Source organism: Martes martes (assembly GCF_963455335.1).
Source record: "Martes martes genome assembly, chromosome: 4".
Lineage (NCBI taxonomy): Eukaryota > Metazoa > Chordata > Mammalia > Carnivora > Mustelidae > Martes > Martes martes.
The window spans coordinates 160542037-160644811 of NC_137891.1; the positions used below are offsets into that span (position 1 = coordinate 160542037).

General features: G+C 40.8%; 4 protein-coding genes and 1 pseudogene across 13 annotated transcripts; 1 reads left to right on the forward strand and 4 right to left on the reverse strand.

The window, feature by feature from the left end:
• Window positions 1-15760: 15760 nt before the first annotated feature.
• Window positions 15761-27606, reverse strand: ZNF684 (zinc finger protein 684). 3 transcript variants are annotated; one of them, XM_080802223.1, is made up of 6 exons: window positions 27427-27606; window positions 27103-27186; window positions 25792-25830; window positions 21722-21848; window positions 21307-21402; window positions 15761-17317 (listed from the first exon to the last, which is right to left on the reverse strand). In XM_080802223.1, exons 3-6 carry the CDS (start codon window positions 25804-25806, stop codon window positions 16413-16415), a joined length of 1143 nt encoding a protein of 380 aa, XP_080658349.1. In that variant the 5' UTR covers window positions 25807-25830; window positions 27103-27186; window positions 27427-27606; the 3' UTR covers window positions 15761-16412. The 3 variants fall into 3 exon arrangements, with proteins under 3 accessions (XP_080658349.1, XP_080658350.1, XP_080658351.1); XM_080802224.1 differs by lacking the exon at window positions 27103-27186 and having other exon boundaries at window positions 27427-27579; XM_080802225.1 differs by lacking the exons at window positions 27103-27186; window positions 27427-27606 and having other exon boundaries at window positions 25792-25881.
• Window positions 27607-33634: 6028 nt separating this feature from the next.
• EXO5 (exonuclease 5) lies at window positions 33635-39811 on the reverse strand. 2 transcript variants are annotated; one of them, XM_080802306.1, is made up of 3 exons: window positions 39746-39811; window positions 38989-39155; window positions 33635-35145 (listed from the first exon to the last, which is right to left on the reverse strand). In XM_080802306.1, the coding sequence occupies exon 3, from the start codon at window positions 35123-35125 to the stop codon at window positions 34016-34018; it is 1110 nt and encodes a 369-aa protein (XP_080658432.1). In that variant the 5' UTR covers window positions 35126-35145; window positions 38989-39155; window positions 39746-39811; the 3' UTR covers window positions 33635-34015. The 2 variants fall into 2 exon arrangements, with proteins under 2 accessions (XP_080658432.1, XP_080658433.1); XM_080802307.1 differs by lacking the exon at window positions 39746-39811 and having other exon boundaries at window positions 38989-39250.
• Window positions 39806-45815, forward strand: LOC308341715 (adenylyl cyclase-associated protein 1-like; annotated as a pseudogene). Its single transcript has 3 exons — window positions 39806-39912; window positions 43759-45047; window positions 45265-45815. The product of its transcript is annotated as an adenylyl cyclase-associated protein 1-like (transcript).
• A 2529-nt stretch (window positions 45816-48344) lies between these two features.
• ZFP69 (ZFP69 zinc finger protein) lies at window positions 48345-65779 on the reverse strand. 6 transcript variants are annotated; one of them, XM_080801864.1, is made up of 6 exons: window positions 65357-65779; window positions 63653-64130; window positions 61987-62072; window positions 56241-56367; window positions 55604-55717; window positions 48345-51017 (listed from the first exon to the last, which is right to left on the reverse strand). In XM_080801864.1, the coding sequence occupies exons 2-6, from the start codon at window positions 63777-63779 to the stop codon at window positions 49885-49887; spliced, it is 1587 nt and encodes a 528-aa protein (XP_080657990.1). In that variant the 5' UTR covers window positions 63780-64130; window positions 65357-65779; the 3' UTR covers window positions 48345-49884. The 6 variants fall into 6 exon arrangements, with proteins under 6 accessions (XP_080657990.1, XP_080657994.1, XP_080657992.1 ...); XM_080801868.1 differs by having other exon boundaries at window positions 55619-55714; window positions 65102-65407; XM_080801866.1 differs by having other exon boundaries at window positions 55604-55714; window positions 65102-65407.
• Window positions 65780-73256: 7477 nt separating this feature from the next.
• Window positions 73257-82625, reverse strand: ZFP69B (ZFP69 zinc finger protein B). Its single transcript, XM_080802821.1, has 4 exons — window positions 82000-82625; window positions 79607-79733; window positions 79249-79344; window positions 73257-75381 (listed from the first exon to the last, which is right to left on the reverse strand). Exons 1-4 carry the CDS (start codon window positions 82174-82176, stop codon window positions 74213-74215), a joined length of 1569 nt encoding a protein of 522 aa, XP_080658947.1. The 5' UTR covers window positions 82177-82625; the 3' UTR covers window positions 73257-74212.
• Between the last annotated feature and the right edge of the window lie 20150 nt (window positions 82626-102775).

Below are 102775 nucleotides of genomic sequence, written 5' to 3' on the forward strand. Positions count from 1 at the left end.
CTCAGGGTCCTGGGATCGAGCCCCGCATCGGGCTCTCTGCTCAGCATGGAGCCTGCTTCCTCCTCTCTCTGCCTGCCTCTCTGCCTACTTGTGATCTCCGCCTGTCAAATAAATAAATAAAATCTTTAAAAAAAATGCTCTTGAAAGATAAATAATTCTAAGTTCACATATTTAATCCAAAAACATAGGCTTGCAAGAGAAAACCTGATTTGGTGAATTTAGGTTCAAGCTTAATGCTATACCTAAGCCTCACAACCACCAAAGAAAGGGTGTAAAGACTTTTTTACATTATCAAGCAATACTTGAAGTGAAATATAAAATTTCTGCTTAAATCATTAAAGCATTGGTTTAATTCTGCTTAAATCATTAAAGCATTGGTTCAAGTTTTAAAAGAGAAAACAGAACTTACATAATATCAAATTATAAAATAGCTGCTAAGCAGCTCATGGAAAGAGAAAAGCTTTTCAAATAGCTTGATACAACACCTATGCTAGTTACCCAGCAACTTCCAAACAAGCCTGAGATATCTCTAAATCAACTTCCAAAACAAAAATGTAATAATTTTCTTCTAGAAGTCTATGCAAAGAATCATAACACCTAATTTTTCTAAACAAAGTACCCCAGTCATAAACTACTTGAGCTAGGTTCATTCCTACTTATATAGCTGTGCCAGTGAAATAGTATGGCTTTTATTCACATGACTATTTACCTGAAAAAAAGCCTTTCTTCCCATACTAAGGGCTTAGAGTATAAAACACAGTTGTTTTCTTTCTTCAATGTCCAGTTAATCAGGATTCAACAAACACAATACTGCAATAAAATATTACACATAGTAAATAGGCAAAAAAAGAAATAACATATTATCCAATGTCCTCAGCTGAGCAGAGGCAGTACAGGATTTCATTACCATCCTTGACTTGTTATTTAAAAGGAGGCTCCAGAAGGCTTAGCCACAACTATTCATAGGTGCCATGAAATGGTTCACAAGAACTGAACTTTATTCTATTTAAGCCATATGATTTCACTTATAATTGGCAAGGCTTCGTATGGTGATTTTAGGTTTGAAGAGACAATGATGATGTTTACCAAACATAATCCTGGTTTAAAGATTTTTACATATTTTTTATTGCAATAAAATATAAACACCATAAAATTTACTATTTTAACATTTTAAGTGTACAATTCATTGGCATTAAGTACAATCACAATGCTGAGTAACCATCACCATAACAGATATAATTTTGTGTAAGTGCATAGCATAGGGACGCCTGGGTGGCTCAGTCGGTTAAGCCGCTGCCTTTGGCTCAGGTCATGATCCCAGGGTCCTGGGATCAAGTTCCACATTGGTCTCCTTGCTTGGCAGGGAGCCTGCTTCTCTCTCCGCCTCTACCTGCCACTATGCCTGCTTGTGCACGCGTACTCTCTCTCTCTCTCTCTCTGACAAATAAATAAATAAATAAAATATTTTTTAAAAAGTGCATAGCATATATTTCAAACCTATAGTTATACAAATTTCTTAAGCAATGCAGACATTTGTATAACTCATATGACAATCAAATTGGGGCAGTACATATATTTAATTATAGTCAGCTTGATGCCTTGATTTCTAAATTTTTTACAACTTTCTCAGTTTTATGCTATATAGTAAAATTGTCAATTTATAACCCAAAGTTTTCTATAATCTTCTCAATAAAATTAGTAGTATCACAGAATATGAATTTCAGAACATGATTTTCCACATTTATCCAATTCATAGAGTTTTCCTCATGATGAATTCTTTGCTGCTTTATTAAAAGGCTAATTAATTGTAAGTTTTCCCACATTCACATAGCTTCCATGTTTTTATGACTCCTTTGATGGAGAATGAGATGTGTCTTCCGGTTAAAAGATTTCCCACATGCACTGCATTTGTTTTGTTGCTCTGCTGTGTGAGTTAAGTAATGTTTAAGGAGATGTGACTTCTTGATGAAGGCTTTTCTACATTTAGTACACCCATGGGGTTTCTCACCTGTATGAATCCTCTGATGCATGACTAGCACTGAGGAGTCCGCAAAGGCTTTGCCACATTCTCTACACCTGTACGGTTTTTCTCCTGTGTGAATTCTAGAACGTTTATAAAGGGATGAGCTGTACTTGAAGGTTTTCCCACATTTCTTACATTCAAATGAGTTCTCAAGTGTATGCGATTTCACGTGTTGGGTAAAGGAGGAGTGCCAAGTGAACGACTTCCCGCACTGAGGGCATTCGTAAGGTTTCTCTCCCGTGTGGAGTCTCTGATGGACCATCAGTTGTGCTTTATGCATAAACGCTTTCCCACAGTCATTGCACACATAGGGTCTCTCTCCACTATGAATTTTTTGATGAGCTATAAGGTGTCCCTTACTGCTGAAGGCTTTCCCACAGTCATTGCATTCAAAGGTTTTATTCTTCCTTATATGTTTCTTTTCATGTCTAATGAGACGAGACTTTGTTTGGAAGGCTTTCCCACATTCAGTGCATCCAAAGGTTTTTTTTCTTGCAGGTTTTTTTCCATGCCTAATGAGACAAAACTTGTTTTTGAAGGCTTTTCCACATTCCTTGTATTCATAAGAGTCTTCTCTGATATAATTTTTATTGTAACTGGGCAAGTGTGAATTAGGTTGCAGACTCTTTCCATTTGACTCACATCTATGTTGTATTTGTCTTGAAGAAATACATTTTGTATTCAGATTACAATTCTGGACTCTCTTCTTGGTCAGTGTTTTCTCAAAGGTGAACATATCTTGGTCCAAAAAATTGTCTTTGCTTCCTAGTGCATCATCAAGCAAGCAGATAACTTCTTAAAAAGTGTAAAATGCAACATTCCCAGTTACTCTTTTCAACCTCATATTATAAAAAGAAAAAATTTAAATTATATCATGTCAGGGGCGCCTGGGTGGCTCAGTGGGTTAAAGCCTCTGCCTTCGGCTCAGGTCATGATCTCAGGGTCCTGGGATCGAGCCCCACATCGGGCTCTCTGCTCAGCAGGGAGCCTGCTTCCTCCTCTCTCTCTGCCTGCCTGTCTGCCTACTTGTGATCTCTCTCTGTCAAATAAATAAATAAAATCTTTAAAAAAAAATATATATATATATATAATGTCAGCAAAGATGCCTATTCTGACCACTTCTCTTCAACATAATCCTGAAGTCCTAGCTAGATCAATTAGGTAAGCAAAAGAAATAAAGACATTTAAACTAGAAAGGTAAATGTAAAAATATCTCTGTTCACAGCTGATATGATCTCATATGTACAAAACCCTCAAGATTCCACAAAAAAGTATTAGAACTAATACACAAATTTGGCAAAGTTGTAGCATGCAAAGTCAACATACGAATAGCAGCTGTGTTTCCATACACTAAAACAAATAATCCAAAAAGGAAATTAAGAAAATCATCCTATTTATAATAGTATCAGAAAGAATCAATTAGGTAACCAAGGAGGTGAAAGACTTGTATACTAACAACTACAAAATACTAATAAAAGAAATTAAAGACAAGTAAATGGAAAGACACCTTGTGTTCATGGACTAGAAGATTTAATATTGTTAAAATGTCCATACTACCGAAAGTGGTCTACAGATTCAATGCAATTCCAATGGCAAATTTTGCAGAAACAGAAAAAAACAATTCTAAAATTCATATGGAACCAAAAAGGACTCAAATTGCTAAAACTTCTTGAGAAAGAAGAACAAAACAGGAGGCCTGACACTTCCTGACTTGAAACCATGTTACCAAATTACAGTGATCAAAACTGTATAGTACTGGCATAAAGATAGACATATAAACCAAGGGAACAGAAGAGAGAACCCAGAAATAAACCCATGCTTATATGGTCTTCAACAAGTGAGTCAAGACTACACCATGGGAAAAGGATGGTCTCTTTAACAGCTGATATCTGGAAAACCAGATACCCATATGTAAAAGACTGAAAATGGACCCTAATCTCACACCATATACAAAAATATATTAGAGACTTAAATGTAAGACCTGAAACTATAAAACTCCTAGAAGAAAACATAGGGGAAAAGTTTCATATGATTGGTTTGGCAAAGATTTCTTGCATGACTCCTAGAGCACTGGCAGCAAAAGCAAATACATACAAGTGGGACCACATCAAATTCAAAAGCTTCTGTGCAGCAAAGGAAACAATCAGCAGAGTGAAAAGACAACCAACCTACAGCATGGGAGAAAATATTCTAAAAACATTTATCAGATAAGAGGTTACTATCCCAAATCTATAAGGAACCCCTACCACTTAATAGCAAAACAATGGGCAAAGGACTATCTCTAAAGGAGACATAAATGGTGAACAGGTATATGAAAAGATGCTCAATATCATTAATCACGGAAATGCAAATCAAAACCACAGTAAGATCACACCTCACATCTGTTAGGATGTCGACTAGAAAACAATAACAACAACTAACCAGTACTGGCAAAGATGTGGAGCTACTAGACCCCTGGTGCACTGTTGGTGGGAATGTAAAATGGTGGAGCCACTGCGGAAAGCAGTATGGAATTTCCTCAAAAGTATCAAAAATAGAACCACTATACGATTCAGCAATCCCACTTCTGGGCATTTATCAGAAAAACTGAAAACAGGATTTCCTAGAGATGTTTACACTCTTGTGTTCACTGAAGCGTTATTCACAATAGCCAAGAATTAGAAATAATCTAAGGTTAATCAACAAATAAAGGGATGAAGAAAATACAGTATACACACACGCATACTTTTAAAAAAAGAAGAAAATCCTGTCATGAGCTATATGGATGAACCCTGAAGACATTAGACTAAGTGAATAAGCCAGCCACAAAAGGATAAATATTGCAAAATTCCACTCATAGGAGGTATTTAAAAATAGTCAAACACATGTGGGGCACCTGGGTGGCTCAGTTGGTTAAGCATCTGTCTTGATTTAGGCTCGGGTCATGATCTCAGGGTCCTGGGATGGAGTCCTGTATCAGGCTCCATGCTCAAGAGGGGAGTCTGCTTGGGAATTCTCTCTCCCTCTCTTCCTGTCCCTCCCTGCACTCGTGCACTCTCAGATAAACAAATCTTTAAAAAAAAAAATGACCAAACATAAATTGCTTTTGCATCCATGATCAGTTATTTCTACCAATTGATATGACTTTGTCCTGAAAATTAACTGCTTTTTATAACCATTCTGGTTTCCACGCTTAGTGACTTCTATTAACTCTGGGGACCCGAAACAGAAGACTTTCACTTTTTGGTAATCTTTGCCTTTATATATTTTGTGGTCAAGGTCAATTCTGATTGTCACCATGATGCCACACCTTGTCCAGTGTAATATCATCACCACTTAGCTCAAATCCCTACAACATTAAGTCCACGGATACAATAACACTAGGGAAAATGGGGAGAAGATGGTTCTTCATTATTTCTGAGATTTGATTCCCTTCCTTAATTAAGAGGGGATATTAGTGCAACACTCTAGACTCTTAGCTCATTCCTTATTTCTCAAATCCACATGATCTGACTACCTTATAATAACCAGATGTATGGAAAAGATGTGTGCTCACATTGATGATAAAAGGAGAATGAAGTCTTTAGGAATTAAGAGCACAAAGCAGGGGCCTCCATGGAACAGGCAGTGCAGGGAGCCAGGGCAGAGAGGAGAAGGACCTCCCTCTAAACAAAAGCTGAGCAAAGAGAAAGAGCAGCTATGTGAGCACATGGAGTCAAGCTGTCATCTGGGGATCTGACGATGTTATGTCAAGGGGACCCAGTCACTGCCCAAGCTGTGTGGCTTTTAAGAAGGCCTTCCTCAAAGAGCTGCTTCCAAGCTACCTGTCCCTCACTGACCAACTGACTCTCAACTCCAAAGACTCCCATCGGCCTGGTTTTCTTTCACTCACCTGGACAGCGCCAGCGTGGGTTCTTTCCCTCCCCCAGCCATGGCTCTGGTCCTTGCTCTGCCTTGAAGATGCCTTTTGTTTTGGTACCGGGGCCCCCTGTTCATGGGAAACAACACAGAACTGGAGACAGAGTGCTAGAGACAAATGACTGCCTCACAATTCAGGCTGCCTCCTTGAGTCTCAGGGCCTGGAAAGGATGACAGACAGGCTTTAGAGCAGAAAAGACCCTTCTCCTCCACCTGGGAGCCAGAAGCATAAACACTCTATCTGTTTATGCGTCATCTCAAAGGGGATGAAGAATCTGTGACCGCTAACGTTCAGGGCCAAACTTAGGAATGCTTCAGAACGTCCACAGCTTCCACAAATCCTAGAGGAAGGGCACTAGGAGTATATTCATAGTTCCCCTGAGGAGTCACCACCCCCTGTCCTTACCCACTGAGATGAGGTTTCTAAAGTTCTCCAATATCACATCCCAATACAAGGTTCTCTGATCACAGTCAAGCAGCTGCCACTCCTCTGGGGTGAAGTCCACAGTCACATCCTGGAATGTCACGGATCCCTGTAATAGCACATTCATCTTCAGCCTGTAATGAGTACCGCCAGGGGAAGGGGAGGGGATTCGGAGCAATTCCTCTGATTATGTTCATCGTTCTGAGTCTGCAGTTCAGTTATACAGGGTAACTAAAAACTACTATGTACTTGATTCAGAATTAAAATTTGGGAAAACAAATATCATATTCAAATGGTCCCACTATATACATAAATATACATCCATATATATGGAAAGGGAGAGAGGAAGAGAAGGAAAGAGAGAAAATATTAAGTTCACGGAGCATTGCTTTGGTCTCATGTATTCAGTTTATACAAAAGGAAACTAAACAATGGTCATATGAAAACTGCTACTGCATTTACAACAAATCTCCTACATAAATACACAGCCCAATTTTTTTTTCGTAGTCCATTCCAGGCAAACCTTTATCCACGGAATTGTTACAGCTTATTGTCTAGGACAAGGCCAAGAATTCGCTGATTGGGTATCCTTTTTCTATGACCGCCAAGATTCAACAAACATTTACATCTCAGCATGAAAAATCGTGTGCAGACCCGATGGCCTTCACATCAGCTTTTTAAGTTTGTGTTCAATTTAAATGTCTATCTATATTTTTTCTGTTTCTTATATAGTAATACTTTCCCATGTCAGTATATGGATTCTTATTAAGTCACTGCAAATCCACCAAAAAACAAAGTGAAATCTGAACGAATAAATGGTTGGACAGATGGATGGATGTCTTGTCTGGAAACTGGTAATTTTCTGATACTCATGCGAAAGGACACAGACCTATGAAAACGAGACTTCGAGGATTTCTCTGCCTTTCCAGCCTAGAAATAAGTACTCATATGCCAGCTACAGAAAAGGCTACTTGGAAGTCAGGGAAGTCCACATTCTGGAAGAACCAATGTGTCTACTTTAAATTCTAATATGATCATCAGAAACTTGGACAAGATGTTCTCTTTTGGGTAGATGTACACATTTCTTCCCTATTGATCTATAATAACTTACAGTTCATTTCCTAGCTAGTGATTTATTTTCACGCAGAAATTTATCCTAAAGAACTAAAATGGAATGGATGTAAAGATTAAAGCCTAGGCTGGGGAGCCAGGCAGCCTGGCTTCATATTCAGCTACTCCACCTACTAGCAGTGTGACCCTGACACAGTTACCCTAAACACTTTATAGCTCACTTTTCTTATCTGCAAAATGCTGGTAATAATAGTCGCAGGATTTTGTCAAGATTAACTAAGTTAATACTTGTAAAGCATTCAGAACAATATATGGTGCATGGTAAGCACTCAGTAAAACTGCAATGATTTTTAAAAATAAGGAAGGAGAGATAAAAAGTGATGTTTTCACATCATTGCTTATAATATGGAAACACTGAAAACAGCCTGAATATCCATTAATATAGTGTTGATTTTTTTTAAATGCTATAGGAAGAAACTGTTATGGAAAAAGGTTCCATTTATATTTGTAGGTGAAAAAAGTACATAAAATATGTAATACAATCCTTCCCTGCGCTTTTAAAAAATATGCACACAAGGACACCTGGGTGGCTCAGTCGGTTAAGTGTCTGCCTTTGGCTCAGGTCATGACCTCAGGGTCCTGGGATCAAGTCCCACATCAGGCTCCCTGCTCAGTGGAGAGCCTACTTCTCCCTATGCCTGCTGCTCCCCTGCTTGTGCTCTCTCTCTCTCTCTCTGAAAAATAAATAAATAAAATCTTTTTAAAAAAGTATTTGGTGAGATATATCATATTTAAAAAATATGCACACAGAGACATGCAATCTTGGCAGTTATATATCAAAATGTAAATAATTATTATTTAAGGTTATAGAGAGAAAGCAGGGTCCTATGTAACTTTTATTTTATACTAGTACTTTCTAAATTTTTTATAATGCATTACTTTTTCAAAGACATATGTACATATATACACACACACATAAGAAAAAACAGCTATACATATACAATTTACAAAGATACAAATTTTAAGCCAAGGTCTGTCTCTATACCATCTAGGTTCCATCTCTTCTAATCTCACCTACTTCAATCTTCCAATCACTCTCTTATAGCTCACCCTGATCAGACCTTCCACTTTCTTGCTGCTCTTCCAAAATACCCAGACTGATTACTCAGGATCTCTGTATATTTCGTATGCTTGGACTGTTCTTCCCTAGAAAAAACCCAGATACTGCAGAGCTCACTCTGCCTTCCCCATGTCATTTAGCAGTGAGGCTTTTCTTGACCACTTCACATAAAATAGCTTCCCTCACTGTCACCATCACTCCGGACACCCTTACTCCTTTTCCTCAGAGCACAGATTATGTACATGTTCATTTGGGCTTCGTTTATTTCCTCCCATGAAAAGTAGACTCTGTTCACCGTGGTACACCAAGCACCAGAACAGTGTTTGGTCCACAAGATACTTAGCAAATGTTTGCTAAGTCCACCCAGATGGACTGGATGACAGAGAAGCAACACTCCAACTGGAACCTTCACATTGGGGCCCACGTCTGTAAACTCACCATCACCTGTGGTCCTAGGTGGGCTTTGTGTGGATGGATTGATGGATAAACCTCTTTTAGTGTTGGTCTTCTTGCTAGGCATTTTCTGAACACCCTTATTAAGCAACTTGGGCCCAAAGGAACTGTGAGGCCAGAAAAAGAAAAACAGTCTGGGAATTAAAGACTGGATTTGGGGCCTGACTTAGCCATTAACAAGCTGTGAGGCTGCAGGCACTCAATGGCCATCTCTGGGCTAATTTCAATCCTTCTTAAAATGAAGCAGAACTAGAAGATTCCTAAAAGACCTTCTAGCACTACCAGTCTGTGATCACTCTGTAAACTATTTGTGCATTTAGGTAAGGGGATAGAGGGAATCAGTAGCCCCAAAAGGCAACTGTCACAACAAACAGTATGGAGCCAGTCTAATCTTGAAAGATCCAATGGACCAACAGGAAATGAAGGGAACACATCTGCACTCCTGTGTGTTTGTGAGAGCCCAGGAGGGAGGAAGAGGGAGGGAGACAGGGACAAAGGGAGGGGCGGCAGATGGGGAGAGAAGGAGAGAACGTGTTTAGCAAAGAAAGTTTCTTTGGGTAGTAGCTCCTGTTTCTTCCTTTCCTTGATCATACCCTCCTCCTTCTCCAAGTGAGTTTCCTTTTCCTGTGAGGCCTGACCACATACACCCAACTCCCCATTTTTATGTAATTCTCACCTCTCTCCTCAAACACTTGGGACACCTCTACCGACAAAGTCCTTGAAGGCACTCACCTGCAATGCCATGAGTCAAGGCCTACTCTCACTAGACAGGAGGGACAAATGTTGATTCCCGTCTCTCCTGAAATGGGATAAAAGGTCACAGTTCAAGAGAGTCTCCTCCGCTTTCCTTCTTCTAGAAAAGATGGACTGGATGACAGACAAGCAACACTCCAACTGAAACCTTCACATTGGGGCCCACGTCTGTAAACTCACCACCACCTGTGGCCCTAGGTTGGCTTTGTGTGGGTGGATTTTACCCAGGGCTGCTGGAAACTGACACAGGCAGGAATATGCGAGAGGGACCCACCGGTTCAATTACACAGTCTTCCTGCAGAGACACCAAGAGTTCTCTCAAAAAACAGTGATTTCGCTCTCACTCCTCAGAAACAATACAAACTAACTTCTTTGCTGTAAGCAGAGTGCTATGTTGCGAGAAGAAATGAAATCTCAGGTAAAACTGCTACAAGTTGGAACACCATCGCTTCCGCTTACTGGCTGTGTGATTGATCCAGGTAACTACCCACCTCTCTGTAAAACGACGACGACACTTACATCGCAAAGTAACCATGATAAATAAATGCCACACTCTTTGAAAAGTGCTTAACAGTGTCTGGCACTGGGTATACTGGTTCTCGTCCCCGCCACCTTGAAGGGGTTTACAGTCGTTTGCGAGTCAAAAAGCTCCTGGAATGAGATGAGGTTCGGTTCAACGCCCAGGCGTGGGCTCCCTACGCAGTGCACAGCACCTACAACACAGCGACGCACTGACCCGCCTCACCCCAGCCAGACTGGGGCTCCACCTCAGGCAAGCGGGAGTCCAACCCTTCCTCGGCTTTCTCTGAACCAAATGGTCCCGTGCAGAAGGATTACCTACAGTTTTACTTCCTTTGCATGAACCAACAAGCCAGTCTTTGCTCTTCGACTGTCCCTCCAGCCCTTCGTGGTCAACGGCAGCTCGGCACCCAAGCAAGCCAGAGAACTCAGGACACTTCCGGAAGGCTCCCTGCGCGTGCGCAGAAGTAGCGACCCGCCCAGTTTCCCAGGGTCCTCTGGGGAAATCCACTGAGACTACGTTTCTCACAAGGCTCGTGGAGTTTTTGTCCCGAAAGCAGTAGGGGTTTTCTCTTTACCTCGTGGAGATTTCTGGTTTGGTGGCACTTAAGCTTCATGGAAGAGCGCGGGTTATACTGAAGGGAAATGTGTACGTAATTTTTAGTTATTAGTATAGACATGACCTATAGAAAACATATGCCTTATCGATACGGCAAATAGAAAACAGTAATTTATTAAAAGCAAAATATACTATGGCCAAATAATTTCTTCTTTCATTTTCTTTTTACCAGATATTTTGAGTAACACAGGAATAACATAAATACGTTTTATTTTAAATAATTTTAAAATATAGACTGTTTGATGTATTAGAGCCCCGTTAAAAAGTTTGGGGTGTGTGTGTGTGTGTGTGTGTGTGTGTGTGTGTGGTTTCAGGCAGCCTAATTATTAGTATATTTTCAAAGTTTTGTGTGGGTTTTTTTTTTTAAGATTTATTTATTTATTTGAGAGAGAGAGCGCGCGCAAGCATGGGGAGAGGCAGAGGGAGAGAGAATCAATCCCGAAGCGGACTCCCTTTTGAGCGTAGAGCCAGAGGCAGGGCTCAGTCGGAGGACCCTGAGAGCATGACTTGAGCGGAGATCAAGAATTGGTTGCTTAAACCACTGAGCCCCGCCCCCAGGCGCCCCCTCAAAATGTGTTGTGGTGTGTGTGTGTGTGTGTGTGTGTGTGTACACATACATACATACATACATATAGTCTTGCTATAAAGGGACATTGGCAAGAAGCGAATTTCAAGTTTCACTCAGGGAAAAGACTTTGTAAGTGGAAAAGAGATTTATTTTAAAAAAGAACATTATTGAGGGACACCTGGGTGGCTCAGTCAGTTAAGCGTCCGACTCCAAGCCTCTCTCAGTTTATCTTGGTAGGGAATGGAAAGTGGTAAATGAGGCCAGCAGCTTTACCCCTGTGTCCCCCTTGGTTGATCTCATAGGAGAGTGCCTCCAGCTCCTGCACAGTTGCCCCTCCTGCTGTGCATGGTGGCCCGCAGCTTTCCCTGCCTCCCACAGCAGTTACTGAGCTCCCAGTGAGACACCTCCCAATGAAGAGCTTCCCCCAGTACCCCAAGGGTGTATTTCCAACAACTTCTGCAAGTGCGATGGCACAGCAACTTCTCTGCCATTCTGTGAGCCATGGCTGAGGTCTTACCACCAAGGTCCGGATCTCAGCACCAGCTGGGGGAGTTCTCTTCCTTTGGACACTCTCTATCTGAGCCCTAGAGATAGTGATTCTAGTTTCTGTGATTCACTTAAAAAATAATTTAAGAGCGAGTGGATACTGGAAACAAATATAAAAAAAAGAAGACTGGCCTTGAATTGCTGATTGTTGAAGTAGGAAGTAGGTACATGGATGGGAATTCATTATACTATTCCCTCTATTTATGTGTATGTTTGAAAATTTCCATTACCTAAAGTAAAAAGTAAATAAAAAAGAAAAAACAAAGCCCTAAAATTAATTCCAAACTGAAGAAAATGAACCTAACTGCATATTAAATCAATAACAAACATGCAAAGAAATGGAGCAATTTAAATAACTTTGAACACGGTACAGAAAGCATACAGTGCTGATGCTGAAACTCTTCTCCCAGCTCCTGTTCCTCATTAGAGAAACTCCAAAGTGTATTTGAGACAACAAGAAGGAAGGGATGCCTGGGTGGCTCAGTCGGTTGAGCATCTGTCTTCAGCTCAGGTCATGATCGCAGGGTCCTGGGATTGAGTCCCACATCGCGCTCCCGCTCAATGGGGAGCCTGCTTCTCCTTCAGCCTCCCGCTATCCACCCCCTCCCGCGTGTGCTGTCTCTCTCTCTGACAAATAAATATATAAATTTTTTTTTTAAAAGACAATGAGGGGGCGCCTGGGTGGCTCAGTGGGTTAAAGCCTCTGCCTTCGGCTCAGGTCATGATCCCAGGGTCCTGGGATTAAGCCCCACATCGGGCTCTCTGCTCAGCAGGGAGCCTGCTTCCTCCTCTCTCTCTCTGCCTGCCTCTCTGCCTACTTGTAATCTCTGCCTGTCAAATAAATAAATAAAATCTTTTAAAAAAAATAAAAAAAATAAAAAGACAATTAGAAGTGGGTAGAGGGCTATGGCGAGTGAAGGGCAACTAAGTGGGTCACAGTGGCAAAAAGTGTCCAATGGTATGCTCTTGCTCACTGGAAATTAGTTATTTTTAGTTTGCAAGGGAAATTATTAAAATAATGGGGCACCTGAGTGGCTTAGTTGGGTAAGCGTTCAACTCGATTTCCGCTCAACTCATGATCTCAGGATTGTGAGGTCAGCCCTGCATCAGGCTCTGCACTGGGCATGGAGCCTGCTTAAGATTCTTCCTCTCCCTCTGCCCTTCCCCTTCCAAATAAAAGAATTAAAATAAAAATAAAAGATAAAAGTGCTTCTGGAAAAATCGTAATGGAAATTATTCTTCACAGGTGAATTTAACCCATTTGCAGTTAATGTTATTATTGATAGGCTATTACTTATTTATGTCTCTTTTGTTTACTTTCTCTTTACCTTTCTTTATGCACCATTCATGTTTCCTGATCACTGTTGGATTTATTAAGTTTTCATTATTCTTCTCTTCAGATACATTCTATTTCTATGCTTTCTAGTTACCCTTAAAGTTTTTTACATCTTAGAAGGCCTAAACATTCTCCCTTTTTCTAGAACATGAGGAATTCTAAACTCAAACTTCCCTTTTCCACTTTTTGTTTTCTTGTTTTCATTACATTTTTTTATTTTATTGTTAAAAATTAACATATATGATATAATCAGAAAAATGAACAGTTTCATTGGGGGGTGCCAATTTACCATCCATGTAAAAATAAAGGAGAGAGAAGGCATTTTTGAACAATCTTTTTATAGAGTGAAAAAAAATAAAATATCAAGGTCTGACAAACTCTCAGAGGTGGGAAAAATCAAGGGATTTCTCGCCTAAATGCTCTGTTTCAGCCACAGAGCACGAATAGACTAGGGAGTTCTGGAAATCCAAGATGTTTGGATGGATCCAAGCATAGTTTTGTTTTTCTTCTTGCCAAAATCTTGTACAGCCCAAGACAATGAGGTCAGCAACAAAAGCTCTCTAGGAAAGAGTTTATATTTGCCCAGTACTGGAAATAATTTCATCTTGTACTCATATTCCTACTTCCACTTAAAGGAGGGAGCAAAATAATTCATGAAACCCGGATTACATGCACCCTGATATATTACAATCAAAACTCCTTTGTTTTATTCCCTTATTTCCAGGGCAGACCATTGCACACTTCTTGCCACCTTGACCTACACCTTACTCTACACCTTGACCTACACCTCAGCTCTTTTAAGGGGCCTCACATAATGCTGGCAACAGAACCCCCTACACCCTCTCTTCCTGTAGCTTTAAGTAGTTTGGGGTTTCTCAGATGAGAAAGGCACAGGCTTGGGAAAGGAAGATGAGGTGAATGGCAGAACTAAGTAAGACAAAATAAGGATTTCATGTAGGAAATGAGAAAACAGTTGAGCTGAGAAAAAGGCAAGTCCTGTGATTAAATACCTAAAGAATTTCCTGCATGGCTATCAAGCTGATTTTTGAGGACAATTCTGAAAGAATGAGGTTCCAGAAATTTTTGGAACTGCAAGAGTGAAACCACCATGTAGCCTCCTGAAATACTTGGGGAGTGTTGAAGAAGATATTCAGGGACACTTGTTAAAGATGGCAAGGAGGACTTTATTCGGGACCATCGCAATAGGTATGTGGACCACTGTAATGGGATTTTAGTTGGGTAGGGAGATTGGGCTCAACTGTGAATACAGCATGGGCAAGTGGGAATTTATAGCAAAGGAGTGGGGAGGGGAGGAATGGTGGTCAATTGATGGAAAATTACTAAGAGAAAACACCAGAGGTAAGGAGGGTTCTGGCTAAATTGACCTAAAAGGAGTCCTTTCTTTTTTAAAAGTATTTATTTATTTGAGAGTGAACATGCATGTGTGAGGGAGGGAGAAGGAGGGAGTGCGTGTGTGTGTGTGTGTGTGTGAGCAAGAGCAGGGAGAGGGACAGAGGGAAACGGAGAAGCGGACTCCCTGCTGAGCACAGAGCCCAACGTGGGGCTCTATCCCAGGTCCCTGAGATCGTGGCTTGAGCGGAAGGCAGCCCCTTGACCTAACAGGAGTCTTGCTGAAGAAAGGCCAGGGTGATCAGACCTCACCTGATGGACTGTAGAGGGTGAAGAACCAGATCAGGTATCGAGGATAGGAAATTCTGTTTAAACTGACTTAGTGAGATTCTTGCTAAACCTAGATTTTATAAGAAAACAGAAGAGAAGGCCTAGGAGAAGGTTTGGGACCCTGACTAAAGTTTAGTGAAGCAAAAGAATTTTGTCAGTAGACAATATTTAATTCAGTTCCTTAAATTTTAGTATGCTTGTTCAAAAAAGTACTATCATTCACTTACAGTAAAGACACAATACGTTCTTCAAAAAATGGCTAATGGAAGAAAAACAATGCAGAGTTGTAAATCAGCTTAAACTTGAAAAGGCTTGATTTCCGAATTTAGGTCCGGGTTGTTTTGTCACCGCTCAAGAAGGCATAAAGGTTTTTGACATTATAAGGAACACTGGACAGCAATAAAAACTCTAGCCTAAATAAAAACTCTAGCAATAAAAACTCACCCTTTTAAGGGAATATGTGTAACTTACAGAATGTCACATTCCAGAGTGAAGTCCCTAAGCAGAGAAACTTGCTCTTTTCAACTTGACTAATGCTCCCTATGCTGTCACAGGCACAATTCCAGGCACCCCTAAGAGCTAAACCTGTATCAATTTCTTACAAGAAAACAAATATAGACCCAAAAACTTACTCCCCCAAAGCTGCAAAGTATCAGGACACCCTATTTATTAAAATCCAATAGAGATGGTGCCCCTGTAGACACAGTCACATCTTATGTAGATACGCCAATGAAAAAGAACAGGAATATTTGAAGTGCAAATGTTTTATTTACAAACTTATTTAAATACTTATTCTCCCCAACTGAATACTTATTGAAATACAGAATACAACTGCTTTTCTCTCTCAAATGGTGTCTTAAATTGGTTGTTTTGCTGTTTACATACATAGGAAAACATCTCTGTAACAAGTTTTGTAACTAAAGAGGAGACAGATCAGTAACACTGCCTTGCCCATTAAAAGTGCCAGCAAATGGATAAAAGTATTACTGAAATGCATATTTCATATTAAACCACATTTTTTTCACTTGCATGTTGTTAGGATTGGAAGAAAAAATGATAGGTACCTCACTCTTGATATAATTTAATGTAATAAACATTTTATACTCACACTTGCGTAATTCTATAATGTTATAAAAATAAAAATCAGAGATAATAAGTATAATTTTCACTGATTCCTTGACTAATTTATGCTTACTTTCTAAGCGCCATTATTCATAAATCAATGTTTTCTGTGACCTTTTTCTGTAAAAATTTTATTATCACTTCCAAAACATGATGGCACTGATTCTTTTTGTGGGAATCTACTCTCCCAAATCCATTCAAATTGGTGGATTTCTCCCCATGAATTCTGTTTTAATAAGATTTATCTAATATTTAAGGCTTTGTCATATTCAACATGAATATTATGTATGAATTTTCTGATGTACAATAAGATTTGACTTCTGGGAAAAGGCTTTCCCACATCTGTTACATTCATAGGGCTTCTCTCCTGTATGAGTTATCTGATGTCTAAGCAGATGTGACTTCTTGATGAAGGCTTTGCCACATTCGATGCACCCATATGGTTTCTCTCCTGTATGAATTCTTTGATGTGTAACAAGCACAGATGTGTTACCAAAGGCTTTGCCACATACAATACATTGGTAGGGTTTCTCTCCTGTATGAAATCGAGAATGTTTATAAAGGGATGAGCTATACCTGAAGGTTTTCCCACATTCTTTACATTCAAATGAGTTCTCAAGTGTATGGGATTTCACATGCTGGGTAAAGGAGGAGTTCCAAGTGAATGACTTCCCACACTGATGGCATTCGTAAGGTTTCTCTCCCGTGTGGAGTCTCTGATGGACCACCAGTTGTGCTTTATGCATAAACGCTTTCCCACAATCATTGCACACAAAGGGTCTCTCTCCGTTATGGATTTTCTGATGAGTTGCAAGGTGCGCCTTCCTGCTATAGGCTTTCCCACAGTCACTGCATTCAAAGGGTTTTTTTCTTGTATGATTTTTTTCATGTCTAATGAAATGAAATTTCTTTTTGAAGGCTTTCCCACATTCAGTGCATTCGTATGAGTTTTTTCCAGTATAACATCTATCGTAACTAAGTAAGTCTAAAGTAGGTTGCAAACTCTTCCCATATAATTTACATTTATATGATTTTTTTCTTGTAGGATTAAGACTTGTGCTCATGTTATAACCATGGAGTCTGTCCATAGTCAGAATTTTATTGAATGTGAACAAAACTGAATTCAAAAAATTGTCTTTGCTTTCCTGGTGCTTCTCTGATTCATCAACAAGTAGGCAATCAGCTTCTAAAAAGGAGTACAATAAAACATGTCTAGTTAATTTTTTCCATACCAGTTATAGAAAGAAACATTATTTCAAATCCAGTATCTAATTCCGAAACAAATCCTGTATTTGCTTTGCTCCTGAGCTTTAAGAATAAAACTGCTGAAGAGGAAATGGGAGCAGATGAATGACATTAATGAGAATAGATGGCTTAACTTGGGACCTATGAAAAGACCGTGAAATAGGCACAAGTTACATTGAACAGGGTACAGACATCGAGGCATGGTTACCTCACATGAAGAGAGCCCACTGAGGAGATATGACCAATGGATGAAGTGACCCAAGGAACAAGAGACTAGGGAGCTAAGGGAAGATATCAGAGGAAAAACTAGATCTGGAGATGGCAGGTCTAGAGTCCCCACTACTCCAATCCTAGGTTACCCTGGTGGAAGGGCTCCCCATTTCCCTCATTCACATCTCTTTTTCCTCTTAATCACCAGGCACAATGGCAGTTGCCTTCAGGAACATTCTTATGTGTCCAGTCCTCTAACTTCATCCATATCACAGGTGAGACGGGCCTGCAGCTACAACAGCTGGGATATATTCTCCCATGTTCTTGTAAGCCCAGCCACAGATTCTGCCCGTTTGCTATTGCTTTTATTCCAGCTGCATTTCTTTTTTTTATAGGGTGAAGCCCTATATATGACCATTTGTTATATTTGTATTTGACAAGTACTGTTTTTACATTTTCTTTCAATCTACCTAAAAATTTAATCCCCAGAAAGCTGGTGAAGTCACTTTTTTTTATCCTGAAGTCACATTTTTTTTCATTCCTATCCTCAAAACCCTAAAATCTCCAATCCATTTCTCCATTAAAAAGGGGGCACCTGCTGGCTCAGAGGAGCATGAGGCTCTTGATCTCAAGGTCGTGAGTTCAAGCCCCACACTGGGTGCAGAGATTGCTTAAATTAAAAAAAAGAAAGAAAACTCAGGAGAAGAGGTTATATTTCCACTCCTAAGTTTCCCTCCTTGTGGAATGTTAGTACCACACCCCAAATTCTTCCTTTATGCCTCATTCTTCTCTGTGGAGCTGCCCTGAGTACTGGGCTATAGCCGTTAGTACACATCTCTTTATAGGGATTGAAGTTTCTGTCTTTTTTCCTTCCTACTTCAACTAATGGAGAGCAGTATCCTGTGTTACCTCAACTAGCAGTAACCAACTGAAAAATCCAAGGCACTCAGGCTAGTGAGCAAAACTATACATTATAACGAATTCACTCATGGTATCTAAGCACGCATTCTCATGCTGAACAAATATCTTCCGTTCTAAGAATTCTAGACTCTAAATAACTACTAAATAAATAACTAAGAATTCTAGACTCTGAATAACTCTAAATTTTGCTCATGTCCCTTCCCCACCTTAACATCCCCTACCTCAACCCCCCTCATCCTATCTAGTCCTTAGATATTCTTTAGGGAAGAACCATTGTTCCATGATCTCAAAAAAAGACTCCTCTAATCTTTGTATACTTTTAACTTTAAGCACCATTTTCTGTGTATTTCCAAGATAGTCACCACTGCTCCCCAAAACCATTCATTCTGACAATTAACTAGAACAGCAATGTTACTGTGCACTGAACAAATATTCCACACTCCTAAAACTTTAAAATGTTTTATATGGTTGTTTTGCCTCTTACACACCTGAAAAAATGGCAAAGGGTTGTGTTTTTGTTTTTGTTTTTTGCTTTCTTCGAATCTTTCTCAGGAAACATAAAAAAGCCTCCCTGAGGGCCGCCTGGGTGGCTCAGTCGGTTAAGCCTCTGCCTTCAGATCGGGTCATGATCTCAGGGTCCCGCATCGGGCTCTCTGCTCAGCAGGGAGCCTGCTTCCTCCTCTCTCTCTGCTTGCCTCTCTGCCTACTTGTGATCTCTCTCTGTCAAATAAATAAATAAAATCTTTTAAAAAAAAGTTTTAAAAAAAGCCTCCCTGAAAGAATAAGAAACACCCCCCACAATGCCTGACTTTACAACGTGAATTAATGAAATGTTCATTAAATATCCATTGTGTGCTCAGCAATGGTGTAAAAACAAAAAATGGTACAGGACTTTCTCTTCAGGGCATTATCATAAGAAAATATGCCTTATAAGCCACAGGGTTAAAAAAAAAAACAAAAAACTAAGAGAATATATGTCAAGTTTTCACGGTAGAGTCATAGGAGAGCTAGGATGCAGGTTCCAGGAAGGTAGAGATCAGCTAGGCTGGCGTTACCATGAAAGAGAAGAACTGAATTCAGACTTACTGGCATGCTGGGCTTAGTTAGGCAGAGCACATCAGCTTCCAAAGAACTGAGGCACAGAAGAAAATCATGCACAAAGTTCACTAAAGAGCCCAACTGCCACAGCATAGGGAAAAAATGGACCATTCTGGGCAAATAAAATAGGATCCCATTAAAGAGGGCCTTAAAAGCCTCTTAAATATCACAGTACAAGTTACAAAGAAATAATCTGTGTTTATCTGTCAGGAGAGTGACAAGGAAAATGTAATGATTTGGATACATTTTGCAGGAACATCTAAGATAAACCAGAAAATAGGGTGAAATTGGCAATATAGAATTATGAACAGCCTAGACACAGTATTGGGAGTTCAAATTCACTTGGTTCATTATGTCATTCACTATGTCGTTCGAATTTGGGGTCCTAGGGGATCTAAAAATACACTTAATTTGTGTCTCAATCATTTAAAGTCTTTTATGGGCTCTGTGGAAAAAGAAAATTTTATTTTAAATCAGCCTTGGAGGAATTAATAGTTGAAATCACAGGTAATAAGTCATAATAGTATTTAAGGAGACACTCTTGAGAGAAGAAAGCTAAGTTGCTTACCACAGTGATGTGGAGACGGCCAAGCAGCAGGCCGGCCATTATCCTTTATTACAATGTAAACAGAAAGGTGAAGGCTGAAGAATACGATATAGCGGTTACTATGAGAAAACAGAGATGGAGGCCAGGTGGGGAAAACGGGGAGCTGGAGAACGGGGAGTTGGGAAAGCGGGGATGGGGAGTTGGGAGACACACAGATGCCACAGATAGGACAAAGAAAATCACATTAGTTCTTCAGAGGGATGCGGTTTCTGAAGGAGTTGCCATGAGAGAATTTCTGAAGTTGGACAAGAAGGCAAGCAGCAATGGTGGAGAAGCAGTAAGTGAGGGTAAGGACAAATTAGTGAGGAACCAACTCAAAGGAAGCTGGGGAATTTCCAAATGATATCAGTATTACCAAGTGAAGCAGAGAGCGGCACTACAAGGTTAATACTGCCAGTTAGCAGTGAGACTACAGATGAGCAAGGTGGGATGCACAGGTGGGTATATGCTACAAGAAAAGGAAGAGGTTTTTTTTTTGAAAAGGGGAAATAATTAGAAAGAGCATAATGTTACTAAAAGTTTTGAAATAAAAACAACCAACATATACTGAACACATACTATATGCCAACTATTTGAAAGGTTTTACGTGGATTAACTCATATGATCTTTAAAAGAAACTTGAAGTGAGGATTAATATTATATCTGTTTTATAAATAAAATTATGCTACAAAATAATTAGGTTGGACAGTGATTGGTGGAGTAAGACTTTAAATCCACACAATCTGACTACCTAGATAGAACTAAATATATGGAAAAGATGTGAAAAGAATAAAAGAATGAAGATTTTAGGAATTAAGAGCACAAAGCAGGGGCCTCCGTGGAACAGGCAGTGCAGGGAGCCAGGGCAGAGAGGAGAAGGACCTCCCTCTAGACAAAAGCTGAGCAAAGAGAAAGAGCAGCTATGTGAGCACAGGGAGGCAAACTGTCATCTGGGGATCTGACGATGTTATGTCAAGGGGACTCAGTCACTGCCCAAGCTGTGTGGCTTTTAAGAAGGCCTTCCTCAAAGAGCTGCTTCCAAGCTACCTGTCCCTCACTGACCAACTGACTCTCAACTCCAAAGACTCCCATCGGCCTGGTTTTCTTTCACTCACCTGGACAGCGCCAGCGTGGGTTCTTTCCCTCCCCCAGCCATGGCTCTGGTCCTTGCTCTGCCTTGAAGATGCCTTTTGTTTTGGTACCGGGGCCCCCTGTTCATGGGAAACAACACAGAACTGGAGACAGAGTGCTAGAGACAAATGACTGCCTCACAATTCAGGCTGCCTCCTTGAGTCTCAGGGCCTGGAAAGGATGACAGACAGGCTTTAGAGCAGAAAAGACCCTTCTCCTCCACCTGGGAGCCAGAAGCATAAACACTCTATCTGTTTATGCGTCATCTCAAAGGGGATGAAGAATCTGTGACCGCTAACGTTCAGGGCCAAACTTAGGAATGCTTCAGAACGTCCACAGCTTCCACAAGTCCTAGAGGAAGGGCACTAGGAGTATATTCGTAGTTTCCCCTGTCCTTACCCGCTGAGATGAGGTTTCTAAAGTTCTCCAACATCACATCCCAATACAACGTTCTCTGATCACAGTCAAGCAGCTGCCACTCCTCTGGGGTGAAGTCCACAGCCACATCCTGGAATGTCACTGATCCCTGTAACAGCACATTCATCTTCAAACTAAAGTGTGCATCATTTGGGGACTTGCAAGAGAATCATGGCAGCCTCTTATGATCGTATCATATTCATTGTTGAGTTTTCAGAAAGTTTAACTACGGTATGCTTGACTCAGAATTATATTTTGTGATAGAAACAAAAATCACATTAAAAATATTCACTAGTGTCAGGACAGTTCAGTTGGGTAAAGAATAGTCTTTTTAACAAATGGTGGTGTGACAGCTAAACATCCACATGCCAAAAAATGAGCTGGACTCCGTTCACACACAGAAACACCTCATATAAGGAAAAATGAACTAAAAATGGATCAGAGACCTAAAGGCAAGAGCTAAAACTATAAAATTCTTAGAATACATAGAAGTAAATCTTTCTGAACTTGGATTAGGCAGTGGTTTCTTAGATATGACAGGAAATGTAAGTGACCAAAGGAAAAAAATAGATAAAATGGAAATAATCAAAATTTAAATTCTGTGCTTCAAAGGACACCATCAAGAAAATGAAAGACGGGATGCCTGGGTGGTTCAGTCATTAAGCGTCTGCCTTCAGTTCAGGTCACGATCCTGGGGTCCTGGGATCGAGTCCCACTTCGGGCTCCCTGCTTGGCAAGAAGCCTGCTTCTCACCCTCTCCCACTCCCCCTGCTTGCGTTCCCTCTCTCGCTGCGTCTCTCTCTGTCAAGTAAATAAATAAAATCTTTTTTTTTTTAAAAAGAAAGAAAATGAAAGACAACCCACAGAATGGGATAAAATATGTGCAAATCATATACCTTGATAAGAAACTTGTATCTAGAATATAAAAAGAATTCTTACAACACAACAATAAAAAGACAACCCAACTTAAAAATGGACAAAGGATTTGGAGAGGCTTTCTCCAAAGACACACATGGTCCATAAGCCATGAAAAAATGATCAACAGCATTAGTAAATACAAATAAAAACTAAATGAGATATCACTTCACACCCACTAGGATGGTTAAAATCAAAGACAGACAATGACAAGAAGTGACAAGGATGTGGGAAAACTGAAACTCTCATATATTGCTACTGGGGTTGTAAAATGATGCAACAACTATGGAAAATAGTTTTACAGTTCCTTGAAATGTACCATATGACCCAGCAATTCCTCCTAAGTATATACCCAAGAAAACCGAAAATATATGCCCACATAAAAACCTACACACAAATCTTCACAAGAAGTATTCATCCAAGAGCAAAAACAAGTATCCATTAGCTGATGAACAGATGGATAAACAAAATGAGGTCTATCCATATAATGCAGTATTTTTTGGCATACATGTAACATTGATGACCCTTGAAAAAGGTGAAAGAAGCCAGTCAAAGAAAATCACACACTGTATTGTCTTAGCTACATTAAATGTTCAGAAGAGGCAAAGCCATAGAAACAGAAAACATATTAGGGCTGGGAGATGTGAGGAATGGGGAATGACTGCTAATATGGGGTTTCTTTTGAGGTAATGAAAATATTCTAAAGTTAGATAACAGAGATGGTCTCAGTGAATAGACTGAAGACCACTGAGTTGTATATATTTTAAATGGGTCAATCTGTAATACCTGAATTATGTCTCGATAAAATTATTTAAAATATTGTTAATATGTTCTTCATTCACTCACTCGTAAAATGTTTAATAAGGACCTACCAGACACTGTACTAGTGATACAAAAAAGACTAAAGGTATTACTGGTCTCAGAGATCTTACAATATATTAGACACATCAAAGTAAAAATATAGGTTAGAAGGTTAACAAGTCAGACTCACATGACCATAATTAAATAGAAAATAAGGACTCTTTTTTACATGATAAAATATATCCTCTCAACCATAAGGCCAAAATCATGGTTAACTAACTTAAGCTGAAATTAAAAAAGCATGTAGCTACATACATATCACAAAGAGATAGTTAAGACCATATAGAACAGGGGTCAGCAAACTACAACCCATACATTGGCCTGCTGTTTTGTAAATACAATGTTACTGGAACATTTACACCCATTCATTTACTTCAGCTGCAAAGTCAGAGTTGAGTAGTTGCACAGAGTCTGTATGGCTTCCAAGACTAAAATATTTACTATATAGCCCTTTAAAAAGTTAGGAGACTAGCTAGGGTTTGTCCTATGAATGCATAGATAGTTCGGTATTAAAAAGTGTATTAGAAATTCTCTAAATTGCGGACTAAAGATGACAAAATATATTATTTTATCAACAGGTATTTTTAAAAACACATAAGGGAGAAAGTTTCCAACTTGTGAAAACAATTTTAACAAGTGAAAAGTCTTTAACTTGATTAAAAACAACAAAAAAAAACACCCCACTATCTACTAAAATACAAGAGGAAACAATGAAACATTGGAACCATTCCATTAAAATTGGAACAAAAAAGATATTGGCTAGTAATTACATTGAAAATTATAGTTCCTAGCAATCCTGTCCATTGCAATAAGACAAGAAAAAAAATTAAAGACATACATACTGACCAGTAAGGCATAAAACTCCATTTGAAGAGTATATGACTGTCTACCTAGAAAATCTAAAAACCAATTAAAAAGTTCTTGCACTTAATAACAGTCCTGTAAGTTGACATAAAGTCAAATAGATAAATGCATATTTCCCAAACACCAAAATAGCCAATTAGAAAATATAATGAAAAAAGATCCATCCCATTCTCAAGAGCAACCTAAACCATATGTAAGAATAAACATTACAAGAAATGTACAAGAGAGACGCCTGGGTGGCTCAGTTGGTTAAGCAGCTGCCTTCGGCTCAGGTCATGATCCCAGCGTCTTGGGATCGAGTCCCACATCGGGCTCCTTGCTCGTCAGGGAGCCTGCTTCTCTCTCTGTCTCTGCCTGCCACTCTGTCTGCCTGTGCTCGCTCTCGCTGTCTCTGACAAATAAATAAATAAATAAATCTTTAAAAAAAAAAAAGAAATGTACAAGAATTATAATAATAAGCCTATAAAAATGTAAAGAAGGGGGCGCCTGGGTGGCTCAGTGGGTTAAGCCTCTGCCTTCAGCTCAGGTCATGATCTCAGGGTCCTGGGATCCAGCCCTGCATCGGGCTCTCTGCTCAGTAGGGAGCCTGCTTCCCCCTCTCTCTCTGCCTGCTGCTCTGCCTACTTGTGATCTCTCTCTGTCAAATAAATAAATAAAATTTTTTAAAAAATGTAAAGAAGAATAATGTATTCTGTGTTCAATAAGAAAAATTGAACACAGAATACATTATTGAAGTTAGGAAATCTTTACATATCAGTGTAAAAGTATACTGCAATCACAATTAAAACACCTTATATACTCCTTTATAGAGTCTGACAAGTCGATTCTAAAATTCACATGGAAGAGAAAATGCTCAAGAGTACCAGGAGACTCTGGAAAAGGGTACAAGGTTTACTTATGGTTACAGAAGAATATTAGAAAGGCTATGTACCTGAACTTACAAATGGAGTTCATATAGTGCTGCTTACTGGCACTATGTTCTCTACTTACTATGGGAAACACTCTAAGAAAGTCATAGGAAATGTGATGTTATATTTATCACAGGGTTGTTGCTGTGAATGTTATTTATAACATTATCTTTATGAAAATCCATTACAGTATTTTTTCCAGAGAATTGAATCAGGAATATCTTTACTTATCTGAGGAATTATTTTGCTTCATCCTCGCAGATAATACCAATACTTTAAATGGCTGGCTAGCCATTTTCTATGATTGCTATAAGGACTGGGTACACATATGCAGCTCAAATTTATTCCAACTATGTGCAGACCCTGTGACCTGGATATCAACTTACCAATTTTCTAAATTCTTTGTGGACTTGATCTATTCAATCCACATTTTCCCTGTCTATTCATTTCCTTTTTATTTGGATTTTTGAGAGATTTAAATGACTGAATAAATGGATACCTTACCTGGAAGTTGATCATTTTCTGCAGCTCTTACACAGAGATCTATGAATGTAAAAATGGGAAAAAAGAATAGAAAGGTATAAAACACCAAGAAGCAATGTAGAAAAGAAAAGAAGCACTATCAGATCAGAAGGACTCACATTCCAGCTTCAGTATATGTCACCCAGTGGGAGAATGATTCTAGAAGATATCAGAAAAATCCATATTTTATAAGCACCAAACTCCACTGGTGGTTCTGTTATGAATATATGAAGGTTAGACAAGTATGCTGTACATTCTGTCCTGCTGATCTAACAGCAAGCTGCTAATCTTTGAATCAGTGACATTTTTTTCTCCCAAAATTTATCCTAAGAAAATTTAAATGAATTAAAAGACTAACTAAAAGCCTGGTCTCTAAAACTCTCTCGAATCTCTGCTCTGAAGCTGGGATAAGAGAACTCAAACTGGTTTGGGTTTTCTTGAGAAGGTTGGATCCAGGATTTTTTTTTTTTTTTTAAGCTGGAGCACCCTTCAGTTTAGTCTAAATCAGCCTTTCTCTCTTTCTCTCTCTCTCTTTCTCTCTCTCTCTCTCTCTCTCTCGCTCTCGCTCTCGCTCTCTCTGGAAATTCACCATCTCCTATGAGCCCAGTATCAGTTTTTAAATATTCCAACCAGCAAAGCTGGGGCCATAGAAAGGCTAAAATATGCAAGGGGACTCACAGCTTTATTTACAGCCTTCCCTGGAAGATCTGCAGTTTCAACAGAGAGACCCTTAAAAAAAAAAAAAAAAGACTACAAATAGAAATTTACTCAGCAGTCGCTACTCAAATATTTCAAAAGGAGAATAAATTCAACTCTGTTTTTTTCACAGGATGCTATCTTGCAAAAAAAAAATAAAATTTGGAGCACAGCATAAGGAATACAGTCAATGATACTGTAATTGTCATATAAGGGGTACAAATGGTAACCACACTTGTGGTGAAATCGGCATAATGCATAAACTTGCCAAATCACTAAGCTGTACATCTGAAACTAATGTAACATTGTGTGTCAACTATACTCAGAAGAAGAGGAGGAAGAGGAGGAGGAGAAAGAGAAGGAAGAAAATTTGGTGAAAACTCATCTGGGTTTGAATCTCAGCTCTCCCACTTTCTAAGCTGTCAGTGTAAAGCAAGTAACATAACATAACCTCTTTCTCAACTTCAGTTAATTCACATGCAAAATGGAGAGAATACTTACTTCAGATTATTGTTGTGAAAATACACTAAAAAGAGAACATAGCAGTTTCTCTAGGAATGCTTTCTTCCTAGATTCCTTTGCATGGTTTAATATTACCTTTTGCAGGCTCTGGTAGGGCCAATGGTGTTCTTGTAACCAGGAAAGGTACAGCTGATGCACATACTCCTACACAGTGATCTCCTACAAGAGCAGCAATGCAAACGGAGCCTGCCTCAGCCCCACCCGGAATCTGGGAACCCACTGAGCAAGAGTCAGACCCTTCTCTTGCTCTCTCTGAACTACTCCAGAATCGGACAGGACTCACACACCCCCAAAACCAAATCACCGCACGCTGGGGTTGTGAAGTTTTATCTTCGGTTGGGTAAGCCAATAAACTGGTCCCGCCCGTCCCTTATGGCCCCAGGCTCCACAGAGTCCTACCTGCCAGCCTTTCACCGCCACGCTCCCAGCTTTGCTTGTAAGAGATCAGGTTACAGAGCTCTCCTAGAGACTCCGGGCGAATGCCGCGCTCTCACTTCATTCGGCGCAGGTTGGAAGATTACGGAATACCGGCTGGCGACCCACTGCGCGTGTGCGGAAGTAACTGACGCCCAGGTTCCCAGGTCCCTCCGCGATGCAGGCTGTTCACAGGGGACTACATTTCCCATAAGGCCTGTGGAGCTCGTTTCCGGAAGGCATCGGAAGCCTCTGCCTCTTTGGGGGGAGATTCCTGGGTTGGTATCTCTGTGGCTTCCGTGAGAGCTGCGCCCGTTTGCAAAAAAGAGGTGTATATATCATTTTCGTTAAAAAATATAAAAGACATCAGAATTTTTAAAAACTGGAAAATCTAAATCAGCGGTGTAAGATAATAATCTACCCTTAGTTCAGTTTCTTCTAGCAATGCGCCAGCTTAGGTCCCAGCAAAGGAGATGAAGAGGACCCAAGAAAGAAGACTAAGAGATAATGAGTGAGACAGACTTAAATGCAGAAGAGTTTGGATGTGCAAAATCAAGAGAAGAAAATGTTTCAAGACGTGGAGAATGATCCACTGTATAAATGCTAATGAGAAGTAGGATGATAACTAAGAATTGATCATTGGATTTAGCATTGTGGAAGCTGTGAAAATATGCCATTTTGCTGTAGTGGTAGAAGTTTGATTAAATTTAATAGGAATTTGATAAGAGTGGGATGAAAGAATGGGAAGAGAGGAAGTGTAGAAAGCAAATACAGACTGTACTTTTAAGAAGTTTAGTTTTTTTAAAGATGAGTAGAAAAAGAAGATAGGGAAAATGTATTGGAGGTTTGAGGAGAGAAAAGGAATGCTGTATTACATTGATTCTAATACACTTTTTGTATTTTAGCATCCTTGATTCCTTTTCCTTTCTCTTTGTCTCATTGTATGTTCTATGAAAGCACAATTTTTTTTGTGATATTGTGATCTATAATAAGAAATATATATTTAATCCTCAGCCCCATTTCTGGCAGAGTTCCTAAAACTCTTGGAATGTCCTAAATGATAATGGTGTCCTTTGTTATATTAATGAAGTGCTTTTGGACTGTACCTAAGGAAGGGAGCTGGCTACCAGGAGAACCAACCATATGGTTAGAGGGTTGGAACTTTCAGTCCCAACTCCCTTACTTCTGAGGAGGGGAGAGAGGCTGGTGGTTGAATCAATTGCCAGTGACCATTAATTTAATCAATCATGCCTATGTAATGAAGTCTCCATAAGAACTCAAAGGATGGGATTCAGAGACTTTCTGGGTTGGTGAACACATGGAGGTACAGGGAGAGTGATGACCCAGAAAGGGCATGGAAGCTCTTTACCCCTTTCCCATACTTTGCCTTATGCATCTCTTCCATCTAGATGTTCCTGAGTTATATATCCTTTTCTAATAAACTAGTAACCTAGAAAATAAAGTTGTTTCTCCAAGTTCTATAAGCTGCCTAGCAAATTGGTCAAACGCAAGGAGGGGTTGTTGGAACCTCCAATCTATAACCAATAGGTCAAAAGCACAGGTGACAACCTGGACTTGTGATTGGCATCTGAAGTTGGGGGAGAGGACCAAGCACGTCTATAGTTTTATCTCCATAAATATGTCATGGAATGTGTGTTGTTTGTTTCCCATAACTATGAATCTGTTTCTGTTCTGATTGCTCCTTTGTTTTGTTTTTCAGATTCCACATTTAAGTGAAATCATATGGTATTTGTCTTTCTCTGACTGATTTAACTTAGCATAGTACTGTCTAGGTCCATTCATGTTGTCACAAATGGCAAGATTTCATTCTTTTTAATGACAAATACTCCATATTCTTGTGTGTGTGTGTGTGTGTGTGTGTGTGTGTACACATATGCACACACATTTTCTTTATCCATTTACCTGTTGGGCACTTAGGTTGCTTCCATATCTTGGCTATTGTAAACAATGCTGCAGTGAATCTTGGGGTGCATATGTCTCTTCAAATTGGTGTTCGTGTTTTGGTTTTTGGTTTTTGTTTCAGATAAGTACCTAGATGTAGTATTGCTGGATCACATAGTAGTTCTATTCTAAATTTTTGACGAATCTCCATACTGTTTTCCATTGTGGCTGCACCACTTTATGTTCCCACAAATGGTGTATAAAGGTTCCATTTTCTCTGCATTCTTGCCAACACTTGTTATTTATTTTTTTAATAATATCTAATCCACAGGTGTGAGGTGATCTCGTTGTGGTTTTGATTTGCATTTCTCTGATGATTAGTGATGTTGAGCATGTATTCATGTACTTGTTGGCCTCATGGAAATGTTCCTTCCTCTTTAATTTTTTTGAATAATCTGAAAAGAAGAACTACTAACTTCTCTTTAAATGTTTGGTAGATTTCACCTATGAAGCTATCTGGTCCTAGAATTTTGGGGGTTTTTTGGTGGGGGGTAAAAATAGTGATTCAATTTCATCACTTGTATTCATCTATTCAGATTTTCTATTTCTCCATGAATCAGTTTTGGAAAGTTGTATGTTCCTAGGAATTTATCCATTTCTTCTAGGTTTTCAAATTTGTTGGCAATAATTGTTCTTGATAAGTCCCTTATGATCCTTTGTATTTCTGTACTGTCAGTTACAACTTCTTTTTCATTTCTGGTTTTATTTTGGCTCTCTCTCTTTTTTTTCTTGATGAGTCTGCATAGAGGTTTATCAATTATGTTTATCTTTTCAAAGAACCACCTTTTCATTTCAGTGATCTTTGCTATTTTTTAATCTCTATTTCATTTATTTCTGCCCTTAGGTCCTTTATTCTTTTAAATTTGAGTTTTGCTTATTCTTCTTTTTCTAGTTCCTTTAGGTGTAAAGTTATTTGTTTCAGATTTTTGTTGTTGTTGTTTCTTGAGGTATGCCTGTATCAACATGAATTCCCCTTTTAGAACAACAATTACCACGTGTGTAAGGTTTTTCTCCAGTGTGGATTCTGATGTACATGAAGATTTGCATTTTGGCTGAAGCTCTTACCATGCACAACATACTTATTGGGTTCCTCTCTTGCCTTCACTCTGATGGATGTGAAGTTTTGAGTTATCGCTAAAACCTTTACCTCTCTTCACACATTTAGAGGGCCTTTCTCCTATGTAATCTCTCTGAAGAACTTGAAAACCTATATTCTACCTGAGGCTCTTGTCACAGGTTTCTAACCATATGGATTCTCTGATGAATATGAAAATTTGAGTTAGCACTGAATCTTTTCTGCATCCCTCACCTTTAATTTTTTTTTCTTTTCAGGAGAACATGAAGAATTATGTTACAACTGAAGCATTTACCATATGTATCATATTTCTAGTTTCTTCCCTGTGTGAATTCTCTCATTATAGCAAAGATCTATGCCCTGTTTGAATCCCCAACATGTTAATCAGACTTTAAGGTTTCTGTGTGACCTTTTTAATGAGCTCAATACTCACTGAAGTATTTACCACACTTGCTACACTAATACATATTCCCTGTGTGGAAAGAGGGGAAAATCAGAGAACAGCAAAATTGGGGGTGGGAATGAAAAATAAAATCACTGGACAAAATACTTCAATGGCTACTTGAACAGCAGAAGCGAAGAGTGGGAAAATGCTAGGATCTCAGTTAACTAGATTACCAGGTCAAAGAAGTCTTAGAATGTAAAGATAGAAAACAAAAAGAGTGAAATATGAGAGAGAAGATAACAGAGGTAGGAGGCAAGTCAAGGAAATTTTACACATAACAGGCACTCCAGAAGAGAATGCTGGAATACTAAGCAAAGAAATCTTTCTAAGTTGAGCAGTCAAAGAAAAGCACAAAAATTATCTCAGTATTGAAAGAAAATGACAGAGAATAAAATAATGAGAAAAATTAGGGGAATCAGGAAGTGTATATAATAGAAATACAGTTTCCAAAAAGAGAAAATAGAGAAGCAATAACCGAGAGAAGCAATAAATAAAGCAATAGTTGAAAAAATATTGGTGGAAGTACTTTCTTCCTTTCATTTTAATGTATTTTATAATGAGCATGTATTATTTATTCAGAAAAATCCACCATAGAGGAAATTAAGGAATATGCTGGCTTTTCAGAATTATTTTAGAAGATTAAAATCCTCATCAAAAATGGGCAACGAATATAAGCAGTCAATTCTTAGAGGAAATACAAATTACCAATAAGTAACAGATGCTCAGCTTCCCAACTTATTGAATAGTGCAATTTAAAACAATTGTAAAGTTAGGACACCTGGACGGCTCCAACAGCTGATCATCTGCCTTCAGCTCAGGTCATGATCCCAGGGTCCTGGGATCAATCCCTATATCTGGCTCCCTACTCAATGGAGAGCCTTCTTCTCTACCTCTCTCTCTGCCCCTCCCCCACTCACTCTCACTCTAAAATAAATATTTTTTAAATTTTATTCTTACTATTAAGTAGGAAGATACCTGTTGATGTTAGAGAAACAAGAGAGAAGAACTTAGGTTCCTGACACCATGGAGTACAACATCAGACCTAGACTAACTATATTTAGGGGTTTTGTCAGAAGAGAAATAAATCTCTGTTTTGTGTGGTTAAACAAAACAAAAATTGTTTTGGCAATTTCTACTATAAACAGTTGGAACTAGTCCTAATTAAAATATTCAACCTATTCTCTGGCCCAGGAAGCAAATTTTTAAATAATCAAGAAACAGCTTTGTTATGTCTCTTTTCATTTACCCGCTCATGGAACAAATATCCAAGAGGTCCATAATTTAGAGTTCAGATAACTTTGAGCAGAATTTCCAAGGGAGAGATGACATTATTAACCATGTGGAGGCTGCAAACCAGGGAAGCATTTGCTGTAGAGAACAGCGGCAGTGATCCTGGGGTGATCCCTACAGATGTCTCAACTTATCTTGTGAGAAACCATAAAACGATGACAAGGAGATGTTAATGTAAGGATTTGAGAGCTCAGGGTATTACTGAATTACGGAACTATTGAATTCTGACAATGTCATTGTCTGAAACCAACTGATTTTTCCTTTCCCTCTTTTTAAAACTTCTAGTATAACTAAAATGATGCCAACAGAACTCTGAGCAAGCTGTTTTCTTGAAGACTGTTAGCTTAATACTGTTTATCCCATAAAGTCCAGTTTACTAACTATGCCCCCAGTTTGATTCCAAACTTCCTAGGGCCTAGAATAAGATACAGTGTAGGAGGCTTAACAACAGCAAGAAATACGTAACAGCATAATGGTTGAGCTTAATAAGCGATGCAGTCAGACATATTTGGCCTGGAGTCTCCCATTTTCAAATTTTATGTGTAGCTCAGAACACCTCCAGAGGTAATCTACCATAACTCCAAAAAATGTCCAGGTTTTACCAGTTCATGTAGAACATGGAGTCACATTTACGATATTCACCGTTCTGCTGGTTCATATGGAAACCCCACCCCTGCCAACTCTTCTCCCCCTTCCATCTACTTATGCAAATTCTCCTGCAGTGTTTGCATAAACAAAGCTTTTCCTTCCAGATGATATCCATGTCATTCTTTCCTCTGGCCTCTTTGGTGATGTTTGCAATTAAGGGCTCCACTGCCTTCTTAAATACACGGAGATTCCTCTCCACTATTTTCACATTTTCCTTAAAATGTCTTTAATTTTTTTGGTTCTCCCTTTATAAAAAGGGCAACATACCATATGTAAGCTGTGGTGACTTATCTTTTACTTAATATCGTGATAAGAGTCACCTATGTTGCATGTCATTGTGGCTCATTTCTTTTGGCTATTATACATTGTCCACACTCTTCTGATGATGGGCATCTGGATACTTTCTAGGTTTAGGTTTTGCTATTGTGAAACTACTAGAGAGTATACTCTTCCTCAAATGTGTGTGAGCTTCTCTTGGCCTACCCCTAGGAGTGGTATAGTTAGGTGTGAATGTTACATGTTACTTCATATATTCTATGTTTTATATCTAATGTTTTCATTTTTTAATGATCTCCTCTCCTGCTTCATTTTCCCTTATTTCTTCCAGCATATTTATATGCTTATTTTAAAGTCTTCGTGTGTTCATCCCACTAATTCTGCTTCAGAAATATGTTTATGTTATGTACTTAAAGGCTTGAATTACATATGCACAACTATTTATAGTGGTCATTTCTGACTGATTCAGATTATTTTAAAAAACCATCAGTTCAACTGACCTGGACAGCATTTCATTTTATTTTATTATATAAAATGTAGAAAGCCTTGACCTAGGAAAAAAAAGGGAAGAGACTTAATAGAAACTTTAGAATCTTCTTAGGAAAGCAATGATTGCTGAAAGATACCTTTTGCTCCAGCCACACTGAGCAAGTGAATTCTTGGCAATTCGCAGCACAGTTCCAGAGATCATATAATCCCAGATTCCTCCCACTCACCCCTGAATGATTTGAGTGGTTAGAATTTGAGGAAATATGAAAAGAACCAAAGTAAGAACATTCTCCACGAAAGCCAAACTCAAAGACTGGTCCTCTTTCATTCTGCTGATTACATTAGGAGCAGGAAGGATCAAAGTTCCTGAAGAAGGCATACCCTTCTGTTCATTTCACTTTTTTGGCCTGGGGCTCTAGAATGGAGCTGGGCATCCCACCGCCCTTCCTCCACTCACAGATATCTGCATAGCTGCATGTCCGGCATTTCCAAGCCTCCTCCACATCAACCCCTTGAGGCTCTCGGTGGCCCATCCAGTAGGCCATATAGTGCTGCACTTTGCCTTTCACCTGCTTCTCTTCAAAGGCCACCATCTCTGTACCCAGCACAGTGGCAGTCTCTTGGTGGATATATTCAACCTTCAGGATATCAATAACTGGGAGGTCAGACAGGGTTAGAGACAAGAAGACTAACTCCATGAGGTCACCCAGGGACTTCACATAGAAGCCTCCCTGCCGGGCGTGCTTCAGCACTGACGGTCCCAGTGGCTTGTCTGGACATAATTTTGTATGGTGGATTAGGCTAGCGCTGGTCACTTTCCCTTGAACCATGGCATCAAAGATATATTTGTACAGGCTGACTTGAAAGCAGTCTTTTTTTTTCTGGGCTTCCAGAGGGAGCACAGGGCGCCTGCGTGTCTTCAGTTCAGCCAGTTCCAGTTCCCCCTTGGCTGTATAGCGCAGCTCATCAATTACTCCAACGAGCAGCACACCCGCCACTTCTCCAAACACTGGAAACTCTCTGACACGTCCCTCTGCCTGCAAGACAGGAATCATTGATAATATATTCAGAAATTTAACTGCCCAAGCATCTTCTTTAGTAGTGATGGGGAGAGTCACAAGATCATGAACTTCCAGTTCTCTAGCTAGGTGGATGCTGGCACCAGTGTCCAAAACAGCTGCCTTCTCAGGAGCCAAGAAACCAGGAAGCTCCTTCTCATATACCATTTGCTGTTCACACCAGTCCTGAGTAGACAGGTCAGTGACATACAAATATTTAAGGTGGAATTGCTCCATAGGTGATGAGATCTCCAATCTTCTTTTCCACTTTGGTATTAGCTTGCCATCCTTCCCAGGGAGTTCAGAAGAAGGGCCAGGCTTGCTAAGTGAAGCACTTGACTCTTGAGTATCTTCCAGATCCAGATACTCTAGAAACTCTGAGTCACTCATGTCTGAGAACCCTGAGGCCTCTGCTGACACCTCTTCCCCAATCTCTGCCATGGCACAAAGCCCTGCATATCCTGTTAAAGAAATGTATTATCCAAATAAATAATTTCTCCAAAGCACTGTCAAATTCTAATAAGGTTAAAAGAATCGTGGCTATTTACATTCTTTAAAGAAGCTAATCCTTTTTTAATTTAAATTCAATTAGCCAACATATAGTACACCATTAGTTTCAGATGTAGTATTCAGTAATAGAAGCCTATCTATTTATAATCAATTAGTAATGTAACAGAGTTGCCTTGGCCTCAATTTCTTCATTTAAGAGGAGATTTGAGGCGGCGCCTGGGTGGCTCAGTGGGTTAAGCCTCTGCCTTTGGGCTCAGGTCCTGATCTCAATGTCCTGGGATCAAGCCCCGCATCAGGCTCTCGCTCAGCAGGGAGCCTGCTTCCCACCCGCCTCTCTCTGTCTGCCTCTCTGCCTACTTGTGATCTCTCTGTCAAATAAATAAATAAAATCTTAAAAAAAAAAAAAGAGGAGATTTGAGGTTTGCCTTTTCTGCTGCAAAATTCTACTGACTTGGGACATTATTTCATTATTTTAAGTGAGTATAGGTCTTTGTAAATGTTGGGGTAATGTTGGTAAAACCATATCCACTTCTATGATTCCTCCAATACAAAGTCCTTGACTAGGAAACTCAATTAGAAACTGTTCTTTGAGAAAAATCAGCTCTTTTTTAATGTAGCTCTCAGGAACACAATATGGCAAAATTCAAAGATTAAGTACAGATAAATACAAATAGATCTGCTCACACACAAATTAATGACATGAAGTAATGAGAGAGGATGTTCACAGCAACATGCGGAAATTAGTGGCTTTTTGTATTTGAGATATATCAAGGAAATGGTAAAAAGGAAAATCTCTTGCTGGGTTCTACTTTACCCTACAGACTTTGTAAATTACCCTCCTAATTTCACAGAAATTGGTGTTTCCCACTAGGTTTATTTTTTTCCTTCCACAAAAATTAGCTTATGATTAAAAATATCTGTCAATAAGTGCTATAAAATACCACTATATCTGCTAAAACAGTGAATGTTTTATTGCACAGTTACTGAGTGCTAGCCACCGAGTGCTTTACATCCAAGACCTCACTACTCTACTGTGGGACAGGTACTCTTTTTAAAAATTTGCTGCAAATAATTGCACATATACAGAGAAATAGAACAAGGAACACCTATACACATACCATGTAGACAAACAACTGTTGACATGTTGCTGTAATTGCATCTTTCATGTGTGCATTTTCTTTGGCTATTTTACGTTGGCTATTTTAAAGTAAATCGCAGATATCACAACATATCATTTATAGATATAAATGCTTCAGCATACATTTCTAGATAAGGACATCCTCCTTCATTAACTACAATGTTGTTATCACATCTAACAAAATTAATAATTCCCTAATACTACCATCGGTACTCAAATTTCCCCAACTGCCCTATAATGTCTTGGATAGCTTTTCTTTAAACCAGGAAACAAAGATCACACATTATGTTTGATTTGCTCTGTCTCTCGAACATTTTTAATCCTAAGAAACTAGGCAAATTACCTTGTAAAGATACTCTTCTTAAGCCTTCTTCCCAACCTCACATATCTAATTTAGCATAGAGACAAGACAAAACAAATCAGGGTGTGACCAGTCCACCAGTATTTGACTCTGGGTGCCAGTAAAATAACCTGACACAGAATTTAAACTGATTGAGGTAACTATGAGCTAAGTTTTCTCTTTGCTAGTCTAATAAGCAATGAATAAATTGAATGCACCAATTTCCATATTAAAAGCTTAAGAACTGATACCTTGAAAATGGTATTATTAGTTATGGTTGTATCTAACTCATTTTTAAATAGTCTGAATGTCTCTAATGAAAGGAAACATAGATATAGCTGGAAGAAAAGTTATTTGCAATGAACAAAAGTAATACAATGTGAAGACTTCTGCTTCTATCCTATACAGTTATTGCTTTATAAGATACTTTAATAGTAATAAAACACAGAATCTACACATTTGTACAAGTGTCTTAAATTATAAATGTGCCTTAGGTGATGACTGTTTCAAAATGAGTAATGTTAGTTGGACTATGAAGTCCCCGGAAGTTGGGACAGAATCGACCCTCTGTCAAGAAACTGAAGTTAAATGGCAATTAACATGTACACCTGGGGTATTTTCCCCCCCTAGTGGGAGGGCACTAAATCCAAATCAACTGACCTTGAAAGTATTTTTTTTTTTCAAATATTTAGACCTGGGCTGTCCAATATGTAGCCATCAGCCACATGTGGCTTTTTTTTTTTTTTAAGATTTTATTTACTTGTTTGACAGAGATCATAAGTAGGCAGAGAGGCAGGCAGAGGGGAGGGAGGGAAGCAGGCTCCCTGCTGAGCAGAGAGCCCGATGCAGGGCTCAATCCCACGACCCTGAGATCATGACCTGAGCCAAAGGCAGAACCTTAACCCACTGAGCCACCTAGGTGCCCCACATGCGGCTATTTAAATTAACTAAAATAACATAAAATTTATGTATTTATGTATTTATTTATTTTTAAGACTTTATTTACTTATTTGACAGAGAGAGAACGAACACAAGCAGAGGGAGCAGCAGGCAGAGGAAGAGGGAGAAGCAGGCCCTCCACTGAGCAGGGAGCCCCATGTGGGACTCGACCTGAGCCACTTAACTGACTGAGCCACTCAGGTGTCCCTAAAATAAAATAAAATTTAAAACCCCATTTTTCTGTTGCATTAGGCACATCTCAAATGCTCAAAAGCTACATGTGGCTAGTGGGTACTACATCATAAGGCAAAGATACAGAACATTATCCTGACCACAGAAAGTTCTATTGAACAGTACTGTTTTAGATTAATTCATGTATGAGTATTAACTGCCAAAGAGAGAGTAAGCTCCTGGAAGGTATGGACTTTGTATTTATTTTACATACTGAGAATAGGGTAGCCCTGAACAGGTTAAGCAAAACATTTCGTAGAGAAGACACAAAAAGGGGGCATTCTCTGTGGAATTATTCATCTTAAAGAAGAAAACAATACACTGGTGATGGATAATTTAGACTCAGATGTGTTGCCTGGACTTTCCTGTGCAGAAAAAAATCCAGGTGATGCAGTACACTCTGTCCCTAATGCAAGTTTGTATCTTTCTGACATGAGATGATTTTACATGGCACAAAGGTCAACATTTTTAGACTTATCTCAGAATATAAAGCTATTAGAGTTTCCATCAAATCATGATTTCACAGAGAGTGTTTCTTAGGACAAATCTGGTTTTTAAATAAATGAAAGTATAAAATTTAAAATATGAAAATAACAATACAGGTAGTACATAGGAATGGTAACAATTATTAGGTGGTAAGTGAATGAAACGGAATGTCCAGGAAACAGAACAATGTCAAGAGTCTGGAGTCCTATGGATCTACATTCTAAATCCTATCCTGACTAGGTCAGTAGTATTTAGTAAGATGCTCTTGCCTTATGAGTATTCTTGGGCAAGTTTTTCCTTTTCTTGAAGCTACCAACACTTTGGAGCACTCCTTCCGACCCTACTCAGCTATCCAAAATAATGATAAAACATTATATACATACTAACATTCAACAAATGTGGAGCTCCCTTCCCTTCCCAAGGAAGAGATGATAGTCTATCTATTCCCTCTGACAAATGAAATTAAACTTTAGGAAAGAGGAAACTTCTACTACCCTGGAAGGTGGCTGATCTTTCTTCTCACCAGGAAGTGCAGAATGCTAAAATGACACGGCCAGGGGAGGAGAAAAGAGCTCTGAAAAACCAGGTCTGCATTGAAGAATCCAGATCAGCAACTTTGCGCATGCTGTGGTAGAACGGAGACTTTTGGTCCTTTCTCACCTGACCAGTCCCTCACAGTGCAGCGTTTCCTCCTCTCTGATCCACTCGACACAGGCTGTTGCTCATCCCAGATGCGAGGTAACGCTTGCCTCTCTCCTGGATCAAATTCTCCATGACTTCGTTTTCCCCGCAACCCGGATGCAGTTACTTAATCCAATCTTTGCTCCCTGCAAGCAAGAGTCAAAAATAACCAAAGTCTCCCAGGAGCTCCCAAATCAGTTCCCTCTTCCAGCCCCAAACCTCAGCCCAGGTGCTCCGCAGACCTCAGGTGAAAGGCTTTTCTTCTCTGATGGGTTCCTGGCTGCCTGTGGGGCTGCCACGACCTTCACCCTCAACATCCTGACTTGTGGGCTCCGAGTGTGCTTACCTTCAGCCCGGACCTTTCCAAGACCCCCAAACCACTGTCGGCCCAGAAATTCCACGCCTGCCCTAAAGTTTACTGAGCACTCCCTACAATGTCTTGGGGGTGTCGGAAATAACAGCAAGGGGTCGCCGGCTTGGCAAGGGGTTCCAGTGGACCTCCGTGAAAGGTCCAGAAGCCTGGCCTGCGAAGGCAACACGACAAACCGCTGCCCGGGCCGCTCCCAGCCGGGGGCCGCGGCGACAGCGGGGACAGACCCCTGCGCTCCACACCGCATCCCCTCAGCTCCCCACCCCCATTCCTCGGCCTTGTCCTATCCTTGGCTACTCCTCCGAACCCCGGACTCTTCCCGGCTCCTCCGCGGCCTCGGAACTGCTCCCGGGCGCTGCCCCTTACCTGCCCGCGGAGCTAGAGCAGCCGAGTAGGCACAGCCCCCGGGAGAAAGATACACCCAGAATGCTCAGCGGCCGCTCGAGACCCGCCCCCTCCCAGAGGCCTCAGCGGCGGCGCCTGGTCGTCGCAAGTGCCAGGGCGCCCCGAACTGCCTCTCGCGGCGGGATAGAGTAGGGAGCTAAGGTGAGCGGCCGCTTTGGGGCGGGCGGTTCCCGCGCGCCAGTGGCTGTGCGTCTGGCTTAATTCGGCACGGAACGCCGCTGTCGCCTGGCCCGGAAGCTCTCACTGCGGCGGGGCTCCCGGCTACCTCCAAGCCAGGGTCCGAGAGACGTGTGCGCGCGTCCCTGTCCCCCCGTGCACCGGCCTCTGTCCGTTCAGTGCTGCGGTCTTGGCTTTGTCTCTCCTGGGTTCCGCACCGCCTTTGCTTCCCGCGCCAGCGTTCCCTGCTGAGAACAGCCACGAGCTCCCTTTGCAAAGATGCTGGCGCCGTTCTTGTAACCCTTTAACACAGCTATATTCTGAAATAGAAAATAGAGGTAAATATTAAGTATTGAAAAGATACGTCATCCTTAGATCAAAAATAGAAAAGTGACTGTTGCTTTCCAAATACACGCCTAACGCCCCTTCCTGCGGAAACGCACTAGCCTGACTTTTAGGACAGTCACTTCCTTGCTTTACAGTTTTATCACACGTGGGGAACTTGATTTACAATAAAGGCGGCATCGCATAGCAAAGGAGAAAAAAGATGGTCTTTTCAATGAACGTTCTGTGACAATAGGGTATCCTTATGAAAAAAATATATGAAATGAAACCTCTTATCTTACTTCCTCGCCAGAATCATTTCCAGGGGTATTAAAGTCCTAAATGTGAAAAGCTAAACTAGAAAGCTTTTATTTTTTTCGGATCTTATTTATTTGAGGGAGAGACAGATTGAGAAAAGGAGTGAGAGGAGTGGCACGGGGAGAGCAGACTCCCTGCTGAGCAGAGAGCCCCCCACCTCCACCAGGTAGGACTGGATCCCAGGACCCTGGGATCAGGACTTGAGCCCAAGGCAGACGCTTAACCAACTAAGCCACCCAGGCACCCTAAATCTTTTAGAACATAATACAGTAAACTATTGTTTGGACTTCGAAATAGGCAAAAATTTCTTAAAAATAAAATAAAGAAGGGGCGCCTGGGTGCTCAGTGGGTTGAAGTCTCTGCCTTCGGCTCAGGTCATGATCCCAGGGTCATCAGATCGAGCCCGGCATCGGGCTCTCTGCTCAGCGGCGAACCTGCTTCCTCCTCTCTCCTTCTCTGTCTGCCTCTCTGCCTACTTGTGATCTCTGTCAAATAAATAAATAAAATCTTTTAGAAAATAAAAAATAAAGAATACTAGAAAGGACAGTTGGGTAAGTTAAATGTGACTTGTATATTAGATAATAGTTATCTATCAATTATAAGTACCCTGGGTGTGATAATGATTTTGTGGTTGTGTAGGAAAACATCCTTGATCTCAGAAATGTGAAAGTTGAGGACAATCTTTTTAATCAAGTGAAATGAGTAGGTATTGCTGGATTGAGGCTGGAGAAGTTTTCTGCCTCCTCCCCAGTATAATCTTCTGTAGCCAAAATGTAACTTCCAAAATCAGGAAAATCTCTCCTCAACCCTTTCACACATGGATGTATCTTCAAATAAAGTTTGCAGTGCAGGGTATGCTGCTTGGGGGAGTGAAGAAGAGATTCCCAAGACAGGAGGACCATGTTCTCCAAAGCTTTCATTCTCAGCACTATGGGGCTCAAATTTTAGAAAATGATAACCTTTTCCCCAAAATGCTATTCTAAGAAGTGTGGGCATTTAAGGTCCATTTCTATACAAAACTCACTGATATAGTTCATCCATTTCCAAGGATATCTGTAACCATGGAAATACTGTTAGACACAAATGATCTGTTTGTCTCTCTTTCCATCTCTCCTTCCTTCCTCTTTCAGAGCACAGGATTTGTAGCTCTAACATTGCACTGATTATAATCTACCAAATAAGAGTCTATGTGATAAAAATGTTTCTCTGTATGGGTACTCTCTAGAGCTGCACTGTCAAGTGAAGTAACCACTAGCCACATGAGGTTCTCTTGAGCACTGGAAATGTGGCTAGTCCAGAAAGATCTACTCTAACTACAAAATACTAGATTTTGAAGACTTAGTACAAAAAGAAAAGAAAATAACACATGATTTTTATATTAATTACATGTTGAAATTATAACATTTTTGATATATTGGGTCCAAATGAATATATTTTTAAATTAATTTTACTTATTTTTATTATATTAATGTAGCTGCCAGAAAATTTTAAATTACCCATGTGGTTCACATTTGTGTTGTGGCTCACACTGTAATTCTCTTGGACGTGCTGCTTTAGGGCATCAGAGCCTAAGGGCAGGGAATTTATTTTGTTCATTTGTGTTCCTCACAGGTGCTAGAACAGTTATTAATATAATTTTTATATGCTCAAGAGAAGCCCATTGACAATATTCTGTATTTGAAAATCTTTTCTTCCACATATTAAGATCACCCTCTCTTTAACCAAACACCTATTTCTGGTAATTCAAAAGGGCATCGCTTGCTTGGAGAGAGCCAGAGAAGATGGCCCTAAGTGATGAGGTTGAGGGAGGTGGAAATGAGCTAAGGATGTCAGACTGCACTAAGGATGTAAGACTGAGGCATGGTTCTAAAAACAGGCAGCTTCTGATGAAGCCTGAATCAGTTAGGACTTATTCATTTATAAGAGATTGAAAACCCAGGGTTCTACCTTCAGGTGAGGCTTGATCCAGAGATCAAATAGTGTGACCAGAATTGAGTTGTCTGTTTCCATTTCTTGGATCTTCTATGTTTGCTCCATTTCCAAGTAGCTTCCCTCCTTTTCCACTGCCAGTAGCTTCCAGGAATATAACCTTCCAGATTTGTGTTTAGTGGCAAAGAAGGAAGCCTCTTTCCCTGATATCTCAAAGATAAATCCAAAAATTGTCCCCTTGACCCTGATTAATCGAACAAGAGTTATAACCTTACCTTAGCCAGAGTCTTCTGGAAAACAGAGCCTAGAGCAAAGATTAGATGTTTTGTTTTTTTCTTTTTCTTTTTGGAAGTGCAAACCCATAGTAGCAAGAATAAGAAAAGGAAGTGAAGCAAGCAACAACTTAAAGTAAATTGAAGTCGTGCACTGTTTATGGCTCTTGCTTCATGTTGATCCCATGGTCTTACATGCTGATTCCAGAGTAATATTATAAAATTAAAACCCCATGTTGTCAGTCTTTGATTTTAAAAATCCTGTAAGATAAGGCCTATCTCTTTATTTAGCAAATTCAGCCAAAAATTCAAGTGTTGATCCGAGAAGGCGTAAATTGTGTGCAGTATTCCCTCATGATGTGACACAAATTTAATCTGGGAGGATAAGTAGGAGCTAACCGAACAAAGAAATTAGGCAGAAGGAAGAAAAATAGCATAATTGAGGACCAGAAACCATGTAATATATTGAATGGAATATTTACAGGACTATAAGATCTTAATGATGGAGCAAAGTATGCTTGAGGTGAAATTTGGGAGCCACTGCCAGGAAAATAGTTAATGCTCTATGCCAGGTGTTCTGTATTAAAAAGAATACAGAAGGAGCATCTGGGTCACTCAACTGGTTGAGTGTAAGCCTTTGGCTCAGGTCATGATTCCAGGGTCCTGGGATCGAGCCCCACATCCAGCTCCCTGCTCCGTAGGAAGACTGTTCTCCCTCTCCTAATCCCCCTGCTTGTGTTCCCCCTCTTGCTGTGTCTCTCACTGTCAAATAAATAAGTAAAATCTTGGGGAAAAAAAGAATACAGAAGATGAAGTTTATCTTCAAGTTGTGAGAACTCATTGAGGGATTTTAAGCAATGTGATTCAATTAGATTAAGTTTGATTCAATATGTGTTTTGGAATGATCACTCTAGCAGCAGTGGGGAGGACAGAAAAGTGAGTCCAAGTCTGGAAGTGAGGCAGAACTCTGAGCAGGTGGTATGCTGGGGCTGACATGCAAAATCTGGTAGAAAGAATGGAGGGCAGTGGACCTCCTGCAGGCAGAATCCCATGGCTCTGACGTGCACTGTGGGTATGGAGACAGTGCTCCCAAAGCAGGAGCTGCTCCATATGTGCAACTATTTGACTCACTGCCTGCCAGGTCTGTGGCGGAGTACCTGCGGATCAGTAAAGAAATTGGGGGAGATGTGTAGAAACACGCAGAGATGGTCCACACAGGGCTGGAGTTGGAGCAGACTCTCTTGGTCCCAGTCTCTCAGTGCCAGCAGTCAGCTGGCAATAAGCTTTCTGATTTGTTGGCACCCAGCTCAGAGCAGATCCAAGAACCTTTCTGGAGATGAACCAAGGCAGCAAGTTGTTCAATCATCTGTCAGCCATCAGGAAAAATATCCAGGCTCTAGGTTGGGTGGCTGTGGCTCCCAAGCCTGGTCCCTATGTTAAAGAAACGAATGATGCAGCCATGTTTTATACAAACCTGGTCCTCAAGGAGTACAAAGATGTCAATGAGAAGCATGTGCACTGGATCAAAGCTTACTCGAGGATATGGAGCTACAGGCTTACATTAAGGAGTTACATCCCACTGGACCAGCTTGCACCAAAACGGAGCCTGTGGCAGAAGAACTGAGTGGATTGCCATCTGGCCCCTCTGCTGGATCGGGTCTTCCTCCTCCCCCACAAGATCCTCCACCACCCAGTTCCCCCAGTTCAGGCTCAAATGAGTCTGCTTCCCACTCAGCAAACAAAGGGGAAAGCATCACACATTCCCTGAAAGCTGTATCTGATGACACAAAGACACAGGAACAGAATCCTGTGTCCAGATGACAGGAACCCTGCCCTGAAGGCTCAGAGTGGTCCAGTACTAAGTGGCCCCAAACTGTTCTCTGCACCTAAACCAGGAGTCAGCCCATTCCCCAGACCAACCACAAAGGAGCCAGCTGTACTGGAACTGGAGGGCAAGAAGTGGAGAGTGGAAAATCAGAAGAACATTCCCAACCTGGTGACTGATGACACAGAGCTAAAACAGGTGGCTTACATGTACAAGTGTGTCAACACAACATTGCAAATCGAGGGCAAAATAAACTCCATTACAGTAGATAACTAAGAAACTTGGTCTGGTGTTTGATGACTTGGCAGGCATTATGGATATAATCAATAGTAGGATGTCAAAGTTCAGGTAATGCGTAAAAGGCCAACAATTTTCATCAACAAAACAGATGACTGCCCGTTTACCTGAGCAAGAATTCCCTGGATTGCAGGATAGTTATTGCCAAACCTTCTTTTTCAAAAGATTTTATTTTATTTTATTTTATTTTATTTATTTATTTATTTATTTAAGAGACAGAAGAGGAGAGAGAGGGAATGAGCAGGGGATTGGGGCAGAGGAAGAGGGAGAAGCAGGCTCCCCGCTGGGCAGGACCCTGGGATCATGACCTGAGCTGAAGATAGATGCTTAACTGACTGAGCCACCGGGGCGCGCCCCAGTGCCAAATCTTCTGAGATGAATGTCCTCATTCCTGCAGAAGGCCGTGACTTTAATAAATTCCCAGTCCCTGAGCAGTTCAAGACCCTATGGAATGGGCAGAAGTTGGTCACCACAGTGACAGAAATTGCTGGATAAGCGAAGTGCCACCGGGTTCTTTGCCCTCTCCCTCACACCATGGGATAAATCTGTATCAAGACGGTTCTTTTCTAGGTTTCCTCTACCTTTCTGCTCTTAAACTGCTTCTCTGCTTTGAGAAGCACAGCTACCTGCCTTCACTGAAATATACCTCAGGCTGAGATTTGGGGCGGGAGAGCAGGTCAGTTCATCTTCTGCAGGAAGGTGCGGCTTTTCCCTATCGGCTCAACCACACCGCCAGTCCCTCCTTAAGGAACCGCACACCAGCACTGGTGTGTCTAAGCTTTCAGCCTTTGCAGGCTATTTGACCAACAGTCTTTGGGAAGACTAAAGCAGTCCCCGGGGATTAACAGATCAGAATGTTCACACAAGTTCACCTTTTTCTAACAATGAGCGTGAAGGTAGCAGAGGCCGGTGTGATTCTAGCGGGTTCTTCTAACCAAATTTTTCACTGTTGACAAGTGAGGCAGGGGTTGCATCAGACCAAAGGCTGAAGCTTGGCCAGCTAGCATTCCAAGCAGAATTGTTTCCCACAAGCTTTCCTTTCATTCTGCATTCCCTCCTAGGTCTGCCTGAACCTGGGAAGTACATTCTCCTGTGTCAGCCGCTGTGGCAGTGCCCTGCACCCAGGCCAGTTAAAGCAGTCTTGGCCCCTTCCCTTCACTGGGATCCCTGCCCAGCACCTTCCTACAGAGATGACTTAAACAAGAAAAGAACAAAAAAACGGAAAACACACCATTCCAAGGGATCTATAATTCCTTCCTCCTTCTGTGCTGGGTGCCTGTCCTCCACCTTCACTGCCTCCTTTGCCCTGTCATGCTCAACTGCTTTTGGCTTCTGTCTGGGAACCTGAACGAAGGATTAAAATCTCAACTGCAGCTTGGTTTTAGGTCTTATGTAAGAATCTTGCACAGCACTGCTAATGTAAATTACAGTTTTTCTCTCTAGGACACTTACCAAAACATGCAACTCTTTTGGTGGGAAGAGAGATTGTCCTGTGACTTCTACCCATTTCCTGAGGCCTGTGGAAATAAACCTTTATGTACTTAAAGTTATACAGAAAATAGAATAAAATTAATACCAAACTTGAAAAAAAAATGATGAGTCCAGATTATAGAAAAACCAGTTGGAATCCCATTTAAGCAGTCAGGACATGCTAACAGCCTAATTAGAGAACTGACAATGGGAACAGAGAGGAAGATAGTGAAGAGATCCCAAACAGAATATATAGGACTTAGCGACTGAGAGAGGTGATGGATGAGGAGGGAGTTTAAACTGGAGAACTGGAAAGAGGGTGGTACCACTCACTGGACTGAGGATACAGATTTTATTGAGAAGATTATGAGTTGGGTTTTGGACATACTTTGAGATGACTATGGGATATCCAAATGGAGATATTCAGTAGGATGCTGACTATGATGTTCTGGAGTTCAGGAGACATTCCTAAGATATAGATGTAGATTTAAAAAGTGTTGAGATGTTAACAAAATCAGTCAGACAAAATGTGTAGCTTGGGGAAAGAATGTGACTAAAGGACCCAGGCCCGGGGAAGAGCATTTATGTGATCAGCAAAGGGAAAAGTGCCTGTAAGATAACCAGAAAGAAGGAACAGGCAAAAATACGCAAAACCAATGGACAGGCTCTAAAGTTATTAAGATCTCCTGAAGCAGTAGCAGATCTAAGAAATAAAACTTAGAATGGCAAAGAACAGTTTCATATAGCCATTAAGGGTGGGTGTTTGTAAAGCTAGGCTAAACCTGGAGAAAAAATGCTCAAAAACACAAGTAAAAGACATGAATAATTAAACGGCACTCTGTTTCTTCATCTATAAAGTGGGGTGTTTTTTTTTTTAAGATTTTATTTATTTGTGTGAAAGAGAGAGCACAAGCAAGGGAGTGGCAGGCAGAGGAAGAAGCAGGATCCCTGATGAGCAAGGAGTAAATCAAGGATTCAATCTCAGGACCCTGGGACCATGACCTAAGCCAAAAGCAGACACTTAACTGACTGAGCCACCCAGGCATCCCTAAAGCGAGGAGTTCTAATTAAGTGAATTCCTAGACCCCTCCCAGTTCTAAAAATCTGATCCTATGCACTGGTATCAAAAAGTGAGTTAGGATCTGGAATTCTATGAACAGTAACCCTTTCCGCTCTCTTGCCCCTCCAGACAACCCCCCCAACCCCCCCCCCCAATTCATACCACCACAGAAATTCTCTGCCTACCTAGAGGTGGGCACCTGACCTGGCTGGGCCAATACAAGACCTTCCCTAGGATTTTAAAATCCCTAGGATTTTAAAGTTGGAAAGAAGAAAGAGAAGACAGTTATCTTTTTTCTGGGTGATGGAAACAATATATATAAAATCTGGAGCTGATGGTAACTGTGATTTGCTACAAGATGTTAAAAAAAAAAAAGACCTTCCCTAGGATTTTAAAATCCCTAGGATTTTAAAGTTGGAAAGAAGAAAGAGAAGACAGTTATCTTTTTTCTGGATGATGGAAACAATATATATAAAATCTGGAGCTGATGGTAACTGTGATTTGCTACAAGATGTTAAAAAAAAAAAAAGACATAAAAAGCTCCTGTGAGAAATGGAGAGAAAGCTGCCTGGGTTTTCTCAAGTGCTTCAGGTCCTAGTTCAAGTCTGCTGTTAGAATGTGTTGCAGCCCATGAATTACAGGATACCCCAATATCTTTCTAACAACACTCCCACTTTAACTTAAATCATCCCCAAATGATTTGTGTTATTTGATCAAAGAGTCTCAACTAATCTGTTTAGCCAGAGCCCACATGGGAAAGAGGAAAACAGGAGATGGAACTATAAAGTAGCACTAGTTACAAAGGGGGACCCAAGTGCCAGGCTTTGGTTTATCACGAGTAGTGGCAGTGGGATGGAGATAAGGGAACTCCATTACTATTTCACAGAATCACTGAAACTGTAATACGTTTGGTAAACATTTACCAAATTGAAAAATGAACATGTACAAAACCATGTGGTCCTAGTCTTGGTGCTCAGTTTTCTCAGACATAAGCAATGTTAATTAATGCTCTCATTCATTCATTAACGCTTATTAGAAAGTCACACCCTACCTCTTTCTGTCTTCCTCCGTGTGTTAACTGTAACGTGCTAACATAACCGTCCTGTAAAAGGCTGTGTGGTTGATCATCCATGGTACACCCTGCCATCCTGAGTACCCTGACTCAATTGTCCGTGTTCCTCCATCCCATCAGAAGGGCTGCAGCCACAATTTTACTTGCTATGACAAGTGTATTGGCCTCCTTAAAGGGACTCTCACTGATCAGGCAGCTCCAGCCTCAAAATTAGGGACTGGAGCAGTTGGTGGAGAAAGGGTTTCTCCTTCTCCAGCTGAGATTTTGGTGGGCTTGGCTTCAGGAAGATGCAGATTCTTCTCTGGCTCCAGGAACGGCAAGCACCACTCTTCCTGGGGCTGCAGCTCAGCTGGTACTCCTGGGCCAAGTTACTGAGACAAACGGATACGTCTTTGATGACTAAAAGGGCAGTTGGTCCAGAACATGCTTCAGCATCAAGTGGGTCCTACAGTTCTCTATCTTGCTGGTAGGAAAATAGATCAGTCCAACCTCTCTTTGAAGGCCAGTTTGGCAATATCCATCATAAAAATGCACATGCCCTCTAGTAAGAGATTCCAGTTCTCAAAATTTACCCTACATGTCTACTTATGTGTCTGAGAAACTAAAAAATGTTTAAGACTATTCATTGCAACAAAAGAATGGAAATCCAAAAGTCCATCCATAGTGAACTGGCTAAATAAATTAAAGTACATCCAAACCACAGAATACTATGCAGTTGTAAAAAGGAACTGTAGGCACTTAATCCACTAATATGGAATGACTTTCGTGATAAATGGTTAAATGATAAAAGTAAAGTGCAGATGTGTTATGCTTAAAATGAAAAACTCTTCATTTGTATTCTCTTGGATACAAATACAAAAATCTCTGGAAGGGTGCACAAAAAAAAAGTTAGTTATAAAAAATGGTTGCCTCTATAAAAAATTTGGGGATGTAGGAAAAGGACTTCCCTTATATGACTGTCTATGCCTTTTGAGCCTTACCCCATTTTTAAGTTTCCCCATTGAAAAAATAAAAGTTTACTTAAAAAATAGGGGTGGTGACATTTTCAACAGTTCATCCCAATTGTTAGTCTATAAATCAGTGAATGGCCATGGAGAACAACTGATCCACCATGAAATCAGAAAGATAACAATTATGCGTGCACTCTCCATAATGCTGAATTTAATTTGAAGGACCTTTATCCTTTATTCTTGATTAAGTACTTTGTATGGAGGTGTTAGTAGATAGTAGTTATCGATGTACTGTTTATCTACATAATGGGCAAAATTAAAAGCTGGCATCATGATACCAATTACTCAAATTCAGAACCCTGGAATTTAAAAACACAGAATCATTGATTTAGAGCTGGCTTTTGTTCTCATGTTGAGTGATCTATTTTCACACGTTATTTCGAAAGGCATTCCTCCTGTGTATCTCATGGTGTCGGCTAAGTGATGAGTTATAGCTGAAGGCTTTTCCACACTCATTACATTCATAAGGTTTTTCTCCAGTGTGGTGTCTCTGATGTTTCTTAAAGGAGGAATCATGCCGGTAGGCTTTTCCACAGCGGCTGCATTCATATGCTTTCACGCCTGTATGAACAGTTTTATGGTTGCTAAGGTGTATCCTCTGCCTAAAGGCTTTCCCACATTCCTTGCATTTATAGGGTCTCTCCCCAGTATGGATTCTCTGGTGATGTGTTAGATATGCTCTATGACTAAAGGTTTTACAACACGCAGTGCATGCGTAGGGCTTCTCCCCAGTGTGAATTCTTATGTGTTCACTAAGGTGCCTGACCTGCCGGAAGGTTTTCCCACATTCATTGCACGTAAAGGGCTTCTCTCCAGAATGAGTTCTCAGATGCTGGATCAAGCTAATGTTCTGGCTGAAAGCTTTCTGACATTTATCGCACACGTAGGGTTTCTCTCCAGTGTGAGTTCTGTGATGCTGATTAAGAGATGAGCGATGTCGGAAGGCTTTACCACATTCTTCACATTCAAAGGGTTTCTCGCCAGTATGGATCCTCTGGTGCGTAGTCAGGGATGCGCTTTGACTGAAGGCCCTTCCACACTCCTTACACCTGAAAGGCTTTTCACCAGTATGAATTCTCATGTGTTCAGTGAGATGAATGGGTTGTTTGAAGTTTTTTTCACATATGTTACATTCATAGGTTTTTGTTCTTATGTAACTCGGATGATTGATCAGGTCTAACTTGTATTTGTTCCTCTTTCTAGGTGTATCACATTTACGGTGCCTCTGCTCTATAATAACATTTGAACTGACAATATTTTCCCCAAATTTGTTAGTTTCCTGGCCACTCTTCTTGGGGGTCAGGATGGCTTGTCTTACATCTCTCCCATGGGTTTCCTGGCACCTTTCTAAGTCACCATCATATTTAGAGACTTTTCTCAGTGTGGAATAAATGCCATCATCTCTCAGGAACCCTTCCATCATAATGCCATGATAAAACTGTTCCTGTAAAATGTCATTCTTTGCAGTTGATGCATCGGTTTCCGGTTTAGTCCTCAAGTCTGAAAGAAATGGAAAGAAATGGAAGTAATTCCTATTCATTACGCTTTGAAAAATCAATTATTGTGATGAACAGGAAATAGAAATTAGGATAACTACACATATTATGCACGAGGTTCTGATTACAGTTGACCCTTGAACAACATGGGGGTTGGGATACCAACCCCAACACAGTAAAAAAAATCCAAGTATAACTCTTGACTCCCTCCCAGAAATTAACTACTAATAGCCTCCTGTTGCCTAGAAGCCTTACTAATAAGTCAATTAACACATTTTTTATGTTATATGTATCATACACTACAGTCTTACAATAAGGAGAAAATGTTAAATTATAAGGAAGAAAAAATACATTTACAGTGCTGTAAAAAATCCACATATAAGTGGACCCGTGTAGTATAAACCAGTATTGTTCAAGGGTCAACTGCATAATTGAATATGGTTATGCAACCATGGAAGGTAACAGGAAGTTAAGAAACAGTAAATAAGAAAAACGTGTGATTTAATATACAGAGTAAAATTTGAGCACATTACACCTATTCTTTCTAATTCTAAATAAGGAAATTTCAGAGTTATGGCTTATAGATATCTTTTTCATTGACACCTACTATTAGAAAACCATCTCCCCACATGAGCAGCAGCAGGAGAAGCTCGTTAAAAAAATAAGGTCTGAACTAAGAACTTTCATAAAAACATTAAGCTTTTAGTGAAAATTGTATTAATATTTACATTGTTCTACTTTCTGTGGTTATTAGGCTGTCCCTAGAAAGGAGACTTGTAAGAAACCCCGACTATGTTGCTATTATTGCTATGTTCTATGCAAACATCTTTTATCTTTTTTGAGGGGGGAGGGGAGTAACAGAGTGGGGAGGGACAGAATCTTAAGAAGGCTCAACTCTATGCCCAGCGGGGCTCAATCTCACAACCCTGAGATCATGACCTACGCCAAAATCAAGAGCCAAACACTTAGCTGAACCACCCAGGTGCCCCTGAAAATCTTTTAACCTTTAAAATTCTGACTAGCTTTTTTACCTGATAATTTGTTGTACCCATTACCAATGTTTCAACTGACAGATCTGTATCCTGAAATGAATAACTTCTTACAAGATTTTTTTGGTCAACACAAAAGGATCATTAGTGCTTCCAAATTCTTTTTTTTAAGATTTTATTTATTTATTTGAGAGAGTGAGAGTGAGAGAGCATGAGAGGGGAGAAGGTCAGAGGAAGAAGCACACTCCCCTTGGAGCTGGGAGCCCAATGCAGGATTAGGTCCTGGGACTCCAGGATCATGACCTGAGCCAAAGGCAGTCGCTTAACCAACTGAGCCACCCAGGTGGCCCAGTACTTCCAAATTCTTAATGACTAAAGGTAATAATAGAGTCTATGTTCTGTAGGCTTCTTTTTCTAGTCCTAAATATGGGAGGCAGAAGATAAGAGGACAGGGAAAGAGAGAAGTTGAAAAAGAGAAAACCCAAGAGAATATATACACAAATTATTGGAATTAACAATGGAGGAAAACAAGGTGGCCAGCTATAAGATCAATTTATAAAATCAAATATGCTATTATACACCAACAACAAACAGAAAACATAATTTAGGGGCGCCTGGGTGGCTCAGTGGGTTAAAGCCTCTGCCTTCGGCTCAGGTCATGATCTCAGGGTCCTGAGATGGAGCCCCACGTCAGGCTCTCTGCTCAGTGGGGAGCCTGCTTCCTACTCTCTCTCTCTCTCTGCCTGCTTGTGATTTCTCTCTGTTAAATAAATAAAATCTTTAAATAAAAACAATTATAAAAAAAAAAGAAAACATAATTTAAAAATATACTATCAGGGCACCTTGGTGGCTCAGTCATTTAAGCATCTGCCTTCAGCTCAGATCATGATCCCAGGGTTCTGGGATCAAGCCCACATCGGATTCCCTGCTCAGCAGAGAGCTTGCTTCTACCTCTCCCACTGCCTGCCACTCTGCCTACTTGTGCTCTCTCTACCTCTCTGTCAAATAAGCAAATAAAATATTTAAAATATATATATATATATTTTAAATATAATATATATCATCTATGATAGCAAAATATAAGGTCTACAAGACAAACCTAACAGGAGATGTAATTTGAAGGAAAACCTTCATAGGGAAAATTCTGAAACTTTATTTTTTAAAAAGTTAGGAAATACCAATAAATGGAGCAATATACCATGTTTCTGGAATAATAAAACTCAGTATCATAGTATTAATTCCCCCCAAAGTTGGTCTATAAATCCACTTCTATTCCAATCAAAATACCACTGGAGTATTTGTGCACATGCAAATACTGTGTGTGTGTGTGTGTGTGTGTGTGAAATCTGATGCACTCAATTGTATGGAAAAAGCAAGAGGCTAAGAATAACCTGAACAGGGGCACCTGGGTGGCTCAGTGGGTTGAAGCCTCTGTCTTTGGCTCAGGTCATGATCCCAGCGTCCTGGGATCGAGCCCCGCATCAGGCTCTCTGCTCAGCAGGAAGCCTGCTTCCTCCTCTCTCTCTGCCTGCCTCTCTGCCTACTTGTGATCTCTGTCTGTCAAATAAATAAATTAAAAAAAAAAAGAATAACCTGGACAATTCTGAAGAACAAAATGGAAGAACTACTTCTATCAAATATGCAGTTTCACAATGAAATACAGTAATTAGCTTGCCATTAGAGTAGGGCTAGAATAGAAAAAAAGAACAGAATACAGAATGCCTACAACAGACCCAAGTATATAAGGAAACTTGAGAGGTAACAGAGTGGCATTAACTATTGAATAAATGGTTCCTGGACTGATCATCCATGCGGAAAAAGTCAAAGTTAGATCCTCACCTCATACTACATATAAAATAATTCCAGGTGAATTAACTCCAAATATGAATATCCAAATTTTAAAAATTTAAGATAATAAATATAACATCATTTTTCTAGGATCCAGAAAAGAGATAACAATAGAACAATTGGCAAAAGGGGCGCCTGGGTGGCTCAGTGGGTTAAAGCCTCTGCCTTCAGCTCAGGTCATGATCCCAGGGTCCTGGGATCGAGCCCCACATCCAGCTCTCTGTTCAGCAGGAAGCCTGCTTCCCTCTTTCTCTCTGCCTGCCTCCCTGCCTACTTGTGATCTCTGTCTGTCAAATAAATAAATAAAATCTTAAAAAAAAAAAAAAGAACAATTGGCAAAGGACATAAACAATTTACATACAAGAACTCTGGATGGTCAATAAACATGAAAAGTATGCTCCTCTTGCTAGTAATCAGGAAAATGAAAGACACAAGATACCATACTCACCCACAAATTTAAAATAACTTTATTTATTTATTTATTTATTTATTTAATTTTTAAGAACTTTATTTATTTATTTGAGGGGTGGGGTCAGAGGGGAGAAAGAACCTGGAGCAGACTCCACGCTGAGCGTTGAGTCTGAGATGGGGCCCGATCCCATGACCCTGAGATCCTGACAGCTGAAATCAAGAGTCAGATGTTCAACTCACTGAGCCACCCAGGCACCCCTACGATCATTTTAAAATTTGCTCTGGAAACTCTTAAAGCTTGCTCATGGGAGTACAAATTGGTGCAACTGCTTTGTAGCGCAACAAAATGAAGGTGCAGATACACCATGACCCAACAATTTTGCTCCCACCAGACATCTCAGAAATCCTTGCCTATATACACAGGAAGACACTGCATCTTGGTAACCCTCAACCTCAGAAACAATATAAATACATATTAATAGGAAAATGGCTAAATAAATTGTGGTTTATTGATTCAATGGAAATAAAAGAAATAGAGCAACACAGATATCAACCATGTTGAATGAGAAAAGTAAGTAGAAGTATATACACGATTTATTGAAAGAATAAGAACATGCAAAACAAAATTATATATTGTTTTGGGATATACACATGTAAAAAAAGTATGAAGACACGTGTGAAAATGACTATATTTAAACTCTGAAGAGCTGGTTATTTGAAAAGGTAGGAGGATCACAGCAGGGCTTCAACTCTTTTTTATCTTAATCTAGTTGGAAGCTACATAAAAGTTTGTTACAATGTTCTCTATCCCTTACTGAACACCTAAAATATTTCATAATAAAGCAAAATTTAAGGAGATGGTTAAGGACCACTGAATTTGGGGAGAAAGTATCCTGTGGTAATTTCTCTTGCAAGAATTTTCACATAGTAGTTACAAAAATGCAAAAGATACACGAGTTTGAAAGAGAGTGAGAATCAAAGCTGAAATTGTAAAATGGAAGTTAGCAAAAAGTGGAAATAGAATGCAAGAGAGAAAATTAAAGATCTGTCGAATGCAGTGAGACTCCTGAAAAGAGGTGTTTCCTGTGAGGAGAGACCATGCACAACTTACTGCTTAGAGAAAGGAAGCTTTCAATTCAGAGGTCAGGATACTGAAGAAAAGAGGGAAAGTCAAGTTTAACCTTAATGAAGACAAGATTCCCTTCCCTCCAACTGTGAAGAGACTTTTGCAAGGTCAGGTGAAGGAAACGGAGGGCGGGGTGAAGTCAGGTTTAGCACATGTCCTGTCCAGGGGCCGTGGGAAGAATTCAGGGACTCGGGCCTACATATTAAAATGTACTACCTGTCTTAGTCTCACCGGAACTGGGATCTTCTGGGCCTTCTTTCTCTGTCATCCACGGTTCTTGTCCCTTCTCCAACTGGGATATCACACTAGGTTTGGAAAGTTGATATCCTGCTTATAAAGTAAAAAAAAGAAGAAGAAGAAGAAGCATGAATGCTTATGTTGGGTTCTAAGAACCAGCCCCAGAATGTCCTTCTAGTCCTCTGATATTCAGGGTCTCTAAAGATGGAAAGGGGCACCACAGAAGGTCCTTCTATTCTAGCTCTACCAAATAAAGCTGTATCTCCAAGGAACAAGACATCTCTAATACAAAACCCAAGGCCAGGGGTGCCTGGGTGGCTCAGTGGGTGGAAGCCTCTGCCTTCAGCTCAGGTCATGATCCCAGGGTCCTGGGATCGAGCCCCATGTTGGGCTCTCTGCTCAGCAGGGAGCCTGCTTCCTCCTCTCTCTCTGCCTGCCTCTCTGCCTACTTGTGATCTCTGTCTGTCAAATAAATAAATAAAATCTTAAAAAAAAAAAAAAAGAAAAAAGAAACCCAAGGCCAAACTCCAGGGAATCCACAACATTTGATAATTTAGAAATAATGACTCTCCTGTAATGGGCAGGTTTTCTGGGTGAATGTGTCACCCGTCCTTACCCACTGAGACCAGGTTCCCATAGTTCTCCAGCATCACCTCCCGGTACAGGTTCCGGTGAGCAAGGGGCAATTGTCCCCACTCCTCCTGGGTGAAGTCCACGGATATGTCCTTGAAGGTCAACAGTTCCTAGAATATTGAATATATTCCTTTTCAGACAGAGTCCACCTCCATCAAGGTCCAAGGAGTTCTGGGAGAATTCTAAGTTCTGAGAGATTCTAAACTAGTTTTACTGGAAGCCTCGTCTGGAAGTGGTTGAAAATCCTCTAGAGATTATCATCAATAAATACTTAAAAAACAGATGGTCATACGTGCCTTCGAAAAAAATTAAGCAGGATAAGGGAGGAACATGGAGAACATGGTGAAGGGAGAGGACGATCTTCTATGCAGGATGGTAGGGGAAGGCCTCTCGAAAAAGGTGGTATCTGATCAGAGACATGAATTCAGTGAGAGAGAGCTCTGTGGAGATCTGAGGGGACAGCACTCCAGGCAGGTACAAAGGACCTAAAACGAGAGCATACTCGGCTTGTCTCAGGAACAGGAGAGTGAACAGCATCAATGGCAGAAGGTGGTGAAGGAAGGAGTAGGAGATGAGATTAGAGAGGCTTCGGAGTGGGGAGGGAAGGAGAGAGAGGCTTTCAACCCTTACTGTCATGAAACCAATGCATTCCTGCTGAGCTTACATTCTGGGGCCCCACTGGAGTTTAATGCAAAGATGAACAAAGCCGTCTGGAACTGCGGTCTGACCCCTTCCTAGCTCAAATACTTGAAGACCTAAAAAAGATCAGTGCCCCCCCACCCCCCACCCCAGCTGTGGTGGCACGGGCTTTTGTAGTTGGTTTAATCGGAAATGAACTCACCAAATAAAAGTTGTATCTCAGCCAGAGCTCTAGGGGGTATATGAATAATCAGGCCCCCACCTTAACCATCAGACAGAGGAAAGGGCTTAGTCTCCTGGAAATAAACAGAACTAAACAAACCATATTTCATCCCCCACTGTCCTTTAATACCTAATATCTGAACTACTAAAAAAAAACTGTTATACATGTGAAGGAGAAAGAAATCTGATCTAGAATCAAGAAAATAAAAATCAACAGAAGCAAACCCATAGGTGACCAAGTCATTGGAATTAGCAGACAAGAAGTTTAAAGCAATTATTAAAATATATGTTAAAAAATTTACAGTAAAGTATGGATAACCTGGGTGGCTCAGTCAGTTAAGCATCCGACTCTTGATTTTAGTTCAAGTCAAGATCTCAGGGTCGTGAGATCATGCCCAATGTCAGGCTCTGCTGGGCATGGAACCTGCTTGAGAGCCTCTCTCTCTCCCTTTCCCTCTGCCCCTTCCTGCCCCTGCTCACTCTCTCACTCAAAAAAAAAAAAAAAAAAAGTTTAGAATAGGTGGAAAACATGGGATAATTGAGGAAGAGAGAGAAATGCTAAAGAACTAAATGAAAATTCTACAAATGAGAAATACAATACCTGAAAAATCCACTGAATGGACTTAGTGGCAGATTGAACCCTGACAAAGATGAGATCTGTGAGACTTGAAACTTGAGAGGTCAATAGATATTATCCAAACTGAAGCAAGAAGAAAAAAACAAATAAGCCAGGATAACACCAAGTGGTTTAATATACCTGTAATTAGAATCTCAGGAGATAAAAGAATGGGCAGAAAAAATACTAAGAAACAAAGGCTGAAAATTTTCCAAATTTGACAGAAGAAAAAAAAAAAATCTAGCCACAGATCCAAGAAGCTCAGCAAACCCCCAAAAGAATAAATTCAAAGAAAATCATCCCTGGGCACATGGTAGTAAAACTGCTGAAAGGCAAAGACAAAAGGGAAGATCAGAAGAAGGCCGGAAAGGAGGAACAGAAAAACAAGAGAAGTTGGTGTAAACCAACAGAAAGGCATATCACCTAGAGGGAGAGAATAGGAACAGCTGACTTTTTATTCGAAACAGTGCAAGCTAAAGGATCATGGAACACTTTTAAGTGCTGAAGAGAAAAAAAAGGCACCCTAGAGTTCTATATCCAGCAAAAGATTCTCAAGGAGGAAGACAACAGAAAGACATCTTTAGATCAGCAGAAGTTGTGGAAATCCATCAGAACAGCCACACTCCAAGAAATGCTAAACAACACTCTTCTGAGTGAAGGGAAATGATGCCAGTTAGAAACTTGGAACTAAAAGAAGGAATGAAGAGGGTCTGTATTGATAATTATGCAGACGGACATGAGGACACCAGGCTTTTTTTCCTTTTCTTAATTTCTTTTTCCTTTAAAGATTTATTTATTTGGGAGAGAGAGAGAGAGAGAGAGTGAGTGCATGTGAGCATGAGTGGGGAGGAAGGGCAGAGAGAAACGGAGAAGCAGGCTCCCTGCAGAGCAAGGAGCCCAACATGGGGCTCAATCCCAGGATCCTGGGTCCATGACCTGAGCTGAGGGCAGACGCTTAACCGACTGAGCTACCCAGGTACCCCTCCTTTTCTTAATATCTTAAAAACAATTTACTACTAAAAATAAAAATAGGGGAGTGTGCTCTCAGTGGGGAGCCTACCTGATTCTCTCTCTCCCTCTGCCCCTCCCCTCCACTTGCATGCACATGTGCCATCTCTAACATAAACAAATAAATCTTTTTTAAAAATAAAAAAATACAAATAAGAACAATGTACTGTGGAGCTTATAACATGTAAAGTGAAATGTATAACAATATACAAAGAATGGGAATGAGTAAATGGAAATATGAGGGTTTTTTTTTGAAATATGAGGTTTTTATACCATATGTGAAATAGTATAATAGTAATCAACTGTGATATGTTAATAATGTGTATTGTAATGGCCAGGACAACCACTAAACGCAAATCAAACAAGTATAGCTAAAAAGCATTCAGGGGACATAAAGTGGAATACTAAAAAACTATGCAATCCAAGAGGATGCAGAAGAGGATCAAAGAAACAAAGATGGGTGAACAGCAAACGGAGACCAAGAATATACACTTAAATCCAACCATATCAAGGATTATGGTAACTGTAAATGCATGAAACAAACAAGACATGGCTATGTGGAAGGTCGCACTCTAAATATAAAGACGCAGATAAGGTTAAAAGCAAAAGAATTGAAAAAGCTATGCCCTACAAGCAGTAACTAAAGGAACACTGGACGAACTATAGTTAAATTAGACAAAGCAGACTTAGGAGAAGGAATATTACGAGCCATACAGAAGACACAGCTTATAAACTGTCAGTTCATCAAGAAGGCAACCATTGGGGCGCCTGGGTGGCTCAGTGGGTTAAGACTCTGCCTTTGGCTTGGGTCGTGATCTCAGGGTCCTGGGATCGAGGCCCGCATCAGGCTCTCTGCTCAGTGTGAAGCCTGCTTCTCCCTTTCTCTCTGCCTGCCTCTCTGCCTACTTGTGATCTCTGTGTGTCAAATAAATAAATAAAATCTTCAAAAAAAAAAAAAAAAAAGAAGGCAACCATCCTAGGCATTAATTAATGCATCTGATAACAGAACCCAAAACAGAGTTGACAGAACCAAAGGGAGATAGAGACGAAACCACAATATAGCTTTTAATACTCCTTTCTCATTAACTGATACAAGTGGGCAGAAATGTATCAAGGATTCAGATTGGAACAACCTATCAGCCAACTTAAACTAACAGACATTTATAGAACACTATAACTATCAACCACAGAATATAAATTCTTTTTTAAACTTTTTATTTTGAGATATAGATTCCCATAGAGTTGTAAGAAATAACACAGACACACATAGTGAAAAGAAGGGGGACAAGAATGCCAATGGTCACAGCAGCAATGTCCACAATAGCCAAACTGTGGATGGAGCTGAGATGCCCTTCAACAGATGAATGGATAGAGAAGATGTGGTCCATATATACACTACAATATTACTCTGTCATCAGAAAGGATGAATACCTACCATTGTATCAACATGTATGGAACTGGAGGGTATTATGCTAAGTGAATGAGTCAAGCCAAGAAAGACAATTATATAGTTTAACTCATATGTGGAACATAAGGAATAACACAGAGGACAATAGGGGAAGGGAGAGAAAACTGAATGGGAAGAAATCAGAGAGGGAAACAAACCATGAAAGACTCTGGACTCTGGGAAACAAACTGAGGGATGCAGAAGGGAGGGTGGGGCGGGGGATGGTGTAAGGTGATGGGCATTAAGGGCACGTGATCTGATAAGCAATGGGTGTTATACACAACTAATGAATCAGTGAACACTACATCAAAAACTAATGATGTACTATATGTTAGCTAATTGAACTTAATAAAAAAATATTATTCTGGGTGAAAAAATATAACACAGAGATCCCATGTACTCTCTACTCAGAACGAAGCAAAGTTTTGATCGGAAAGGGCATGAGGGAACTTCCTGAGATGATGGAAATGGTCTATATTTTGGTTACAGAGTATATGCATAGAACTATACTCTATTCTATATATGCATAGAACTATACTCCAAATAGAACTATACACTTTCTTAGCTATATTTTCCTATACTTAAATTGTACCTCAATTTTTTAAAAATTTCATCTTTTCCTAGCACTAAGAATCCCATCAGTTTTTTGATAAATGTCAAGAGGCAGACTGTGCAATGTAGAGATACTCTTTAAACAATTAGATTATTGTAACTTCTTCCCTATTGCTGTAAATAACTCTGAAATGCATTTCAATCCCAGAAGGAATCAGCATCTGAATCAGCTGAGGAAACTGGGGCTGTAAACAGCTAGAAAAAATTGCCCCTGATTGCCAAGCAAATAAATACAAGAGAAAAGTTCAAATCCTGTACCATCTAACTTCAGAACCCAAGCTTTTTCACTTAAAACTCTTCTGTCATTGAATAACATCTGATCTTTAACAGTCTTCCTTTCTCATTCATTCTACAATTTTCCTCCTGTTTCTCCTATCCTTCCAGGAGGCAGTGAGGACAGCCCGTGAGAACTGCCCATCCTGTCTAAAGTGTGTGCTGTGTGGCCAGACCACTTCTTCCCCATTTGCTTCTCCTTTGGTTGAAGTTTGACCTCTGTTCCTAATACTCAAGTTCACCAGTGACATGTGTTTGGCACTTAAGAATGTCAGAACCTTCTTCTCTCTTAGCAAAGTTTATTTCTGACTAAATACTCAAAATACTCAAAAAATACTCCAAAAAGATTGAATATGAAATATTGAGTATGAAATACTCAAAAAAATTGATGTACATCTTAGACTCCAAGTAATATCTGTTTGTTTTTAGGGGCTAGAATTCTATCACTCATTTCGCTTTCTCTACAGAAATCAGCACAGCGTTAAATCTAGATGTTGGTCACAAACAAGAGTTAATAGGAGGGAAGCGGGGCACCTGGGTGGCTCAGTGGGTTAAAGCTTCTGCCTTCTGCTCAGGTCATAATCCCAGGATCCTGGGATTGAGCCCAGCATTGGGTTCTCTGCTCAGCAGGAAGCCTGCTTCCTTCTCTCTCTCTGCCTGCCTCTCTGCCTACTTGTGACCTCTGTCAAATAAATGAATAAAATCTTAAAAAAAAAAAAAAGGAGGAAAACAACCATGAGTAGGGGAATGGCCACCATTGCAGCCCAGTTTTCTGTACAAGAACTCCCTATGTTGAATCTGTTAGCCTCAACACCCACTCACACTCAAAAAAAAAAAAAAAAAAAAAAAAAGGCAAGTTAAAGCCCTAAAAACCAAACAGCATGTCAAGAAAATGAAAGGAAACCAACCCACCTGGGATTCTGCTGCTCGGGACCCAGACGTGACTTCATCCTTCAAGCTTTCTTCCTGGGTCTCATCAGCATCCTGAGACAGCAGCGCTAAAGAAGGGAAAGAGCTATGAGGCGTGCATCTCCCCATAGCTCCCAAATAGAAAAACTGTCTCCAGATCTGCTGAACATGGCTTTTCTCTCAAAATATTCACAGAGAGGGACACTTAGAGCAACTCAGAGCAGTCGGAGCCTCCTTAATGAGGAGGGTCCGCAGTGCGTTGCTTTGGGCATTAACACGTCCCAATGGTCAACGCTGGTCCAAAAGCACAGATCTATCAGGCCACTCCTCTGTTCAAAGGTTTCTGACAAGAAAGAAAAATCCAGACACTTCCCATCGCCTTCAAGGTACTCTACGACTCACCAGAAGCATCCTTTCCAAGCGTTAGTTTCTGCTATCCACCATCCTTCATCCATCCTACACATACACTGACCACATTCTTGGCCCTCAGTCAGACTAGGAGAGTACCGATTCTCTGAACCACTCTTTAAGGCAGTCATTTCTGTACCCTTCCCCAAATCGTCCACAAGAAATTTAGACATCTTTCAAGGCCCAAGTCAATGCTATCTGCTTTGTAAAAATTTCTCCAATAGGGGCGCCTGGGTGGCTCAGTGGGTTAAAGCCTCTGCTTTCGGCTCAGGTCATGATCCCAGAGTCCTGGGATGGAGCCCCGCATCGAGCCCCGCATCGAGCCCCGCATCGAGCCCCACATCGAGCCCCGCATCGGGCTCTCTGCTCAGCAGCAGGAGGAGCCTGCTTCCTCCTCTCTCTCTGCCTGCTTCTCTGCCTACTTGTGATCTCTGTCTGTCAAATAAATAAATAAAATCTTTAAAAAAAATTTCTCCAATAAATACAATCAAAAGAATGTTTCCTGTCTCTTGTCTTCCAAAAGTAGTTTACCATAGCACTTTCTTAGGCTACTTTCTATTATTTTGACCTGGATATGTGTCCATCTCCATCAACTAATATTAAGCATTGGAGATCATTATTCATTTTGCCATCAGTCAAGATCCTTAGCAAGGTCCCTGCCTGCTGCAGCGAGAATTGGTATCAGTTGGACTTGAAGTGTTAAAGGTATGAACTAAGAAACCACGTGAGACACATAAATTCCTCTGTCCATCTATCTGTCCTGACCAGACCACCAGATAATGTGTAACCTTGGACTTGTTTCCCACTGACCGCCTATAAATTGAGAGTCATCAAGCATGTCATTCCTTCCTCTCAGAAGAAAAGAACTGCTCCTTTTGAAAAACATTGGCTTTGGGCCAGAATGACCAAAACTTATGAAGGAAGACTTTGGGAGGGCTTTAGGGAGTGGAAACCTTTGAACCCACTGTCTGTGAATCCTATACACTTGGGAGCCACTGGTGGGGAACACTGTTGTGTGCTGGATCTGATGACTGGAGACGGGAGCAGCATGGAGCACATGGAAACAAGGAGCCCATGCTGAGAGCCCCGCATTTCCTCTCATAGCGATCCCCTTCCCAAAAGTCACAAGCATGAATCCCAAAGACGTGCTTTCCCCCAATTTTCTCCCCAAGACACCCTCTCAGCGAAGTGTGTACCTATCTTTTCACACACAAAATGTTAATTCTTCTTTTCCCATTCCCCTCCATCAGCCTATTCTCACCTTCTCCTTCAAACATCTTAGTCACGTCCTCCCACAAGGGCGCCCCCTCCTTGGCCTTCTTTGGGTGGCGCAGCTTCACCCAGCTGCTGGCCTCCGTGGGCAGGGTGATCAGGAGCTGCTGCAGCATGATGGTGCCCACCCAACAGAGCTTGTCCACTTCTGGTGAGAAAAACCGCCAGAACCTCTATTGAAAGGCTTCACAGGTGTGTCGTCTCCTCTGAGCACAATCTCCTGCCCTCAGAACTTTGGTGTGTCCCTGTGGCACCAGAGGCTGGGGGCTCCTAGAGGCTCAGGTGACTTTAACTCTGAAAAACCGACTTCTCTCTTAGATTAAGTACAGCCACCCTGGGAGGCAGCCATCTGAGTAGGTTTGAGTGCATGCCTCTATATTCTTCTAGAGGAGCAAAAGGCAGAAGAGGAATCCAGAAGCACCCAACACACAGTCAGAACTCCAGAACGTGCAAAAATATATTTCAAACTGCAAAAGATCCAAAAACAAAGATTTGGCATCAATGTGGGAATAAGTATGATCAATGCTCTTGGGTGTGGCTGTCTCCCAGGTTCATATGCACATACAAGCATAGATGCTGCCTTGACGTCCCTCTTTGTAAGTTGCATGCATCTTCTGCCTGGATACAGGTTTTGGAGTTAAGAGAGCAAGCTTTGAAATCAGACAGAATGGGCTAGCATCCTGACACTTGGACTTAAAAGCTCTAAGGCATTTCAACTCTCTGAGCTTCAGTATCTTCATCTATAAAATGGGGATAACAATTCTACTTTATAGCGCTGTAATACTAATTGAAACAATGTCAGGCATGCAGAAAACCCTTAATAAATATTACTATAAACCTTTTGTTTTAATGCTGCATCACAGCATTATCTTTTCAAGCTACTTTTTAAAAACAACTAGAGACTTCAATTTAAAGGTCAAGTGTCGTAAGGCTGGAATAATCACACAGCTGCATGTTCACATGCCCAAAAGGCGCCAGACATATCCCCACCCACACAGATGTCCAGCAGCTGGCAAGTCCTTCTAACCTGTTAAGATGCCTCCTGGTTTCAGAGATGTTAAAATGGGGGAGGGGGATGTGTTCAGACGGAGGAAGTACAGTACGCTGAGTATCATGAGGACTACTGCAGAACTGTTTGTAACAGGAAAATCTGGAAGCAACTCAAATCTATCATCCCAACCAACGCCCCGGGGTTCGAGCAGGTGCCTCCGCGGCGACCTGGTCCAGCACATTTGGCTCCCCACTCACAGTCCGAGTTCCGAGCAAAGGGAGCCTGCCCAACTTTTTGAAGTTTGTGAGGAAGGGTACGTAGCTTACGGGCCCCCGCCGCCCGGCCCCAAGCTGCGCCCGCTCGATTCACAGAAAGGAGCTGCATCCCGCGGGCTGGAGCACGTGGAAATATGCTGCCCCGAATACATAAAAGTAAACGTCTAGTTACCAAAGTGGGGAAACTTTCCAAGCATCATTTGGAAGCTGGCCCTCCTCACTGCTCCCGGCCTTGTCTCCCCGGGACAGAGGCTGCGGCCCCGCGAAGCCTCAGCAGCTCGGCCCTGGACGCTGCTGGGATCAGGGACGCAGCCGCAAGAGCGCTCGCTCCCGAGGCTTTCGGCGCCACAGGGTGTCTCTTCCGTGGACCCGGAGGTAACAGATTTTGTTCTTCCCCAGCCCTCCTAGACCACATGCCCCCGCTCACCAACGATTCTCCGAAACACGCCCCCACGTTCCCGCCGGCTCCCGAAGGAAGCCTGCGGGACCTCGGCCTCCGCCCCGGACGCGGGGTTTCTCCCGGCTCCCCGCGGAGCCTGCCTAAGGCCGGCCGCCGCACCGCATCGCGCCGCCGCCCTCCCAGGCGGCCTTCCGCGGCCGCGCGCCGGGGAGCGGGGCTCCGCGGGCCGCAGTGGGAGGGCCGCCGGGACCCGGCTTCTCCCAGATGCGGGCGAGGATACACCTCGCGGGCTGTCGCTCTGACGCCGGGCCGGTGGCAGCGGCCGACTCCACCCGCCGCCCCGCCTCGTGGGCCGCAGCCCCGGGTGGCCTGGCGCCTTCGTCCTCCCGCCGCGCCCCGCCGTCGCCCGCGGCGCCGATTGCCCCCGCGCCGCCCCGCTCGCCCCTGGTCGGGCCACCACCAGCAGCCGCGCAGCCACCCTCCCTGCGCGCGCGTCTTCCGGCGGCTCTGCACGCCTCGCCGCGGGCTCCGCCCACTTGGGGCCGCCCCGAGACCGCCCTCTCCCGGGAAGCCGGCGCGCCCGAAAACCCGGAGCCGGAGCGACGGAGCGCGCCCGGGGAGCCCAGACCCAGGGGCAACCGCCAGCCCGCCCACTGTGGGCGGGGCCAGCCGGCAGCCGGAGGGACCACGTGGCCCGCCCGCTCCTCTGGTGGGGGAATCCCTTCTTTGTCATCCTGTCATTCATTCGTTCAGCAACTATCTGGAGTGTCTACCATCGGTCCCGCATTGTCACAGGTTCTGAGCATGGAGCAGTTATCAAAATGGTCCCTATTCTCTTGGTTCTTCATTCGTGAGGAATTAAATAAATAATAATGTTAAGCAGAAATTCAACACAGTACAGCTGAAGATCTAACTGGCTTTATTGATTCATGAGTGGGGTAGCATCCCATCTAGCAAGTAGAGGGGAGCACTACAAGTTGTATAAAATAGGAGGATTTTGGTTGGGGGGGGAACACAAGGAAGTTATTAGCAAAAGAAAAGAAAGGATAGTTCCAGGTAAGGTCACCTTCTTCTAAGGGTTAGAGCTGGGGGTCTAATTAGGTGGATTACCTCATTTACCTTTGGGGGATGGAGAGGGCCCATGTGTCATATTAGCTCAGTGGTGCCAGATCACAAAATTTCTGGATGACTTGTTAAGATTACATTTTGGGGGGTGATTGGAATTGCAATTAGCTTAGCTATTAAGTCCTGGTTTAATGACTTGACCTCAGTGGCCCCATTTTGAGCCTGTGGTTTTCTTTCAACAATAAAAAATGGAAAAATCAATATCATCCCAGCTGATGGTAAGGGCTATGAGGGAGCAGCCTGTGGAAATGGGATAATGAAGACTTTCTCTTTCTGATAATAGTGGAGCTAGAATATTTATATTAACCCACCTCAGAAAACAATAAAATTAAAAACTGAAGTCTGGGGGCGCCTGGGTGGCTCACTCAATTAAACATCCCATTCATGGTTTTGGCTCAGGTCATGATCTCAGGGTTGTGAGATCAAGACTCACATCAGGCATGGAATCTGCTTGATTCTCTCTCTCTCTCTCATTGTCTCTTTCCCTCTCAGAAAAAAAAAGAAAGTAAAAGCCTGGAATATATATTTTTTAATGTTCTTAAAGGAGTGCACTGGTTTGCTAGGACTGCCACAACAAAATACCACAGACTGGGTGGCTTTAAACAACAGACATGTATTTTCTCACAGTTCTGGAGACTAGAAGTCCAGGATCTGGCTGGTAGCAGAGCTAAGGAAACTGAAGGGACTCCATTTTAGGAAGGCTCTTATCTCTGCTGTTTCTTTGCTAGGCCCCATGTACTCGTGTTTCATACTTCACCTTGCATCTGAGTAAACCAAGGAAGCTACATGTTCCCACTCCAAGGGGGAGAAGCAAGAAAGTTAATCATTCCCTGAGTTTCATCCTAGGCTCCCACATACCTGATAACATCGAAAAAGAACCGGATCCGGAGCTCCACGACACTAGGCTTTGAACAAACCTCTGCCAACGCTGGCACCCATACCCCCTATTTTCAGTGATTTATAGGACAACGGCTGTTGTTCACCTGACACCTTTAATCAGACCTGGATTCCTAAAGGAACACATATCCTGGACCTCTTTCCAGTATAAACACTTAACCCCAAGCAACACAGAGACTTGCTTCTCCTTTTCTGAGTCTCCCAGCCACTCCATCTACTATGCTCTATCACTTCCATTATTCAATAAACTCTGCTCTCCCTTCCTCCTGGCTTGAGCCTGATTTCTATCCTGTGCAAAGCGGAAGACTCTCTTGGCTGGTCCTGCAAGGACCCCTCTGGGTCCTCAGACCAGGCCTGCCTACGTCAGTGGAGTTGGTTTCTCCTGAGGCTGTACTACTTGGCTGCAAATGGCAGCCTCACTCTGTGTCTTCACATGGTCTTTCCTCTGTGTGCTTGCAGGCCCTTGGTGTCTCTCTGTGTGTCCAAATTTCCTCTTATAAGGACATAGGTCAGGTTGGATTACAGCATACCCTAATGACTCACTTTCTCTTAATCATGTATTTAAAGTGATTAATAAATTTAATCAGTTACATTCTGATGTACTAGAGATTAGGGTTTCAGCATATGAATTTGGCAAGCGCGGGGGAGGACACAGTTCTACCCATAATGAGATGTCTAAGAGATGGCAAAAAAGAGAAAGTCAGGATCCAGGAGGTAATCCAACTTGTAAAATGATCTTTTGCCCTGAGGAAAGGTGTTAATGACATATGTATATGGAGTGGAGGGTGTTTGCAGCTGCATGACTAAAAGCTGGGTAGGGGGGTGCCTGGGTGGCTCAGTGGGTTAAAGCCTCTGCCTTCGGCTCAGGTCATGATCCCAGGGTCCTGGAATCGAGCCCCGCATCGGGCTCTCTGCTCAGCAGGGAGCCTGCTTCCTCCCCTTCCTTCTCTCTCTGCCTGCCTCTCTGTCTGCTTGTGATCTCTCTCTGTCAAATAAATAAATAAAATCTTTAAAAAATAAAAAGAAAAGCTGGGTAGGGAGAGAAGGAAGGACGTGACCAGTAAAGGTCAGTGAAGAAGTGATATAGCATTGGTACAAGTGGTTGGAAGAATTTTTCCAACTGTGTACAAAAGTGTGTCCACTGGAAAAAAATTACAAAACTGTGTGTGTGTGTGTGTGTGTGTGTGTGTGTGTGGTAAAAAAACACATAACATAAAACTTACCATCTTAACCACTTTTAAGTGTACAGTTCCATAGCATTAACTATATTCATATTGTAAAACAGACATCCAGAACTTTTTCAGACTTTTGAAAATCCAAAACTCTATACCCATTACACAAGAACTCCCCCTGTCCCCCTTCCCCTAGTCTCTGGGAATGGCCATTCCACCTTATGTTTCTATGAACTGGACTACTTTTGATACTTTATATAAACGAAATCATATGATGTTGTCTTTTTTAAAGATTTATTTATTTTAGACAGAGAAAAAGAGAAAGAGCATGGTGAGTGGAGTGGGGAGGAGCGGAGGGGGAGGAAGAGAGAGAAAGAATCACAAGCAGACTCTCCACTGAGCATGGACCCCAACAGAGGGCTCAGTCCTATGACCCTGAGATCAGGACATGAGCCAAAACGAAGAGTCAGACACTTAACAGACTCAGCCACCCAGGCGCCCCACAATGCTGTCTTTTTTTTTTTTTTTAAGATTTTATTTATTTATTTGACAGAGAGAGCTCACAAGTAGACAGAGAGGCAGGCAGAGAGAGAGAGGAGGGAAGCAGGCTCCCCGCTGAGAAGAGAGCCCGATGTGGGGCTTGATCCCAGGACCCTGGGATCATGACCTGAGCCGAAAGCAGAGGCTTTAACCCACTGAGCTACCCAGGCACCCCAATGCTGTCTTTTTACATCAACATTTTAACATTGGTATATCTCTCCGGGTTCTGTCATGTTTGTTTTCTTTATATATCTCTATGATTTCATAAATGAGCATTTATTTTTTATAAGAAGCAGAAAAGCCATAAAATACAATATGAATAGTTTCTGGGCTTGAGCGGTTATGTGTACCTAGCATAATAAATCTGTTGTGTAGTGTCTATTACAAATGCCTCTTGACAGATGAAAAAATAGGATGAAGTTTGACTAAGATCACAAAGCTAGGGATGGTAGAGTTGGAATTTAAATACATATTTTTATGATTCCTGAATGCAAACTCTACCACTCTGCTATGAAGGCTTGGGATCTGAGCACAACATAATATTTGGTGAAAAACAATTCCAGTTCCAAAGGCAGGTAAACCATGATTCTAACTATGTAAAAGCACACACAAAGAATACTCAAGATAACAAAAATAATCCTCTATGTTATCCCTGTAATGAAGGAGGGTGAAACATTATTTGAGCTCTATAGTATTATATACTGAATGGTCCAGGTTGGTGCTCCCCCCCCAACCTCCAAACACCAACCATGAGTAAATATTACATTTTCAGTATTCTGAGAAAATTAGTGAAACCTGAAACCAATGTGTTAATGGGACTAATTGTAGCTGCAGATTTATGTGTGCAACTGCAACTTTTTACCCTTTTTGTTTGCCTTTAAATTTCCTGGACTCTCCTGGGAGAGGCAGATTTGAAATGTGCCTCTCATTTTGCCCCCTCTCGAATAACCCTTTTCTCGCTGCATACTCAATGCCTGATTGTCTTTGCTATCCATTAGGTGGATGAACTTGGGCTCCGTTACAAATTTGACGAGGAGCTATTTGTGTATGTTTCATTGGCCCTCAGTCTGTAACATGATGAGTCCTAGCCCTTACCTAAGTTCTTTGTCCTGGGGAACACCCCCAGGCACTCCCCGCCCCATGGGGCACCTCCTGCTTAATTTAACTCATGTGGCAAGGAGACAGTTTGTGGTTTGGTTTGGACAGAGGTCTCTGGGTGAGTATTTTATATGGAGGGCATGTGAACTTCTTTCTTTCTCCCGTTTGGTTTAAATCTTAGATCTCTTCCTCCCATTCAGATCCAAATAGGGGGTTTGGGCTCTCTTAGTCTCCTTTTCTAAAATGTTGATGAGGAAGCTGTTTGGTTGGGTCAGTGAAGCCCTGACTTTTGGGGAGGAACCAATGTTAACAGAGGTTGGGCCTCATTTGGTTGGTTTGTTGTTGCATATTTTGGTGTCTTTGGATAACACTTGCTATGTTCTCATTGGAAAATGGGAAATGACAGTTTGACCCCACATGCAGACCTCTGGGCTGTATTCTTCAAAACTGGGCATTTTTTCGTAATGCTGCTTGGCCACATACAGAGAAAAATGACCAATGAATGGATCCATCCATTATAATTTTGTCTAACCACTAGATTTGTTTTGCAAAAAGGAGACATCTGGAAATTAGGCCTTTAAGATTTTGCTTGCATCTTGTGTACTTGTGTGTCCATGAATACTATAAATGTGAGATATTTTCTCTACCCCAGGGTGATATTGCTAAAATTAACTTATAGAAGAGCTTTATTTAGTTGGCTTAAAGTAAGTGCTTGTAGGAGTTGGGCATTCTAAAACTCAAAGATAAAAATTAACCCAAATGTTTTATAAGTTCACATGATTTTGGAAAATATTCAGTATTTTAAAAGTTTTTGTATTTTTTTAAATTTCTTTTTAGTGTCCCAGAGTTCATTGTGTATGCACCACACCCACTGCTCCCTGCAATACATACCCTCCACAATACCCACCACCAGGCTCATCTAACCTCCCACCCCTCTCCCCTCCAAAACCCTTAGTTAGTTCCTCAGAGTCCACAGCTCAATGTTCATAGTAGCAATGGCCACAGTTGCCAAACTGTGGAAAGAACCAAGGTGCCCTTCAATGGACGAATGGATAAAGAAGATGTGGTCCATATATATTATGGAGTATTATGCCTCCATCAGAAAGGATGAATACCCAACCTTTGTATCAACATGGATGCGTCTGGAAGAGATTATGCTGAGTAAAAATACTCAATATTAAAGCTAATTTAAGGTTGTTAGCTTAATCAAATGGACATGTCTTTAGAATTATCAGCATTATATATTATATACAATTTCCATTCTGCTGTTTACTGAAAGTCAAATAAGTTCATGTTATCTGCATTGCAAAATTTGTCAAGAAAGGGGAAAAAAACTTGGAACTTTGTCTGATGCCTCATGAAATTTTATGGGTGATTTAAGAACAAATAAACAGATGCGATGCAAGGAAAGCGAGACTGGTTATTTAAAGAGAGGAAACTTAGGATAAATATCTGAACATAAAAAGTTAAGTTGTATGTTTGTGAGAAGGGAACCTGGAAAGGAATTTTGCACGTGGTCAGGACTAAGATTGTGGAGATTAAAATGTAAAAAAGTTTACTAGGGAGCGATCACCACGTGGAGAAGAGAAGGGGGAGTAGGAGAGCAAGATGAGGCAGAAGTTGAGTGGTCATAAAATATCAACAGAAGCCTTCATTGACACTGAGGAGTTCTAAAAGTTGGATTACACTTCAGAACCATCCTAAATTGGGGCCAAAGGGCTGGACTTTTATAATACTCATCGGATGAAACAACCTGGGCAGAGGGTATTATTCCCTTTGACAAGGCAGGTGTCTTCAGTTAAGGCAACCCCTGATGGTCTGTGAGAGCTGAGGACTATCAGCCACATTCCCTGCAGCAGAGACCTTCAGTCCTAATGGGGATTCTGGTCTGCATGTCACAGCACCCACTACAAAATCTCAGATCCCTGCAGCACCCTGCATGTCCTTGTCTCAGTAAGTATATATCAACATGGGAGATGACAGGAAGAAGGAAGATCTGCATGATTTTTTAAAAAGTTCATCTTCTTGGGGCACTTGGGCAGTTCAGCCAGTTAAGCATCTGCTTTCAGCTCAGGTCATGATCTCAGGGTCCTGGGATCAAGCCCCGGGTCGGGCTCCCTGCTCAGCAGGGAGTCTGGTTCTCCCTCTCCCTTTTCCCCTCTGCTCCTGCTCTCTTGCTCTCTCTCTCAAATAAATATATATTTTTTTAAAGTTCCTCTTGAGTTTTAATATTGGAAGTACACCAGTTTAAGATTGGAATTTGGTTTTTCTGTTAAAATGGCAGTTTTCTTAGGTTATTATTATAAGTTGTAAACAAAGATTATTCTGTATTTTGAAACAGCCTAGAAAAACAATGTTTCCATGTTTTGTCTTTAAAATGGAATCTTCTCAACATTAAGCTAAATTTTATTAACAATGATGTAATCCTCTGCATTTATCTTTAGAATCTTATTACCACCTTAGCTAAGTAGATTATTTTTTCTAAGATTTGAGAGCGAGTGAGTGATGGGAGAACTGGCAGAGGGAGAGTGAGAGAGAACCTCAAACAGACTCTCCACTGAGCATGGAGCCTGACACAGGGCCTGATCTCATGACCCTGAGGTCATGACCTGAGCTGAAACCAAAAGTCAGACACTCAACCAACTGAGCCACTCAGGTGCCCCAGTTAGTAAGTTTTTAAATGATCTATAATCTTACTTAGGAATGTACTTTAAAATCTGGTATTTCAGACAAACTTCCCAAAATTCAACTTCTAAATGAAGTCTTTTTGACTAATTAGGCTTATTTGGTACATCAAATCACATGGGGAGCTTTGTCAAATAAGTGATGAGAAGCCTCCTCAGGTTATAGTATATGGTTGAATACTAGAACTATTCCAGGAATTATATAAAATTACTAAGGTTTTAATATGACATTATGGCAGGACATACCAAAAGTTCCAGCAAAACAGATTAAAAAATAAACACCCCTATATGAGCAATCACTATTCTTGCTGTGCTTACTCGGGGGCAAGGAGGGACAGTTATTTACGTACTGTGTAGCAGGAATGGCAAACTGCAGCTCTCAGGCTAAATGCAACCAAACACCGTTTTTTTATACAAAGTTTATTGTTTATTCGAACAGAGCTACACCCATTCATTCAGGTCAATGGTTTTCAAATACTTCATGAGTACAATCTTGACCCCCAGAGCACATCTTGTGACATCTGGAGACATTTTTGGTTGTTACAATGGGGGGTGGGAGGAGCTATTGGCATCTATGACTGGCAACTTGTGGCCAGATATACTGCTAAACCCACTGTAGGGCACAGGACAGCTGCCCAAAACATCTGGCCTAAAACATCAGCAGTGCCACAGCTGAGATACCCTGGTTCATGTGTTTCTCTGGATGTTTTTGCACTGACATGGTGAAATGAGTGGTCTGACAGAGCTCATATGGCCCATAATACCTAATATATTTACTCTCTGGCCCTTATGAAAAGTTTGCCCATTCTCTACAAGAAACCATAAAATATACTTAAGTATTTCATGTGTAGTAGGTTGTCTATCAATTCTAGAAAGCTTCCTTTAACCCTATTTATTCTAGAAATGAGCCAATCAGTATTTTTATTCATACCTCTTCTAGCCATATAAAGGGCTATACTAAAAAATTATACTTCATATTTTATTCTGATTATTTAAGGACTATTTAAAACAGTGATTCTCAAAAGCCAATCCAAGTATCAGTAATTGCCATAATGAACTTTTCACTGGCCCATAATGAAATGAGAAAAATAAAGACAAATTTGGGAGATTTTCATAGTTAACTTAATTCAATGTTAAGGGTATTATTCCTAATGATTACATCCTTCCTATATTTAAAAATATTAAAATGCCCTTTCTTTTCTGTATCAATGTTAGTAAAAGGTAGGTTCTTTAACATAGCAAAACTGAAAGTTGTAAATTGGGTCAAATCCTTAGAGAAAATCATTGCTTCTTAAAATCCAAAAGTCAGAAAACCTGATTTAGAGGCTTTTGTTCCATTATGAGGATTCTTCGATGTTGAACATATATCACATATCACTGCTGAAGGTATTTCTTAAATGTGTTTTGCAATGTCTAATAAGTGATGAACTACAGCTGAAGGCTTTTCCACATTTATTACAGTCGTAAGGTTTTTCTCCAGTATGAATTCTCTGATGTTTAGCAAAGGATGAATCATGCCTAAATGCTTTCCCACAATAACTGCATTTATAAGGTTTCACTCCTGTGTGGACTCTCTGATGAATAGAAAGATGAATTCTCTGGCTAAAGGCTTTCCCACATTCCTTACATTTATAGGGTCTTTCCCCAGTATGAGTTCTCTGGTGTTGAGTTAGGTACGTGTTATGGCTGAAGGTTTTACTGCATACATTACAAATGTAGGGTTTCACACCTGTATGAATAATCTCGTGTTGCCTAAGGTGTCTAATCTGGAAAAATGCTTTTCCACAGTCTTTGCAGGTGAAAGGTTTCTCTCTAACATGAGTTCTCAAATGCTGGATCAGCCCAATGCTCTGGCTGAATGCTTTCTCACATACACCACATTCATAGGGCTTCTCCCCAGTATGGATTCGAACATGTTGAGTAAGAGATGATGGATGTCTGAAGGTTTTCCCACATTCCTTACATTCATAGGGTTTCTCACCAGTATGGATTCTCCGATGTGGAATAAGGGATGAACTTTGGCTAAAGGCTTTTCCACATTCTTTACATCGGAAAGGTTTCTCTCCAGTATGAATTCTCATGTGTTCTGTAAGGTGAATGAGCTGTTTGAAGATTTTTTCACAAATATTACATTCAAAGGTTTTCATTCTTGTGTAACTCCTTGAATGATCGATCAAATCTAAATTGTATCTACTTCTCTTTCTAGATATATCATACTTATGGTCTTTTTTTCTTGGAGGACCTTCTGGTCTGGGAATAACTTTTGAGCTCACATTAATACTTTTCTCAAATCTGTTAGATTCTTGGCCTCTCTCCTGAGTGAGTGTTTTCTTGTGGGTCAAGGGGATTTTCCCATCACCCATTCCTTGGTTTTCCTGGTGGCTTTCTAACTTATCACATTTGGAGACTCTTCCCAGTGTTGAATATAAGGTGCTTCCTCTCGTGAACTGTTCCTTCATTAGGCCATGGTGTAATTCTTCCCATGAAATATCATTCTTTAAGGCTGGCTCCCTGGTTTCTGTTTTATTCTCCAAGTCTGAAAGAAATCCCAAAATAGAAATGACCCATATTCAGTGCACTTTAAAAAATAAATGGCCATAGTGAGAATAGGAGGGGTGAAAATGAAAATGTACTAAGCATAGAAACCTTGGACTATCTTCAAAGGTAGTTCTGCCTCCTAGAAAGTGAGTATAAAAGGATATGAAGAAATGGTCAAAAGAAAGAAGCTTTCAGAGTAAGTAAGGTGATTTCTAGGAATTGGGAGGAGTTCATCCATGTGAATTCCAGAAGGAAGTGCACTAAGAAGAGAGCATTGTTGTAAGGGTAAATATAAGAGATAAGATTAAGGAACACAGGATTCTAGCACCATATCACCTCAAGTCCATATTTCTATGACAAAATTTTCTCTATTTAAAAATGGGTTTTTTTTCATGTATTTATCTCATACTTTCTACGTAAAACATTAAATAATATAGGGGGAATAGCCTCTCTCAATTTCCTCTCCATTTCCTTAGTCTCTTAGGATTTTGGGATACATCCATTTAGATATTCCCAACAGTATGTAGATATGAGTGTGTGCATTTTTATATATGTATGGTCACAAACATACATTTGTACAAAAAGGGATCATGGGGTGTGTGTGTGTGTGTGTGTGTGTGTATTTATTTATTTATTTCTGCATCTGTTTTTTAATTCAACTATATCTTATGGGGCCCCTTCTATGTCTATACATTTAGATTAATCTCATTTTTTTTTAAACAAGTGCAACGCATTCAATGTATTCCACTGACGGACATAGCGTAATTTGACTTTTCTTTACTGAAAAATATTGAGGTTGTCTCTACTTTTTCACGTCATCATTATACAAACATTTATTTACACTCCTGTCAATATTTCATAGGATTTACTATAGAGGAATTACTGGGTTCTGGGTATGTGTGCTCTCAGTGGACGCGGGTACCCTTCCCAGTAAGTTCATTCGATTTTTATCACTCTTCATAATTTTTGCCTACACCTACATGAGATGAAAAATGGGCTTCTTAATTTGTTACACGTTACTAACTTACTGTAAAATCTTTTTTGTAAAGATTTTATTTATTTATCTGTCAGAGAGAGAGAGGGAGAGAGCACAAGCAGGGAGAGTGACAGGCAGAGGGAGAGGGAGAAGCAGGTTCCTTGCTGAGCAAGGAGCCCGATGTGGGACTCGATCCCTGCACCCTGGGATCATGACCTGAGCCAAAGGCAGATGCTTAACTGACTGAGCTACCCAGGCATCCTTATACTGTAAAATCTTGAAGAATAGAGACTATATAGTTTATCCATAGTATATGTGGGACAATATTTTTGGAAGAGGGAGTTTCTCTTGTTTTTATTCTCTTTCTATTCCCTTTCATCCATTCTGGACCCTGCCATCTTAAACCACCAATATTTCCTATTTACAACAAACTCTTATTCCCCAGGATTTCTAACCTCACCTTAGTAATAGCACATACGAAGTGCTTGGGGATGGCTGGGTAAATCTTGGAGTGGACTGAAAAAGCAAATAGAGAGAGGGGTGCCTGGGTGACTCAGTTGGTTAAGCATCTGACTCCTGGTTTCAGCTCAAGTCATGATCTCAGGGTTGTGAAATCGAGCCCCGTGTCAGGCTCCATGCTTAGAATGGAGTCTGCTTGAGATTCTCTCTCTCCTTCTTTCTCTGCCCCTCCCACCCCCGGCTTGCACTCACACTCCCTCTCTCAGATAAATAAATAAAATCTTTTTTTAAAAAGCAAGTAGAGATGTTTATATTACCTATTACAGGGAATAAGGAGTCACTTAACTTTTCAGGGTAAGAATAAGATAAATGTATTTCAAGAGGTCAAACCTGACAGTAACATTCAAAATGATTCAGAAAAATAATAAAACATTAAAAATACAACTGAAAATCTTAGTAACAGGCATGAGATGATGGGAACTTGGCTTGGCACTGCATCAACAAAGATGAAGAGAGGAAGGGACGCCTAGGTGGTTCAGTTAGTTAAGCCTCTGCCTTCGACTCAGGTCATTATCCCAGGGTCCTCAGATTAAGTCCTGCATTGGACTTAATTGCTCAGCTGGGCACCTGCTTCTCCCTCTGCCTGCTTGTGCTCTTTCTCCCTGCTCTCCAGCAAATAAAGAAATAAAATCTTTAAAAATAAATAAAAATTTTAAAGAAGAGGAAAAATGGATCTAGAAGGTAGTATCAGAGAAGCGTGAGAAATGAGCATTGAGAGTAGAAAAACATGATACATTCTTGCTGTTACCATGACTTTTGGTCTTTCAGACTAAAAGAACTGAAGGAGTCAGGATGAGAAACTTGCTTGGGAGAGAAGACAGTCTCTGTTTTTGAATGAACTGGGCTTGAAGTGACAACGGTGCGTCTAGATAGAGATGTCCTAAATACCAGGGATATGTGGGAATAGAGTTCATATGGATATATGAGACAAAGATGAAAATATGGAAAATATAGGTGTCAAGGAACAACTAAAACTACCATGATGTATCTGTGGGCATTTGTGCAGGTATAGAATAACAGCGTAAAAGACAGAGACCCTTCAGGGATTGTGGCAGACACTGCTAGATATCCACCAAAATCTGTTCTTCCCCTCTCTGGACACACAACTACACTATATTTCCCTGATCCTCCTTGATTCTGATTTGAGTGAAGGGACAAAGGTTTCTCCCGTAAGTGACTCAGAGTGAAAGTCATGTGAACCACTCCAGGCTGGCCCATAAAAACCTCCCAGGTGGGCTCCTGTGTGCTCTTACTCTGCTGCTGGCTATGCTTAGATGAGGAGGAGGCCCTTGGGGATGGTGCAGCCGCATGTGGAAGACATCTCAATCCCAGATTTGCTAAGTCCAAAAGAAATGTCCATGGGCTTACCCAGTTCCCCCAGACCAGTGTATGAGCAAGAAATTCCTATTTCATTGAAGCCACATTTTAGAGTCTATCTGCTACAGTAGTTTAGCCTATCCTAACAGAGGTGGAAATGATGTATCTGCATTAAAAAGGATATAGATGAGAAGCACTGAAAAGGCAATGGGAGAGATAGAGGAGATAAAAATTATTAAACTGGCTGGTGGAGGAAAGGACAGATATCAAGAAGGTGGCAAGGCCTATGAACCCAATGCTGCTGTGGAGAATAGAGTCATAAGAACAAGACTGTGGAGCCAGGAGGATTCAAATTCAAATACCGATTTCACTGAACAGTAGCTAAGGACGCTGGACACATTTCTTAACCTGTGGGCTTTCTTTTCCTTCTCTGTAAGATGCGGCTAACGTATGCACAGGACTCATGGAGGCCAGCTGGATGAACAGCTGTCGTTATTACTGTTCTTAGATGAAGAAGGCTGTTAAAAGGTATTTGATTTGGTAAGAAGGACTTCTGTGGGGATTTTACCCAGAGTCCTAAGTTATCTGAAATAAAAAGTTAAACTACACAAATTAAAAAGAGAATCAGAATTGAAACTATGATTACAGAATAAGATTCAGGAAAAAATTTTAATTGGAATTGTGAGAGAGATCTATGATAAAATGACATGAGAATCTGGTGAAAGGTGCTGTACTTAATGAGAGGAGATCCATGAATACCTGAATAGACAGGAGAAGGAAGCTATGATCATGGCAAGGTCTGGAATGCTGGAGAAAGCAAGAAAATCATGAACGTCGGGTCAGGAGAATTACTCAAGCAAACCAACCTTGAGGAGAAAGGCATCTCTTTCCTCCCCTACTCTAGAGAAATTAATATGAAGAGGCAAGTGCAGATGGTAATCAGGTTTCTTGTGGATCCCATCCAGATGGCACGGTCTCCCCCACAGCCTGGAGAAGGCTTCCAGTGGAGCTCTCTAGCAAACGTGACAAAGGCCCCATGTGCCTTGCTCTTACCTGAACTTGGACTTCCTGATATCTCTCTCTTGATCAGCCATGGCTCTTCTCCCTTCTCCAACTGGGAAATCACACCAGGTTTGGAGAGCTGATATCCTGCTCACGAAGAAGAAAACACTGCATGTGCTGAGGTCAAAGAGCCATCCCAAGAATTTAAAGAGAGCTCTTTGGTATTCAGGCCTGCTGAGAGGGTAGAGTAGAAGGACCAAGGCAGAAAAGACCAGAGCAATCCTGACTTGCTGTTTAAAAGGAACTAGAAACCTATATCACAACCCAAAGCCCAAGCATAGCAGTTTGGTTAGAACAAAGATTTTCTTCCAACAGGCAAGTTCTAGTGATAAGGGGAACTCATCCTTACCCACTGAGACCAGGTTCCCATAGTTCTCCAGCATCACCTCCCGGTACAGATTCCGGTGAGCAGGGGCCAGTTGCCCCCACTCCTCCTGGGTGAAGTCCACCGATATGTCCTTGAAGGTCAACAGTCCCTAGAACATCAAATATGTCCTTTTCAGTTCTAATATTGCCTACACACTAAGAGATTCTAGCCAAGTTTTCTTGGACACCCTCCTGAAACTTGGTTGGCTGACTCTCTGTGGGAAGTTACAACACAATGCAACAAGCTTATAAATTGTCTTCTGCAACTTATCATTTGGCTGAAGGAGAAATACTCATGAACTATTAAAGAAGGTCTCAGAGCAGTATATGATAATTTGGATTAAGGACAATAAAGATCAGGAATATTTGAGGAAGGGGAGAGTTCAAAAGAGGCTGAGGTCACAAAAGAAGACAGGGACATTTGGTGGGCTGAGAGAATTGGTTAAAATGAGAACATTTCAGCATGGGTAAAATATCATTAGCTGGGTATTTCTGTTAGTAAGAAAAGTATGTGAGAACAGCACATTTCTGAAGGGAGCATGAATTCTACCTAGCAAGGAAGACTTGACCAAAGTAGATACCATGTTGTAAAGTACAACAGCCTCTCATGTACAATCTATACAAATTAAATAACCATTTTATGGTTATTTTTAAAAATATTACCAAATGCAAAGAGAATCCAGAAGCCAGAAGGCAAAGATAATAACATATTCCTTAAGTATAACCATGACTCTAATGCTTTTTATGTATTATAAGTAAGTCTGGAAGGCATTTGAGGCCTCTTGGGCTGGCAACAGTATGCATAGTGAACCAATTAGAAAGCTGAATTTGAAGAATGTTGAAGATATGGGATTAAACCCTATACCATGTTATTTTGGAAACTAAGATCATATCATATATAAAAGTCTTCTGTTCTCTAAGAATGTCTCCTTCTATATCGATTTTCTCTGATTAATCTCTAATTTTTCTTGAGTTTCCCCATGATTCTGGGGTTTGACAGCAGAGAGCTGTGCCCATTGCCAATGCCAATCATACTCTGATCAGCTCGTTTATGATACACAGACCCTACTAAACTGCTCTTAGCAGTTTTCCTTCCTTTCCTGGTCAGCCTATGTAGTGTGCGCCCTTCATGACCTGCCAGTAACTTCTCTACTCATTTCCCTTTTCATCTACAATTTTGCTCCAAAACATGACCAGAAATCCTCTCTTAAAGGTCATTAATGAAGAGTATACATCTCCAAGAATGTCAGAATTGCATTCTGTTAATTTTTAAATGTTAATGAAAATGTTTTATATCTGAAACTAACAAATGTACTATATGTTGCCTAATTGAATTTATTTTTTTTTAAAGATTTTATTTATTTATTTGACAGAGATCACAAGTAGGCAGAGAGGCAGGCAGAGAGAGAGAGAGGAGGAAGTAGGCTCCGAGCTGAGCAGAGAACCCAACTCAGGGCTCAATCTCAGGACCCTGAGATTATGATCTGAGCCGAAGGCAGAGGCTTAACCCACTGAGCCACCCAGGCGCCCCAAGGCTAATTGAATTTAAATTTAAAAATGTTTTACAATGGGGACGCCTGGGTGGCTCAGTTGGTTGAGCAGCTGCCTTCGGCTCAGGTCATGATCTCAGCGTCCTGGGATCGAGTCCCACATCGGGCTCCTTGCTCGGCGGGGAGCCTGCTTCTCCCTCTGCCTCTGCCTACCACTCTGTCTGCCTGTGCTCGCTCGCTCTCTCTCTCTCTAACAAATAAATAAATTAAAAAAAAAAAAATGTTTTACAATGTTTGTCTTTCCCCTGGATGACACCTGTGAGGTTTCAGGGCAAGAACTACATTACATAATTTTACACACACATTTTAGGGCAAGAGCTACATTACCTTTACACACACACACACACACACACACACACACACACACACCCCAACATGATTTTTATTTTTTATTTTCATTTTTCAAATTTTTATTTAAATTATGGTTAGAACATAGTCAAATATAGTGTAATATTGGTTTCAGGGGTAGAATTTAATGATTCCTCACTTACAAATAACACCCAATGCTCATCATAACAAGTGCCCTCCTTAATCCCCAACCCCCATCCAGCCCATCCCCCATGACTTTTAAATGTGTTGGATAAATGACAAGAGGTTTGCTTGAAACAAGAAGGTTCCTGAGGAACTTTCTATTATGATGAACCTCCTATTATGAGGAACCTTCTACTACTGGTGGGAAAATTACCTGTGAAATCGATCAATGTGGCCTGGTTTAGAACATGCTAAGAAAATCCAATCCAGCAAGTTGAGCCAAAGAAAATCAAAGTCCGGGGCTCTTAAAAGCTGAGAAACAATTTCAAGAAAGTGACAGGAAAATCCAGCCCACCTGAGATTCCACTGTTGAGGGCCTGGAGGTGACTTGATCCTCGAAACTTTTTCCCTCGGTCTCATCAGCATCCTGAGAGAGCAAAACTGAGAAAGGAATAGAGTTGTGAGGTTTACTTCTCCCCAAATAGAAAAACAGCTTGCAGACATGCTGAACGTGGCTCTTCTCCCAAAACATTCACAGGGAGGGACATTTACAGCAACTCAGAGCAGGCTGGAGCCTCCTTAATGAAAAGGAGCTAAAGTGCACAGCTTTGGGCATTACTACTCCGCAATGGTCAACACTGGGCTGAAAGCACGGATCTACTAGGGCACCCCTCTGCTCAAAAATCCTCAGTTTCCCCACTGATAAGAAAGAAAAATCCATGGGACGCCTGGGTGGCTCAGTTGGTTAAGCCACTGCCTTCAGCTCAGGTCATGATCCCAGGGTCCTGGGATTGAGTCCTGCATCGGGCTCCTTGCTCGGCGGGGAGCCTGCTTCTCTCGCTGCCTCTGCCTGCCTCTCTGCCTGCTTGTGTGTACTCTCTCTCTCTGGCAAAAAAATAAAATCATTTAAAAAAAAAAAGAAAGAAAGAAAAATCCATATACTTTGCCGTAGATTTCAAGATCCTCCACAACCAGTCCATCGTTGCTTCTCTACCCTTCTTCATCCACTAGACACACCCACCCTTATAGCCCCAGTCACTGTTCTTTGAACATACCTCTTACTTGGTGAAAAACTGAGACATCCTTCTAGACCGGTTCAGGTGAAGTTTTCTCAAACACTCTTAATGTGAAGAAAGCTTCCTCTTCCCTAAACTCTTCCAAAGTTCGTTTTTATCTCTACTTGGATATCCATCTCAGATACCTGTTTTATTTATTTATATAATTATCTCCCTCAATTGGATATTACTATGAATATATGGGTAGAAAATATCTGATCCATTTTTTTCCCTATCTGCTAACGTGTTAAGCATAACACGCTGCCGGGTTGCTAGACTTCCAATACTGACTGCGTTTGAGGTACTAGAAATATGAACTAGGAATTAAGGCAAATGTATTGTTGTCCTTGTATTTTTTCCCCCGCTTTTTATCATCAATATTGAACACCCATATATCCACCACCTGTATTCAATGATTGTCAACATTTGCCATATTTGCTTCATTTATCTATTTTTTTGAACCATTTCAAAGTTGCAGACATCATGATACATCATCCCTAAATACTTCAAATAAGGATCTTCTGCATAACCATACCATTCATCATACCTAAGCAAGTTAACAATTCATATTCTGATTTCCTCAACTCTCCTCAAACTATCTTTTATTCCGTATTGATCCCAACCCAGGAGCCAACCAAGGGTCATACATTCAAAGTGGTTGTTACCTGTGTTCTCTCTAGAATAGGACTTCCCCCTTCTTTCTTGACATTGGCTTTTTGAGAAACCAGCAGTCTGACTGTGCTAGCATTTACCTTACTTCTTTATCCCCTGTATTTTCTTTAAAACAGAAGTTCAGGCTTTAAGCTCAATTTAGGATCGGGTTAAATATTTTGGCAGGAATTCTTCATGAGTGATACCATGTGCTTTATATTACACTACCCAGAAGACAAAAAATGTGAGGTTATCCCATCATTGACACACTTAGTTAAGGACAGTGACCATCACGGTTAAGCATTTGCCTTTGGTTCAGGTCATGATCCCAGGGTCCTGGGATCGAGCCCCACTCCCTATTCCTGCTTCTTCCTCTTCCTCCCAAGTAAATAAATAAAAATCTTTTAAAAAAAAAACCCCCAAAAACAGTAACCACCAGATATCGCCATTGGAAAAGAATGTTCTTTCCTTTAGCAAGTAATTCATGGGGGCAATACTTTAGCACCCTGGGAATGCCCTGTTCCCCATTAGCTTTTCAATTAGTTCATTTATAGCAAAACAGTCTATCGTTCCTTCTACTCTTTTTATTGGCAGGTATTTTCTGTAAAAATCTTTCCCTCGGCAACTGAAAAATGATTTAAAATCCAAGGTAAATGCATTCTTCATTCCCATAATAATTTATTTTCAAAGTAAGAAATCAGTGTATGAATCACCACCATTGTTGGTAAATGAGTCTTTCCCCTTTCTCTATTTTAAGTGTCATCATGAACTTATAGAATTTTATTTATTCAAGGTGTTACAATCAATCTGGATACTGAACAGTCCTAAGTTTGTCCAAACGTGCCATCCTGCTGATACATGTCCATTAGTCTTTGCCCTCTTCCTCCCTTTCTAACACAAGATACTCCAGGCTCACCTGGTACTTTCCCTGCTGCCTTCTACTTCTGACCAAGCCACAAGTGCCTGGACAGGTCTCTCATTTGATTCAAATTTCCCCACTGTAAAATAAAGAAAATTAGGCAAGTCTTCCCTGCCCCATTCCCCCATGGGGAAAATGAAAAGAAATAACATACACAGTCATGACACTTAGATCATGGGGTCAGGTTGAACCGACCACTACTATTCAGGAAAACCCCAGGCCAGGAGCCATAATCAAGAACTCCAGAGACCTTTTACCAATTGCCTCCCCAAAGAATGCTTCTGCTCAGCTCTCTGCCTTCCTTCTCACACTAGAGGACACTGCCTTTCCTCCTTCCCGCCAAACAGTCTATTCTCACCTTCTCCTTCAAATATCTTAGTCACGTCCTCCCACAGGGGCGCCCCCTCCTTGGCTTTCTTTGGATGGCGCAACTTCACCCAGGTGCTGGCCTCCATGGGCAGGGTGATCAGGAGCTGCTGTAGCATGATGGCTTCAGCACTCCTTTCTGGGGCTCTCTGCCTCAGCCCACAAGGCAGAAGGTCCTATCTGGTTTTGGCCACTTTGGGTGAGCAAACTGCTGGGACCTCGGGCTTCACAGTTGTGCTGGAGTCCTCCACTCTCGCACACCCAGGGAACATACAGTACCAAAATCCGGAGTCTGGACCTTTTAACGTCTAGGCTCGCAAGGACCATCTCGTCTTGAGCTCCATCCCTCTCCTCAGCAGGCAGCTGGAGGCTCCAGGTTTCTAAGCAGCCCCCTGGGGATACTGGACAGAAAATATCAGTCAGCAAAAGCATCTAGAAAGCTGAGTCGCACAGTCAGAGTTCTAGAACTTAACACCAATCAGCGAATATTTTTCACAAAAGATACATGGAGACGGTGGATCTACGCGGCCCACGCGGTCCAAACCGCTGTGCTGGTGTCGTGAAGCACAAAGAGATGACGAAAGCCCAGTTCTTTGTCATAGGTAGTACTATGTTTAAACTAGTCTTGAGATTTAGAATCCCAAAGGCGCTGGGTTTGAATCCCAGCTCCTCCGTCTCGCTTGGCCGTGGCAAATCACGGAACCCCTGCAATCCCGTCTTCTCCTCCCGCAACGGAGAGAATAAGCCCTTCTCCAAGCCCGGACCTCGCAGCCTTTGTCTGAGCGCGACCCCGGGCCGCTGGGCGCACCACGCGCCACCGAGCGCCGGCGCTTCCGTGGCCCCCGCCCCAGACCTAGCACAATCTTCCGCTCACCCCCTGGCCGGCTCGCCCAGCTTGCCCTTGCTCCCTCGCCCCGGGGCCGGCAGCCCTCCGCACAGCTCGGAGATGCTCCCACGTAGCGCAGCCGTGGCCGGTGCGCATGCGCGGCAGCGGCCTCCGCGCGTGGTTCCCAGCGTCCTCCGGGGCAGCCTCCGGCTCGCGGCGCCTCCCGGGATGCTCGCCCGGCGGCCGGGTCGCTCCGTCACTCCAGGCTCGCTGCTGCTCCGCAAACCCACCGCGGGGGACGCAGCCCCACTCCTGCGGAAGGAGGGGGAGCCGGTGCTCCTGTCCCCACCCAATCTATTGAATAGAGTCGTCTCCCCTCGGCCGGCAGGAGGCAAGTGAATGTTTCCATGGGAAGATTGGAAACCTTTGACAAAAGGGAAACATCTGTATCACTTTTTTGTCCGAACAACGTTGCTATAAACGAATCCATAGTGCTTTTACTTCGTACGTACGTGGAAAAGACTGAGAATGGAATGGAATCCCGTGTCTTACTAAAAGAATACCATGATCAGGTCGTTTTTTGTGCTGCCCTCAATACATTCTTATGTTAATTGCTTTCCTTGTATTTCTGAAATGCCAGAAAACACACAAAAGAAAAACAATTATTACCTAGAATCTCATCAAGCAGAGATAAGCATTGCTAACATTTGGTGCAGATTTACAAACACACACACACACACACACACACACACACACACACACACACAATTTTTTTTCATGCATTTTTATGTATTCTCTGCAAAAATGATTATACTCTAATGCACTTTTATTGGTGAGTTTTGTCTCCTCGACAAAATAGGACTACATCATTCCAAAAACACTTCTACATCAATAGCTTTGAAAAAATTTTAGAAAATAAAATGAAACTATGTACTTGCTAGCTGTTGTGAACTGAATCTTTGTCTCCCCACCTACCTCTGCAATTTCATATGTTGAAGCCCTAAACCGCTCGTGTAGTTGTATGTGGAGTGAGGAAGTAATTATGATTAAATGAAGCCATAAGGGTGGGGCCCGTGTCCCACAGGATTAGTGTCCTTATAAGAAGAGGCACCAGGGGCGCCTGGGTGGCTCAGACGTTAAGCGTCTGCCTTCAGCTCAGGTCATGGTCCTGGCGTCCTGCGATCGAGACCCACATCGGGTTGCTTGCTTCGTGGGAAGCCTGCTTCTCCCTCTCTCACTACCACTGCTTGTGTTCCCTCTCTTGCTGTGCCTGTCTCTCTGACAAATAAATAAATTTTAAAAAGAAGAAGAAGAAGAAGAGGCACCAGAGGACTCACTCTATGAAGGTGTAGGCACTGAGGAAAGATCATGTGAGGATTTAGCAAGAAGGTGCCATCTACAGGCCAGAAAGAGTTCTCACCCTAAACTGACCCTGCCAGAATTTGATCTGGAACTTCTAGCCTCACAAATGTAAGAAAACAAATTTCTGTCATTTAAATCACCAGGTCTATGATATTTAGTTATAATGGCCCAAGGAGTTTAATGCACTTGGCATACAGTATTTACAAAGCACGAGGCTTTGTTCTCAGTGCATTATGTATTTTAACCTATTTAGACCTGAGGCAATTCCCAGTTGGCAGATAAGAAAACAGGTCTGGAAAAGTTAAGTAATTTGCCCTGCATGATACCTTTTGCAGGTGGTGAATCCAGGCAGTCTATGCTCCCATTCACTGCCTAACAAAAACACCACATAAAATAGAGTAAAATGTTAATGGTAGGTAGTGATACATGAATGCACACTGTAAAATTACTTCAACTTTTCTGTATGTTTGAATATTTTCATAATAAAACATTGGAAAACATGGCAAAGAATAAGAATTATGTGGAACATTATAAATAAAACTTCGAAAAGTTACTGATTTAGATAGACTATGACAAGCACCACATTCATGGATTGAAATAGAGTATTCTAAATATGTCACTTTTCCTCCACTTTAATGCTCCTCCACTAAATCTCAACTTTTCTTTTTACTCAGTTAAATGATGCTGACGTTTACTTGGAATGGTAGGTATTCTAGAATGGCCAATGAAATTGTGCAGCAATAATAAATTCAGACTTGCCCTACCAATATGATATAAGATATAATCTTGTATTATAGAGGGACAATAATCAAGATAAAACTGGTGTCAAAATAACTCATAAATTAGTGACATGATTTTGGAAGCCCAGAAACAGACTTGATAATTTATTTAAACTTAATATATTATAAAAGTGATATTTCAAATTGGTAGGGTAATGATAGATGGTTCAATAAGTGACATTAGATCACTAGTTAGCCATTTGAGGGAATTGTGTTAGTCTGCTTGGGCTACTGCAATAAAATACTATAGACCGGATGACTTAAACAGCGGAAATTTATTCTCTCACAGTTTGGGAGGTTGGGAGGTCCAAAGTCAAGGTGCTGGCAATGTAGATTGCAGTCTGAGGCCTCTTTTGTAGGTGGGAGCCATCTTACTGTGTGCTCACATGACCTCTTCCTGTGTGTATGTGGGAAGAAAGAAGGAGCTCTTTGGTATTTCTTCTAATAAAGATACTAACCCTATTCTTATGACCTCATTCAACCTTAAATACTTCCATAAAGGCCCTATCTCCAAATATAGTCACTTTGGGGATTCAACATGGATTTAAATTTGGTTGGGACACCAAACACTCGGTCTATAAAAGGAACAAATCAAATGGGATTTCTACTATACATGTTATACATCATGTAATTCTGGGAAAGTTAAGCTTTGAAATATTCAGAGAGGTGACTCTATACATAGTTTTGTGATTAAGCCTCTTTTATTTGTAAGTAACAAGTTCACCAGAATTGCTTTCTAAGTTAAAAGGATGATGGTGGTGGTGGTGGTGATAATAATTGGCAGGATTCTGGAGTGTCTTTGGGAATCCAAGGAAGAAGTGATTAGCCCAGTCCGTGGAAGGTTAGGGACCAGTGTATCTGGTTAGTGCTCAAAGTGATGCCCTCTACACTCTATACCACCACCCTCAATATAGTTCAGTTTTAGCATCTCCTAGTGTCTGTTGCTCAATTCAAAATTCTAGATCTTGGCAAGATCATTTAATCATTGAGCAGTGACCAGGTTGGCAGGCAGGGTCCTAGTAGACCTGGTTTCTGGGCCCTCACCCCCATGAGTAGGGGGCAGTTCTCAACAAAGGAGAAGTGTTCCAGACTGAGAAAAAATATGCATGTTCCTTGATTCATTGAATGACACAAGGAAGATGCTAAAACGTGATTTTTAAGTACCAAAAAGACCCCAGATAGATAAATTTATGACTATTTCAAATATTCCAAATAAAAGATTAGGAAATAAATCCAACAATGCATTTAAGACATACTATATATGACCAAGCAAGGTCAAAAGCAAAACCATAAGATCAAAAGGAATTAATAACATTTAGCAGTCATTACTAATATACATTTATTTGTTTAACAAGTAGTTATAGAGCACTTACTCTTTGTCAACTATTGTTCTGATTAATATACTGAAAACTCAACTAAAAGAAGACTAGAAGGAAACTACTTGAATATAAAAAAAAACTATTTACAAAAGACCATAGCAAATAGTATTCTAAAATGATGCAACACTAAAACCATTTTGATTAAAATCAGAAATCTGCCAGAGCATTATTTTTAAACATCATCTTGGAGAATTTATCAAATACAATAATATAAGGAAGCTAGCAAATATATTGGAAAAGAACAGTTAGAGCTATATGTGTCCTTTTGCTGATAATATGATATATGACAGACCATCTAGAAAAACCCAAGTCTTGAATAAAAACTAAAATAAATGGGAAACTTTCATGTGAGGGACTTGCCTCGTAAGAAATACATACAAAATAAATATCTTTCTCACTCTAGAAATGAGCATCTAGGAGTCCCCGGATTGCTCAGTTGGTTAAATGACTGACTCTTGATTTTGGCTCAGGTCATGATCTCGGGGTCCTGGGATGAGACCCACGTCCAGCACCTTGCTCAGGCAAAGTCTGCTTCTTCCTCCCCTTCTGCTCCTCCCCCGCTAATGTTTTCTCTCTCTCTCTTTCTAAAATAAATAAATAAGTAAAATCTTGAAAGAAAGAAAGAAGAATCTAGGATGAAACGTAGATGAGAGCAGTAAAAACAAGCATTATTAAAAGTCATAAAACAAGATTTGAATTAATGTAAAAAAGTATATTACATGTGAGGGAGATTTGATCATAACTATCAAGTAATATAAAACTTCATTGCAATTCCTCTTAGAATTCCAACAGGGTTTCACTTTGATTTCTGAACTAGATAAAAAGATCTTAAGAATAAGGTCCAAAAAGAGACAAAAATTCTCTTTTTTGTAAAGAGAAAAAGAAACAAACAGTGATGGAGGACTTGCCTTCCAGATATTACAATATTACAACATACTGAAAAGTCATTATGGCCATGAACTATGATACTGGTGAGAAATGACAAAAACAAAAACAAAAACAAAAACAAAAAACAAAAAACAAAAAACAATGTAACAGACTTGGGAATCCAAAAATAGGTTCTGGTTTATATGAGATTTTAGTAAGTGACAAATATGGTAGTTTAATAAATGAAACTTATAGAATTTTAGTATTTAGCAATCTGAAAGAAAACAAAAATAGATCTCTATCTTAACCCATATTAAGAAATAATGCCAGTTGCATTAAACCCTTACATGTAAAAACAGAACAAAAATCTTACAAGAAAAAAAAATCTTGCAAGAAAATCCAAGAGAGTACATATATAATTTAACAGTGAGAGAAATGCTTTTAACCAAGTCTGGGAACCTAACTAACATGCTTGACTATATAAAAATTAAAAACCTTTGTAAGCAAAAGATGTCTGAAACAGTCAATATGACATGAAATACATGTGTAATCCAGATGACAGACAAAACAGATATTTGATTGACTCTAAAATACCACTTATGGTAAAATACACCATTATGTATGTAGCACTAATACAAAAAATCCTGCAATTAAATTAATGCACAATGCTTTCTTTAGCTTAGAATTTTATGTTACACTTAATGAAAGAGCTCTTTAGATTTTTTTTACACATCAATTTTTTCTTAAAGATTTTATTTACTTATTTGATAGACAGAGATCACAAGTAGGCAGAGAGACAGGCAGAGAAAGAGGGAGGAAGCAGGCTCCCCTCTGAGCAGGGAGCCTGATGTGGGGCTCGATGCGGGGCTTGATGCGGGGCTTGTTGCGGGGCTTGATCCCAGGACCCTGAGATCATGACCTGAGCCGAAGGCAGAGGCTTTAACCCACTGAGCCACCCAGGCGCCCCATTTTACACATCAATTTTTATCACATCTCATGTTTCTGGGTTTCTGTGTCTTTATGAACATAACAGTTTTTTCATTGTAATGCCAAATCACTCTCTAACTATTAAGATATTTAAAATAGTAATTAAACTCAACACATCTAGAACCAACAGTGCACATAACTGATGCCTGGGCAATCACGGTCGATAACAATATCTCAACTACTGATTTCAGATTAGCTTCAGCCACGTAAAAGGGGTGGGAGCAGAGGGAAAAAAAATAACTCCACAGTACAATGGGCAAAGGATATAATTAGATAAATCACAGAAGAGAAATCCAAATAGCAAGCATATGAAAAATAGCCAAACATGGAAATTAAAAGTAATAATGAGATACTGCTTTGTACCCAAATTGGTCAAAAATAAGAAGTATAACAGCTATTGCAAATGGGAATGCAGAGAGAGATTATTCCCATACATTGCTAATAGAAGTTGCACCAGGGTGCCTGAGTGGCTCAGTTGATTAAATGCTGGATTCTTGATTTTGGCTCAGGTCATGATCTCAGGGTCCTGGGATCAAGCCCCACATGGGAATCTACTTGAAGAGTCTTTCTTTCTCCCTCTTCCTTTCCCTCTACCCCTTCCCTTGCTCATGCATGTTCTCTCTCTCAAATAAATGTATCTTTTTAAAAAAAGAGAGGGTGGCACCTGGGTGGCTCAGTGGGTTAAAGCCTCTGCCTTCGGCTTAGGTCATGATCCCAGGATCCTGGGATCAAGCCCGGCATTGGGCTCTCTGATCAGCAGGGAGTCTGCTTCCCTTCCTCTCTCTCTCTGCCTGCCTCTCTGCCTACTTGTGATCTCTGTCTGTCAAATAAATAAATAAAATCTTAAAAAATTTAAATTTAAATTTAAAAAGAGAGAGAGAAAGTATGCACCAGCCTTTTGGAAATCAATCTGGCAATATCTCTTAAAATAAAATACATATACTTCTTTTGACAAAGCATTCACGCTCCCTTGGAAACAAAAGCACTGTTGCAAAGGACAACTGTAGGAGGATGGTTACTGCAGAACATTTCTACCAGCGGAAAATGTGAAGGTAAATGCCCAAGAGTACAGAAACTGCTGAATAAATCATGATATATTCACACACCAAGGCCTTGTAAAAGAATTAGAGTTATACATCACTTGGCAGGATTTCCATGGGATTTTTTTTAAAGATTTATTTATTTATTTGAGAGACAGTGCACACGTGAAGAGGAGGGTGGACAGAGGAAGAGGCAGAGAGAGACTCTCAAGCAGACTCCCTGCGGAGTGCGGAAGCCCCTGCAGCGCTTGATTCCAGGACCCTGAGATCATGACCTAAGCCAAAATCAAGAGTTGGCCACTTTACCAACAGAGCCACCCAGGCACCCCTCCATGAGATATTTTTAAGTGAGAAAGTATTAGATTAAACCATATGAGCTTCCTGGTATGTAATCAATTTTAACATACAAAAAGGCAATTTCGTATGATTTAGCCTAATAATTAGCCCATCAATATGTAATTGTGTGCGTGTGTGTATGCACAAATATATATGTATACACAATAGTGAGGATTATGTGAATATAGGGTATAAAGAAAAATACATACTAGGTTGTTGACATGTGCAATGAAACAAAAAGAATATAACATGATCTAAAAGCAGGCAATTATAACCAAGAGCTCAAACTGGGGATTTATCCCAAATGATGTTAGCTCTATCCTACTGAAGCTCTCAAATCCCTTTTTTATTTCAACAAATGTACTCAACAAGAGAACAATTTGTCTACTGTAAATAGGAAAGAAGCAATGCCATAAAATATTATAAAAATATTAAATCCAAGAAATTAAACTTGTAAATATTTTTGTTTTAAGATTTTATTTGTTTATTTGAGAGAGAGAGAGAGAGCATGAATGGAGGGGCAGGGGTGGAGAGAGAGGGAGAGAGAAGAGAGGGCAGAGAGAGAGGGAGAAACTTCCTGCTCAGCAGGGAGCCAGATGCCCCGTGCTCAATCCCAGGATGTGGGGATCACATGCCCAGCTGACTGAGCCACCCAGAAGAAATTAAACTTTTAAATAAATAAAACAATTACTAAATCCAGTCAATTTTTTAAAAGATTTTATTTTATTTTTATAAGATTTTACCTAATTATCAGAGAGAGAGAGAGCACAAGCAAGGGGAGATGCAGGGAAAGGGAGAAGCAGCAGACTCCCCACTGAACAGGGAGCCTGATGCAGGACTTGATCCCAAGGCCCCAGGATCATGACCTGAGCCAAAGGCAAATGCTTAACTGACTGAGCCACCCAGGTGTCCCCTAAATCCAGTCAATTTTTAAAGTACATATCTGAAAATAAATTTCTCAATGCAAAGAATAGAATTGTTTATCAACTCAGAAGCGGGGAGAGATTTAGGTTCGTGTCCCTTACTTTAAAAAGAAAGAAAGAAAGAAATGAGCTTCTATATTAATAAGTTTCTGTTTTTCTGTTTTGATATGAGCCAGCGCTGGAAATCCATGCATAGTGTATGATGGCAAAATACTTAACTGTACTCTCTCATGGAGCTAGAAACTCACCAAAATTATCCCAATAGGACATCTAATTCAATATCTAGAATACATTCTTCAAAATATTTGCTTATGTCTACAAAGATGTTGGGGAAAGTCTCCTCATCTAGTCATCTCTGCCATTAGATCAGAAAACCCTTATGAAGACATTTTATCAAGTCTTTCATATGTCTCTTCATCATCTTCAAAATATAGACTCAGGGACTAGTTCAGTTGAGTTATTAACCATATCATCCAAAGAAAAGGTCCCAGCTCACTCTTAAAGAGGCATGTCCCCAACTCCAGTTACACAATACTGAATTTAATGCACTCCATCCTCAAAGTGGAAAATAGGTATAAACCTTGCCTTGCAGGCCTGAATTTAGATTGTTCAAGTTGTCAACATTTTGAAAAAGAAAACTAAGAAATTCAGCTGGCAAAATCGAGTTTATTCGGAATAACAGAGAAATTGCAATTCAAGATAAGCAAAGAACAGGTCCAAAGAACAGGGAGGTCCAAAGAACAAAGGAGGAGAACATCCTTTTATAGCGGAAAGAAGGAAGTTGGGAGGGGCCGTTTTGAACCAAAATGCTTTGAAGGAAAGTGAGAGTTCAGGTGATGGTAGCTTCTCACTGGCTTGTAGGAGGTGGAAGTGGTGGTGGCCTCTCACGGGCTGTTGCCAGGCACCTCGTCTTCCTCTTGGACAGCTCCCTTCTTCCTGTTGGACTAGGCAAGCTGTGACTAGTGATGCTAGTGAGATCCCCCCTTCACAGCTTCCCGAATCCATTTTGAGTTAGGTTTCCTTAACACATTTTCACAAAGTGATAACTATATCCTGAGCCAGTGCCTCTTAGGCACATGCTCCCACAAAGTACCTGTGTTCCAGAAACAGGAAGTCATTTTATCTTGAAGAGACAAATGGGGGTTCTTCTGTGGGAGAACCAATGAGCTTCTGAATGAAACAGAAGCTGTTTTGAAATCATTGTCCGTCTCTTCACGGAACTGAGAGAAAGTGAGACTTCAGGGACGCACTCTCAGATGACTGACGATCTTAACAGCTTCAGTAGGTACTTGTCATATACATTCATCCCCAGGTTCTCCTTGGGCATAAACACTGTAGTTCATTCAAGACACCACAACTGTTCATATTTTTGTTACAATTTTTAGTCTTATCTCTTAGAAATACCATTTTTTTAAAACCACTGATTTATGACTGGGTTAAAAGGCAATTCATGTTATCAATAGAGAGTCAGGCCCAATTCCAATTTACAATGATACAGCCTTCCACACATTTTCTGTAACAAATGATTGCCAACTTCTAGCAGATGAATGCTGAAGAGAATGAAGAAGAAATCCAGGCTAGCACTCAGGATCATCTATATTATCCATGTTTCCAAGCATTTTGGATGGAAAATGTAGTTAGGGTAGCTAATGCTGTCCGTGTCCTCTGCCATATCCTTCAGACCTTCCAGTGTGCTCCAGTGGATGTCAGCTGCCAGTGTCTGCACCTCTCTGCCTGAGACTGAGCTGCCTCCAATGTCTAGGAATTAACACTGACTACCCTCCCACCATCACAACCACCAGCCCTCCACCAACGACTCTTGGCATTGGTAAGAGAATGCCCAGTCTGGTCACCATTAGGTGGCATAATTCTGAGGTCTGTATTTTGCAGTTTCCCAGAGTTTCAGTGAGACTAATCTGTCTCCGACAGTGGCAACTAGCGTAACAGTATGTGCTTTACTGGCTGTCTACCTTTGCCGGTCTTATTTCCCCTACTTCCTGATTGGTATTTCCTGTGTTTCCCAAATCCACTACTTGCACTCCATCCTTGTCTCAGAGTCTGCTTCGAAGAGAACCCAGATCAGTCACTGAAAATGTGAACAATGATCCTGTAAGTTACACATTCCTTGTAAGGTGAGTTATCATGCCTTACCAGGCTGTATTACCCTCATCCCAAGCAATAACCTTGAAATTGCAATTTTAATGTACCAGTTCTACTTCTTCTAGTACATATTAAAATGAATACATAGACCATTTATCAAGCTATACAATTACAATTTGTGTACTTTCCTATATGTAGGGTACACTTTAATTAAACAGTTAAAAAGATAAATATGTAACAATTAAAGTTGTCTTTCAAAGTCACAGTCACCCCTGGTTCTGAACTTCTTCTTCCAGTGAATTCATTCAGCTTATAAATCATCTTCTGCTCCACTTAAATAATCCAGAATTTTGCTAGAGTCCTCCTTTCTTTTCAGGGGACAACTTCACTAATACATGAGAGTAAACAGAAGTTATTCTCTCTTCTCTGATCTTCTCTGAAACAATCTTCAGACTTTTATGTTTGCAGCTACTCATTTCACTAGAGGTAGGTCCTCAAAGCTAATGCCCCTTCTCCATCCTTGGACACAATGGGACAGAACAAAGCCATCTTCATCTTGCTTTCCTTACGTCCCCACAAAATGAATAAACCAGACACTATAGTTTTGTGACACATTCTATGGAACAGTCAGGGAAATTCAGAACTCAATTTGTAAATAACTCTCTCTCTCTCTCTTTTTTAAAGATTTTATCCATCCATTTGACAGAGAGAGAGAGAGAGATCACAAGTAGACAGAGAGGCAGGCAGAGAGTGGGGAGGGAAGGACCCTGAGATCATGACCTTAGCTGAAGGCAGAGGCTTAACCCACTGAGCCACCCAGGTGCCCCTAACTTGAATTCTCTTAAAGAGAAAGTACGGGACAGCATGGTACTTCTCAAGGACTGTGGTCACAACCCCCATCCCATAGGTACCCTTTGCTTTAAGGCTCTAAGTCTGCAATTCCCTTCCCTGGGAAAACAACACGCCCTCACAAAAAAGGGTCTTATCCCCTGGACTTTCTGCCTCCCCAGTCTTTATCTTTTGATCTTACAGTCTAACCAACGGGACGCAATGCATGTATTTGGCTCCATTCCCTCACAAGATCCCATCATAACACAGAGAAAGGGATCTGAAACCAAAGCCATAGACTCACAGGGACAAACTGAATGGAGAAGGGGGAAAAAAAAATCCAAAACTTTGGAAACTAGAAAATGGATGGATGAATGATGACAGACTTATGAGTTCTGAAAAGTTGGATCTGAGGCAAGCAGTGGAGAAAGCCAAGAAGCAATCCAATTTACATTGCGGAATCCCAAAAAGCAAAGCAATGAGTTGCCTTGGGAACCTCTGAAAATGGAGAAAGTGATGTTAAAAAAAGAATATTGATTACAAATCTGATGCAGAAGTAGTTAGATTTCCAACACCTCTACACTATGTAGTCAAGTGACTATCCTTTTACTTCTTTGCAGGAGACTGGAAGAGTAGACTCAGGGGAAGATAAAATAGAGGAGTCTCTGAACTGAAGGACACCAGGCGCACTTGAAGCAATGGAGGAGGAAATAGGGCAAGGATAAAGGAAAATGTACACATTGAACTCAAGACTCCCAACCTTCTTTCCAGAATGCTTCCATTCAGGTCTATCTATATTCCCTGGGCAACAAATTAGGGGGGAAAAAAGTCTCCAATGACTCCAATTGGCCTATGAGAAAAAGATCTAAGTATTATTGATACTCGATGTTCCCCAAGGATATGGCCCAGGCAGACCACCACCCAGTTCACGATGGGCAGCTCTGGTCTTATGGCACCTAAGTCTCATGATTTGGGATTCAATCTCCACCAGGGCCAAGTGGGGAAAGGGTTACTTGCCAAAGAGGGCATAGGTTCAAAAACCACAGTTGCCTCCTTGGTGTTTCTTTAATTGGGGCTGTAAGAGTCTCCATTCAGTATCCCAATCTGCTACTGATGTAAGAAATAAGGGCTGAGGGCAGAGCTGCCCGTAGCCTGAACTAGAAGAAACCTCTCTTTTTCTGGGCTCTACTTGAAGTAGACTGCCTTTCAGTTCAGTGCAATGATTGGCTGGGCCAACACACCCATCAACAATACATGTTCTTAACAAATCCAAAGAGACTTACCAAGTACTGTACTTCTCTTTTAATACAGAGGGTAGAGAGTTCAGGACTTTAAAGGGGTTATCCCAACATGCCTAAAATAATTCATTGATGTGGCTGGATTCCCTATAGATTGGATTATGGTACAGATTGCCTATTACTTCCTGCTTAAAACAACAAGAGTCATTTACAATCTTTCATAGTTTCCATGAATCAAGAATTTAGACAGGGCACAGAGCAGACAGTTTGCCTTTGCTCTATGACATTGGGAGCCTAACTGAAAAACTCAAAGGCAAAAAGCTGGAATCATCTGAAGGTTTATTCATTACCAAATATGGTGGCTGAGTTTGAAGGGCAAGAATCCCGAGGTGGATGGGGAATGGTAAGCCATATTTTCCTTTCATAACCTAGCCCTGGGGGTTACGCTGGGTCGTATCTGTTGCATTCTATTGGTCAAGACAGTTATGAAATTCTACTTATTCAAGGGAAGAGAAAATGATCCCACCTTTCAATGGAAGAATTCCAATGTCATCTTATGAGATGAACATGTGTGATGGGATATACATTGGTGAGCCATCTCTGGAAAATATAATCTACCATAGTGATGCAGTCAAGGCCTCTATAGACTAACTGTGGCATAGATCTAAGAGCTGGCATATTTTCCAGAAGGAAGGGTAAACTCATACTGCTGTTCTATCAGGAGAGGCCAAACTGCTTCTGATATTTTTATCAAAATATATACAAAAGGGATAGATGCCCTCTCATGAATTATCATGGTATTGGTTGTCTATCAAGTGTCATGCACTATCCTGGTTTGATTCAATAAGGAAATGAGTTCTGGAATAGCAGCTGCAGTGGGTATCACTCAGTCTGGAGCTCTTAGTATGACTAAGTTAATGATAATCTGTCTTCTCCCAAACCCATCCATCTGCTGCACCAGCTAGATGGACAAGTTAAATGGACATGTGATGGGAGTCATCACAATGCATCTGTTATGTCTCTCTGGTCACAGTAATCTCTACAATTTCCCCAGAGATGTAGTACTGTTACTGACTCATTAGTTTGGCATGGAAGAGCTCTAGGAGCTTCCTCTTCTCCATTCATTTCTTAAGAGTTCTTCACAGGTCAACAAACCAATGTGGGAATTCCATCAGTTGCTAAAGACAGCTTTTCCAACACAACACACAGGAGCTTAAGGGCTTAAGATTCCACCAGGCCGATGGTGAGGCTGAATTGGGTCAAAACTCCATTACCTGATCCCCATAAGCTCCCACCCAAACTTATGGACAGTAACATTTTGGGTACTCAGGAATTAGTGATATCTAACAGCTAGTATCCAAATGTTGCCCAAGTGCTGACATAGTTGCCCCAGTGTAGTTACCCAGATAAAATGGTAATGGGTCCAGATAAAATGGTAATGGGTCCCTTTGGGGAGAGCTAGGAGTATGTGCTTTTACAGGGATCTTACTAAGCTCCCCCTTCAAGGATACCTGGCCTCCACATTATTCAGTCAGCTCTAGATCTGTGAACTAGTGCTGGTCTAACAACAGAATGCAGGGCTGCATTTCTATCTTGATGACATCTCTCTCTAGGCCTGGAGAAATTTTTGCTCTTCAGTCAAATAAGACTTTAGTGTGCAGCCATTTATCTGGGACTCTATCCCAATTAATCACCTCTAAAGATCTTAGTATCCAATCTGATTATTATACATTGCACGCAGGTCACTGTTAAAGACTTCTATTTTGGAATATCCCAACTTCCCCCAAAATAGGAAGTACACGTCCCTAGCATTCTTGACCTACAGGGAACATCTGCAAAGTCATGTTTTAATTATTCTAGTACTTCTATAACAAAAGATCCCTCAAGCCTTTGGTAAAGGTAATATCTTCAAGGTTCTTCTAGGGATAGGTTGGAAAAAGGGGTGACATATTTGGTAGTTCATTCCAGAATTCCCTGAGTCTTGGATAAATTTTCTCCACATTAGACAAAGGACTTCCATCATCTCAGGTTCCTGGATTGGTCAATACTATGTTTAGTTTTGTCTGTAAAGCATGCCCAGATGCTAGGTCCATGTGATTAAATCTAAACTCTGTGGTAGGTGCATCCATATTAATAAATACCACTATACTAAAATTATATCTTTCTCTTCTTGATTGAACACCCTCAATATTTTCATATGAATGCATCTTCTCTTTGCCAGTGACTGTATAAGCCCCTTCCTCCAGGTATTATTTGCTGTTTGGTATGATACGATGTATCCAAAATAAGCTATGAGATAATCCTGCCAACATATTTAACCTGAATCTAATTGGGCCTCTAGGCCTAACTTTCAGTTTCCAGGTAGATAAAAAATGTAGAACTTTCTACCAGTTGGCTTGAGCCCTTCAAAAAGTCGGTGGCATGAGGAAAAAAGATGGCACTGTTCCAAACAAAAAGAAATCAAATAGACATAGCAACCAAATACAGTGCCTAAACCTAGATTGAACCTCAGCTTAAAAAAAAAAAAAAAGCAACAAAAGACATTCTTGGGATAAGTGGCAAAAATTGAAAATGGACTGAATTTTGGGTGATATGAAATTATTAATTTAAAATAGTATGAAAATGGTATTGTGGTTATATAGGAGACTATTACATTCTTAGGAAGGGCATGCTCAAATATTTAGGGGGTAAAATAATGATATTGTGAAAAATGTGTTCAACATTAAGCTTGTGAGATTCCTCTGTGTGGTTGTATAGAACTATAGTTTGATCATTTCCATTGCTGTTTAGTATTCTGTTTTATCAATATATCACAGTTTATTCATTTTTCTGCTAATGGACATTTGGGTACTTGCATCTGTTTATACCCCCACCAGTTGTTTAGGAGAGTTCCCATTGCTCCTACATTCTTGTCAACACCTGGATCATCTTTTTCCGTTTTAGCCATCTGGTAGGTGTTTAGTAATGTCTCACTGTGGTTTTATTTGTACTTCACTAATTACTAATGAGCTTGGGCATCTCTTCATGTAATTGTTAGTCATTTGGGTCACCCCCTGAGGTGAGCAGTCAGGCCTCTATTGCCTAGTTTTCACTATGTTGGCTGTCTCTTATTTTGCAGGAGTTCTACACGTATTCTGGATATAAGCCCTTTACCATGTGTTTCAAATATATTCTCTAGTTCTGTGGCAAGCCTTTCCACTGTCTTAATGGAATCTTTTGATAAACAGTTCTTATTTTTAATCTAGCCAACTTTATAAATCTCTTCATGATTAGTGCTTTTTAAGTCCTGTTTCAGTGTTTTTCCTTCTGCCAGGAATGAGATATTCTCTATTATGTCTTAGGAGCTTTACCATTTTGATTTCACATTCAGATGTGCAGTCCATCTAGAATTCACTTTCATTATGGTGTGAGGTAGAGAGTCGACTTTCACTTTTTTCCTATCTGTATGTCTAATGTTCCAGCATCCTTTATTTGGATAACTGTTTTTTTCACTGCTCTGCATTGCCACTTTCATAAATCAATGTGTATTGGGTTCTGTATTCTATTCTGTTGGTCTATATCTATTTTGTACCAGTTGTACAGTCTTACTCTAGTTTCATAACAAATCTTAAAATCTGGTAGTATTGTCTCTCCAAATGTTTGTTTCTTCCAAAATCATCATGCCCTTTTAGGTCCTTTGCATTAGACTCTCAGTTCCTACAAAAAAAAAAGCCTGATGGAGCTTGTTTTATGCACTGATGGTAGATTGTCTCTTTCTCCTTGAAATTCTATAAATTTTTGCTTTACTTCGAGGCTTTAAAAAATGCATACTGGTTTAGAATATTTTCCTTTTGAATTGAACCTTTAATTATTACATAGAAATTCTGTTTCTAATAATGCTTCCTTAAAGCCTATTTTATTTATTTAAAGTCTATTTTATTTATTTAAAGTCAATATACTGATCCCTGCTGACTCTTATTTGCCTGCTCTTTCTTTTTCCATTCTTTTATTTTAAGCATTTTCCTATCCTTATATTTCAGGCAAGACTCAAAGAGACCTTCACTAAAGGAACTTCAAAGGATATACTTCAGTTGAAGGAAAGTGGTCTTAGAAGAAAGGTCTAGGATGCCAGAGAATGGATTTTAATTACCCAATCTGACAATCTCAATATCTTTAATAGCCCACTTATTGCATTTTTATTTCTATTTGTTCCACTTTTCTATGCTTACTTTTTAAGAAAGATTTGAGAGCGAGAAAGCACGTATGCGCAAGCGTGTGTGAGTGGGCAGAGGGACAGAGGGAGGAAAGGGAAAGAATCTCAAGCAGACTCCATGCTGAGCACGGAGCCAACCTGGGGCTCAATCTCACGACCCTGAGATCAAGACCTGATTTGAAACCAAGGGTCGGATGCTTATCCAACGGAGCCACCCACCTCTCTATGCTTACTTTTTCTTCTTACTGTCTGAAGCTTGAGGGAGAGGCTTGATATTTTTGTTTATTTGCCTTGTCTTATTCTAAGGTTCCCTCTTCATTGATTTGTGATTTACACTCTATTTCTATTCTTAAGAGTAATCCTTAAAACCTAATATGTATATTTAACTGGATAGAGCCTGTTTCTCTACTTTTTCAATTCCTTCAATTCATTCTTCAACCTACCATTCCACTAAAACTGCTTCTGCAGAAGTTTCCAAATGCTGAATTCAATAGTCCTTTTATCAGTCTGTATCTCAATGGATTTTCCTACTAACTTGATATTCGTGATCATCCCTCCCTGATGTTCTAGTCCCTAGGGTTCCTTGACATTGCCCTTTCTTGGGAGTTTTTTGTTTTGTTTTGCTTTCCTTAATTGCTCCTCCTCCTCATTGCCATACCACCTTCTCTCCTTCTTGGGGCTTTCCTCCTTAACCCTGATTAGAAATGAGTACTTTCCCCAAGATACTGTGCCCAATGGCACAGTATTTTAAAAATCCATCCTATATGATCCCCTCCACTCCCATGGCATCAATTACCACCTCCATGGGGCTGACTCTCAAGTTCATTTCTCCATCTTAGCTTCTTCTTTGAACAAACCTCAGACTCAAATCCATTTCTAGCTGGTCAACCAAACCTGGATATATTAAAGGCATTGCAAATTCAACATGCCTAAAACCAAACTTCTAATTTCCTACATCTCCCCTCTGAGAGGGGAAAGTCAGCTTCTCCTCCTGTAAATTCTTTCTCACACAGGCTAGGAACATGGGAGATTTGATTCCTTCCTCTCCCTCCATCCCACATCTCATCCCCATTCTACTTCCTTTTTCTGGTTGTTTTTCCCAAATAATATTCTATGGTTATGAGGCATTCCAGAAAAAAATGAATTTCATGGAAAAATAAATCTTGGTAAATGCTAGAAAACCACACACACACACACAAAAGGTCTTTACTCAAGAGAATGAGAAGACAAGCCACAGTCTGGGAGAAACTATTTGAAAACAAAACAAAACACACCTCTGAAAA

Bases quoted from the DNA above. Each gene is read 5' to 3' on its own strand.
- ZNF684 (XM_080802223.1), bottom strand. The intron at 21,403-21,721 runs GTAAGGACAGGG...TCCCATGAACAG, and splicing joins TAGAAACCTCATCTCAGCGG to GGGGCCCCGGTACCAAAACA. The intron at 17,318-21,306 runs GTGAGTGAAAGA...ACTCCTTTTTAG, and splicing joins CCCACGCTGGCGCTGTCCAG to AAGCTGATTGCCTACTTGTT.
- EXO5 (XM_080802306.1), bottom strand. From the start codon at position 35,125: ATGGCAGAGATTGGGGAAGAGGTGTCAGCAGAGGCCTCAGGGTTCTCA.
- ZFP69 (XM_080801864.1), bottom strand. From the start codon at position 63,779: ATGCTGCAGCAGCTCCTGATCACCCTGCCCACGGAGGCCAGCAGCTGG. The intron at 62,073-63,652 runs GTGAGAATAGGC...TCCCTTCTTTAG, and splicing joins TAAGATGTTTGAAGGAGAAG to CGCTGCTGTCTCAGGATGCT. The intron at 55,718-56,240 runs GTAAGGACGGGT...TTACTTTATAAG, and splicing joins TGGGAACCTGGTCTCAGTGG to CAGGATATCAACTTTCCAAA.
- ZFP69B (XM_080802821.1), bottom strand. From the start codon at position 82,176: ATGTTTTGGGAGAAGAGCCACGTTCAGCATGTCTGCAAGCTGTTTTTC. The intron at 79,345-79,606 runs GTAAGGATGAGT...CTTCGTGAGCAG, and splicing joins TGGGAACCTGGTCTCAGTGG to GATATCAGCTCTCCAAACCT. The intron at 75,382-79,248 runs GTAAGAGCAAGG...GATTTCTTTCAG, and splicing joins ATCAGGAAGTCCAAGTTCAG to ACTTGGAGAATAAAACAGAA.